The sequence below is a fragment of the Sphaerodactylus townsendi genome, linkage group LG14, assembly GCF_021028975.2.
Source record: "Sphaerodactylus townsendi isolate TG3544 linkage group LG14, MPM_Stown_v2.3, whole genome shotgun sequence".
Taxonomy (NCBI): domain Eukaryota; kingdom Metazoa; phylum Chordata; class Lepidosauria; order Squamata; family Sphaerodactylidae; genus Sphaerodactylus; species Sphaerodactylus townsendi.
In genome coordinates this window covers 32,484,948-32,592,404 of record NC_059438.1, presented here as the reverse complement: position 1 = coordinate 32,592,404, position 107,457 = coordinate 32,484,948, and the positions used below count along the sequence as shown (strand labels likewise).

Genomic DNA, 107,457 nt, shown 5'->3' with positions numbered 1-107,457 from the left:
ATGCTAAAAAGGGTTACTGTACAGAGTCTAAACCGCTGACTTGGTCGATTGCCCTTCTAGAAGCTGGATCATTCTAGCCAACCCTCTTTAAAGGGCCCTTCGCTACATAATCCCATTAGTTAAAGACCTGACATCCTATTCCTTTAAGTGTCTTTGTGGTTTAACGCCTTTCATGTATTAAGCAAAATCCATCTGCTTGTTAAAGCAATAACCGGAAAGGGGGCAGTTCAACTGAATGATGGAAGACACTTTGGAGTGCTGATTTGGTGTAAGGCAAAAAGATCACCGTCATAAGGGCTTGTGGTACGCCAGGTAAACAAGCAAATGGATCTTTGGCGCATGCTGGTCTTGTTTACCTGAAGTGAACCCTACTTAGATGAAACGTCCAGGAATAAAACCACCAAAGAAACATGGAAAATGTGGTGTTTTTCCTTCTTAAAATACTTTAGATCTCTTTGTATTCCTACATTGTAGGGGGTTGGATTTGATGGCCCTTGGGGTCTCTTCCAACTCTATGATTCTAATTTTCTTTTGCGTTCCTACACAGCCTTTTATATAATGATCCCAAGAGCACTTCTATCTTTAAGTGGGCAACCAAGAGCTGACACCTGTTCAGCACTATTTCACCTCTGTTCACAAAAAAACCCTATTTTTTTGCAAAAAGAGAGCAGAGCCTTTTTTCCAATGGTTTCTGCAATGGCTTCAATGCTATAGTGTAGACTCCCTTGGAAGACACACTTGAATATATGTATTTTCCATTTCAGATGGGATCCTATGACTTTATTTTGCCAGTGGTTTGTGGATACAGGGAGGAGACGACATGAGGACTGCTTTTTATTGACTCTAATAATATTACTTTTAATTAATCAATAATTAACGTTTCAGATTCCTTGTCAAAGGACACTTTGAAGTTGTTAACAAATACAAAGCAGCCCTACAGAATACAAACAGCGATCATTTATCAACTTATCAACAGACATCAGACTGCAGCTGTTCCTAAAGGTTTGAGAAGCGGGTGGGGGGGGGGGGATGAACACAAGGTTACTATCACATACACCCATATGAAAGGGGGTGCCCTCAAGCGCCTGCCTACTGCCCAGTGCCTTGAGGGGATTTTTACTCCAGACCACCACCACCCGCACTCTAAAGGACTGTACAGCTCTGACTGAGCAGCTTTCCTTTTTTCCTGTGTCAGAACAGACTTTTAGTAACATGGAGAGGGTGTTTTACTCTTTAGGTTTTCCCACTTTCACCATTAAATACCACAGAAAAGGAAAAAAGTCTTTAGCTGCTCATCTAGGGCAGCTTTCAGTTAGGCAGAGAAGCAGCTTTGAACGGACACCAAAATAACCCATTTGCTTTCTGTCAGGAAATAATAAGCTGGCACCAGGGGCTTGTAACATTAAACTGTGAAATTAAAAGATTTTATTTACAGGAACCAAGTGAAAGAGCTTTACTGGCAAAGGAATAAATAGATCAATATATATGTAAGAAGCTGTTTTTTTTAAAGGTTACCATTTACAAGTTGTTTCAGTAACTTTTTTTCCAATTGATAAAAGTTTCATACAGGTCGCTATCTTAGTGGCTTCCCAATGTTACAGTCACTTCAATTCTAGACAAAAAATTTGGATACTCCCATATAAGCGTTGTAGTGTTCTGTTTGGCTTTCTTGCTCTTTGTTTAAAAATCTTAATTTCTACCCTCAGGTAAGTATGGTGGTTTCTGGACAGCACACTAATAATGTATGTAACACATTATTAATGAGCCCAGTTTCCCTTGTTTGCCTTTGCACTGGAGATTTCACCCTTCCATGAAGCAAAATTGCAAACAGTCCAGGTTGCTGCTGTAGCTCCTTTGGTTTCTCCAAAAAGATAGGTAGTTTAGCCATTTTTGTAAAACCTGGACTGAGGGAAATATAACAGGTTGGACCCATTTTGGGGAAGAGCCCTGTGCAGAGTTCTTCCCCAAAACGGGATAAATAGTTTCCTCAGCCTGTTATATTTGGGTTTGCAGAAACAAACTATAACTCACACAGTTCCTTGAAAACTATCTCTAAAACAGTCTCTCCACTACAGTTTCTCTGACAAGGTGCTCTTCATACAAGGATGACTATTGACCCTCAGGAAGCTCCAATCCTCTCTCTATAAAACTCCCCCCCCCCCAGGAGCTTCCCTGCTCTATATCTGAGTGGGGGTCCCCTCAGAGAAAACTACCAAGACACCAGTGTGATTAATCAGTGTTACTGTGTTATGGTTTACTCCAGGTCTTTGGCACAGATTCCCTAACTGAAATCTGTTCTCCTTGGCACTTCGAGAAGCACAGCTCATTTTGAACAGGCCCTCAGTTACCAGAGAATGGAGCTACAGTGGGACAACTGTTCACTCTGACTCTCAATTCAGCTGTCCCCTCAGAACTCCCTGTCCTCTAGCTATAGAACACTGTGAAATTCTCTGAGCCAATCACATGAAGTTCCAGATTAACCCTTTTGGCTCTAAATGTCCTACTGCCTGAATGTGCCTAAGACTGTTACCGCACAACCAGATTTGCAGGGCTGCATCACCATGATTCATGCCAATGCACGCCCTGGGGCCATATGCACAAACGACCCATCCTACTCAGGCTCTGCCCCCCCTCCCATCTTCAGGTATTTTCCAACCTGAGGCTAGCAGCCCCAGCTGAACAGGTAGAAAATCAATGCCTTTTGTGGGACATTCTTCCCTGGTAATTAACATGGGCCATTTCTGCATGGTCAGAGGCAGCGGCTTCCCACCAGCTTAAATGAAGTTAGTGGAGTGTCAAGACCATTCGGTCCCATGTGGGCAGTCCCAACAATGCTGCTGCCCACAGGGGCGACTCCACATGGAGCCGCCTAGGGTGTGTGTGAGGGACTTACCTTCCTGGGCAGCCCTGGGCAGCTGGAAAGACATGCCCATGCTGCCCTCCAACCCCCGGGGGTAGCGCGGGCGTGTCTTTCCAGCCGCCTGGAGCTGTACAGGCAGGCAAGGTAAGTCCCTCACACACACCGGAGGGGCCAACAGTGGCGCCCTCACACCGGTGCAGTTTGCACCGCGCCAGTGCGAAGACGCTGCTTTCGAAAAACCTCACTCAGGGAGCGGGGTTTGGAAGTGGCGTCTTTGCGCCACTTGGGTGGGCCCAGCACGGCAGTGCTGCGATGAATCAGCACCTGCTGTGCGAACAGCGCCCCAGGGACGGTGTTTTTACCGTCCCTAGGGCGCTGTTTACCGCCCATGCTGAAACAGCCATGGTTTTTACTGTAGCTCTGTATCATGTGATGGTGACAGCGTTGGGGACTCCTTGGACCTAAAAGCAAGTTATACATGAAAGAAGGGGCAAATCAAATGGCAAATTCTTTCAAAGTTCGACTGGGGCCCTGGACATCTTTGGATCATCATCTCTTAACTGTAGCAGAAGGCATTCTGGCAGAGCTCAGCTCATGCCCAGTCATTGAGTATGAGAAGAAGAGGATTTCATGAGCAAGTTTTTCCTTTCCCTTTCAGGATTTGCTTCGCTACACGTTGAGTCAATAGTTTCACACAGCTCAACCATTTAATAAAACTTAATTTAACCCATATATTGTTGTTACGTGTCTTCAACTGGTTTGGTTTATTAGATTTATATACCACCCTTCCCTGGAGGGCTGAGGGCGGTGAACAACAGCTGCAGAATGACAATATCAATAATCATAACATTGAATAACAACCATCAAAAAACATAACCTCAATAACATAGCCTCAATAAACAAAGCATTGCAACATATTATTCTAATCAACAATGAACAACATTTTAAACATAGCATTATAACAACAGAAGCATCAATAGTCATAACATAACATTAGTAATCATAATCATAACATAGGTCATCAGTCATCATAATATAACATCATAAATTATATAAAGTAACAATACTCATAACAACAAACATCACCAGCAGCATAAATAAATAATAGTAAGATAGATGGCGACTTTCCCTTTCAGTAACATACTACAAAAAACACAATGACCCAAGAACTAACCCCCAATATAAACTACAGCTACGTTGGAACAAAAGCCTAGCTTTATAGCAAATCTAAATGCAAAACACATCCCTAAACTAACCTACACCTAAGCTAAACTAAACTGAACTAACTATACCTAACACTAGCTGAATAACTTTGCAATGATACAATAAACCCTACCATCTGGGGTTGGTGAAGGTAATGTTGGTAAAATTTGGCACCACTCGACTGTTCCTTAGGCTGAAAGGAGAATTTCAGGAGCCGCCAAATGTCTTGCAGCTGTCTTCAACTAAAAAAGGAAAATGCTTCTTCTGGGTTTTTCCTCTGAAGAAGAATTCAGTACTCAAGTCTTCTATAGCCCAGCCAGCTCTGACAGCAAGAAAGGGTTGATTCCCCACTTCAAAAAAGAAAGTAGATACCCACCGATTTGGTTTGCTTCGGGACCTTTTGAGTGTGGTTTCATGGTCCCCACTGCAGCTTCTGCCCCCTTGCAAAAAGGTGTACCTCCGCCGAGGTTCTGAAATACCACACGCTGAGGGGTGGGAGGAGCGGCAGAATCGGGGTGACTGCGTTGTCGCTGCTGGTGTAGTGGGGAGTGCTGCAGGACCCCGGGATATTTGTCATGAGGAGCGTGCATTTAATGGTGAGTGGGAAATCGACCAAGGTTCTGAGTAAGAGCGGGCTTAATGAATAGTTGCTTGTCTGCAGCAAGTAAGAGCTCGAATCCCAGTGAGAAAGACGGGCAAGAAATGAAATATATAAATAAATAAGAACTGCATTCGGGGAAGCTTTCGAAAGTGGCTCCCATCTTTCTTTTTCTGCCTTCCACGCAGGCTACTAATATTGAACGTGTGGTCTCGTAACAATCCCAGCCCCACGAATCAAGACAGCCTGATTTGTGTATTATGAACAATTGTTTCCTATGCAAGCCAAAAATTAGCCCCATGGTGCAGAGTGGTAAGCTGCAGGACTGCAACCAAAGCTCTGCTCAAGATCTGAGTTCGATCCCAACAGAAGTCAGTTTCAGGTAGCCAGTTCACGGTTCACCCAGCCTCCCATTCTTCGGAGGCTGATAAAATGAGTATCCAGCTTCCTGGGAATAAAGGGGAAAGCAATGGCAAATCACTCAGTAAACATGGCAAACCACTCAGTAAACATGTCTATTAAATGTCATGATGTGATGTCACCTCACTGGTCAGTAATGACCCGGTGTCTTTACCTTTACCTTCACCTTATGTAAGGCAAAAGCTTTATTTCATAAACTAGCAGCTATTACAGTAGTGGCGTAGGTGGTTAGGAGCTCCTGTATCTAATGTGGAGGAACCGGGTTTGATTCCCAGCTCTGCTGCCTGAGCTGTGGAGGCTTATCTGGAGAATTCAGATTATCCTGTACACTCCCACACATGCCAGCTGGGTGACCTTGGGCTAGTCACAGCTTCTCGGAGCTCTCTCAGCCCCACCTACCTCACAGGGTGTTTGTTGTGAGGGGGGAAGGGCAAGGAGATTGTACGCCCCTTTGAGTCTCCTGCAGGAGAGAAAGGGGGGATATAAATCCAAACTCTTCTTTTTCTTCTACGTTAATCTATATTCCATCTTGCTTCCATCATGGAACTCTATGTTGCTTCCACAGAATTCCTAGGCAGTATTCTGATCAGCTTCAGACCTGCTCAGCTTCAGCAATTTGAGTATATAGTTCAACTTTCAACCATGCTCTGGGTATAATTGGTTTGTGTCTGCTCTTGGCAATTACCACGAAAAATTGGTGGAGGGATCTCTTCTTACCTCACCCTTTGCTCCTGTTTAGAATTATTCCTACCAGTTTCGCATAGAAGTTAAACATCATGGAATGCAAAAGGACCCTTGGGGTCTCCAAATTCAATGAACTCAGAGGAGGCCAGTGGCGTAGCATCAAGGGGACAAGGGGGTGCACGACGCACCAGGTATGCACCGTGGTGGGGGAATTCCAAGGCAGGGCGTGGGAGGGCATACGCGTGCCCTGGGCACAGTTCCCCATCGCTCCAGCCCTGGAGGAGGCCATCTGCTCCAGGTGATGGATCCATAATAGTTCATTGCAAGATCACCCTCCTCTCCTCCAGAGCATGTCGGATGCTGTAACTGAGAACCAAAGGGAATATAGCTGGGGAAGTTACCTATATCTTTGCTCAACTCACCAGGTCTCAGCAGAACTTGCCAGGTTGGCATATTCCTGGATGGCTGATGGATTGGTATGAAATCCGCATGGAATGGCAGGGCAAGAACAATTTTCAAGGTTAAGGTCATAACCTAGCACTCTGGCACATGTGATCCTAGGCTCCAGTGATATCGTAGCCCTTTGTTCACATGCAAATGAGGAATTTTTAACATGCCAAGCAATCTCCACAGTAGACACTGCACAGTATCGGCACAAGCCTTGTCTAAACATCTCCATGTGTCTTCTCTCCTTTCCACCCTCAAAATCAACCAATCGTATGTGGTTGCCTGTTTGTTGGGTTTTTATTTGTAAAAGAGCATTTGAACAGCCTAAAGGTTAAATCTGCGCCCATGTATAGCCTGTTGGGTTTTTCAAGTGTTGGTTATTTATTGCTGCCTTATTTGTGACTAAACACCATTTTGCACATTGTTGTTCAATCAAGTGTTGAGCAAACAGGCTAATGAAGAACATCCCTTGGAGCTCCGGCACATAAGGACGGCTCACCAAGAGTGTGCATCAATTAACAAAACTGCAGAGTGTTGGGAATAACTCCCTTTGCCTGTGTCTGGACCTCTCTGGGTGAACCATTTGGAAGCTGCAGAAAGCAGAAACATGACCTGCAGCAAACGAGGGCCGAAGGCCATCCGAGTCAAAGTGAGAGGAAAGAAGAAATTAATACTGTATTTTAGAACAGGAATACCATACCTTGTTGGGGCAAGCAAATAAATCATGCTCACCCCTTTCTTTTGGAATAGTACCAGAACAGGGGCACATAGCCAAATATCTTGAACTATTAACTGAACCCCAACAGAGATGGATTATTACAAGGGCCAGATGCAATACTGTCCCATCGGCCATTACAAAGGGTCGCTACCTATCTATCCCTCTCCAGGATCGGGTCTGTCCACACTGTAAAAACCAAGTGGAGACTCTTGCTCACATTATACTTGACTGTCCGAGATATGTGGGTATTAGGAATTTATCTCCTGGGCTGGTCTTAGACAAACCTGAAGGAAACTCTGACAACTCTGTTGTGGAGCTTTTGTTAAATAACACAGAGGCCGTGCTCTTGAAAAAAGTAGCAAAATTTCTTTTACAAGTGACAGAACTTTCTAAGTAATGTCCAATGCTAGATACAGTTTATCTGTCTGTGTTTTAAATGAACTTTTGATTTGTACTTCAGAAATGTCTGTAACACTCTGGAGCCTATTTTAATATGCCTTATAAAGGTTGTTGTATTGTATTGTATTGTACTGTATTTTTTAAAGGTTGTCAACAACTCTGTGGAGTTCTTGGCCAAAAAAAGTAGAACATGAAGCTGATAAATAAGCAATAGCAAGCCTCATCACTCCTGAAGTTTCACAGGGGCTGATTCTGCACAGGCAACACTAACAGGTTAAATGAACCCATGTTGCCTGAGCCGCCATTTGCACAGCGGGAGCAAGCAACAGCCAGGATCCCAGCAGCAGGAGGCAGCATGGTTCGCATGGGAAACACTATGTTTCCCTGAGAACCGTGCACCTGAAAATCCTCCCTGTCCACTTACTGGTGCAGTATGGTGGCTGCCCAGAGAGTCCACTCTAATGGTGGCCACCTGGGGAATCCACCATAATGGTGGATGGAAGGGAGGGTGGAAACAGAATGCTTCCTGCTTTGCACAGGCAATCAAGAAGCAAATGAAACCCGGGGTGAAGGGGAAAGGTCACTAATTTAGCAACTTTCATGTAACCCAGGTTCAGCCAAATAGAACGGGATAGAAGCATTTTGGGGGATGAGTTCTGTGGGAACTTCTCCCCCAAACACTTTTTAAAAGGGCCTGGATCAGTGGTGGGATCCAAAAATTTTAGTAACAGGTTCCCATGGTGGTGGGATTCAAACTATGGCGTAGCGCCAATGGGGCTGGGCGGGGCATGACAGGGGCGTGGCCGGGCATTCCGGGGGCGGGGCTGTGGCAAGGATGCAGCCGCTGTGCCGGTCCTTGGGCGGGAAACAAATGCACGCAGGCGCAGGCTGCCACGCATGCCGGTGCACCTCCTGCTAGACTGCTTCAAGTTCTGCGCGCTACTGCTGAGAGGAGGGGCGTCACTAAGGCAAAAATCACATGGCAAAATCACCCATTAGTAACCCCCTCTCGGCACACACAAATAATTAGTAACCTATTCTCGGGAACCTGTGAGAACCTGCTGGATCCCACCTCTGGCCTGAATCCATTATATTTGGCCCATGCGGAATCACCCTGTGTCTTCTTATCACAGAGATCAGCCAAAGTGGGTCTCTGACCAATATTCCCAGTTGAAGCCCAGAGTCCCTGGCAACTTGTCCCCACAGGGCTGGTTCAGATTCAACCAAGGGATATCATGGCACAATAAATGTGATAGTCTTTGGGATACTCTAAAAAGAGATTCCCTCCCTCATCTTTGCACCAAACACTTGTAAAGGCTTTGTCTGTGCAGAACTGTTTGGTAGCAGAGTTCTCCAGGATTTATTTCTTAAAGGGAAATTAAAAACCTTTAATTCTGAAAACACAAACGAATAAGGGGTTTGAGTTCAGTCCTTTGAACTATTAATCAGCAAACCAGCCAGAATACCTGTAGAAACTTTTGTCTGTTACTGAGAGAACAAAATATCCTTTTTATTGAGCAAGATGGGAGGGGGGGGAGGAAAAAGTTAATTCTACAATAGCTGTGAAGATAAATGTTGAAATTATCAAAGTTTCTAATATTGGAACTACAAAACACATCATTAACACAAGAATTAAGGAACATGAAAGACACTGCAGACTTTGCCAGCCTGAGAAATCTGCAGTGGCAGAACATACACTAACTCAAACCAGCCACAAAATTGTATTTGAAGAAACAGAAATGCTTGACAGGTCCAACAGTTACTTTGTCAGGTTCTACAGGGAGGCCACTGGAATACATAAGCATCAGAACCTTTTTAATAAAAAAGGAAGAAAGTTTGAAAATAAACAAAACCTGGCTACCTGTACTAAAAGACATCAAACCCAAACTTCAAAAGATTCCTCAAAATCACCTGCCCTCCTCTTCCTGAATAGTTGACAGTTAACATCAGGAGCATTGTACACTAACCACTGTGGTCCCTTCCACACATGGTAAACACATGCTGATCTCCTTCACTTTCCCTGTGAAGGGAGAGGGAACGTTGCATTTTCAGAGCTTTTGTAAGCCCTAGGGATTCTCTGATCTGAAGGCAGGATGACTACCAGAGAGGGGAAAAATGTGTGCGTAACCAAGGCCCCTTCCTAATACATGCAGAATAATGCACTTCCAATGCACTTTCAATGCACTTTGCAGCTGGATTTTACTGTGTTGAAACACTTGACCATTCTCTGTTTGTATGCCCTAAATATGATAAGATACGCATGAAATACATGAATTCCGTTTCCTTGCAAGAGTGTTGCAAGATACCCAACCTCCTAAACAGCTCTGATGTGCTCTTTTGTGAGACAGTTGCAAATTCTATACTGGAAACTGGTAATTTTAATTGTTTTTAATCTTGTTTTACTTTGAAATTTTGCCCTGTTTTGTATGCTGTAGTCATCCCCGCAGGGTCGTCGCTAAGGAATAGGCGAGACGCGGAGGAGGTTTCATCTGGTGGAGAGCGTCAGCAACAGGAAGCGCAGGATTTCGTGATCCTGACAACTCTGCCCTGTGCTGGTCTCTGGCACCTTTTATTAGGGTTTCATTGTGCGAGTGCAAAGGAGGTGGGTCGGGAGACGAGCGGGAGCCCGGGAGACCTGGATATCATCATGTGATGCATGAACTCACCTGGCTACGCATGGAGAGGGAGCGTAAGCGTCTGAGCCTAATCCTCACCTGGGGGGCAAGACCATTGTCCCTACACCGATGACTGAGCCAGACAGTTCATGACCCGCGGACTCATAGGGGATGAGGGAGGCGCGGTGCGACCAGCAAGGCCAGAACTGGCTAAGGCGTCCCAACGTTTCTACCACGGGTGTGCTGCTGGGTCAGCAGTGCATTACTACATCTCCTCCTTTTTTTTACATTTTAGAAAAAAGGGGACCAAATGCTAAGGGCGATTTAAAGGGGCCTTGTCTCCTCCATGCGTCTGGTCAAGCTGACCAAGCTGCTTGTGTAACATTAGAACTTGGCTGCGGGGTAAGGGAAATTCGAGGGGCTTCTTACACGTTACAGGCAATATTAGACGCATTGAACTAAACAAGATCCGATGCTTGAGGCACACAATTAAACCAATGCAGAGCTGTACAATAGCACTCAACCATCCTCCCGCAGCCAGCTCCAGAGGGCTGACCACCAATGGGGCAAAACATCATACTTCAGATTAGATACAACTTCTTGCAGCTCACGTACTTTCATATGAATCAATTGGGAATTATCAGAAAGATTAAAACAACACATATTATGTACATTCTCACAACCTTGGTGATGTAATAACAATAGGTAATCAATAGCTGCACGATTGTCTAGGGTCGCAGCGAAGTTCCTGCTCGGAGGCCAGGCGTCCAGAGCAATGGAGGTAGAATTGATGGAAGCCATGAAGGGCACAGGCCAGCCGGCCAATAGTCTTGGTGTTACAGGATACAAGTCCGGGGGCTCCCACAAAGGGAAGTTCGCGAGGGAGACAGGCTCCTGCCTGGAGAGGGCGACAGCGTCGCTTCGACAGGAGGATCCCGAAGGCAGAAGCGAGCGGCGGCGGCGGGCGTCGGGCTCCTGGGGTGGAGCCTGGGGTAGCAGAAAGTCCCCGGCAGACAGACAGGGCGGAAATGCAGCAATAACAAATAACATAACTTCAAAATTAGAGCATGCAATAAATTCAAACAATAAAACATGGCTAAACGATACATAGGCTGGATGATGTATGCGAAGGAAGGCAACCCGTGGTTGCATAATTGTCCAATGCATGGCTCTTGCTGTTTGACTACCAAAGTTACAGAGCCGCATGGCGTTAGAGTCCATGGATTTCTCAAGAGCGTAGGGAGAGCTACTGATAGTCTTTAGCATTGCAGGTTCAGTGATTCTCACCCAGCAAGGTGGTGAGAGAAGGGGTGTTCCAACAAGCTTCAAGCGGCTGAGAACAGCGGAGGGTTCCAAGCGTTAATCTAGTAGGAATGTCCCTGGCGGCAACTCCAAGCTGCAGCCAGGGGGCGGCAGAGGGGGAGAGAGAATAGCCACTTTGTAGATGGTGAGCAGCAACCGCAGCATCAACCTCTGAGCCACAGCTGGCCCAGGCTGCCGTTCCCAGAATGGGTGGCAGCGGGGCTGTGATCCTTGTGGAAGAATGGGTGTGCTGGCTCCAGAGAGATCCCTCCCATCTCGCCCAGGCTGGGGCAATCGGCCCTCTCGACAGAGGCGGGCGGGGTCGGATCCTCCAGGGAGGCCCCGCTCCATCTCCGGGATGGGGCTGGTCTGGCATGGCGAGCTGGACTCCTGTATGGAAGAGAAAAGACAAGCAACGCTCTAGGGGTTTTGGCGCGTGCTGGCTGAGTTGAGTCGCCTTATAGATGACAGTGGAAGGCTCGAGCCCTGGAGTGGGGGGGGCGGGCAATTTTGATAGAGAATAGAGAAGAGTACTTTGGATATGGTCTGCTGGATGAGACCTTGATTGGGTCCAATAGGGGAACTACTCCCCTTTCTTCGCTTGTTTTGGCCAAGCTTTAGTTAGGCAGTTGGGTCCATTCCGATAACGATCACTTGGTAAATTCAAAGGCGTTAAAAGAGATACAAGGCAGGGAATTGCCCGGCTTAGGAGAAGGGGAGAGGTCATATCCAGGTCGGATGTTTGTTTGTAAAACAATCCCAATCACCGTCTAAGGTGTGGTTTTGCAAAAGCAACGAACAATTCACAATTATAGTCATATCGTAATATAGCGTCTATAGGAAAGATATAGAGAAGATGCAAAGAAAACAGTTCCTGGGCTTGAGGTTTGATCACAGGAGCAAATTGAGAGGGGTTTTGCAAAACCCTTTATCAGATCCTAGGATCTAGAGGTGGGGTGCCAGCCCATTAGGAAAGAGGGAGGTGTGCAGAAAGGAAGGCAGGGGGAAGGGTTTGGAAGTCAGCTCTACCTTCCTCCGCAGGACTTTGGCCGGTTTGAGCTCGCTTCCTACCTTCACAGCGGAGGCTGTGTAATATATAGAGTGTGGCTGAGAGACCCCTTGGCACTGTGGACTAGCCAGGGAGCCAGCAGAGAATGTGGGAGCATGAAAATGATTTTGGCTTCATATGTAAACTGCATACGCCAATGTGGCAGTGTAGGCTCAGATGGACGAAAAGGTTCTCAAGGGAGGGTTTGAAGAAAAGTTTTGAAGGTTTAAACTAAGATGGAGGCGCTTGAAGCAGGTCCCATCGGTATCCTGGGAGCACGCACGAAGCTGGTGTCCCGCGGCGGATGCTGTAATGGGCTAAGCCTTTCAAGGCATTAGCACACATAATCAGAAGGAGAAACTTAATTGAAGCACAAGAGCATAGCTTAGAAGCTAATGGAAAATCCCCCTATGAGGGGAAAACTTTAGGGTCTCTTGAAAGGGGCAAGACATACAGAACATACATAGGCATACAGAGCACATATATAAAGTAACGAGGAGGATTGCAGCTCTGATTTGAGATTTTGCTCTCTCTGAGGTGCTGACGATTTTGCTGCCACTGGGAGCTTTGAGCTTAGGGCTTTGCACAGGCTCAGAGGCTATGAGATCTGGTCTTGAACCTTTGCCAGCTGGAAAGAGGGCCAAGGGGCTTCTTCTTCACTAAGGGACTTTTGGCTTAAGGCCATTGTGCGTAACATCTTCCCTTTCCATGCCTCATTGTCCTGTAGATTGGCTATGGGGCATTCTGAGGAGGGCTCAAAACGGCAGTCCTCTTCCGTCAGCATTCCTTTCTGCTGCAATTCAGTGACTGTGGACTCTGCAGAGATTTTGAAATGCTGTGCCATTCTGGGGCACTACGGAGGCATGGTGACTTTGGACGTAGAAGGGGTTATCAGAGCAGGGAAGTATAGACGGGGGAGCAAGCTGGCAAGACCAGCCCAATGGTCTCCGTGGGGATGGGATCACTATACTGAGCTGGGGCAGCGAAGATCTCATGGGGGAGCTCCGGGAAGGGGTTTGAGGTGCGATCTTGGTTCCGGCTGGGGAGATGCCCGGCTGGCCCCCAGCCGGCAATTGGGAGCCTCGGTCTTAGACTCTCCTGGGGGGGTCTTCCTGGGGAGAGACCCTCCTCCATCAGGGGTTGTAGGCCTTCACCGGGCAGCCTACAATTCCTCCTGAAATGTCCGGCTTGTCAGCAATTGAGACACTCGGCCTCGGGCTGTCTCATGGCAGCGAGAGGGCGCTGCTAGAAGGCTGGCTTGATGGCCAAAGACCATATCCTGGCAAGCTTTGAGCATGTCGGCCAGCTCGGGTTCCTTCCTAGGGCCTGTGATGCAGCTTTGCGGCACTCCAGCGGAGGCTGCCTCCTTGGGCGCTTAAGGAGTTCGCCCTGGGCCTCCTCGTTGTCAACCTGCCTCTTGAGGGCCTCCTGGAGCCTGGTCACAAACTCAGCATAGGGCTCTTGAGGCTTCTGCCGGGTGCTAGAAAAACTTTGGGTTGGCTGTCCGGCATTGGGGACTTTCAAAACGCCTTCAGTAGGCCGTAGGGGTGGCCACCGCAGGACGATCTGATTGTTGGGGTTACTGAAGGCATCAAAGCCGTGAAGCTGAGCTGGTTGTAGGCGCCGCCGGAGGCGGCTGCCCTGCTAAAGCATTGCTGGCGGACCCCGCTCTCCGAGATCACAAATTGTGCAGGGCTCAGGAGCATGCGGAGGTGGTCTTCCAGTCGTCCGGAACCATTAAGTGATTCCTCGCGACCGCCTCTAGCATGCCTCTCACATAGGGGCTGGTGACTTCCCACGTCTCCGCACCGCTTCACGGAGCTCAGTGAGGATGTTGTAGCTTAAGGGCTATACTGACAACCCGGCCGAATGGTCACCCTCCCTCGGTATCTGTGAAATGGACGGGGCACAATGCAAGAATGTCGGCATCGCCTTCCGGCCAGGGTTTCTTTCTTCTGCAGATCGCGGGCTAATGCTCTGGCGAGAGTTTTGAAACCAGCGCCTATTACGGGCGCTTGACGGAGGTGCAGTGGCTTCGAAATGAAGGCGGAGCAGGGAGGGGCGGCTGAGCCGCTGGAGAAGTTTGGAATGGGCTAAGGAGCAAAGGGGCAGAAGGAGGACAGGCGTCCACCCAGCGGATAGAAAATTCCGGGTTGAAATTGAAGGTGAAAGATCGAAAGGAGTGGCCAGCCTACAGCAAGGAACCATAGTCTGCAGGCTGATGGCGACAAACATTGTCTCCACGCCAGTAGTAGTGAAGATCGGGCGCTACAGGCTCTGTGCGAAAGAGTGCTACCGATGTTTTCCCAGTCCTTAAGATTCAATGTCCCTCTGGGCACCATGGACACTGAGCTTCAATCTCCTCAACCAATTTGGCGAGCTCCCTCTCTCTTTACCGGGACCTCTGTCGCGATTTCGGCTAACGCCAGCGTGCTTTGTCATAAGCCCTGCTTTTGCAAGCTCCCATACTCACCGGGTGTTCCGGCCGGACGAGAGTGTCCTAGATCGCTGCGTGTCTCTCTACTGGATCCAGGAGGACAGGCGACACCAAACGGGTGGTCCCTGGATGCGCCATCCAGCGGACTTCGGTATCGCTGCCCTTCCCAAGGCGACGGTGAGCAGGGTGGAGGTTCGAGATTCCGGGTTTCGGCACCAGCTTGTGTCATCCCGCAGGGCTGCCGCCGCTAAGGAATAGGCTGGTGAGGCGGAGGAGGTTTCATCTGGGTGGAGAGCGCCAGCAACAGGAAGCTGGATTGGATCCTGACAACTCTGGGCCCTGTGCTGGTCTCTGGCACCTTTTATTAGGGCTCTTGGCTGTGGGCGTGTAAAGGAGGTGGGTAGGGAGATGAGCGGGAGACCGGGAGACCTGGAGATCATCATGTGATGCATGATCTCACCTGGCTACGTGCGGAGAGGAGCGTAAGCGTCTGAGCCTAATCCTCACCTGGGGGCAAGACCATTGTCCCTGCGCCCGGTGACTGAGCCAGACAGTTCATGACCCGTGACTCATAGGGGGATGAGGAGTGGGGGTGCGGTGCGACCAGCAAGGCCATAGGTCCGTTGGCGTCCCAACGTTCTACCACGGTGCTGCTGGGTCAGCAGTGCATTACTACAGTATGCCAATAAAGGCTTGTTGTCGTTGTTGGATTTTACTGTGCGGAATAGCAAAATCCACTTGCAAACAGTTGTGAAAGTGGATTGAAAGTGCATCATTCTGCACGTGCGGAAGAGGCCTGTGAGACCAAACTTGTAGAGGAAACTTCTGAAGATGTTAGCCGCAGGTGCTGGCGAAATGTCAGGAATAAAGATACCGTCTGACCATGGCTACATCACCTGAAAACCTCACAACAAATATTTCTAGTATTGCCTAATCATATTATAGTAATAGGTTTTAAAAAGCAAATCAGGTTTCAGCTTGTTGTCTTGTTGCTTTTAGGGATTATCAGGAAACCCAATCTGAGACTCCCATCCAGAGAAATCTGATTTGCTTATCACAGGAGTGCATATTTATGGAAAAATATCAGTCCTGTCTTTCTCTAAATCTGATCTATTATCATCCAATCTAGAGAACAGATTGGTTCATAACCAAATCTGAGATAATCAATATAGCTGTAAATAAGCCAGTCAGCCTGGGCACGTCAGTTACATCTGATATGGCAAGATAAGAAGACCGACCTCAACTCTGAACCTCTACTAAAGAGCAATTAATCGAACGTTTCGGTAACTGTTTCAATTAACTGCCCAAGATGAAAGCAGATGTAAGCAACCAAAACCTAACTCTCTCAGCCCCACCTACCTCACAGGGTATCTGCTGTGCAGAGAGGAAGGGAAAGGAGTTTGTAAGCCATCTTGAGTCTCCTTACAGGAGAGAAAGGTGGGGTACAAATCCAAACACTTCTCTTCGCTCTTCTTAAAACAAAAGTGTTATTTGAAGAATATTGTTATAAGATGACAAGCTATAGACAGATGCTAAGTGGATCCGGGTTTTTTTCCTTGTAATGCACTGCTTCATATTGGCCGTTTCCGCACGGCCTATTAATGGCGCCCTGGGAACGGTAAAAACGCCGTTCCTAGGGAGCCATTCGCACAGGCGGCGCTGCTGCTAAGCAGCAGCGCCGACCTGGCGTCGCTCCCCCTCCTCCCTTTAAAGGGTTGTTTTGCCCTCAACAGCGTGTTCCCAGCGGCACGGTGCGAACAGCACCGCCGGGAACACGCTGTTTCCCTTCCCCGTTCGACTCACCTTGTCCCCGTCGTCGGCCTGCTGGCCATCGAAGCCCCGCCTACACTGTCCTCCGACCTCCAGGGGTCGGAGGACAGCGTGGGCGGGGCTTCGACGGCCAGCAGGCCGACGACGGGGACACAGTGAGTCAAACGGGGAAGGGGGAAGAGGCGGCCCCGTGCGGAGCCGCCTGCCGTCTGACGGCATCTCTGGAGGCCGCCCGCATGCTTCCATGCGAACGGCCTCCGTCTCCACGCCAGCAGAATTCTTGCCGGCGTGGAGGCGCCTCGATGGCTGTGCGGAAACGGCCATTGTGATTTTGCAACCTCTACTGGGTAGAAAACAGCACATCAGAGTGGTTCTAAAATTGTTCCACTGTGTCACGTCAAATGTATTTGCAGCGCTAATTTGACAGTGAGTCATTATTTAAGAGAATACATTTAGGCAGATATTGAAGCGTTCCATAAGTCTCCCTTGCCCCCCCCCCTCCCCAAATAATCATAGTACAGAACAGAAACAAAACCAAGGGAGTGGGAACACAAGTGTGAAGTACAGAACTGGAATAACTAGCCTAAAATTAACACATCATCACGGAGTTACAATAAAAGGTTTAACAGCCATTCAAAGCATAAAAGAAGAGAAGAGCTTGGATTTATGCCCCATTTTTCTGAACCGTACGGAGAGTCAAAGCAGCTTATAAACTTCTTCCCTTCCTCTCCCCACAACAAATACCTTGTGAGGCAGGTTGGGCTAAGAGAGTCCTGAGAGAACTTCGACTAGCCCAGTGATGGCGAACCTATGGCACAGGTGCCAGAGGTGGAACTCAGAGCCCTCTCTGTGGGCATGCACACACAGAGTTCATCATGCGGGGTGTGGAAAATGCACACACACACACATCTAGGCTGGCCTGGGCCACTGAGTACAATGTGCACGCACCGCAGTGAGTAGGGAGGACTCGGCTGGCGGGCCTGGTGCCTGTGCTCTGGGTGGCTGCTGCCCAGGGAGGGAGGTGCAGAGGAGGCAGAGATGCTAGAGAGGCACAGAGCAGTGCGTGCGGGACTTGCTGGAGGGTACAGCAGGCTCGCCGCTTCTCGAGCAGGTGGGGTGGAGGAAGAGGGAGCCAACCAGTTTTTCCTAAACTAAAACCTCAGCATTCAGGTTAAATTGCTTGGTTGGCACTTTGCAATAAATAAGTGGGGTTTGGGTTGCAATTTGGGCACTCGGTCTCAAAAAGGTTCGCCATCACTGGACCAGCCCAAGGTCACCCATCAGGAATGTAGGAGAGGGGAATCAAACCTGGTTCTCCAGATGAGAGTCTACCTGCTCTGAACCGCAACACCACACAGCACCCCCACCCAGTGTTAGGAGTTTCAAATAATTTAACAACTGGTTGTTTACAAGCACCACTTTAACAACCGGTTCTGCCGAAGTGGTGCAAACCGGCTGAATCCCACCATTCCCCCCACCCCCAATATGGCTTGCTTTGCAGTTTTGGAACTGAAAACTGCAAATCCACAGTTCCATTTACAAGGCATATAAGCTGATGGAGAACCTGCAAACCCATAGCCGCATTCTGAACTTTTGTTGGTTTAAATACCGCTGCTTCCTCCAAAGACTCCACAGAATTGTAGCCTGCTCTTTGAATTTTCTCAAGCTATCCCATGCCTTCCTCACACAGCTATATTTTGCCATTTCTCTGCCAAGGAGGGATCATGATTAAACTAGTTTAAGGCGCAGTCCCGCACTGTCTGCATGTAAAAAGTATCAGGTGGATCCAAGATCACCCCAAGCACAACTGCAAACAAAGGCCAATTACCCACCAGCGCTGGGGAGCACAGAGGGACCAGAAGTGTCCAGTCTCCAGAGTATTTCCTCGTCCATTTGATGGTAACAATGGTATTGATACTACCGTTGAAGCATTTGAACCACCTGTAGCATGCAGGAGAGCCCTTCTTGCCACAACTGAAGCTCCGCCGTTGAAATGTCCCATAAAAACCCTCTTCTGGGTAGAAAACCGCACATCAGAGTATTCATAAAATCAAATCAAAGTATTTATAAAGTGAAATCAAGTATACATTTTCAAGTATAACACCTGAGAGACAGCGTGGTTAAGAGTAGATGGATTCTGATCTGGAGAACCGGGTTTGATTCCCCACTCCTCCTCCTGAGTGGCAGAGGCTTATCTGGTGAACCAGATGTGTTTCCACACCCCTACATTCCTGCTGGATGACCTTGGGCTATTCACAGTCCTCTATGAGAGCTAATAGGAGATGGGGGCTACACCTTTGAGGGTCCATAACTTTGGACCCCATGAACCAAACTTGACCAAAACTGGGTGGTATCATCAGTAGGGTCTCACAAAGATACTCTGAAATTTTGGTGCTGCTATCTAAATAATTACACCCCTGACAACAGGCACCCCCTAAATTTCCCCAGATTCTCCTTTTAAATCCACCCCCTTCCTGCCAATGCTTGTTTTCTTTCTTTCTTTTATTCTCTCAATGCCTAATAAAAGTTGTTGTTGTTGTTGTTGTTGTTGTTGTTGTTGTTGTTGTTGTTGTTGTTGTTGTTGTTGTTGTTGTTGTTGTTGTTGTTGTTAAATCCACCCCCTTCGGCATGGACTTAAAGGGAGAATCTGAGGTCCCCAGTTTTAACATTGAAAGTGATGCTGTTTCAGGGTGGGAGAGAATCCACCCCAAAATAGCATCATTTTCAATGTTGTTTAAACTGGGGACCCCAGATTCTCCCTTTAAGGTGGATTTAAAAGGAGAATCTGGGCTCCCTAGTTTAAACACCATTGAAAATGATGCTGTTTGGGGGTGGATTCCAGCATCACTTGTTTAAACTATGGAGCCCAGATTCTCCTTTTAAATCCACCTTAAAGGGAGAATCTGGGGTCCCCAGTTTAAATAACATTGAAAGTGATGCTGTTTCCCCCAATTGGGGGGACTGGATACAACACCATAAAATGTTTTCATCGCAGTAATAAAACATTTTGAAAGCATTTTGAAAATGTTTTCTAAAAATTATTTCTGCTGTGTGGCATGGCCCATTGCTGTGTTCAGATTTGTGAGTTGGGGGATGTTCTATAATGTGATGGTGACTTTGAAACGACTTGGTGGAAAAAATCATTGTTTGGTCACGGTGGGGGAGGGTGGCCGCCCATTGGGGGGCATCAAACTCAGGTTTTGCCCAGGGCTCCAGTTTGCCTAGGTACGCCTCTGGTCACTTCTGTCCTGCCATCCCAAACAATCATTTCCACAGGAAGAGTGTGTTGCAGAAAGAACTTTTCAAATGACGGGCAAACGCTGTCCAAGGCTCTGCTCATGGAAAAGTTCCAGCAGGTTTATCATCATAAATTGTAAGTAACTGGGAGAATTCAGACCTGCTTTGTTTTCCAAGACATTATGCTGTAAAACACTGAAAAGGGACCAACGTCCTTCAGGACATGTTCTGTTTCCTCAGCTATTCATTCTACCCAGATCTCCAAATTGACACAATTGCCTTCAAAACAGACAAGCCAAACTTCCTAGGCCATTCCCTCCACAATCATTGCTCTCGAATTTTCATCTAATGGTCACCAGCATACCAAGTTCACCATATGATGCTGTGGAATATAGGACACTAGCAGGACACCCATGCTTCACTATGCATATTTCATCACAGGCTCTCTATGAATTTCGGAGTGACATTCAACATACTTCTTTACAGCCTGTTTGTGAACTTTGGGGTGACATGCAACATATTTCCTCACAGCCTGTCTGTGGACTGATGGGTTTGTTTTCACATATTTTGCAGCAGCTTCCTGTAGTTGTCTTTTTCTAATGCAATGTGTTATTGCTCTCTTTCACCTGGTGGGCTCCAAAAGACGTCATGTGGAAGCAGCCGTTGTATTTTTGGGATGCAGAAAGGAAGTGTTCTGCCATTGGATGCTGATGAGTGAGAAGGCTGTGAAGAGGTTCAGGGTAGGGTTGAAGGGCAGGGAGCTGAACTGTACCATCACTGCAGCACATTCCTAGGGACTCATCCTGCCACTTCAGAGCACGACACCAAGCACAGGGTGATCGGAGGCTGAGAACAGTAAACTTGTCTGCACAGTAATCAATCTGATGTCCATATATAAAACCTGACAAATGTTTAGTAGTCCAAGGTGATAGTGTAGTTTGTAATTTGTTTTTTATTGTATTTGGCTGTAGCGGTGTTGTTAACGTGAGGGTGGGTGGAGGAGTACTTTTTCACAGCCTGTCAACTTCGGGGTGACATTCAGCATGCTTTTTTGCAGCCTGTTTGTTGAAGCTGGTGGTGTTTAACTGTCACCCTTAGAATGTTCATGCAGCATGTCTGTGGACCGAGCACTTGGTTTGCCCTTAGAATGTTCGCGCAGATGGCCAGAGATGAGCAGTGAAAACAGTAAATAGGTAATAAATCGAGTGAAAGTGAATATTTTGGGAAATCCTTTCTTAGTGAGTACCTAAACCACATAATGAACTGGTGTGCCAAATTTCAACATTGTAGGTTCGGTGGTTTTTGAGTTCTGTGCATGAGTCAGTCAGTGAGTGGTATTTCGCGTTTATAGATATAGATAGAAGATACAACCGCATGAACATCTAGCCATGTTCTCAGGAAGGCCGAAATAAGTTGCAAACACATAGTAGAAGGGTATATTGTCTTAAGAACATAAGAAAAAACCTGCTGGATCAGACCAGAGCCCATCTAGTCCAGCACTCTGCTACTCACAGTGGCCCACCAGATGCAGGATGTGAAAGCAATGGTCTTCTGCTGCTGCTGCTGCTCCTGAGCACCTGGTCTGCTAAGATATTTGCAATCTCAGATCAAGGAGGATCAAGATTGGTAGCCATAGATCGGCTTCCTCCCCCTAAATCTGTCCAAGCCATTTTTAACACTATCCAGGTTAGTGGCCATCACCACCTCCTGTGGCAGCATATTCCAGTCTTACTGTGTGGATTATCACTACAAATGACCCGTTCCTTATATATGCTTTCCATAGACTTTACTAATGGCTGCACAAGAAACAGTCATTTTTCCTCCACATTTCATAGTTCCTCTGCTGGTGATTATTTGTATTCCAGTGTAACAGAAGCAGAAGTAATGTTTCCTCAAAATTGGGGCAAACAACGGTACTTCCCCTTCCAAACATACACACTGGGGGCTGGCTGGTACAGGACCCAGAAGAAACGGGGCGTCAGGGAGGAGCAGGCTTTTTTTTGCCCGCTGTGTGACTGCCAAACCTCAAGACTTTTTTCCTGCCTCTCAACCATCTCTCCCTGCTTTTATAGCCTAACGATTCCTAACAATCTATCTCTGCTTTTATAGCCGGAGCTGTTATGAAGATTTCCACTTAGGGTTTTTGGTAATCTCCTTCATAACAATAAAGGTGTTTCCTGTATTTATTTATTTCATTAAAACTTTTATGTTCACTGTTGGCACAATGGGTGTGTGATCTCACAAGGTCAGAATCAGAAACCGAGGAACACTCACTCACACACACGCATGCATGCACGCACGCACGCGCACACACGCACACACACACACCCACCCTTTGGCTCTAACTGTGCAATTTCCCAGGTCTATTCGGAATGCTACTTGGGAGATCACTAACTGTATCCATAATCAATACTAAAAAGGTTGCAATGTATGGTTTCCCAGCATGGAAAAGGCTAAATGTCACTTAATATCCAAGTAATTATGTACACACAGAATGTTTCAGGTAACAATATACTCTCTCTCTTTTTTTTTTTTCATTTAATGATATGCTGAAATCTGGTTTGTATCTGACACGGGCAAGGGCATTTTAAACAGCTGTATTTTGCTAAGCACACTTAAGGCTAGTGGTTTCTTCCCTTCTGCCTCCAGGGTATTCCTTGCCTCCTGTAGGGTGCTGTAGGCATCCACCCCTGCCTCTACTAGGGAAGGAATGGGGGGCAGAGCTTATGAGAGATTAAAACTGAGGGAGACTGTCCAAACGTCACCTAACTTATGCCAGCAGGTTTTGTATCAGAGGCTGAGGTCCCTTTCGCACATGTAGAATAATGCACTTTCAATCCACTTTCAATGCACTTTGAAGCTGGATTTTGTGGAATAGCAAAATCCACTTTCAAACAATTGTGAAATTGGATTGAATGTGCATTATTTTGCATGTGCGGAAGGGGTCTGAGAGCAGGGGTGGGTTTTGCTAATTGGACAGTGGTAGCAACCGTGAGAGGGAGTGTTGTGTATATGCATGAATGTGAAAGAGTGGATTCAATTTGAGACCAGCAGAATCTTAGAAACTGACAAGATTTTTGGGATAGAAGCTCCAAGCTCCCTTCATCAGATACAAGTTAGAATGGAGAGCCCCAAGTCCTTGTATCCCAGTCAGAAGGTGGGAGGGGTGTAGGAAGTGGTGGGATTCAAATGATTTAACAACTGGTTGTTTATAAGCACCATTTTAACAACTGGTTCTGCTGAAGTGGTGCGAACCTGCTGAATCCCACCCCTGGGTGTAGGAAAGAAAGGTACAATACAGAAGGCTATCAGCTCAGGGACTTCCATTCCTACCAGTATCTGATGAAGGGAGATTTGTCTCGTGAAAACTTATACCTCAAAAAACTTGTTGGTCTTGAAAGTGCTATTGGGCCAAATCTAGCCATTCTACTGCAGACCCACATGGCTACTCCTGAAACTGGGAGAGAAAGAGAGAGGCCTTTTCTGCACAACCAAAATAAAATGTTTTGAGACAGGAAATAAAATGTTTCCTCTGAGGAGTTCCACAATGTTTTTAGCCCCAAAGGTGTTATTTCTAGCCTGATTTTAAATGCATCCTCTTTTCTAGCTAATCTTTTGTTGAAACATTTTCAGAATGTTTTGGTTTGCTGTGCGTATTTCTTTAAAACATTTCTCACGTCTCTCTGCAGCCCTTGGACTTTCTCCTTAGCACTTGGACTTTCTCCTTGGTGTAATATTTGTGACAGCACCTGTTGTACACCTGCCTTGATTACTATAGTGTTTTTAGGCAGGCAGGCAATGATAAACTACCTTTGTTGGTCTTTTGCCTTGAAAACCCATGGGGTTGTCATAAGTCGGCTGTTCAAGACTGAGTGAAGTGTATCTGTTCAGGGCCATAATGTAGAGGTAAATCAAAGGGTGGGTATCCCCCTCTCTTTTGTTGCTCCAGCTTTTTGCAATGAATTCAGGATTCGCTTTTGACAGTTTCAGTTAAAAGTATTTGCGGTGGTTGGGAAATGCTTTGAGTCCTGGACTGTATTGTTCAGCTGCAGACTGCTCAACTTGGCGTTAGCGGTTAACCAACCGTCTGAGCCTCTCCAATGGCTGCCAAAAAGAAAGGGAGGATGACTAAGAAGCTACCCTTCCCGAAGCACGCTCACATCTGTCTGTTGCCTGGAATTTTCAATATAAATCCGTCTGTTGCGGGTGGCCACTTCCAGCAACGCACAAAAATAAGCTCAGACTCACAAAAGCACCGGGTGGAATTAATTCACTAGGTTAATCCTTTAAGGTGCCCCTGGACTCTGTTTAACTTGGTTCCAGGAAAACGCGTCACCCCACAGTGCAGTTTGAGACGGAGGGAAACTTGAGTGGAGGGGTGTCTCCTCTGTACTCGCGAGAAAGTGCGTCAGGAAAAAAGGAGGGTAAGGAATGGAAGCCACATTTCCTTTTTTTAAAAAAAAATGCTTTATTGAAAGGTTACAAAAAGATACAAAATCATTTACATTAGTATTATACAAAGAAGTGAAAACCATAAGAAAGGAGACTTCTCCTTTGTTACAAATACTTCTGGTCATGCAATTTAAACTGAAGCGGGTGCTAATCCTCATCCACAAAAAAGAGAAACGTGATTAAATTGTTAGACTGTTAGAAAAATGGGGGGGGGGGAAATATTGTTTTTGCCTTAATCTAATGTAATATAAACATAAGGAAAAAGTCTACCTAAGAGAGAAGGGGGAGGAAGAAGAAAACCAACATCACAGAATTTGTACAGTATTTTTCAATTCTCACAATATTGTTGTTGTTGTCATTATTATCATTATTATTATTTATTGAACTTAATAGACCGCTTAACCCCCAGAGGACTCTAAGCAGTGTACAAGGCCACATAGGCAATAAACAGCAAAAACATACGGTAAATAGTATCAAATCTTTAAAATTCCCATAGCAGCGTTGTTAGTATCTTCCTGTTGGATGGATCAGGTACTTTATCACAGACTCCCAAACTATTGTATAAGAGTCCAGATTGTCTTTGTTGAAAAGAGTTGTTAATCTGTCCACTGATCTATATTCTTGGACTTTCTGGGACCATTCTTCAGTAGACGGCAGTTCTTGATTCTTCCAACACTTGGCAACAAACAATTCTCACCGCCGTTAACAAATAATATAGTATTTTAAAAATCTTTCTGCATTTCTAAGTGGCCCCTTCCACTCATGCAGAATAATGCCCTTTCAATCCACCTTCACAATTGTTTGAAAGTGCGTTTTGCTCCTCCACACAGTAAAATCCAGCTTCAAAGTGCATTGAAAGTGGATTGAAAGTGCATTGTTCTGCATGTGCGGAAGGGGCCAGTAATCTCCTCACACAAACTCCATTGGGCTGAAAAACAGTGTCTGGCCTAAAGTTCCCCGATGGCCTTCTAACTGGGGGTCTCCCTGAGCAGCACTGAACTTGATTGCCTCTCTTTTGGGTCCCAATGAACAAAGGAACAAGAAACAGCCAATGCATTTTCACTAGACAAATAAAACCGGGACCAGTACCTTGATACCAGAGGTGGGATCCAGCAGGTTCTCACAGGTTCCCGAGAGTAGGTTACTAATTATTTGTGTGTGCCGAGAAGGGGTTACTCATTGGTGATTTTGCCATGTGATTTTTGCCTTAGTTATGCCCTTCCTCTCAGCAGTAGCGCGCAGAACTTGAAGCAGTCTGGCAGGAGGTGCACCGGCATGCGTGGCAGCCTGTGCCTGTGTGCATTCGTTTCCCACCCAAGGACCGGCGCAGCAGCTGCGTCCTTGCCACAGCCCCGCCCAGGAATGCCCCACCCCGGAATGCCCAGCCACGCCCCCGTCGTGCCCTGCCCAGTCCCATTGGCGCTATGCCACAGTTTGAATCCCACCACCATGGGAACCTGTTACTCAAATTTTTGGATCCCACCACTGCTTGATACATGCAGGTTTAAGTCACACATGCAGATGTACATGCATTAAATGTGACCTGAGAGCTACTCCACAAACGTATAAAGAAAAATGAGGGGCACAACGTACACTGTTTTTTTGCTATCACACACTTCTCAGCTGAGTTACATTCTTCTAAAGCTGTTGAAGGCACTAGACTTAGAGGGATGTCACGCTGCTTAGGAGAGCATTGTTTGGAACTGTCACTCCGGCAGCTGGATCCACAGATGGTACCAGTTTCAGGCCTTGGCATCTGCAGTGGTAAACAGCCAAGCAGAGAGCAGCTTCATGGGCCACTAATCACTTAAATTTGGGTATGGTGTGTGCAGTCACCAAGTAGAGTCGAGATTCAGGGAAACTTTTGCTTTGGTGGATCAAAGCCAAGGAAAGTGCATACGTATTTTTCTGACTGAATGAAACAGCTGGATTCCATGTTTACTCGTTGCTCCTCAAAACTCTAATTTTAACAAGTCTTTATTTCTCTGCCAGACAATATTTCTGTGTAGCGTCGAAAGGCTTTCACTGCCGGAATTAACTGGATGTTGCAGGTTTTCTGGTCTAGTAGTTTTTGCTCCTAACGTTTCGCCTGCATCTGTGGCTGGCATCTTCAGAGGCATGCGATGGTGAGATATCAACGTTACAAGCGAAACAACATTACGAGCAAAAACTACCAGACCATGGCCCCACAGCTGGGAAAATCCACAACAGCCAGAGTTTCCTTCTACAAGAATTGCTTCCCCTCCCAAGTAACCCGGATTGAGTCTCTGAAGTTTGGCTCTTCAGATTTTGAATTAACACTCAGTTAACATCAACGCTTTTAGTCTCTTTACCATACAAAATGTTTAAGTTCAGAAAAAAGGAACATACTCAGTGGTGGGATTCAGCAAGTTTGCACCACTTCGGCAGAACCAGTTGTTAAAACAGTGCTTGTAAACAAGCAGTTGTTAAATGATTTGAATCCCACCAGTGAGTTACGTCAGAGGTGGGATCCAACCAGTTCTCACCACTTCTCTAGAAGTGGTTACTAATTTTTTCTGAGTGCCGAGAAGGGGTTACTAAAGCAACCTCCTTGCCCAATAGGGACTGGAGGTGCATGTTTGCGGCGGCGCCACTGTTTGAATCCCACCCCCATTGGAACCTGTTATTAACATTTTTGGATCCCATCACTGAGTTACGTACTCATGACTGATATCTCATCTGTGTCACTGTACTGGAAAAAGACAGAATGTGCTTCAAACAATAAAAAAAGAGGATAATAAGCCCCATTCTAGTTCATTATGCGCTTCAGGCTATCGGAGGCTGTAGCTGAAATGAACAGGTGGTCATAAAAGCACATTTTAGAAAGCAGCCATTTATAAGAGCAAAAAGGGGGATCCTTGACATCAGTGTGGCCATCTAGTGGCCAATACTGGAAACAACACAAATATCTGTCTAATCAGTGCTAATAGGAAATCAAGAAAAGAATAAGCTTCTTAGCAGGATTGCTTCACATATCAGGATTTTCCCATATGGAGACTGTTGCCATCTAAGGAAATGTGTGTCACCATCCTTTGTTTGCTGGTCAAAAGTACAGAGTCAGAAGATGCAGCAAATACTATGCGAGTGGCTCCTTTTGGAGCAAAAAAGGGGGGGGTTTTCCAAATCTAGTAGTAGTTCCCCTTATAAGATCTCTCGCAATTGATCTCCAGCCCTGCAGCCCTGCCAGCCCCACACGGGCAGTCTGGGGGAATGTCCAGGGGAGGACCCGGTGTTAGTCGGCTCCCCCCCCCCCACCCCCCAGCCATTGGCCTCATTGCACCAGTGATTGGGACTGCAGACTTGGTGCAATAAGGTGGTGTCTACATTTGGTCTACATTTTGTTTCCCGTTGCCATGATTGTTTATTACCAGTTTTCCAATAGATGTCCAAAGCACCACATAAGGCACTAACATTGAGAAACGTGGTAATATTAAAGAATTTAAAAATGGGGATGGGAGAGAAGTGAAAGTATAACTTCTGAGGTTTTGAAAATTAATCGTCGAAGGCTTTCACGGTCGGATTCAACGGGTTGTTGTGGGTTTTCTGGGCTGTGTGGCTGTGGTCTGGTACATCTTGTTCCCAACATTTTGCCTGCATCCGTGTCAGACGTCTCTCTGTGATACACTCAGTGATGGGATTCAGCCTATTCGTACCTATTTGATAGAACCGGTAGCTAATTTTTTGTCTAGTTCAGAGAATGGTTGTAATCCCACCACTGAGTCCTTTCGGAACTGGTTTGTTAAATTATTTGAATCCTACCACTGGATACACCTCTGAAGATGCCAGCCACAGATGCAGGCAAAACGTTAGGAACAAGATCTACCAGACCACAGCCACACAGCCCAGAAAACCCACCACCACCAGTTTTTAAAATGCCTTGAACTGGTCCTTTGTTATGTACTTACATCCGTTAAACTTCCAAAGTTCAAGGTCCCCCACACAGAGAATTTCACTTGGTTTATTTACCAGGCCTCTCACTGCTCAGTTCCTTCCTCTTTTCCATTTCCTTATCATTCTCTGTATAATGGAGGCAAAGGAGTTTCTTTCTTCCCATTGTATCTGCAGAAGTCGACTCTGCCTCATGAAAGGTCCTATTCAGTGATGTAGGTATAGATTTTTAATGGGATGGGTTCGGGGGTGGGGCCATGCCCCCACCTGCCCCTGGGGGTGTGGCCACGCCTCCCCAAGCCCCGCCCCTGGCCTCAGTGCTTATAAAAGCAGCTCTCTGAGGCCAGGGACAGCAGACTCCCCTGCCCACCCCACCCCACCGGTTGGGCTCCCAGCCGGCAGCCGGCAGTCCCTTCTGCCCTCCCCTCTGGGAAAATGATGAGGTACACAAACTGGCCCGGGGGGTGTTAAAGGCGGTAAGGTGTTCCTGCCCCTCAGCAATGCGGACCCTGATGTTCGCTTCCCACAGATCTAGCTTTGTGAACACCTTGCCATTCAAGAGGTGCCCCCACAAATCTTTGATCAGAGGCAGGGGGTATGTATTGGCTAGGGATACCACATTCAGGCCCCTGTAGTCTGTACACAGGCGGAAGGAGCCTTCCTTCTTTTTGCGGAAAATGACGGGGGCACCCACGTGAGACTTGGTGGCCCTGATGAAGCCCCTGGCTAAGTTCTCATCGATAAACTCCCGCAGTGTCACCAGCTCACGGGGGCTCATCTGATAAAGTTTCCCTTTGGGGAGTTGGGCCTTTTCCTGTTTGGCCATCAGGTACGCCATTTGCTGCTGAAGGGCCCGAGAGGTCGGATTTCAGTTGGTCCCTTTCATGAGTGACCTCTTCCGTTTGGAGCTGCAGCATTTCATACGCGCACCTCCGCCTGTCCGCCTCACGGGCCGGTCCTCTCCCAAGCACTTGGGATTCAGTCAGGAACGACACCAGGCGAGATCGCTCCCTTTCCGCATCCTCGCGGAGGGTGCCTACTCCCATCCAGGACGAACGGCGGGGGGGGGGGGGATTCCCACCCGCTTGTTCAGGTGTTGACCACCTCACCGGGGTCCTCCGCTCTGCCAGGGAGAGTCCGGGATAGCGAGTATGTTCTCCTGACCCAGCCATGCTTATTATTAGCTCTGGGCACGTGGTGGAGAGATAGAATGCAGTTCCGGCACAATGTATGCCACTGTGCAGCTACTTCACTGGCCCATGCGGAACAGGCCTCTGTGTCATTGCAATTTACTGAATTCCCTAAATTCTGCTCTTCCTGGGCTCCACTCCACCCTCAATTCAGAGGCGGCAATCCCAATTTGGGGGTGGCAGGAGAGAAGACTTTCAGCACCATTTTTGCTAGAAGATATTAATTTCCTTAATCTAGCTGCAAAGATAAACCAAAGATTCCTCCACACATGAAGAATCGGGACTTTAAAGAGAGCGCTTTGTGTAGAAATGAATTAGCCCATATACTTGACCGCATGCTACAGACGTCGCCATGCAAATAACTCTTGGGAGATTATTTCAGCCCGCCAGTGCTCAGAGTCGAAATCACACAAGTCTACAAACATCTTACACACTTCACTGAAAATAGCTAATATTGTAACATATTTTTTTTCCAAGAGCTGTCAATTTCATTCATTTTGTTGAACATGAATATTAATGCACAGCATCATAGAATTATGCTAGGCAACAGAAACAAATCAGATCACCGTCATGGAATGCATAAGTCATATTTATGTGAAGTTCAATCACTCAAAAGGGCTGCGTACCTGGCATCCTCCCCATTATTTAGTGAAATGATTTAGTAGTTTCACTTTGATAAAATGAATAAAATGGCAAAATGTCTTGAGAAACCAGAAGGCCTGCATCAGAAGAGGGCCTTGGTGAGCAACAGAGATTTTGACATGAACTAAGAGAAGCCGATAAAACGAGTTCATTATTTTTTTTTCTCCACCAGGCAAAATGCAAAAGAGACTGGAATCCAAAGGGATGTACGCAGGAATTTATTTTGTTATTTTTCTTTGCTCTTCTCCCTAAAGTGAAGTCATTGTGAAGTGGCTTACAACATTGTTTCTCCCTCTTCCATTTCACTCTCACAACAACCCTGCAATGAAGCTTAGGAGAAGTAAGTGCTTGATTTCAGATCACTCAGAAATATTCCATGGCAGGGTGCAGATGTGAACTCAGTGACGGAATGAGAGGAAACTGCGCCTGGGGCATGCCCTGCCTGCACCCCCCCCCCATCTCATCCTGTCCCCAGCCCGACCATGCCTATGCCCCACCCACACCCTGACCCTGGGAGGGGTCCAGGGGCAATTATCCCGCCCCCACGTGATGACAATGGTGCAGGCCTGGGGTGCAGCCCCCCGGCCCCGTTGCAGCTTTGCCACTGTGTGAACTCTTTGATTCTAGTCTGTCACTCTAACCACTACAATGGAACCTCAGTTTTCATTGCCTTCGGTTTTCATCGGTTACTGTTTTCATTGATTTTTTTCAGTGAAAAATTTGTCTCGGTTTTCATTGATTTGCAGTAAGGTGCAGGGGGTTGTGGAGAAAAATCACCCGGACAAAGCTGTTGCAGGTCAACTTGTTTAATGACAATGTCTTGCCCCGTTTCAGACAAATCTTAAAAAGGCGTCAGAAACAGACCTCTTTGGATAGCTTTCTGGTGCGACATTGGTCCACTGGCTCTGAAGCTGGTACCTAGTGTTATTGTTTGTTACTGTTTTCAGCATTAAACACTATGTTTCATTCACCAAAAAAATGTGTTTTTGGTATGTTTTTTGGAGTGCCTAGAACGGATTCATTGGATTTACATTGATTCCTATGGAAAAGTTTGCCTCGGTTTTCATCGGTTTTGGTTTTCATCGATTCTTTTCAGACGGATAACAAACGAAAACCGAGGTTCCACTGTATATCACACTAGCTCACTGGATGTTGGGATGCCAGCCTCTAGTCAATGGTGGAGAACCTTTGGCACTTCAGATGTTATGGACATGGCCATTGGCAGGGGCTGATGGGAATTGTAGTCCATAACATCTGGAGTGCCAAAGGTTCGCCACCACGGCTCTAGGTGGGACCTGGGGATCCCCTGGTATTACAACTGATCTCCAAATTACAGAAATCACTTCCCCTGGGGGAAATGGATGCTTTGGAGCGTGGACTCAATGGAACTGTGCCCCACTGAAGACCCTGTCTACGCAGGGTATCCCAGTCCTAAATCTCCAAGAATTTTCCAACCTGGATCTGGCACTCCTACTCTTTTTGATCCCAGCTAGTGGCCAGGGAGAACCTGGAAACCTCACTGAATGTATATTTTCAGGCCCCTTCCGCTCATGCAGAACAACGTACTTTCAATCCACTTTCACAATTGTTTGCAAGTGGATTTTACTCAGGCTGACCAGACGTCCCGCTTTTGGCGGGACAGTCCCACCTTCAAACAACTTGTCCCGTGTCCCGCGGGTTATTTAAATTGTCCCGATTTTTGGGAGGCTGCCGCACTGCCTTCTGGGGCACAAGGCAGTGCGGCAGCCTCACGCGCGCGCAGCTGCAGGAGCATGGCCTTCTGGGAAACGGCAGGGCGGGAAACGGCAGTGCCCCAGAAGGCAGTGCGCTTCTGCGGCTGCGCGCAAGCGGCCGCCTACCCCCCATCCCGGTTCACAAAGGTGACCATCTGGTCTCCTTAATTTTACTATTCTGCACAGTAAAATCCAGCTGCAAAGTACACTGAAAGTGGGTTGAAAGTGCATTATTCTGCATGTGCGGAAGTGTCCTCAGTAAAACCTGAGGTCAGCTTGGTGTCCTTCTAGGAAACTCTTCCTAGTGCTGCTAAAAGACTTCTCAACATAAACCAATCTTGGCAGATCCGTTGTTGCGTTTTTCCAAGGTGGTGCATATCATTTCCACGGCCTATCTGCTTTGGCCGCAATCGTGGCAGTGATTTGCGGCCTGCTGAATTAGAAGCTGCGGCAGGGTCATAAATGCTGCTCTTGGGGGGAAATGTCTTTTGACGCAATGATCTTATTCATCAAGATATGGGAACTCTTGCTTAGCATTTCTGGCATTTGCTCGTAGTCACATGTGCCCAGAGAAAGAAGTGAATCACTTGATATGATATCGTATGCAGATTAGTATTTTTCCACACAGGCAATATTAATTAAGAAGTCAGATGAGGCAGTTGGGAGGAAAGATGAGGCAGTTGGGAGGAAAGTAGGAAAGTCACTGCTTAGAGCAGGGGTAGGGAACCTGCGGCTCTCCAGATGTTCAGGAACTACAATTCCCATCAGCCCCTACCAGCATGGCCAATTGGCCATGCTGACAGAGGCTGATGGGAATTGTAGTTCCTGAACATCTGGAGAGCCGCAGGTTCCCTACCCCTGGCTTAGAGGAACCCTCCAGGGTCGATGGAGGCGTAGCAAGAAAGGAGAAGTAGCAAGAAAGAGGCCAGGAAGACATTTCCCATCAAAGTCTGTTATTTTAGCTTCAAGAACAGCAGAAACTTCACTGTCGCTTCACTCCGTTCCCCTCTGAAGTGAGTATTATTATCTCAAGCATTTCTAGATATGAAATGAGGTCAGCATGATCTGGGATTTTCAAAAGTGAACCAGGGAATAAAGTTGTAGCGTTTTCTGACTTGAACCGTAAGGACTTTTTTTTTTAAGCAACACAATTGCTTTGAATTCAGTTGAATGCCTGTTTCTGACCAAAAGATAATTGTGGATTTGAGTAACTGAGAAATGAAAGGCGCAGCTTCTCAAAGATTTATCGCGTCGACCTTTCTTTCGTTCCATCTTCATTGAAAAAGAACCTGTCGCTTTCCTCAAGAGCCTGCATGCTGCCATTTTGCTTTGGAGAACCTTATTTTATGAGAATTAGTGTATTCTGAGCATTTCTGGGCCTCCGCAGATCTGACAATTTTGGCAAGACTTGCTGAGGAGGACTTGTATTGGTTATGTGGGCAGATGTTAGGTCTCTGACCTTTAGCCAATAAACAGACTCTGGATTCTTGATCAGTAGTGTTTATTGAAAGGCAGTGAGGTCCCTAGCTTGAGAAAGTCAGTTCTGTTAGACCTGGCTTTCTGGGAACCCTTTATTTCTTATTGATTGTTCCCCTTCCTTGTTTCCCAAAGAAAGTGTGAAGAGAGATAGATCCAGCCACCTGGCCAGCCACCCTCCCCCCCCCCCCACTCGAACAAAGATTACATCCTGTTTCTCTTGAAGGGTGGCTCACCAGGGTCATTTAGTTATCTACAATTCGTGTTAAAGCCATAAAGATCAGAAGAGAAAGGAAGAGGAAGAGAAAGCCCCTTTTACATATCAGCCAAGTTGCATATCAGTCAGGTTACATGAGAATTACAATCGTTACATACACCAGGCTTCGTTCCTGACAGCAGACATACAGGACGTACAGCAAGAATTGCAGAAACATAGTACAGCATAGGATTCTGAACTTCAATCTGGTTTCTACAAGGTGAATTGAATTTGTGTGGATCCCACCTAAAGGGAAAGTTGTTTCCTTGGCCCATTCCGCATGGGCCAATAAACACGGGTGTGGGACACTAAAAAACCTGTTTTGGGGGGGAACTTTACATAAATCCCACCCCCAAAACAAGTCTGCCCTGTGTAATTTTCCCCAAACCAGGTGTTTTGAAAATCGATAAACTTGTGAGTCTTTTCAAAAATCCCAGGTTGTAGCCACTCACAAATGAATGGCCAAGCAAGAGGCACTATATTTGATGAGAAGTGGAAACCTTTTTCTTTTATTTTTTCGTGGTTTACATCTGTATCGCTATGCAGATGCAGATGGTCATTTCGTGAGACATTAGTATGGCTGTGGGGTTCATTTGTGCATGCCTGCATAGCTACGCACTGGTGGGAAGAAATTGTTTTTAAAAGACTCATCTCTGTACGAAGGCGCAACAGCTCCAACTGCTGCCTGCATGGATGCATATGAATGCGAAAACAGGAAAACGGCTTCCTTCTGCAACCCGTTATGCATTTGCTGTGCAGAAAGGGCCTTTGTTTACTTGAAACATTTATATGCCACATTTATACAATCCTCATTCAATGAGGGCTTTCACACAGGTTTACAAAGCATCATAGAATCAAAGCACATTACTATGACTGCTACTACTGCTTAGAGCCATAGTTACCTAATCTTGCCAGAGTGTAAAATTGCACCCCCTAGATCAGGGGTAGGGGAATTCTGTCAAATTCAGAAGGAAGCCCTGCTGGGATCTGCACGAATACTACGCTGATACATTACAACTTCCTAGGCCTCTGGGTGAGGCTCGAATTGTAATGAAGGCCAACAACCAGCTAAAGATCTGGCAGCTGTGAAATCTACCATCATCATTATCATCGCCACCATGTTATCCCGTGTGGTGATCATGTAAAAAAGTTAAAATGTTTTTGAAGGAAATACATACAGAAATGCAAAGGATACGTAAAATAAAATTCCAAATGGATGCAACAACTATATTACTAGGCATCTTTCTAAAGAACTTATCAGGAAAATTACAAGAGCCTATTTTTGTACTTGTGAACTGTAGCTAGAGTAATATTTGCAACCAGATGGAAAGCGAAGAATTGCCCTGAACAAGAAAGCTGGGAAGAAAAAATGAGAGAGTGTTACAATGGCCAAGTTAACTAATCTTCCAAATAGAAGGCTGAATCAAAAGTTTGATAAGAAATGGAAACTAGTAAGTAATCTTTATTTACAGCCAATGACCAAATACAATACAATTATCCAATACAGCAAAAAAAAAAAAATAGCAAATGCAAATCTCTCCCCAGCACTTTCCAGATAGACAGACATATACATTATAATTATATAATGTAAGCATACCAACAGAACAAAAACAACTAACTGGATGCCATAATCAGTTCATTTTTTTTCATAATGAATAAGCAGAACTTTGCTACCTGTTTAGTAATATTCTCCTTATCTTGTAATAATTTATCACAACAAACTTTATCAGAACAATATGTCATATTATGTAGCAGATATGACAGGCATTTTCCCCTTGCCTCTTCATAGAGGGGGCATTTTAAAAGCATAAAATGGAAACTATACTTTCTGTATTGTGCTGAAATGGTTAAAAATTATATTTAGCTTTGATACATTTTGCAGATTTGGTAGATTAGAAAATTAATGGCTGGATCCCCCCCCCCCCCTGCAAGTGAATATGTAGTGTAGTTGTAGTTAATATATTTGACTATCAGTGTAACACTGGTAATTAAGGAAAAGTAAGACTTCCCTGAATTAAAAGATTTTTAAAATAGAGGATCTTATATTCATTGTATAATTTTCCTTGGGTTTTTTGTGTTTCTATTTTCTGAAACTTATTTTTGATAATTTTTGTATTCTTAATATTTTATATAAATTAGAAAATAAGGAAGCATTTAAAAATCAGAAAAAAAGAAAAAGAAACCACAGATATAGTATATTAATTAATGTGTATAATTCATAAAATAAAAAGTATAATAAATGAAATGATCTGCATTCAAGTTCTGTGTAGGAGGGGCCATTTACTGGCCCTTTTCTGTCTGTTGCAGAGCTCAGAGAGAATTGATTTTTCAAGCAAAGTACCGAGTCACTGTTCATTTATTTATTTTTTTAATACATAAGTCTTGATCTAATGGGGCTCCCTCTCTGTTCCACAAACCCTGTCAGAAGACATGGTACCATTTGCAAGCAACATCCATGCGCATCATTTCTAGATATTCATTTCACAGTCGTTGTTATGGCTTCCACTAAGGCAGACCTCCTGCAAAGTAGTCTGCAGCCCCTAGACTCTTGCATAGAGTCCGGTGATTCCAGCTGTGTAGAGGGGTCAACTACACTGACAGTCTTTGTTTTTTTTAAAAAAAATTATTGATATATTTGGATCATTCTTACAAACATATTTCATCATTGTATTACATCCATAATATACTTTCCCCTCCCTTTTTTCCCCTCCCACCCCCCAAAATTCTTTCTTTTTTCTTTAAGTGCGCAGCAGAAGGTTCATCCATTCCACTCTCTTCTCCCATCTTTCTTCTTTGATTCCGGCTTCTCTCGTCCACTCTATGAATTCAGTCCAAATCTTCATCATTTCCATTTATTTTTCTTGCCATACTTGGTTCCTTGACATTATTTCGAAAATTTCTAATTGTACTTGTTCCCATATATTTTCTAACCATTTCTGTATCGTCCATATCCTTTTATTTTTCCATCCCAACGCAATTATTGCATGGGCTGCTCTTATCATCATCTATATATATAAAAAGCTAACAGTGTTTTTGTTGATGATAGTATAACTCAGTAACTGCTGGGCCAATTCCTCTGAAAATTCCCAGCCACTATAGTCAGCCAAGCGAGAGTGTTTTTAGATGTTCACATACCCGAAATTTCACACCTGGCCCAGGTAAAACACCTTTTTCCTGGCGCTCCCTGTTGAAGGACATGCAACTGCCTGTGTGTAACTGTCACCCTTAGAATGTTCATGCTGCTTAGAATGTTCACTCAGACGGCCAGATATGAGCAGTGGAAACACCACGCGGGCTCTCAGATAGTCACATAGAACTTTTTTTTTTACAACTGAATGCAATGATGCTAATAAGATTAGTACCGTGAGCAGAGGTAAGATCCAGTAGGTTCTCACAGGTTCCCGAGAGTAGGTTACTAATTATTTGTATGTGCCAAGAGGGCGTTACTAATTGGTGATTTTGCCACGTGATTTTTGCCTTAGTTTCGCCCCTCCTCTCAGCAGTAGCGCGCAGAACTTGAAGCAGTCTAGGAGGTGCACCGGTCGGCGCGTGGCAGCTCATGCTTCAAGCGTGCATTCATTTCCCACCCAAGGACCGGTGCAGTGGCTGCGTCCTTGCCACAGTCCCGCCCAGGAATGGCCTGCCCCGGAGTGCCCGGCCACGCCCCTGTCATGCCTTGCCCAGCCCCATTGGTGCTACGCCAGTTTGACCATGGGAACCTGTTACTAAATTTTTTGGATCCCACCACTGACCATGAGGCAAAATAATCAATAGGGTGACTGGAAGTAAAGATTACTCACACAGGCTAGTAAAGCCTGCAAGATCAGGGACAAGATGCTCAGTCATTGAGCATCTGAGCTATTGTGAAAAATGCCATCATTGAGAAGCCAAGAGGGGATGAATACAAAGAGAAACTGGAGGAGAGGGTGTCTTCGCGCCTCATAAGTGGGGCTATTGAAAAGTTAATGCTCCAAGTACATGCAGGATATGAAAAATTCAGCGCATTCAACAGTACACCAGGGATGGGCATTGTTCTCACCCATGTTTCCTGGGTTTTTTTCTGACAGAGCAGCGTGTGCATATTTGTTGTAGACAAGGCCTCGGGGAAAGAGGGGATGCAAATGAGATGCGCCATAGCTCAGCTGTCTGAGTCAGCCTGATTATCCTTTAATATATTCAAGCAGATTTACGAATGCATTGGCATGACGTGCTTTCATTTTGAAAACGTCCTTGTCAACAGGACAGTCAGCAAATCCCAAAGTGCAGGCCTCTCAAGGACATGGATTCTTTGTGTAGAGCCAGGGCATAGTCTTGATAACGGAATTTCTCTGGTTCCCTTCAACTAAAAAACAGAGAGCAAATAGATAGGGTCAGTGAGCACATAATAGTCTGGCTCTAGAAACAAAACAGAGCTTTGAAATCACATTCAGCTTCATGCCCCAGTATACAAGTAAGACTTCCTGGAGTCTTAAAAGTCCACCCCGCTCATTTAACTACAGATCCCCCCCCCCCCCCACTATTTTCTCCTATGGAAAATTATTGCTCTCCACTGACCCCTTCTGGTCTATACTGGAATGCTGCTAGTATATTTATTAATGGCTCACCTCCAACCTATAATTTTGGACGGGTTCAATAGCTGGTGATTCTTCTCAAAACACTTTATGCCCAAGGTCCTGCAGAATTTTGAAAATTCTTGCTTTTCCTCAAAGGTCAACTGAGCATATTTTTCTGTTTTAAGCATGACCTTGCAAACTAGACCTTTATGTGAACACGAGTGAAAATATAACGTTGGAAAGATAACTCATTTTCCCAGATTAGACACAAGACACATTGGGGCAGGCGTTTCCATTCAGTCTTGTTTCCAAATTAAGACTGTGATTCTACACACGCTGACCCGGTAATAAGTTCTACTAAGCTTAGAGGAACTTACTTGCAAGTAAAATGCATAGGATTGAACTCCCCAAATGCCTTTGTAATTCCAGGGTAAGACTTGGAAACATAATCTGTACAAGAGCACATCAGTCTTTCAGAAACTCCAGATGTCATCAGACTCCACTGTTCACATATTCCTCACTTTCCACTTGATGATGGTATCTTACCAAGGAAAAAGGAGGGTGTTTCCCCTACCAAACAACTCCCCAATCTTGGTGTCACAAGTTTTCTCTTTGCAGAAACCATGAAGATTAAAATTAGTTTAAAATAAGTTTTTACCAATTTTCTGTCAGGCTAAAAAGGAAAAGGAGTTCCTGTGCCAAATACCAGGTGATTACTGACCATGGGTGGCACTAGCACCGCATCACAATGTTTACTAGGACTGACCCACAGGGTGGCATCACATCACAATGTTTACTAGGTAAATAGTTTGCCATTGTCTACTTTACCCCCAGCAAGCTGGGTACTTATTTTAGCAACCTTGGATGGATGGAAGGCTGAGTCATAGGGTGGAATCCAGATTTTCCGAGGATACCAGAATCATACTCCATCGCTCTACCAGCATGGCCAATTGGCCATGCTGACAGAGGCTGATGGGAATTGTAGTTCCTGAACATCTGGAGAGCCGCAGGTTCCCTACCCCTGGTCTTGAGCCTGAAACTGACTTCCATTAGGATTGAACTCAGGTTGTGAGCAGACCTTTGACTGCAGTACTGCAGCTCACCACCCTGCGCCATGGGTCTATGGCAGGGGTAGGGAACCTCCGGCTCTCCAGATGTTCAGGAACTACAATTCCCATCAGCCTCTGTCAGCATGGCCAATTGGCCATGCTGGTAGGGGCTGATGGGAATTGTAGTTCCTGAACATCTGGAGAGCCGCAGGTTCCCTACCCCTGGTCTATGGCAAGCCAACTGTCCCACAAATTCCCAGATCACCTCTGGATCTCTTAAAAAAACTGGTGTTACACCCGCAACCTTCTTATCTGGAAGGGAGACTGCATGTTTTTGTTATCTACAATAATTTTGCAGTTGAGTGCTTTAATGCCTCCCCACTCCCACAGAAATGCACTGCAGACCTGAAGAATTGTTAATTTATAATTTGTCTCTCAGCCCTAGTACTTCATCTCTTGTCACTTCTATTTGACTCCGTTGTTTCAACACCCACTGCAAAGTGGTGGCTCCGGAATGGGTGATCAGCTCACGTTTTCCCGAGGGACAACTGACACGAGAATTCATTTTCTCTGCTAGCTCCCTCCTCCCAGACTACAACAGAATGTCCAAGTATGCAGAAGTTGCCCGACTGAACCCCCGGGTTGCAGCAGAAAAAGCTTTGGCGTCACATGCAGCCCTCGAAAGCAGGGCAAGCACAGCAGAAATCTGGATCAGAGTGAAGCGAATACAGCCAAGTTTAACAATACACAAGTGTGACTAATTAGGCACTTTTTGGGGTACTTCCACAGAAATCAACTGTGTGACCACAGAATGTGACATCTTTCTGTTCCTCTCAAAAGGTAACAAAAACATTTCCTCATCAAGTGTTCAGCCTCAAAGTTTGATAGGCCAGGAGGTTCTTTTACATTTTTATCTGCAATTGGTCATATACGGCAGATGTTTCTTCCACGTTATTGGCTCAAGTGATCTACTTTGAGGTAGGCGATAGTACAGTTTGTGATCGCTGTCATACAAGCAATGGCATAAGAGTAAGATCATACATTTATTAATTGTCTGTAGACTTGCAAATCTGCATGAGACAGCATAATGTCTCATATATAATGTTATTTCAACCTATAATAAGATTCAGAGGCAAGACATTTCACCAAAGGTCCTAAAATCTCTTTTGTAAACAGTGCCCACTGTTCTGAGGTATATGGCAGTGCACAGTCAAGGCAAACACATCTTTCCAACTGCCTTCATTTCTCAAAGTGCTGCTTAGAGTGAGACTCTTATTTTAGAGCAAGGAAAACTTGTACCTGAAATAACTCGGCCTGAATCACAGCGACTACCTATTGAAGCGTGAGTTTTTTTGGCTGCCCTGATGAACAATGCAGGTAGTGACCTTTTCAGTGGAAATAGAAGCGCCTCCCAGTGCTAGCAGTGGATCAGCTTTTCCATCTTCCTTTGTCCCTTTGACTCCCCGCAGAGGCAAAGCTATAATCTTTACATTCAGCACTCAGACTGAAGGTGGAGTTGGATGCTGCTCCAGCTCTAGATGATGCAAAAGCAGCACTTTGAGGAAGGAAGGCAGCTGGGAAGATGTGCTTGCCTTGACTGTGCACCGCCATATACCTCAGAACAGTGGGCACTGTTTACAAAGGACCACTGTTTATTTTAGGACCTTTGGTTAAATGTCTTGCCTCTGAATCTTATTATAAGTCGAAATAACATTGTATATGAGACTGCATAATAGCTCAATGCAAATGTGCAAGTCTACAGATGACTAATTAATGTATTATCTTCCTCTTATGCCATTGCTCGTATGTCAGTGATCACTAACTGTACTACCACCTAACTCAAAATAGATCACTTGAGCCAATAACGTGGAAGAAACATCTATGTGATCAACTGCAGATGAAAATGTAAAAGAACCTCCTCGCCTATCAGACTTTGTACCATGCGGAACAAATATGTTAAATGTAGAAAGCAGCTCTAAAAGTTTTAGATCAGGCTTATTAACTTTGACATAATGAGACTGACAGTCCAATAGAAAAGTTTGTTCAGCTACCTGTGAATAAGTGTCGGCCTGAGTTTGCTGAGGCATGCTTTGGTTGTGGTTGGACAAATGTGCTGTTTTCAGTTGCCGTTTAAGACAACCCAGTAACTGCAGTTGGTTCAGAATGTGGTAGCCCATTTATTGTAAAGACCTAGCTGACGGGAACATATCTTGACAATCTTAAAACAGCTAAGTTGTCTGTGCATACCTTATCCTTCTGCTCGTACAAATAGCTACCTGGCTCATTTCTGCAACAGTAAATAATATTTTGTGGCATGCAAAGGGATGACCAGAACTCTAGGTTTACTTTTACAGTTAAGTAATGCAAGTCTTTGAAGGTCTCATAATTATTTAGGATGGCACTAAACCCTATAAAACAGAAATCCAGAGGCACCATAAGGACTATTCCAGTATTAGCTCCTGTGAATCATTTCACCTCTTCAGATGCGTATTGGGAAAATACATACATATGGGGGGGGGGGGGGGAGCTGGGCTAGAGACAAACTTGGCACGGATCCTATCCTAAAACTTTCATGTGAATTCTCTGTCTAAGTGACTGGAACGATTAGGTTGTTACACATACAGGATGATAAATTCCAACCTCTCTGGAGGGGTACAGATAATCAAAGTAAGTGAAAACAATACAGAAATCAAAGAGGAGGCAGAATGAAACATAATAAAATTAAACCATGAGTCAAAGGTTACGGTATGATGGTGGCAAGTACTATCAAGTCATAGCCAACTTATAGCAACCCTGAAAGATTCTCAAGGCAAGCCAGGAACAGGGGTGGCTTTGCCATTGAATGCCTTTGTGTAGCAAATTCTCATTTAAGTACTAACCAGAACCAACCCTACTTAGCTTCCAAGATCAGGTTAGCTAGGGCCATTTGGATCAGGGCTATAGTATAATACCGCAAGTACAGAAAAACCAATTGAAGAAGAGCAGCAGTGGCATAGTGGTTAAGAGCAGGTAAACTCTAATCTGGAGAACTGGGTTTGATTCCCCGCTCTGCCACTTGAGCTAGTCACAATTCTTTGGAGATCTCTCAGCCCCACCTACCTCACAGGCTGTTTGGGGGGGGGTGGGGATTGTCAGGCCCTTTGAGTCTCCTTACAGGAGAGAAAGGGGGGGTATAAATCCAAACTCTTCTTCAAACTCTTCTAAAGTTTTATAAAGGTGCCATAATAGAACTGGATTGGGAAAATACTTCAACAAAGGGAGAAAGGAAATTTCTGGAGATATGAGGGCAGAGCCTGAGGAAGCTCAGCAGAGCCCGCCTTCCAAAACAGCCATTTCAACCAGGGATCTTTGTAGACCAGCGATCAGTTATAACTCCATCTCCAGGCAGCACTAGAAGGTTTACCCCATGTCTTGTCTCTCTTTCCACAATAGTTGCTTGCAAGCAGCATATTAGGGAATCAACACAGGCCTTGCTCAGAGGCCTCCTTCTAACCAGACGTCATTTGGGTTCCCTTCTGCACAGCTTCAGTTTCTGTCTTTCCGTTGCTCTGATCCTCCTCTAGCCCTGGTCCATACAGTCACTTTCACCTTGCCAGCATTACAAATTTCTCAGTTGTTGAGCACAACTATGCAGTGGGGCCAGGTAGGGTTTCCTGCACTGTAATGGTGGATACCTGCGGATTGATGGAGGAGCAGAACCTGGGAAAGGCAGGATTTGGAAAGGAGCCACAGTAGCCTTTAATACAGGTTTGCCAACCTCCGGGTGGCACCCAAAGATATCCCACTATTACAATTGATTTCCAGATGACCAACATCAGTTCTTTTGGAGAAAATGGAGGGTGGACTCTGGCTTTCCACCCCACTGAGGTCTCCCCTGGCTCCAGCCCCAAATCTCCAGATGCCAGCCCCCTTGCCCACTCTGGTGATCAGGGGGATCTGGCAACCCTCCCCTAGAGGGCTTTGTATTTAGAAATATATTAATTACACAACTTGGCTTAGACATTTATATTCAGAATTTCCATTGAGAAAAGGAGCATAGACATGATTGGGAAATTTCAGGAAGCATTTATGAATGAGCAAGTGACGTAATATCCTGCGGGGGTCCCCCCCTCCCCAAACCCTTCCCCGTCCCACACTCCATCCCCAAAATCTCCACATTTGTCTTAACCCAGGGCTGGAAACCAGAGCCCACCCTCGAAAGCAGCCATTTTCTCCAGGGGAACCGGAAATCAACTGTAACGCCAGGAGATTCCCAGCCCTCACTTGGACGTTGCCAGTCCCGGATCCAGGCCGTTATTGCTTGGGGCGCTTCAAGCCCCCTTCCAGGGCCAGCCGCCCCTACAGGGCCTGAGCGAGGGCCGGGGGTTCTTTTCCCCACCACAGAAGCGGGAAACTAACGGTCAGCCGCCTCGTAGCAGCTAAACGGCCGCCAAGATTTTGAAAAAGGCGTTCTGTCCAATGTGCGTGGCCGCTCCCTCTACGTCACCTATTTTGCCCCGCCCACTAGTGCGCAACAGAGGGCCGCGATAAGAGCCGTCGCCTCTCTCTCTCTCTTTCTCTCTCCACTGCCATGCTCAAAGTATCGCGAGACTATCAATCACCTCCCCCTCCCCGCAAGCTTTTCTCCATTTCTTGGCGCAGGACTTCTAGCTCCGCCCCTTGATGGGGTGGAGATGCCGGGGAGAGCCCGCCGCCCCGAGCCGGAAGCGGAAGTGGCGGGGCGCGGGCGTCTGTGAGGCAGCGAAGTGGTAAGCGGCGGCTCCTGCGTTTGCCGGCCTTGCGAGAGGCCGGGACGGCGCCTGCTCGCGGGAGGGGCGGGGGCTGCCGGGAAGCGGTGGGAAGCCAGGCCGGCTGCTCCCTGCCGAGGCTGGCTGTGGCGGCCGGTGGGGGAGTTGTTGCCTCACCGCTCTGCCGCGTTTGCGACAAGAAAGGGAAGCCCTTCCCGGGGTTAAATCACCCTTGGCTCTCTGCTGGAGGAGCTCATGGGGGTCACCACTGAGGAGGCCCTACTGGGACTCGGCGCCGGCTCCATCTCGGCCTTCAAAGATAGGTCCTGACGAGGAACCGGGTGTGTGTGGGAGGAGAAGCATTGGGTAGATTTCTTTGGGAAGAACTCTTCGTATACATTTCTGTGACCCGCCCTGAGCCCGACTCCGGTTGGGAATAGGCGGGATATAAATCGAATAAAATGAAATAAACAAACTCGGGATGTAATTTCAACAAAATAAAGAAACTCTTTGGTCTTTGAAGGGCCATATTGCCCCCCAAGCAAGAAGGAAGTGGCTGATAAGGTGTGAAGGGGATTGTGGCTTTTGCTGCCTGAAGCCCATAGTAATATCCGAATCCTGAAGTCCACGAGGCTAGAGTGGTGCTTTGGTTTCTTATTTGAATGGCTGTGGCAGCATCTTCCTTTTGCGTGACACAGCTGGATGACTCATCCAAATCTGACGTAAGGGACTACAGGTCGGAAACTGCTGTGAGAGTCTCCGGAAGCTGTGGCAGATCTAAAAGAACCTGTAAGCTGCAAACCAGTCGTTTTGCCTGTAGCTGGGTGGCTGTTGTTGCTTCCCTGACCTTGAAGTAGCAGCACCCAGAAGGAAAACAAGCGATGTTTATCTTGGCAGGGAGATGAGTGGCAGGAAAACTTTCTGAGTGGTGAACTTCAGTGTTGAACTTTTATTAAAGACTGAAACGGAGCTTGCAATGATGCTGCACCCTCCATCATTTCTCACTGCTCCCCTGATCATATTTTAATTTTAATACTTGCCTTGTAACCTACAGCACATTTCCCTGTGAAGTTATGTGTGTGAGCTGCTGAAGACATACTCAGTTTGCCCCATAAATGTGTGATGCCTGAGGTCAAAGGTACGTATGGTTGATCATAGCTGTGCAATGAATGTTAAAGCCTCATTGGCTAAGAGGGCTTAGAACAGGCTAGGGATGGGGAATGTCCATATTTCTGACAAGCCTAAGGAATATCAGGGTGCCACATTTTTTCCTGGACCTATCATTAACTTTTTTTTATTTCTTGATTTATGTATGTTAGGATCAGGGACAAGTATAAAAGAAAAAAGCTTGTGCAGTTCATAGTGGGTGCTCAAGCAAGTACTTTCAGACTCCTCATAGTCCTGAGTCTGTGATGGATCCATTTATTCAGCAATAAAGGAAATCAACTTTAAATGTGCTTCAATTCTTTATTAGTGCTACTTGAACATGGGGAAGTAGCTCTGAAGCAAAGCTCCTAGCTCAATATTAAAATCACAGGCAAAACTTTGTAGCTTGCAGAGTAGAGAGTAGATTCCGCACAGCAGATTTATAATGAGTTGCAATTGTTATAAATGAATTTGTGGGGTGCTGTGTGGTTTCTGGGCTGTATGGCCGTGTTCTAGAAGCATTCTCTCCTGACGTTTCACCTGCATCTGTGGCTGGCATCTTCAGAGGTGTATCATAGTGTGTAACAGACTTTCCTCTGATACTCCTCTGATGATGCCAGCCACAGATGCAGGCGAAACGTCAGGAGAGAATGCTGCTAGAACATGGCCATGAAAGCCTTTGAATTTGTTTTCCATTAATAAAAAGGGAGATGGGTTCGTTTATAATGATTGCAACTTGTTATAGATATGCTGTGTGGAATGAACTCTACATTCATATGGTCCTTAACCCACTGGGATGATAGAGTTTCTGCTAAAATAATGCGCGTGCCTTGTTTACAGTTTATTTTCAACTTTTATTTTTTCTGACTCAATAAAATCTAAGATCCAGGTACTGTCAGGTTACAGTGTTCTCTCTCAAGTATTGGATGGATTTGATAATTTTGCTTTTAGAAGTTTTAAATTTCATGGATACGTCAAATAATACAAATTATGCATTTTGTAATGTTTAAGCACTAAAACAAGTTTAGTTTTTGTAGGAATGATTATTTGAGATATGCAGGTGACACAGCAGTTCAGGCAGGAAATAGTGAAGGCTTCAAATGGCTGTTGAAGCTAAAGTGCCAAAGCAGGATTACTGCTAAACATCAAGATGACAAAAGTAATGAATACCAAGGAATTAGACAATTTTAAGACTAATAGTGAAGAAATTGTCAGAATAGAAGATTTTATGTTCCTTGGCTCAATCCTCAACCAAAAGATATACTGCAACCACAAAAAAAGATTTAGACTTCAGATGGCATCCATGAAGGAGGTAGAAAAGATCCTTAACTACGTCACTGAACAAAAAAATCAATTGTAGGGGTGTCCTTCATAAAGCTACATTCTCATGTTTAGCCTCTGAGTGAAATCCGATTGTTCGTCACAGCAAATTGTAGTACTAAACGTTTGGTAAGCAGTTCGTACCTATAAAGCTGTTAGAAACGTTCAGTTATCAGTTGAGACGCTGATAAACATCTGACATCCAATAGATCTGACTGGCTTAATAATAGACACTAATTTTGAAGTGCAGCTGATTACTGTTTGTGAATTTCTACCCAGCAGTGGTGTAAAATGGCTAAGAGAGTGGCAGAGAAAGAGTTGACGGACAGGAACTGGGATCAAGAAGAAGAAACAGAGGAGGTAAAAGATGTTAGTTACATTTTTTTTCTTTTATTAGCAACAATCTTACTGTAATTATGAACAGTCAATGGGGAGCTCTTGGAAATCTCAATTATACTATCTTATCAGTACACTGAACGTAGACAGCTGACTGAACAGAAGCTTAATAACTCTTTGCACTGGGCCAGAAATTTTCCCAGTCTAATTTGCACAGTACATTGGGCAGAGCTGATTGGCGTGTGATGATAATCTCATTCCTACAGCTGGTATTTTTCTCTTATTTTGATAGTTGTATCAAAATTTTGGCTATCCTAAGGCCCCTTTAGTTTTAAAGTAGTTTTATGTACGGTACTGCTGACCCAATTCTGTGTGAAGTGACATTGGGATGGAGGCTTTAGGCATCATTTTTTAATCCGACTGGGCTGTATCAGAACAGCTCTGCCTCTTTCAAACTGTGCCACTGCCCTTCCTCGGTCACCTTTTTTGTAGAGAGTTGTTCTGGCTTTTTGTGGGGGAAGAGGAACAGTCTTAATTTTTGCACTGGAGCACTAAACCAACGTAGCAATTCAGTGTTGTATTCAGCAGTATCTGAATGGCGGCAGCATGGCATTTATTTATTACTTAGATTTCTATACCACCCCTTCCCGAAGGGCTTTGAGCTATTCTACTGGTCTAGCACTATACCAAAAAAGTAAAAATGTTAAAAACCGTAATAGAACACCCTGCATAAACGGCGGGGTGGGGGAAAATAATGTTCACAACTGGCACAGGCATTTCAAACTCCACACTTAACAGTGGTCCAGAAGCACAAAGAACAGATGAAAACAGAAATAATGAGTTTTTTAAAAAAAACAGCTTAGCCCCACTTTGCAAATGTCTGAATATTTTTTTTAGCAGTCAGGAGGCAAAATAGTTGTGAAATGAAACAAAAATCTGTTCGCGATTTGCAGCAAAAATGGATCGCAAAGGCTGTTTGAAAGCACTCGTAAGTGTTTCGCTGAAAGTTGCAGTTTTTAGGTGGATTTCGTCTATCCAAAAGTGCTTTGCTTCGTGGATTAAACATTTTGCAATCGAAAGCTGTGCAGTTTAATGCGCTTTTTGAAATTATTGAGCATATAAAATTGTATGTCAGAATACAAATCATTAGAAGTGATTGTAGTTTATTTTCTCGTTGCTAATTAAGCTTCCCTATTCTTTCATGAACCTGTTTTGTATTTGGGGAAATTGCTGTTTTATCCAACTGCTGACGAGGTGTAGACCATTCCTGAAAACTGTTTCTGTAAAATCAAGACAAGTTTATTCATTTTCTGTTGACTGTTAATGATTATGCTCTGTGATTATGAATCTTCCCAAGGAGTATCTTTAAGAAGTCATTGCTTCACAGTTAACCTGTTGATATCTTGGGATTTGTCTGCCTCCCCCAGTAAAACATGACTACAGGAGGGGAACTTGCAGTTGGGGAGGGAGGACACACACCATCCTTCCTTCCATTTTTTGAACTTTCTGAATTTTTCTGCCAACGTGGGGTTTTTGGCCCAAGTTTGTAGAAAGATCTTAATTCTCTCTGCATCTTTCAAATACATGGATTTAAAGATCTGTAGTTGGGGCTACACTGAGAGTGAGATACAACAAGCAGGGAACCTTCAAAGACTTGCAGAGAACTCTTGTTTCTCCCTGTATCCCCCTTCCTATGTTGTTTCCTCCTTCCCTTTTCCTGGCGGCCCTCAAATCCTCTCCCCTTTCCTTCATTCCTTCCCTGGTCTCCTAATCTTCAGCTTTATTGTTTAATTCACTTCTACTCTGCCTTCCTCCCCAGTGGAAACTCAAGTTGGCTTTTACTCAACACTTCTTCTCTATTTTGTCTTTGCAACAACCTTGCGAGGCCAAGGAGAATGGGGAATCAAGCCTGAGTCGACAAGATTTTAGCCTGACACTCTCACCATTATACAACCTTAGCAAAGTTCTTCTTTTCTCTCAAGTCACATCTGAATTATTGTAGCCTGTAGTGGGGCTTTCAAGGCAAGAGATGTTCAGAGGTGGGGTTTGCCATTGCCTGCCTTCACGTTGTGTTTTCTTGGTGGTCTCCCATCCAAATATTGACCAAAGCTAATCCTGATTAGCTTCTGAGATCTGACTAGTTCAGTCAGTCCTGTGCTATCCAGTTTGCTGTTAAATAGTGTTCCCAGGTGGTTGCTACCCCAATAAGTCCTTCCTCTGGGGCAGGTGGAAGGGAAGGAGGGTTGGTTAGGCCGAAAGAGCCTTTCAATCTCCTCCCCCTGTCTGTCATATAGAAATCAAGGCTTGAAGGGTGTTAATGCCATTGTGGTTCTTAGCAACCTCTATAGTAATCTCTAAGATCTCGGAGGACATCAGTTTCTTAAAGCTACAGTTTCTCTTTCTGTCATGGAGGGAGTTCTAAAACCCACAACAGAAACAGCAGGCCTGGGGGTCAGAGAAAGCATTTGTGACAAGTGGTTACTAGCCTTGCTTTCTCAGTGTAGTGTTTTGCTCTGTTTTTAATTCAATGTCAGAGGCTTCCTTTGGTCTTGAGAAATAGTCGGGGGGGGAGTGGCAAAGCCCTATTCTTGGATTCTGCCAAATATACTTTTCCAGGATACTTTTGTTTTGCTTTTTTTAAGGATGTTAACATTTCCTTGCAGATGGGAACTTTCTCAGTGGCCAGTGAAGAGGTTTTGAAGAATCGAGCAATTAAGAAGGCAAAACGTAGAAATGTGGGATTAGAGGTAAAGAACTGTTTTTTAAACAAGTTCTTTTTGAACAACTGTTTTTTAAACAAACAGGTTCTTGTTTGGGCTATTTACATGGCCGGCAGATAAAGTGGTAACCCACTACTGCCCAGAAAACTCCATAGAAAAAAGTTACTTACACCATGTGTTTTTGTAGCATAAGTCAGAGGGCTGCATCAAAGGCATTCCCAGGCAGAAAGGCCTTTGGAAGCCAACCACAGTCAGCTCTTCCCCTGGATACCTTACTCACAGGTGTGCCAGCATAGTTCCAGGGTGGCAACTTCTTCCGGGCCAAGCGCAGCAGAACTCTGCAGCACGTGCCCGCCAGCATGTTCATCCTCTCTGCCAGCATATTTTCCCTTTATGCCATCAGGGTGAGCAACCACGCTGGCATGGGCCTGTGCCACTTCCACAACTCCTTTTGCACCCCTCCCGGATCAGGCTGTAAGATATCAAATCCTTTCATGCAAATAGAGGAGGTAAAGCCATTTTGAAGGCTTTGCATGAATAGAAATAGTGATGGGTAGTTTGCATTTACAAGAGGAGGGAATGGATAAATACAGGAAAGTAATAAGGTGAAGGCGAATTGATTAGACGATGTAACCTGTCTTTGGCTGATGTTACTGTCTAGTAGTAATAACCTTCCATTCATGCCATAAGTAACTTGACAGGAAGCTCTAAGTACACTTGCGTAGGACTGGATGTGAAGTTGCCAAGCTGTGCAGAGTGATGGCTAACCACCCATTTATGTTCTCTTTCAGTCTGACAGCGGAGGAGCTTTTAAAGGTTTTAAAGGTTTTGTTCTGCCTTCCGGAGGTGCTGGGTTTTCTGGCTTCGGCAACGGCACTGGAACAAAGCCCTTAGTGCTATCCAACGGTAGCAGCAGCGTTACGAACACTTCTTCATACATCGGTTTAAAGCCAGCTACTGAAACACAAACTACGTTAACCAGTAAGTTAACCGGTCAGTTGTCCTTGGTCGAAACAGTGTTTAAAACCCTTTTGGCATTCTGCGGTTAAAAGGCAAGCTGAAAAGTTTTGCACAAAGGTGGATTTTGTGAGGAGAAACTGTATGTAGTTCAGTTGCAGAGTGCCGGGATTCTGTCTCCAGCATCGCTGTTTAAACATTCTTGGGCGCAGGACTGGAAAATGGCTGCGATTTCTCTACCTATAAACTGGCCACGTGGTTGGTAAAGACTTTGCAGACGCATCTTGTAAATACAAATCGATTCTGCCTCGGGAGGGAAGGGGGACTTCCGCATATCTGTGTTCTCCACAGCCAAGCTAACAACATTCTGGAATGTTGTGGGATTTCTGGGCTGTATGGAGACGCCAGCCACATATGCAGGCGAAATGACAGGAGAAAATGCTCCTGGAACACGGTCATGCAACCCAGAAATCCCACAACACTCCAGTGATTCCAGCCATGAAAACCTTCAGCAAGACATAACAGCATTCTGTTTTTTTTTCTAATAGGCCCTGTGGTATCCAGTGGCTCAATAAATACATCAGTGGTTGAGAAGAAACCTGCCAGCCTAGAAACGAATGGCGAGAGTCAGCAGCCGCCGTCCTCGGGATCCACTCAGAGGCCGGTGGGCAGCTCTGACGTTTACCACAAACAGCTGGCCGCTCTCAACTGTTCTGTGCGTGACTGGATAGTGAAGCATGTTAATGCCAATCCACTCTGCGACTTGACACCAATCTTCAGAGACTATGAGAAATACCTCGCTGAGATAGAGCAGCGTGGGATCAGTAGTGACAGTGGCTCGGAGAGCGACGGCACCAAGGCAGCTGGAAGTCAGCCTAGTGCTGCGTTTGGCAGTTCGAACCTTCAACAAGGCTCACCGTTTTTCTTTAGCAGCAAAAAGTCTGAGGATTTGCCTGGGAAAAGTACGGAACTGGAAAAGAAACCAGAACCAAAACTAGGGTCAAAGTCCGCGGTCACGTTTACTTTCGGCAAGAGCGTCGACAGCTCTGCTCTGAATTCTAGTGCATTGCCTAAATTCTCATTCTCTTCTGGAAGTGCGAGTTTATTTGGGAAAGATGCTAGTCAGGGCAGCGTTCCTTCATTTTCTAAGAAGGCGTCAGATACACGGATGGAAAGTGCCAGCAATGAAGATAAAGGTAAAAATTTACTTTAAAAGATAGAAACTGGGTACATGTCACCTCTGGTTGAACTTTTAGAAGCTCCCGTCGATCTAGTCCCATTGGTTGATTCAGTGTTTATTGAAGAATACAGAAGTCCAAGCACATGGTGGCTGGTGTCAACCATTAATTTTTCCCCTCTAGAGGTCTGCTGCAGAGGAAAGTCACGCTTGCAAGTTCTCTATCTATAGCAGGGAATTTGGTAGGGAAAGGCAGTCTCACTTCCTGCAGGGCAAGACAAATTGACAGCACCCTGAATTCTCTGCCATGTCGGAGTCTTACCACACAACATGTTAGCAGTGCTTAGAAGGAGGAAAAATCTGAGTAGGGTGTTGTGGGTTTTCCAAGTTATGTGGCCGTGTTCCAGTAGCATTTTCTTCTGACATTTTGCCTGCATCTGTGGCTGGCAAAACGTCAGGAGAAAATGCTACTGGAACATCCATACAACCTGGAAAACCCACAATACCCCTAATGAGTCGACAATACAAAAATCGTGAGTGTTTCACATTTTAAAAAATTCTTTATTAGGCACATTTGTACAGAGTAACATGACAAGAGGAAAGGGTAACATGTGACATTAAATTTCTCTTAACGACATGGCCTGCAGCAAGTAGTGGGCTGTTTTCCCTAAGATCAGAGGATCGTTACTATTGAGTAGTTTTACTATGCAAACTTTAGGAGGGGCTTTACCCATTATCGATAATAATAGGGCTTCCCTCAGTGGGTTATATTTCAGGCAGTGACATAGAATATGCTTCAATGTTTCCACCAAGGTAGGACAATACTCTGTCCAATAGCGGAAGCCTCTCAATCTGGCCTTGTGAAAAGGCAGGGGAGAAGACGTTGCACTGAGTGTTTCAAAACATGCCGTACAACAATCTTGAGTGTTTCAAAACATGCAGTGAAGTGAAAAACCCACTAAATCTGCCACAAGTGCCGGTGGAGTCAAGTGAGGTGGGGGTCAGATCAAACTTCTTGGGTACCTGATTAATCCACAGCAAGGGTGGTAGACCTGCCCCTCGAGGAAGTGGGACCCTGGCAGGCGCCACTCACTTCAGGCCATTTAGTGGGACTCCTTAGAAGGTGGGTTTCGTGAACAGGCAGGCCCAGGCCAGCACAGGCTTCTTGGGAACTTCATTCATTCTCATGTGAAATAGTTTAAAAGCCTTGATGAGGAAGATCTTGCATTTAAAACGTCGTTGGGGTTGCATGTTGCGCTCAGCAAGTGCATGGGGGGGATCCCACTGCCTGAATGCCTGTTCCTTGCGTGAGAACCGGGACTAGTGTGTGTTTGGTAATCAGACCTGGTGTCTTGATTTGCCTAAAATTTGCACTCTCCTGGCTTCACGTTGGTAGAAACAAATTCAGAATTAAGCTAGTTTTTTTGCAATTGGTTTCAGGATAGTTCCAAGTGTGCTGGGCCTCTTAAAGGGTTGTTAAACACCTTTAAGCAACAACCTTGCTGTGTTCCATCATTGTGAGGTGGGATAGAGTGAAAAATGCCAAGTTTTCACATGGTTAACCAATGTAAAAAAACCCTCTGAAATGCAGTTTTTGTTCAAGAATAGAATTAGCAGTTAAAGTTATTTTACCCAATACTGGATGTTTGCCTGCTTTATTTTTGAATATAACATTCCTGTGCTCCACTTCCAAGTGAATGGTTGTGTAGTATATTTCTGTTGGTACACGTGTTAAGGGAGGTTTCCGGAGAAGTTCTGAAACAATTCTTCCTACAGGAGGTGAAGAGGAGGAGGAGGAGCCACCGAAAGTTGTTATTAATGAAGTAAAGGAGGATGACGCCTTCTACTCAAAAAAGTGAGTTTTGCAGGCTTTCACAAGTGTGCATGTGCTAATTCTGAGTGAACAGTTAGATGTTGCTCTTTGGACTTGAGAAATCTTACTCTGCACACCACTGCAGAATAAGAACAATTCTTATCAGATACTACACCTATATTTTTGTATTCAGTATGAATTGAAGTGGCAATTCCACAATTGTTTCTTTTGGGGTGCAAACACCTGGTGGTGTATTGGAATCGTTGACTAGTTGTGGCAGGTGTCGGTCATATTAAAAGTATCTACTTGGGTCCAGATAGTTGCTTACCCAGTGCACACCAAAGTGTAACTTTCAGGCTTTTCTCTGTGAGTTGCTGGCTCAATCCCACCCATTTCATGCTGTGTCAGAAATTGTTCTTTGAAACTCTGCCTGGGCAGTTGTCAGGCAGCATACATGGCTGAAGGGCTCCTTTAGCCTGTAACAGCCAGTTAGGTGCTTGGTTGGATCCAGACTGGTGTTTTCAGTACATTGTGACTTGTCTTAACAAATGTGTCGACCCATATGAACAACTAGTTGGAGGGCAGGGGCGGAGCAAGGGGGGGACTGTGCCCCCGCCTGGTGCATCGCTCCCCCTGTCCCCTTGACTCTACACCACTGTTGGAGGGTGTTATGTGTATACAGTGCCGTCAAGTCACAGCTGACTTATGGCATCCTTGTAGGGCTTTCAAGGCAAGAGACTAGTAGGTGGTTTGCCATTCCTTTCCTTTGAATAATGAGTGGCCCTGGTATTCCTTGGAGGGCTCTCATCCAAGGCCGACCCTGCTTAGCTCCCAAGATCTGATGAGAACTGCCTAGCCTGGGTCATCCAGCTCAGAATTGAAGGGTTTTACTGTCTGGTAAAACATCAGATTTTCGTTCTCTGCTTTTCCCTGTTGACTGATACATTCTTGTTTCCTTAGATGCAAACTCTTCTACAAGAAAGACAACGAATTTAAAGAGAAAGGTGTGGGAACATTACACTTAAAGGCTGCGGCAAATCAGAAGACTCTAGCCAAGCTGAAGGGTGTACTGAAAGGCAGACAAATTCCAATTTTGAGGTACATATTCTTCTCTTTGTAGGTAATTCTCCTTTTTGAACTTACTTTGAACCTGAATGAATTTGAGGGCACCCTCTTAACAGACCAGAAGTTCATGCTGGCATTTTAAGGTGTTGATTTGAAACAGAAATACTTTTCCATTGGGGACATCACCCCTTCTTTGGAGGAATCAGGCAGGGAGGGGCAACTTGGAAACCCCAAGCGTCCATGAGCTCTTGGGCAGGGGCTGATGGGAAGTGTAGTCCATGAACATCTGGAGCACCATAGGTTGGCCACCCCATCTTAGGGGTTTAAACAGTCTGATATCTTTTCTCCCGCTCCATCCCAGGCCCTTTTCTTATTTAACTCTCTAGTGTCCACGTTTAATGCCTCCTGAAGCATTTTCAGACTTGGTCCACTGTTTTGGGGACTGTCAAAGCACTGAAATGGAATCTCAGCCTGACCTACCTCATAGGATTGTTGTGAGGATAGAATGAAGGAAAGCAGAACAAAGTAAGCCACTTGGGGTCCCCCTTGGGAAGAAAGGTAGCGTATAAATAAAGTAAACATTTTGATGAACAAAGTTGGGTTTTCCACACATCTTGGAAGTCTTCTGGATATCACAGTGTTTAACAGACTTCCTTCTGTGATACACCTCTGAAGATGCCAGCCACAGATGCAGGCGAAACGTTAGGAACAAGATCTACCAGACCACGGCCACACAGCCCGGGAAACCCACCAGAAACAGCTGTTGTTGTTTTTTTCTCAAGATCGTTTGCAGCTCGTAGGATTTTCGGTGGCAACTCTGGGACCTGGCCCGAGATTTTGGACACTGTCTCGAGGCAGCTGTCCAAACTTTGTGTCTGTTCTTTCGACATCTGATGAGCGGTCTTAAAAGTTTGCAAAAGAGCCAGCGTGGCGTAGTGGTTAAGAGCAGGTGCACTCTACTCTGGAGAACTGGATTTGATTCCCTTATCTGCCACCTGAGCTGTGGAGGCTTATCTAGTGAACTAGATTAGCTTGTGCACTCCAACACATGCCAGCTGGGTGACCTTGGGCTAGTCACAGTTCTTTGGAGTTCTCTCAGCTTCACCTACCTCACAGGGTGTTTGTTGTGGGGGGCGGGAAAGGAAAGGAGTTTGTAAGTCCCTTTGAGTCTCCTTAGAGGAGAGATAGGGGGGATATCAATACAACTCTTCTTTTTCTTTCCATAAAATCTCTGTAGCATCTAAGCATTTTACGATGCTGATTTTTCCCCCCCACCCTTGTAGGCAACGTCCTGCTCAACATTTTGGTGCCCCCGAACATGCCGTGCTCAAGAACAGGGAAGAACAATGTCCTTATTGTCTGCATTCCAAACCCGCCCATCGATGAGAAGAACGCCACCGTTCCGGTCCCGATACTGATCCGGGTCAAAACGAGCGAGGATGCCGACGAACTGCACAAAATCCTGACGGAAGAAAAGGAGGCCTGAAGGTGCGGGATGCTGGGAGAAGAACTTGCCAAACGGCTGCTGCTCACTTTTTACCCCCCTTGACTTTTTTAACTAGGCGTTTTACTCACTACTCTTACATTCTGAGAGCTGGCATAGGAAGCCTGGCGACAGCAGGAGGAATCATGGAGGCCAATAAAAGCTTTAACTCGACACGTGTCCGTTGGTCCTCCCTTCTAGTTCGAAGCTCCCCGGTGCATGAGCCTTACTTGAATAAAGCATATCAAAGAATAAAACAGTCACGAATATATGAAACAGGAAAAAAAAACTCCTGCCTACACAGAAGTGCTCTAAAAGCTAGATGTCAGAAATGCAGTTGAGGACGATTGGAGGGGCCGAGGGGGTAGCTGTGCACCCACTGTAGAAACTTGCTTCCAAATTTGGACTGTGACACCTCTCTGGAGTACAGTTGCGATTTGATTTTGTTGAGATAACTTGATCCAACACAGAGCGGTGTAATTGGACATCCCAGGAATATCCTTTGATTTTTAAGGTTGCATTTGGGGATTGAGGTTGCTTTTCAGTGGACTTTGGTTGCATGTTGACTTTGGTGTCCTTCACTAGAAATTGCCCTTCCACGGTGCTGCTTGTCGCTGTGGTGGCCCAGCCATCACCTGTAGGCGTATCACAGGGATTCTCGGGGGAGAGGAGGCTAGGGGTGGAGATCCCCTTTTTCCTCATTCCCTGGAGTGTTAAGGGAGAACATACTCTGAATACGGTCATTCCAATGCAAACAGAGCCAGCATGGTGTGCTGGTTAAAAGCGGCAGACTGTAATCTGGAGAACCAGGTTCGATTCCCCACTCCTCCACATGATGCATGCTGGGTAATATTGGGCCAGTCACAGTTCTCTCAGCCCACAGGGGGGCGAGCAACAGCATACCACCTCCAAACATCACCTCCGGCCCCTACTGGGTCACTTATAAGTTAGCTGTGACTTGATAGCACACACACGCGATGCAGGCTGTTTTGCCTGGTGCCTGAACTTGGAGCATTTTGCAAAGTGCTGCTTAAATGAGCCCTGATCCAATGTACTGTTAGCGTCCCGTGACAAGGTTTGGGCTCGCACAATCTCCTGTAACGGCAGAAGCTGTGTGTGTGTAACAGGGTCAGTAGTTGATCAGCTGTTCAAGTTGGCACCGTGTTAATATTGTAACAACTGCAAACGAACAGACCTTTCAGTGGGGGCTTGCGTCGCTGAACTTCTCGCTGGATTGTGCCCTTAATGCAAGATGGGTGTGGAACCAGAATTGCTGATTTGCATGTGTAAGTGGGTATGCGTATATATATATATAAAACGGTGTTGCTGGAAGAAAGGTTGAGTGGCCAAGGGCTTCCATACGTGGGTCACTCTTGTTGATTAGAAATGGGGTCTGGAAAACCTCCGTGAGTCTGTTTACTGCAAGTGGCTGGATATTTGGGGGAGGGGGTTGGACAAATGTACTTAAGTGGGTAACCAGTTGAATTCTGATCACTTTTAGCATCATTTATACAACCGGACTTAATAGTGCAGGAATGTATTAGCTCGCATCTGTGTGTTTTCTAAGGAGCAGAAGTGTATGTATGTAAAACAGTTCTTCAGTGAAAGACAGTTCGTTTTCTTAAGTATCCTTCGTATGGCTGTGTGTTCTGTGACGCTGTTTCTGAAAGAAATCCAGCCTGTGTCTGTTCTTTCTAATTTGATGAGCGGTCTTAAAAGTTTTTGCAAGAATTGTTAACTGTTAACGCATACTTGAGGATGTCCAGGTGAGGGGTGTTAATGCTGTTTTTCTGGAAAATTTAATCTCTGCAATGCACATTGCAGCTACCCAAACCATTTCATTAATTATATTTAGGGAAATTGGTCACTGTCAAACCATGCAAATGCCAGATTTCAGTGGGTATACCAAAGTCAGTAAAACTACACTAGAAAGAAAAGGGGTTGGTGAGAAAAGATGTTACTCCTCTTGTTCTGCCTGCACTCGGCCCCCCCAGTGCCATTCCTGGGGCTCTGGAGTTTCATCGGGGTGACATTGAAGGCAGCTCAAAGAATTATTTTCTGCTTCCACAAGGGGCTGGGCAGGTCCAACTTCTCTTGCTACAGTCCAAGCCCATGAGAAGCTGCCTTTAGAATGCTGGAATTTTTGATTGATTGAATGCTGGAATTCTGAAAGCAGTTGCTGATGGAACATGAATGGCAGCTGCTTAAAACGTTACACAATTGATGTGTCAGTAGAGATGTGAAATTGTTTACCGTGTGCTGGGAGGAGAGTTACTCATCCTTGGCCCTTCTGTGACTTCACTCTGGCCACTGTCTTCGGGAGGTGTTTCTGCTGCCATGTGTTACTTCCTTGTCACGTCTGGCTGGAACAGGGGTGGCCAACCTATGGTGCTCCAGATGTTCATGGTCTACAATTCCTATCAGCCCCTGCCAGCATGGCCAGTTGGCTGATGGGAATTGTAGTCCATGAACATCTGGAGCACCATAGCTTGGCCGCTCTTAGGCTAGAGTCCAGGGGTCTACAACCTGCTGCTCTCCAGATGTTCATGGACTACAATTCCCAACAGCCCCTGCCAGCATGGCCAAGTGGCAGGGCTTATGGGAATTGTAGTCCATGAATATCTGGAGAGCCACAGATTGCAGACCCCTGCCAACCTGATGTAAGCCCAAGCATCCCCCCCCCCCATACAGTGTGGACTAGGATAGTGTTGGCTGCTTCTCTTTGGAAATGCAGAAAGGATTCCCTTGAGGAGAAAGGCATTCTGTTAAAATGACCATACTGTGAGTGAGTTAAGCTGCTGACTTATTGGAACGCTTTTTTGGTTTTTAAATATCTCCCCCCCACCCCCTCCCTGGCAGGGTGTGCTGTGTGTAGCTGGGCGGATTGTGGCGGAAGACGCCAACCAGTCAAAAGCTTAACAAGCTACATCCCAACAACAACAAAAATCCTCCCCCCTTATTTGTATTTTAAACTAGACTTAATGTATCTTAAAGTAGAATTTGAATCTTCCCAATGCTACATGAAAATGCCAAGTGGTTTGCCAGCCGCTTTGCAATTCAAAGTCAGATGCCATTAATAACTTCAGGGAGCTAAGTGGGTCAGAATTCTTGGCAAGAAAGCCACGCGTAGAGTCCTCAGGCTTCGTGGTACAGCATGCTTCGTTTGTTGACACTGAAAGGTAAGATTTGATTTCTGCAATGACGGCGTGCAGGAGTTTGGAAGCGGCTGTGTCAGCCTGTACAAAACTGGACAATCATGTTTGCACAAAAATGTAGTTTGAAGCAACGTAACAAACTTCTGGAATATGAGTCTATTCTGAAGCGTGACCCCCCCCCAGGTCTTGCACTGCATCCTGAGGGGACGTAGTCTTAATTTCCAATCTGATAACTTATTGTCTTGTAGCGTCTGTAGTCTAAGTTATTGCTATAGGTGTAACTACTGTACTGTTTGTTTGCAATTTCTTGCTGAACGTACAAAATCATTTTTTTTCATTGTTAACAGTAGACCAACTTCTTTTGACTCTTTGGTGTATTTTATTTCGCATGTAGAATAAGCCTATTTCTCACTGGGGTGATAACCCTGGATTTGGAGCATACTGTTTCAAGCTGCAGAGAATTGACTGTTCACACTATTACAAGGAGGTTCAAGCCTTGCTCACTCCATCTAACTTCCCTGTGTGGAGAGAATCTTTATTGCTCTTCCGAGTACATTGTGGGGAGCAAGCTGAAGTGGTACAGCCCAGACACAGGTTCACCTAGGCCAAAACTCAGTTTATTTGGGAGATGACCATTTTTTTAAGCCTTTGAAACGTTTTTTATCATAACAGACTGCGTCGTAATATCCAGAGCAAAAGATTGGTAGTGAAAAGACAAATGGCTTCATGCACCTTCAAAGCATTCTCTTAACTTGGGGAATAGATTAGGTTCTGTAACTCTGCGCCTCTTCAGAGGGGTCGAGATGGACTACAATTCCCAACATCCCCTGCCAGCATGGCCAATTGGTCATGTTGGCAGGGGCTGATGGAAATTGTAGTCCATGAACATCTGGAGAACTGCAGGTTGCAGACCCCTGGGGTAGATTGACAAACGGAAAACGTGTAGCTATGTACAAAGAGTAATTTAGGCTTAGTTCTTGCTCTTTGCAGCATCCAACAAAATTTTTGAAGACTGTTCTGTTCCGATGCCTTACGTTACTTTAGCAGAAGTTGCTGCAAGTCATATATCTTAAATGTTACATTTTAATTTTTACGATGCACAGAAATTTTTTTTGTAAAGGCTTGATGATCCATTCACTGTCAAAATATGCTTTGTTTTTCTTCCAGCCTTGTAGAATGTTAACAGATAAACCATCTGAAAATGGCCTTGCCTTGTAACTTTTTCTCATGTCTGCTAACTGTAGTGCTTTCTGAGGACATGTACAAAATCCATGGAAATGTGAATAAATAAATTGGGAGATGTTAGCGCTGATTTGTTTGCGTCTGCGTTACTGGTCTTGGGATCTAAAGATGGTGATACTAATATAGCTCATCAGAGGCTAATTGAGATCACCAGTTATTGAAATTCCTCTTGAATTTAGAATGTATCCGAAGAGTTTGGATTTATATCCCCTTCTTTCTTTCTTGTAGGAGACTCAAAGGAGCTTACAATCTTTCCCTTCCCCCCTCACAACAAACACCCTGCGAGGTGGATGGAGCTGAAAGAGCTCAGAAGAACTGTGACTAGCCCAAGGTCTCCCAGCTGACATGTGTTGGGAGTGCACAAGCTAATCTGATTCACCAGATAAGCCTCCACAGCTCAAGTGCCAGAGTGGGAATCAAACCTGGTTCCTCAGACTAGAGTGCACCTGCTCTTAACCACAATGCCATGCTGACGTCCTTGGGATTACTCTTGAAAAGACCCCTGGGAAATGCAGCTGGCAGAGTGCACCTCAGTGGACTTAGGTGGGTTAGCAACTTTTTTGGCTCAAGTGCTGAAATAACAGAATTCTCCGTAACATTGCTGGCATGCCAGCAAATAAAGCGGGGGAATGCACTTGCCAGATGCACCTGGTATAACCGGCTGCCCCCTCTGCCCAGATGCCAAACCTGTGGCTTTCTCCTGCACCACTGAGCCCTGCTCTGGTAGCTTGTGTACAAATATATCCCCAAGTCCTATTATAGTCAGACTTATGAAATTAAGCACAGGGTGATAGGCGGTAGATTCAGGACAGACAAAAGGAAATACTTTACACAATGAGTGATGAAAATGTGGAACTTGCAGAGTGACAGTCACAGGCATAGACAGCTTTGAAGGGGACGAGACAGCTTCGTTGCGGATCGATCTCTCAGTAGCTACTGGCTATGGTGATTTAAGAGAACTTCCACATCCATAGGCAGTTAACCTGAATACCAGTGCCAGTAGACATCAGGGAAAGACTGCAGCCTCTCTGCCCTGTTGTTGGTTGACCAGAGTAGTTGGTTGTCCATTGTGTGAGGCAGGTTGTTGGATGAGATGGGTCACTGGTCTGATTCCACTAGAACAGCAGTGGCATAGTGGTTAAGAGCAGGTGCATTCTAATCTGGAGGAACCGGGATTCCCCACTTTGCCGCTTGAACTGTGGAGGCTTATCTGGGGAATTCAGGAATTAGCCTGCACAATCCCACACACGCCAGCTGGGTGACCTTGGGCTAATCACAGTTCTACAGAGTTCTCTCAGCCCCACCAACCTCACAGGGCGTTTGTTGTGAGGGGGGAAGGGCAAGGAGATTGACAGCCCCTTTGAGTCTCCTATAGGAGGGAAAGGGGGGATATAAATCCAAATTCTTTTTCTTCTTCCTATGTTCATGTGTGCTCCCCTCCACCCGAGTGACACAATGTTTTGACAGTTGCGCATATTAGCTGATGCTGGAAAAATGTCTCACTTGAGATGGCAGCTGAATGTCTATCCTCAGAAGCCCAGCTGGGCAGCAACAGGGCCCCTTGGCCGGCACGTGTGAGAATCAGTTCGATGACAACAGGACAGTTTTATTTAAATTTATTGAACATTTTGTTTTTACACTGATCATAGAAACTGAACTAACACAAGGAAGAACAAACAACTGTGCTGCCCTTGCTTGTGGAAAGGAAGAGGGAAAGGGGAGCTAAGCAAAGATGAGAAAAGGGGGAAGGGATTAAGGCGGTCGTGGTTGAAATCGCAAACTTGGCCACAAACGGAAGCGCAGAGTTGCCTGCAGCGCTACTACGGAAATGAATGAAGCCAAAACAAGACTTGGGAGTTTGTGTTGAATCAGTGCCAAGTGGGTTTCCTATCCCTCCCCCTAAACCAGGGGTGTCCAAGTCTGGTCCAACTCAAGGCCAATTGGCCATACTGGCAGGGGCTGATGGGAATTGTAGTCCATGACCATTTGGGGCACCAGAGTTAGACACCCCTGCCCTAAACCCTCACCACTTAAAAGGGGAGAATCTAATTCCTAAGTCAGAGGCAACTCAGCCAGCTACTTTTCTGGCTACAGGTGATTTGCAATCTGACATCGATCAGACTCAAAATAAACTGCTTCTCTCAGACTTATTGTCTGGCAAGAATTCCTTCTGGCTGTTGCTTGTGCACTTCCTACATCACATGGCTAAGCTAAAATCTGCTCAGATGCCCTCATCTGTAGAAGCCTTGGAGTCATCCCGACTACTGACCGCGTGAAGCCATGTTTCCACCGCTGGCAGAATGTGACCCGGGAACCAGCAGCGCTTTTCGCTAGACACAAAATGGAAGCTGCAGTTCCCAAGAAGGAGCCACAGAAAACACCCAACTGCTGGACAAGAGAGCTGAGACAAGCCTCCCTGCGTGGACCTGATAAAACTATTCCTTCTGGTTCCATCCCGCTCAAGGACAGCCTCAAACAACCAGCACCCTCCCAGAGGCGGAGCAAGGGGGAACTGCGTCCGGGGCGTGCGCGCGCACCCTGCACCCCTGCTGCAGCACTATCTGCCCCGCAATGTCCCCTCCACAACCCCGCCACGTCCCCTCTGCTGGTCCGCCAAGGGCTCATGCCCTACCCAGCCCCACTGGCACTATGCCACTGCATCCTCCTGAAGCTCACAGCCGGCCTTGCCAACTGCCCGCTTCTGATGGGGACCCCTTTCAAAAGCCGGACTGCAGAGAGGCGGGGGACAGTGCTTGGTGGCATGCGGCTGGGGCGCATGTTGCTTGGTCACGCCCAGTGCCTCCCATGTGACCGAAAGGCGTGTGACTCGGGACATGCATGTCCCCATGTCTCTGGGACAGTACATCCTGGCTGGGGTACCTAAGAAGATGCCAGCTTTGGCTCTCCCCTGGACTCCTGGCTATACTGGAAGCCGCCCTCTGTTCATACATATAGCCAGCATCCTAATAGGTAATTGGGAAAAGCATGGCCAGAGAAAGGTGAAAAATCATTGTATTATGGGCAGGGGATGCTTAAGGCACAGTAGTATGGGCTAAAACAGCGCAACGAGAAGCAAGGGGCGGGAGCCAGGCTAGATTTTCCACCAGCAGGAGTAATTTTCTTCTGTTCCCCCTTCCTGAAAAGCTCCAGTTCACCCCCCATGCCAATTCTGGGTCTCCTATCCCCCTCCCCACCCCCGGGAACAGTATTTAGGGAAGAAGGCAGGAAAGTTTTTCTGGAAAAGCCTTGCATTAGTGAAGAAGTTAGCCTGGCTCCATCCCAAGGCTCACTTTGGTATTTGTAACTTTCAAAGTCCACCTTGGCCTGCAGCACTCCACTCACTGCAAGAACAGGGTCCACAAGACGTGAAGCAAGCAATTCAGGGGAACTGGCTCCCAGAGCTGCCCATACTGTTCACTGAGGTTAGCCTCTCTAAGAGTAGATCCTAGAATCCTCACCCCTCCAGATACAGTTTACAGGGGATGGCTGGTAAGTTCTTCCACCGTCTCACATTTACGGCCGTCTACCTTTATTATTGGCTTTTTCAGGATACTTCCTGAGATACTTCCACGGAAGGGCAGGATGCCCCAGCACAGTCTGAAAATCCCCAGGAATTGCAAGCTGAGCAATTGCAGATACCCTTTCCCATTTCTGAGCAGCATTAGCAGCAGGTGTGTTCGAGTCACGACCACTACAAACACACCGATCGTGCGGAGGGCTGAGATGACCCTCTCCAGGGCGCTAGAGTAATTTACCCAACCTTAATTTCCAGAGCCAGCAGGCAAAGAACAGAGCTGGCAGAACACCACACAAGCGCCGCTGGAATACGTGAGGACATTCATCATTTTTATTCTTTGTGGCTGTTCTGAGGGGGCCACGCCTCAGAACGGGACAGTTAACATGCAACTGCCTATACCTGTTGGGGGTTCTGTGTGCTCAGGAGAATGAAAAAAAACCCCACCCTATTACTTTGCAAACTAAAAGACATCTCTGAACACACACATGCACACCCCTGAGGATCTCAGAGGTTCAGACTCCAGGAAGGTTTGAGACAATATGATTTCCCCTAACCAGCAGAGAGAGACGGAAAAAATAAAACTCCCTGTACTTTACCACTCCTGTTTGGGGAGAGCGGGTTGCTCTGGTCCTGATGCTCCGTGAACAGCACTGAAGGACAACTGCACAATAGTGAGGCTATTGAGGTGACCAGGAAACTAATTTTCTCTTCCTAGAGCTCAGCAGGCTTGAACAAATGATGAATTTTCAAGCACTACTTCCTTGCCTCACAATAGTGAAATGGGTGCCATCATAAAAGCAGTAAACCAAAACTTCCTGCAATCAAGGTTGAAGTTTTACATATTTGTACCCCCACCCCCATACAACCCCCTCCCCTCCTTGGTAAATTAATCAAAAGACAAAGCAAACAAAACTTTTACTTGGTTCTCAAGTGTATTTATGAGGCACAGAATATGCAAGTTAGTTGAAAGGGCAGTGGGGCAGGACTGTGCAACAAAAACATTCCTATGCTCAAAACCTTGACTTCTGGAGAACGGTATGCAAAAGTGCTCACATGTACGCATGTGCTGGGCCACCTGGACAGAACTCTGACTGCTTTGGAGACAGACTGAAAAGGGGGATCAATTCAGTGTGAAGGAACTGCAAAAGACTGGTGAGCGGTGGAGACCAGAGACTCGGGTAACTTAAAAGCATCCTAGAATAGATCGTGAAAACGTGAGTCAAAAAGTGCCCCATATAGGATATGGATGAGAAGACAAAAACTGCATCACCCAAAGGTTTGTGCAATTGACTCTCCCCTAGTAAACTGGCATCCCTCCCTTGGCTTGTCCTCCCTCTTTGCCACCGTCTGTTACTGCAGCATAGCCAGGAAAAAAAAAATCCCCTTCTCCAGCAATTCCACCAGGGCCTCCAGTTCGTTAATTATTTTCATTCTGCAAATTTAAGTGGTTGCCTCCGGCGCTGCTACAATCTCTTGCCTAATTGTTTAATATTATAATGCACAAGGAGAAACTGAAAGTGTCTGCAACAAAGAACCACAGACGTCCAAGTTGCTGGACCATTAAGCCAAAGAGACATACATTAAGTCCTTCTCTCCTCTGCTTAATAGGAAACGAAGTACAAACAAATGTTTCATTTTTAACTGGTTGGAAGAGTACTGCAAACACTGGCTCCTTTCTGACGTGGCTGCCTGTACCAGGGCTAGACTTGCTGGTTCCAATCAACATAAACGGTGCTGAGACAACTGTGGATCCACTGGGCCAGTTCCCTATGAAATACAGTATCACTTTGGAAAGGCTGTAATTGGGGGAAGAGAGGGAGATCTGCCATCAAAAATGGCCTTCATGCTCTCCTCTCTTCCCAGCATGTGTAAATTCACTGTCCCACATCATCATGTGGTGGACTGCCTTGCCCCAAGGGGCAGCCACTGCTCCAGGGCAGACAAACGCATCAGGCCACACAGTTGCATCATGCGGAAGTGAAGCGCCGTGTTACTGCAAGGGCGCAGAGTGAGTCGCAGGGAGAGATTTCCCATCAGCAACCTCTTGTCTGTCACAAAACAGAACAGGGAGCTCAGTTAGGGCATACTTTGCTCTGCCACAATGCAGGTCCACGACTTGAACCTCTAAAGCCAACTCATTAGCAAGCAAGCTGAGAAAGTGGGGTTTTTTGCAAGTTATTAAAAAAACACCCCTCCTCTGAGCTAAGCTAGGCCATTCGGCAGATGAACACGATGGGATGTACCACATCAGACGGCACCCTTCTTTTTAAAAAAGCTCCACATCCAAACTAGCCTGACAGAAAGGCGGTCCCCAACCCTCAAGAAGATTTTATTAGTGCGTGATCACCTGCAGAAGTGCAACCCAGCAACAGATCCCACACTAGACGCTGGCGCTCAGAGCCAACACGGGAATGGGAATGTAAAGCGACTGCATTTTGGAAAATAAGCTCTCCAGCCTGTCTGCCGCCTTCAATAATCAATCTGAACCGAAACCGCGGATGAAGAAATCAGTTTGTATCCGATGGACTGAATTTTGGATTTTCAGAAACCACGGTGGGGAACAAAATGCTCCCTGATTTTAAAGCCGTGCCCTGCTGGCGAGCGCCGTTCATTCGGCAATCAAATTGCGCAAGTTCAGATCAGCTTCCTCATCCCAAGAGGAAAAATGCTAGGCGCTTCAGTCTGGCTGATTTTGCTCAGAATCTGTTTTCTTTTTTAAAGAATAAATAACCCCATCCACCCCTGACCCTACCTTCTCTTCCCCCTTAGACCTGCCAACCGAGCCAGTTCAACCAAGTTTTCCAAGCAAGCTTCTGACGTCCTACTAAAAAAGACCATGCTAAAGGGTAGACAAGTGCTAAAGGGTATAAAATTTAAGTGCAATTTCCAGAGCCGGTCTTTGAACAAGCTGCATTTGAGGGTGAGGACGTTCCAGGAACTTTGCCCATGCTCTAGCAGCCTCTCTTCTCCTTCCCCTCCTCCCTCAGGTTTTACTTTTAAAGAAAAGAAGCACATACGCATTTGTGTGGATCTTTGCCTCACAACAGCAAAAGAAGCCAATCCCATCCTTCAATACTGATCTGAATCAGAGGGGGGAAATAAGAGTTTATGATACCAGAGGCACTAACTGGACACACCACAAGGAAATGTTCTTATCTGTAAACTTGAAACTGCACAGCCTTTTTTAAAAAAAGCCTGCCTTAGTAAAACAGCGCCATGTGTTTATGTAGAGCAGAAAAATCTGAGCACGCTCAAAATGGCACTTTTTATGCACCGTCCGTGGTCAGTTCAGCAGGCTTGAACTATACTTGTGAAATAGCAAACCTTCCCCTTAAATTAGGCTTCTGCGCCTCAGAACAAATCACAGCCCCACCAAACCAAGAACCGGGGAAGTCTAACGTGATGGCAAATTATACAGCGGTGATGAAAATTTGATTTAGAAACTATTTCAGAAGTCACCTTCTGGGAATTTTTAATTTCCACTGATTCAGGCCATGACAATCAGCTGCAGCCTTTGGGGTTTTGGTCCTATAGTCCTTCAGATTTTCCGACTTTCATCCTCCCCCAGGCAGATTTACATCTAGAAGTGCTACCAGTTCTACAGCCAAATCACAACTAGTTCGGTGCGATTCTTCAGTGTTCATCTTGCTCTGGACTCTCCGGGCTGGATTCTGCACTATTCTTTGGTAGAGAATCAATTTGCACCATGAACCTTGAAAACATACCACTGAAGGAAATGGGGAAATAATTCGTTAAGTTCCAACCTGACATGGAGCCCAACAGCATTCCGGCAGAGTCCGCTTTCCTTTGCGGTTAAGTGATTCTGCTACCATTTCAACCGTAAGTGCACACACAAAGCTGTTTCGTTACGCAATAAGGAAGGAAGGTTCTCAACAGTCTATGAAATACAGTTCATTGGTACAACAGTAAAAAAAAATCCTATGGAAAGTTCTCCCAAAGTACATCAGGATTAATACATTCTGTTCGTGTTGCTTTATTCCCAGTTACAATAATACTGCAACAAATTCTTCATAAAGCAGGTGTTGTTGTTTTTTTCCTTGAAACACTGCCCCAGCTGTTGTAGTGGTGGGAAAGGTTGCTGCCCGTTGCAACTATAAAGTCTTTTTTTTTAAATAAGCACAAAAGATGTACAGCAGAGGAAGGAAAGAAGGAAGAGGCACTTCTTGATTGGCTGGCTGGTAATTCCAAGACATCCCTTTTTTCCAGTGTAATGTTGCAACTCCTGACACTAGATGGTGCTGTTGACAGTTGGTTTTAGGCACTTGGCAGCAAGGGTCTCAGGGCAGCGCCAAGCTCTCCGCTATGTCATCAGAATCGGTTTCTGCCGCACCTCCAGAATATCTACATTTTAAATAAACAGAAAAGGATGACAGCAGTAATGAGGGTTTCTCTGGCACACATGTCCATTGACTAGACCAAGGGCAGCCAACCTATGGGGCTCCAGATGTTCATGGACTACCATTCCCATCAGCCCCTGCCAGCATGGCCAATTGGCTGGTGGGAATTGTAGTCCATGAACATCTGGAGCCCCATAGGTTGGCCACCCCTGGTGTATAGGGTTACCAACCTTCAGGTGAGGCCTGAGATTTGGAATTACAGCACATCTGTAGACTACAGAGATCAGTTCACCTGCTCTCCTTTAGATGAATGTCTAATCAGGGGTGGCCAACCTTTGGTGCGCCAGATGTTCATGGCCATGCTGGCAAAGGCTGATGGGATTTGTAGTCCATGAACATCTGGACAGCCGCAGGCTGCAGACCCCTAGTCTAAACAGTCTTACCTGGCTTGCAAGTAGGGATTTCATTTCATTTCAATTTATACCCCGCCCTATCCCCGAAGGGCTCGGGGCAGTTAACAACATGATAAAACAACAGACATTATAATAGAACAAACAATAATGGCGAATAAACACTAATGGGATGCCTACTCTGGGTTTGAAAATAGCTGGAGATTTTTTGGGGGTGGAGCCTGCGGAGGAAGGGGTTTGCAGAGGGGAGGGACCTCACTGTGGTATAATCGAGTCCACCCTCCAACGTAGCCACATTCTCCAGAGGAACTGATGTCCGTCTACTGGAGATAAAATTCTAATTCTGGGGGATGTTCAAGCTCTACCTTACCTGAAAGGCATAGAATCATAGAGTTGGAAGAGACCCCAAGGGCCATCAAATCCAACCCCCTGCAATGCAGGAACACACAATCAAAGCACTCCTGACAGATGGCCATCCAGCCTCTCTTTAAAAACCTCCAAAGAAGGAGACTCCACCACACTCCGAGGTAGCGCATTCCACTGCCGAACAGCCCTTACTGTCAGGAAGTTTTTTCCCGATATTTAGCTGGAATCTCTTTTCCTTCACCTTGAACCCATTACTCCTGGTGCTAGTCTCTGGAGCCGCAGAAAACCTGGGTATGGGGAAAATTCAACACACCCCTTTTGGTGACTGAGCACAGAATTACTCTGTTTTCAAGAGGTTACTTAGATCAGATGTTGGAATTGCGATCTAGAACTAAAAACAAACACAATGCAAGTGTCTGACTAGATGGGAGTTTTAAAGCAATTCCAGAGTCTTTGAACAACTGAGGTTTGGTAGTGGAAATAAAGCAATGACGGCGTTTCTGCAGGCATGCCTGCCATGACTAAAAAGCAATGGAAAGGGTTCTCTTGATTCAACATGTTCCTCTGCCACATCCAAGGCAACAGGAAATTGGGTCATGCGCATCTTACAAGACTAAGTGATTGCTAAGTCATCATGACATTGCCACAGTCCTCAAAGGGAATGTCTGAAGTCCTCAGAACAGGAATACCCCCAGACTTCAGCGACTTCACATATATCAGGACATCCTTATACTATTTTGTGGTTACTCCTTGTGTCTATCATTTTAAAACTTTCCAAGATGGCTATCTACATCTGCATTTGCAGTTCTACAGCACTAGGATTCCCATTCCCTGACAGGACCAGCCCAAGGGAGATTGGAACACTCCTATGTGTTCACTCTACATGGACCCAACAGGGAGCCTGAATTAACTGCGGGTGGAAGTCAACAGAGGGAAGGAAAATGAGACCCCCACTGAAAATCTTGCTCTGTTCCACCCTCTCTGACGAACTCTGGTTCCCCTCTTCTACATGAGTCATAAGCCCCTCTGGAAGGAGATTTTTTTTTTTGGTCTGAAAAGCAGAATAAAAAAATATTAATATCAACACCCCTCCACATTTAAGCAGGGGTCAAGGTGCAAACCGCCTCTGAATGTCTCATGCCTTGAAAACCCTATGGGGTTGCCACGTCAAGCTGTCGCTTGTTGGCACATACACACAAGGTACAAGAACTTCCATTACCCTGTCGGCAGGCTTCTTTCTGAACCGTGAGGGGAGTGTGAGAAGGCCCGAGCCTCACGGGGGGAAGCCACAAGATACTTTTTTGCCATGACTTTGGAAACAAGCAGAGCCAAAGACTGGTTCCTCTCACGTTCCCAAACTGCTGACATCACTCTGGAAGGAGCGGAAGGAAGAACAGCGCAGCCGCCCCCACACTCAAAAGGAACTGCAGAAAACCCTTCCTGCCGCTTGGAAGAACACCTCAACAGTTACCTTAAATACTCATGTATCAGTCTACTTTTTCAGTACATTTTTTGTGCTGGAAAAAAGCCCTCCTTGACTTATACGCGAGTGAATTGCTGAGCTTGCAGACTTGCAAAAAATACTTGCTTTGGGGCAGCAGCTGACTCGAGTCAATAAGTTTTCCCAGTTTTTTGAGGTAAAATTAGGTCCCTCAACTTATATTTGAGTCAACTTATAGGCGAGCATATACGGTAAGTGTTTTGGGGTGTCCTCAGGCTTTCAGTGTAATGGCGTTTCTCTTTGGTGGAGCCTCTGAGTGCTCCCAGACTACTTGCTCAAGAACAACAACATTTGATCAGCCATGCAACAACATCATGCTCCCCACTACACTTTGGTATCAACCCTGATGTGAGCAAGATAGCCAATTATCTATTACAAATTCCAGATCCTAAACAGCGCTGGGTTCTGACCAGAGCCAGATGCAACATCTTCTCCCCTGCCCTTTTACAAGGCCGGGTTGAGAAGGTGCTGCTATTGGATAGAGTATGCCCATATTGTCCTACCTCGGTGGAAACACTGGAGCATATTCTATGTCACTGCCCGAAACATAATCCACTGAGGGAAGCCCTATTATTATCAATAATGGGTAAAGCCCCTCCTAAAGTTTGCACGGTAAAACTACTCAATAGTAACAGTCCTCTGACCTTAGGGAAAACAGCCCACTACTTGTTGCAGGCCATGTCGTTAAGAGAAATTTAATGTCACATATTACCCTTTCCTCTTGTTGTAATGTTATTTTGTACAAATATGCCTAATAAAGATTTTTGAATTTGAAACCTGTTGCTGCTGATAGGGGTGATTTTGTTATACAGCGAGTTTTTCTTCGCTCTCACTCCCCAGATATTGGGGACCTTAAATCTGACAGGTGAACGAGAAGGGTTTGGATTCTAGACCCAGTACTTCTGAAGAAATCCAAGATCAGCAGTGCGAGTGAGCCCGATATATCCTTGAAACAACCCCCCGTCTTTTTTTATTTTTCTCCTCTCTTTTTTCCTTATTTTTTTCCTGTTCTTGATCTCTTTTTTCCCCAAAATAACAAGGGGTGCCTTCACAGTACCTTGCAACTGAAAACGTAGCCAGCTCCGTTTCCCCTTCCTGAATATTCAAAGGGAAACTTTAAACTAACTGGATTAATCAGTGGAACACAAGGGGCCAGATTCCTGGTTTCTGTGGAGAACGGGAGGCGTTTCACATAACCAGCCAGTGAGATGCGTACAGGAGAAAGTTCCGGTGAATCACGAGTCAGGGCTCTCCAAATCCGGAATGCAGAAGAGGCCTCACCTGTTAAAATTCGATGCAACGGTAACGTGACGTAGGTTAGGTGTGCATAGAGTAGGAAGTTTTCATCCGTCCTGTTCAGCTTCAGCCACGAACCCACAAGAGACCTTCCTGTTCCAGACAAGGACCGTGACCGGAGGTTTGTGGCGTTGTGTAGATCTGCCAAAGCGGAACAAGGGAGCAAGAGTAAAATCCCCGAAGTGTAATGATCCATCTTGCGAATATCATGTTGGAATTTCCAGCTGTGCTTTGCATGCAGCAGCAGCAAGAGCAGAATGGAATTCTGGGAAGCTGCACGAACATTCTAAAGGTGACAGTTAAAATCCGTTGGTAGTGTTCTGTTCCCTCACCACACACACTCTGGGAGACTGCCTGACTGAGCCCTTCGGGGGAGGGCGGTATAAAAATGAAATAATAATAATAAAAAAAGAAAGATGCTCTGTAAACCAAATGATATATAGAAAGTGCTCTGACTTGACCCGTGGTGGCGAACCTATGGCACTCCAGATGTTCATGGACTACAATTCCCATCAGCCCCTGCCAGCATGGCCAATTGGCTGATGGGAATTGTAGTCCATGAACATCTGGAGTGCCATAGGTTTGCGACCACTACACTAGACTATAAGAAATTGTAACACAACCAAACAGTAACAAACCATGAGCTGTGTATGCAACTAATATTTGTGATACTGTGTATACACCGTTTCCCCGAAAATAAGACAGTGTCTTATATTAATTTTTGCTCCCAAAGATGCACTATGTCTTATTTTCAGGGGATGTCTTATTTTTCCGTTCCACAGCTGCATGCTCTGGTCGACGGGCATGCTTCCAAACAAAAACCTTGCTACGTCTTACTTTCGCCGGGATGTCATATTTATGTCTTCAGTAAAACGTTTTGTTTTCAGTTTAACAGGGTACCAAGTTTTCTCTCCGGCCCGCCAAAGTTCTTTGCTATAAGTCGCCATGAACCCTGAGCAAAGTTGCTGCCCGGCTATTAAGAGATAAACAGTTCTACCTTGACGAACCTAACATAAATCCGCTGTTCCGCACCAGTCGGCGAGCCAGAGAGTATATATACTAAATATACCTGTTGCCCTTCATATCGTTCAATTGCCTGGCTAGAGGAATCAACCGGGCCAACTAGTTCCAAGAGGAACATCTATGTCTCTCTCAAGCATCTGGCAATCACCATGGGGCCGCCTCAAGACCAGAAAGTTTCATTCAGGTAAGACAGCTTACAGCTTTTCGCTGGCTTTTATTTATATATGAAACTGTCCTGCAACAAGTCAAACCATCTCGCTTTCTACTGTCTGGTCTGACTGTCGGCATTAAGCCAAAGAAGTAGGAAAATTCTTGACCACCTGTCATTCCTGAGATCCAATAACTGCAAACTGGGGAGAGAACGGAAGGTTTTTAATGTAGGGAAGCCTTCCAACATGATTTTATCACACGTTCCCCTAACACCGTGGTGGCCAACCTATGGCATTCCAGATGTTATGGACTACAATTCCCATCAGCCCCTGCCAGCATGGCCAATTGTTAGTAACAAGTCACAGTTCTCCTAAGATGTGATTGTCGATTCAGGCTCAAGATAAATCTCGCTGAAATGAAACTAGCCAATACAAGCACTTGCTTGTTTAGAACTATAACAAGAATAGCCATCAAAACTTCATATTATAAACAAGAAATTATTTGTGCAGCCCTTCAGGTGCCGCAATGTGCCTGAGTACTCATAGGAGACACAAACCCACAAGCCAAGAAGTGGCTTCGTAATTTTTGTGTGTTTGGATTTATACCCCACCTTTTTTCTTGTAAGGAGACTCAAGATGGCTTATAAGCTCCTTTCCCTTCCTCTCCCCACAACAGACACCTTGTGAGGTAGGTGGGGCTGAGAGAGTTCTGAAGAACTGTGACTAGCCCAAGGTCACCCAGCAGGAATGTAGGAGTGTGGAAACACATCTGGTTCACCAGATAAGTCTCTACCGCACAGGTGGAGGAGTGGGGAATCAAACCCGGTTCTCCAGATTAATGAGCAAAATCTAATACTGATTCTGCAAAAGAGAAAGAGAAACAGTGTGGTACAGTGGATAGAGCATCAGACTAGGATCTGGAAGATCCAACGTTCAAATTCCCACTCTGCCACAAAGGTTTGCTGGGTGGCCTTGGGCCAATCACATGCTCTTAACTAAATTATCTAACAAGGTGACTGAGGATAACACAAAGGAGAGGGGAAAGTTCTCAATCGCTCTTGGTCCCCTGTTGGAAAGATAAAAGGGGCATAAGTGAAGAAAACAAACAGATAAGTAAATGGAGAGAATCCCACCATGGACGTGATCTCCCAGAGTGAGTGTAACCTTCCCCCCATTCACAGACTGATTCCAGAGCCTCAATGTGGCCACGCCAAAGCCAAGGATTTATCTGGACTCCCTCACCTCCCTCATCATCGTCTCTGAAGAACTCCTCGCTATCATTGGCCGAGTGAGATTTCTTCATCTCAGCAATTCGGTTCCGGGGCACTTTCCGCTTGAGGGATGGGGAGAAAAAAGAGGGCCGGTTGTTGCGTTCAGGAGTCGGGGGAGTGCTGAAGGAAGTGACCTGAAGAGGAAAAATAAAGGAGTAACATGTTATCAGAGAAGAAGTAGGACGTGTTTTAATGGCAGCCATCTTATTTTGAACACCACTCAAGGGTCACCAGACATAAACTCCCATCTCAAGGATTTTTTAACATTCTCTTTGTTAAAATCATCTCAGTTCACCTCATCCCAACTTGTGGCATGGCTTGGATGAAAGATTGCCGAGGGTCTGCCTCTAAATGCCCCTCTAAATGCCCCTGAATTTGAGATCCAAATAGATTTTCAAAAATGGGACAACCTGGAAATCTCCTTGACAGGTAGAATAGCTTTAATTAAAATGACAGTTCTTCCCAAATTATGACATCTGTTTCAAAATATTCCCATTGTGAGCTCTAAAAAGATATTCGACACTTGGAAACAAATATTATCAAAGTTTATTTGGAAGAACAAAAAAGCTCGAATTAAATATGCCTCCTTAATTGAAAGATCGGAGAAAGGAGGATGGGCTCTCCCAAACATAAGACTATATCATGATGCCTGCGCATTGCTTTGGCTGTACGAATGGATCTTGTTAGAAGATATAGACCTGCTGAACCTAGAAGGCTTTGACAACTTTTGGGCCTGGCATAGATATTTGTGGCCAACCAACAAAAACCCATTCTCACATTTTAGAGACCATGTGATAAGTAGGGCCTTGATAGGGACATGGGATAAATATAGGCCCAAGTTGTATCCAAAAATACCTTCTTGGGTATCAAGATGGGAAGCGATACAAAATAATCAATGTCCAGCGGAAAAGGTATGGCCCAAATATGAAGACCTTTTAATATGGAGTAATGGTAAACCCAGCCTAAAACAAAGAGATGATATTAAAGTGGGAGAATCAGAATGTTACTGGTTCTCATACTTTCAAATTAGAGAGGAATTTGAGAAAGGTAACAGGCTACTGGGAATAGAGCAATCTAGAAATGATCTTGATAAAATCCTATGGAATCCCCAGAAGAAGAAAAAGATAAGTCAAATATATAAATACTATTAAACATCGAGCTAGAACAGGAAATAGTTAATGATGCTATGACAAAGGGGGCTCAGGATTTAGGGAAAATATTTTGCTTTGTAAATGGGAGGAAACATGGAAACCAGAAATTTTCAGCCAGTGTGGACCTGAAAGAAAACTTTTTGAAAATATACCGTAGGTGGTACATGACACCCACAAGATTAGCACAAATAAATAAAAATACAAAGGTAGACTGCTGGAAATGCAAAAAGACACGGGGTACATACTTCCACATGTGGTGGACTTGTCCAAAGATTAAAGCATTTTGGAAGAAGACACATAAAATGACACAGAAATTATTGGGTTGTGAGTTGAAGACGCTTCCCGACAGTTATTTATTAGGTATCTTCCAGGACAATATCCCCCCAAAAAACATTAATCTCTTCTTGTATATTTCCACTGCAGCCAGGTTACGGGTGGCCAAAAGATGGAAAAGTAATAAACTTCCAAAATGCAGGATTGGATAAACTCCCTTTGGGAATATAAAGAAATAGACAGAATTTCCTGTCACCTGAAGGATATCTCGCTGAAAAAATATGAAGAAACTTGGAAACCCCTGGATACACTTTTGAAAACTGATTAAACTATTTTTGTTAATGAATTGAAGTTAACAATATCACAGGCAATGATTATAAAGTATTATTTGGGGAAGTCTTCGTAAATATGTTTATATTAATGAGTATTTTAGTTCTGCCCCTTGATATGTCAATAAGACTTAATGATAGATGTGTAGCGTTGTAAATGTACTAATTAAAGTACTACTTGAAGTTAAGGGGCAGAGGACATACCTCTGAGTTTGTCGGTTATGAGGTGACAACAATACACCCCTTTATAATATGATGTTAAGATTAATACTTAGAGATAACTTAAGTTTATGAAACATATTGTAACTGACTAAGATATGGAATCAAATGTGGAAACTTGAAAGAATTCTACCTCGTGTAATGTTAGGAAGTCAAAGGTAGCTGTTTTTTTTAGTTGAACCATGCTATTTTATGGAAGAATTACACATTCTAAAATGTTTTATTTTTTCCAAACAATTCTCTTCCTTTTTTTACTTTTATTTTTTAACGTATGATGACTTTAATGGATTCTATGTTATATGTATAAATTTAAAGCTAATAAAAATTATTGGGGGAAAAAACAGTTAACTTACTCTCTCGTGCAGAGGTGAGCCAGGGTTTGAACCTTCCTCTGTCCCACAGGGGGACGTATCACCCGTTGAAACACGACTCACGGCCATTTCTGCATGACCCTTTCCTTGCGGCCCCTTCATTCGCACAAACTCCATGTTGTTGTACTTATAAAAGCCAAAGGACATCCTCTGGGCCATTTTTGCTGCAACGCTTACCTGCAACAGACAGGAAAGGTACCCCCTGATTATAACACAACTCTGAAGGGCAGTTTTTGTCAAGGAAGACATGGATGGGATTTCAAGCTGACATCCGATTTGGGAACAAGGAAATAATGAACAGCCTTGAAAGGAATAAAGACAAAGGGATTTGCCTGCAGGGGTCAACCAACTGTAATATATTTCTTTCAGTGGGTGCAGTTTACAACTCATGAAAACAGCAGACCAGTCAGATTTGCAAAGGAGGGAAATCCCACCCCTTACCTGCTTCCAACAACTTGCAAACTGGCTATTGTGGGTTTTCCGGGCTGTGATCTGGTAGTTTTGCCCGCATCTATAGCTGGCACTTCAGAGGCACGTCACAGTAAGACGTGTTCCTCTCCATGGCACGTTAGGAGCGAAAACTACAAGACAACAGCCTCACAGCCCAGAAAACCCACAACAACCAGGTGATTCCGGCTGTGAAAGCCTTTGGCCACCTTGCAAGCCCTCACTTCTCCTCTTTCCCTCAGACCACTGCCCATCCATCACTTTTCCCTCCCTTCCAACCCCCTGCAGGCCTGAATTTCTCATCCTTCTCTATCATCCACACACTGTTGCGTTTCCACACTTCCCAACTCTTCTGGCCAAAATCCCAGTGAGCTGGGCATCAGAGGGGAGGGAGGGCTGAAGCAAAAAGTGTTTCCTCCATGTTTTGTGCTTTCACTCTTTGGGAGTCATTGGCTGCCTGCTGGTGGAAGAGGGCAGCAGCCGCCATTAGCAGGTAGGCAGCAACCAGAGACTCCGAGTGAAAACTGCAGAGGAAGAAGAAGAGTTTGGATTCCTACCTCGTCTTTCTCTCCTGTAAGGAGACTCAAGGTGGCTTATTAGCTCCTTTTTCTTCCTCTCCCCACAACAGACACCTTTCTTGTGAGGTAGGTGGGGCTGAGAGAGTGCAGGGAGAACTGTGACTAGCCCAAGGTCACCCAGCAGGAATGCAGGAGTGCAGAAACACATAGATAAGAGCCCACTGGAGGAGTGGGGAAATCAAACCCGATTCTCCAGATGAGATTCTACCTGCTCTTCACCACAACCCCACTTTTGGACACATTTCTACACTCCCTTCTCCAACATCCAAACAAATGGGGGTACATATAGCTCCAAGTATTGCCAGTGCTGTTGATTCAGGAGCAGCAGTGGTGTAGTGGTTAAGAACAGGTATACTCTGATCTGGAGGAACAGGGTTTGATTCCCCGCTCTGCCGCCTGAGCTGTGGAGGCTTATCTGGGGAATTCAGATTAGCTGGTGCACTCCCACACACGCCAGCTGGGTGACCTTTGGCTAATCACAGTTCTTCGGAGCTCTCTCAGCCCCACCTACCTCACAGGGTGTTTGTTGTGGGGAGAGGAAGGGAAAGAAGTTTGTAAGCCCCTTTGAGTCTCCTTACAGGAGAGAAAGGGGGGATATAAATCCAACTCTTCTTCTTCTTCTCCTTCTTAACTTTCTGGCTGTTACTATCTCTCTCTCCCTCCAACCACTGCTTGCTTCCAATGTCTAAGCCTGGGAGAAAACAGCCTGAAGCTATTGAGTGCAGCAGGGCAAAATGCAAACTTTGTGTTGCACAAATCAGACCCCAACCTACATGTCTTTAAATGCAAATGAACTAGATAGGAGGACAACAAACACGGCTACCCCTTTTCTGTCTCCCCAGATGTCAAGGCTGGGCCGACGCCCGCTCTCACACAAAGCACTGGCTTACCCTGTTGTCATAAACCTTCTTGAGAGCTTCATAGCGGATGGATCCTTGGAAGATGACGCCTTGGAAAGTGTTGCTTTTGTCACTGGCCACCAGCTCCACACAGACCATCTCACCTTCCCCCACCGTCATGTCGTTGAATACCTGCCGTCGTATCCAGGGAAATCAAATACTTAGAAGGCAAATTGCTGTGCGTGACTTAGCATCATAGAGTTGGAAGAGACCACAAGGGCCATCAAGTCTTGCAATGCAGGAACACACAATCAAAGCACTCCTGACAGATGGTCATCCAGCCTCTGTTTAAAAACTTCCAAAGAAGGAGACTCCACCACACTCCGAGGTAGTGCATTCCACTGTCGAACAGCCCTTACTGTCAGGAAGTTTTTCCTGATGTTTAGGTGGCATCTCTTTTCCTTCACCTTGAGCCCATTACTCCTGGTCCTAGTCCAGTGGTGGCGAACCTTTGGCACTCCAGATGTTATGGACTACAATTCCCATCAGCTCCTGCCAGCATGGCCAATTGGCCATGCTGGCAGGGGATGATGGGAATTGTAGTCCATAACATCTGGAGTGCCAAAGGTTCGCCACCACGGTCCTAGTCTCTGGAGCTGCAGAAAACAAGCTTGCTCCCTCACCAACGTGACATCCCTTCAGATATCTAAACCTGGCTATCATGTCACCTCTTAACCTTCTCTTCACCAAACTAAACATACCCAGCTCCCTGAGTCCCTCCTCATAGGGCATGGATTCCATTTTGACCATTCCTTTGACCATTTTGGTTGCCCTCCTCTGGACCCGTTCCAGCTCGTCAATATCCTTCTTGAACTGCGGTGCCCAGAACTGTACACTCGAAGTTCATGGAAATCACAGATTGCCAAACTAACTTGATCAGGGCAACTGAGATGCCAGATTTTGTGGCAGAAAAGCAAATGTCTAATTACTGCCTCAGGGGCATTGACGCCTATAGCAATTGTGAGGGGGAAAGAGAGAGAAGACAATACTCATAATAACCGAGCCAACTGCCCTCACCAAACATCACATAAGCCAAGATCACTATTTAAAAAAGGGAAATAAAAATAAAAAAGAGCTTCTTACAGAACGTCCAAATGAACACAGGTTGCATTGGGAATGGAGAGGGCAAACCCCCTCATGTTGAACCGGGAATGGAAAGGGCATACCCAAACATCTCATGATGCTTGATAACGCACATCCACATTTTCACGTGCTGCTCAGGTCCCGCCATTTCCCTGCGCAATTCTTGTTCCTTTAGCTCCGGGCTCACTTCCCAGTGTTCTGCCCATTTCAGTCTAGCAGCGCTCCGTATCCACAGCAAAAGGTGCTGCAGATCTAGAGGCGTGGTGATGGGGAAGCCAAGGAGGCGTTGGGATGCCCAGGGCCCAAACAACAGATCACCAGGAGCTCCACAGAAGCCCCCCTGAGCTTCTGAAGGGTCAGCAAGGCTATATAATAATAATAAATAAATAAATATACTCGCGTATAAGCCGAGTTTTTCAGCCCTGTTTAAAGGCTGAGAAAAGCCTCCTTGGCTTATACGCAAGTCACCATTTTCTATTACTCACAAGGAGGCTGGGGGCGGGGCAGGACAACCTCCCTGCCCCCTGGAAGCCTTGTTGCTGCCCTTATCGAGGGTGAAGGGGGAACCCCGAGGCACCCTAGCTGGCTGGGCTCTGTCAAACCCAGCGGGCAGGCAGAGGGAGCTCCTTATTTGGGCAGTGACATCAGGGGGAGTCACTGCCCAAATAAGGAGCTCCCTCTGCCTTCCGGCTTCCCACCCTCGGCTTATACCCATGTCAATAAGTTTTCCCAGGTTTGGGCAGTAAAATTAGGTGCCTCGGCTTATACACAGGTCAGCTTATACACGAGTATATACGGTAAAAATTATCTGAAGACCGCTCGGTGTAAGACAGCTGGTGGATCTCAACAAGAAGGCCCAATGGGGTGCTGTGAGTTTTCCAGGCTGCGTGGCCACAGTCTGGTAGTTTTTGCCCGCATCTGCGGCTGGCACCTTCAGAGGCCAACGTCACGAAAGGAAGGTTTGAAGACAAGCCCAAGAAACAGCTGTACTGGTTTTAGGCCCCACCTCTTCAAAGTTGTCTATCATGAAGAATATGTTTGGGTAGCTGATCTTGGACTCCTCCCCTTTGCTGTCCATCGGGTGCTTGCTTGGAGACGCAAAGACTTGCTGGAAGAGAATGTTTGGAAAGGGTTGTGCTTCGTTTAATTTGTGGTTAAGGAGTTTTAACCAGCAAGCAAAACAAATAACATTCTGGATGAGAGTGGTATGTAACGCTACAATGATAGCTCCGTGCACAACTATGAATACCAGCAGGGATGGATAGAAACAGACAGAGCCTTGGGTCAGAAATCTCAGAAAACCCTTTCTAGGCATGCAGATACACACAGTTTACAACAGGAGGGCACAGGAAGGAAAGAAGGCTCCCAGCCCCCAACAAAGATCCCCTTTGCTGCAGCTTATGCTGTGGCTTCTCTCACCTCCCTCCCCCCCACCCCCAAAGCTATGTGTTGTCTCAAATGGTCCAATGGCTGGAGGGCCACAGCAGCCCCCTGGCTCCAAAGCTTCCCTTCTCACAGCAGCTGGCCAAGCAGTGGCACTATGGAGCAGGGGTCCCTAATGTGGTGACTGTGGCCACCTAATGTGGCACCTGCCGACACATTTTCTGATGCCTGGTAAGTGGGTGGGGCCAGGAACGGCTTTTGCTGAGCAAGGCTAGGACTACTGGAGATTCGATTGGCTGTGCAGGTACTTTTAAAACAGGGGTGCCACAAATTCAATTTGGAGCAGATGCACTTTACACAAAACCTAGCAAATGTTAATTTCGTGTCACCATGGAAACCGAGCCTTTGACACATTATGTTTAATTCCCCTGCTCCCAATTAAGATGAAGAGGTTGTCTCATGCTACGTGCTGCTCTGAGCATTCCCATTTGGGTTCTCATGAAGCTCTCTGGAGTGAGAGGGAGGCGCAGTGCAAGAAGCAGAAGGCAGATTGAGATTGCGCTTTTCACCTGGGATTTCTTTTTGTGGATGTGGATGTCCCCTCCATCCGAACGGGTACATACGGCACACGTCACTATGTAATCCAGCTGAAACCAAACCAAGGGATGGGGGGTGGGGGAACGTTAGTACAGAAAACCAATCCGAATCGCAGCCCCATATAAGTAACCTTCTCCTGCCCCACAAAGGGGAAAGCATGTCATTCTTTTCTGAAGGGACTGTTTGATAGCCAAGACATCCAGTTCCTCCCAGCACAACTTAATCTTAACTGCTCTGCAAGTACCTTTGCTGCAGACATTATCTAGCCATAGAAGCATTTTCTTCCAAGGAAAAATCTGGAATCAATATCCAGTCTCTGACTTTTGCAGCTCCGGAACCCGTGCATGACTCCACTTGATCTTTCTCCACGTCGGAGCCAGCATGGTAATCTGGAGGGCAGGGTTTGACTCCCCAGTCCTCCATCTGATTGGCAGAGGCTTATCTGGTGAACCAGATGTGTTTCCACACTCCGACATTCCTGCTGGGTGACTGTGAGCTAGTCACAGTTCTTCGGAGCTCTCTCAGCTCCACCTACCTCACAAGGTGTCAGTTGTGGGGAGAGGAAGGGAAAGGAGCTTGTAAGCCACCTTGAGTCTTCTTACAGGAGATAAAGGTGGGGTATAAATCCAAACTCTTCTTCTTCTTCTTGTGCTGGAGTTGTGAGTTAGGTTGGGCTGAGACAGTTCCGGAGAACTGTGGCTAGCCCAAGGTCACCCAGAAGGAATGTAGGAGTGCGGAAACACATCTGATTCACCAGATAAGCCTCTGCCACTTAGGTGGAGGAGGAGGGGGGAATCAAATCCGGTTCTCCAGAATAGAATCCACCTGCCCTTAACCACTGCACCACAACGGTCTTCTCCATCTCACCCCCCATGAGCAAATCAACTGTGCTTTCCTGAATTCTGCCCAGAGTACAGAGTACAAGGCCTCGCTGCCCCGAAACAAGCAAGCACCAAAAGAAGAGATTTGTGTCACCTTTTGAAGGATGAGGTTCAAGTAGACGCTCTCTTCCCAGTCAATATCTGGATCTCCCAGGCCAGGCAGCTTCTTGGAATCCCTACGGTAAACCTCAACTTCAACCTGCTGAGAGAAAACCAAGAGGTCCCAGGTGTATACGACATAGTGATGGGAGGCATTGAGGCCAATCCACCCAAGGAGGCTGGAATGAGGATGAGCAAGGAGCAGAAATGCCTCTTCCCCTCGTTCTGCACGCACAGCTCTACTGAAGGACGGGGCAATTTCATATTATCACTCTGAGCAGATCCTATGAGCCAGGAGGAACATTTCCAGGAACTGGACAGCACTGCAACAGCGAATGTGGGAAAAGTATTGTCGCCATCATTTATTGGTCTGACCGTTATTTGTAACCTGTTATTTATTTATTGGTCTGACTGTTATTTGTATTGTCTGACCGTTATTTGTATTGCATTTGTATTGTAATCTCACCGTTATTTGTACTGGTATTTATTAAATGTTATTAAATGTTATTAAATGTATCATTTTATTAAATTTTATTAAATTAAAATTTATTAAATTATTAAATTTTAAATATTTTTTAAAGTTTTAATTGGACCATTTTAACTAACTGAAATAATTAGTATATTACAAATTTTAGATCGTCACTTGGTTTTCAATTTTAAGGTCTTCTTATGCCCAGACACTTTTATTGTATCGTTTGTCGATTTGTAAATTGCCCTCAGCCAGCTCTGGGAGGAGCGATTAAGAAATGCAGGGGAGGTGGGAGATTAATTAAAAAATAAAATAAAACTCTGTGTCTTCCACAGAGGGACAGCAGGGCACTGCCCAGAGAGGGTCTGAGCAGGTGATAAATCAAAAGAATAAATAGATAACTCAACAGATAAATAAAAAATCAAATAGATAAATCAAAAGATAAATAAAAAAAATCTGTCTTGGTGGGTGAGAAATCAAAAGAATGCCCTATCTGTCTTGGGACCCAATTCTAGGTTATGTTGGTTCTTGCTCTTCTTCTGCTGCCTTCCAAAAAGAGAGTTACCATAGTGAGGGGTCTGGATGTAATGGAGGAACGTATGACTGTGAAGAGGTCAGTTTTCTCTAGAAATAGGCATGACTGCCGAGCAAGCCTCAGTCGGTAGAAATAATTCTAGATAACATCAAAGGCTCATTTGCCCAGAGATAATAAGATCTCCTCAGAACACTAGCTTTCTGTTATATACTGGAATGTGTATTGTATTGGCTTATTCTACGTTTTATGGATGGTCTGTGACCGAAATAAACTTCCTCTTCAAAGAAATAAACATAAAGGATCCCCAAACTGCATACTTGATCTTTCCAGGGGAGTGCTTCCTTGTCCACAGTGACCACTTCCCTGAATAAGCATTTGTTCCTACTAACAATATTTCATGGAATCATAGCGCTGGAAGAGACCCCAAGGGACATCCAGTCCAACCCCCAAGATCTCCGTTTTAACTTTCAATTTATTTACAATCATTCATAGAATCCTCCTTGGATAGTTTTAATTTGAGGGGGGGGGGTCAGGGGGGATGCCGGTCAACTGGCAGCTGTTAGGAAAGGATAAATCAGCTTTTAGAGTAAAGCAAGCTAATCTGATGGAAATCAGATCTAATTGCATTCCAAGACGGGAGAGACAAGAATATCATGACTGACTGAGCTGGGGAAAGAAACTAAATCCCAAATTAATTTCACCATCTGTCTAAGATGCCAAGTGTCCTTCGTGGATTATTGCTGCCTTTCCTTTCATGGGCTAAACTCTTTAATCCCAACATTGGCAGCAACTGGCCACAAATTGGCTTGGATGAAAATTAAAAACAGCGGCCTGGACCAAGCAATAAAGTCCCTGACTAAAAAGCAATCCAGGTTTGCACAGAGAAGGAGTTATGTTTCAAGACACTGAAGGAAGAGAAAGACAAGAGTTGACAGCCTGTGTCTCTGTCCTGAACCCATTCCTAGGAGGAGAAAGGGTAGAGGCAGTAAGTAGTGTTTAGCTAGAAAAATACTTTATTTCTTTGTCATTTTCTGCCTAAACCGTCCATGTCTCTAAATGGTCCCCAAGAATCTGTGTTTTCTAGGGTTTATGAATAGCTAAAGTCCTTTTACGTGAATGATCTGAAGGTCGATTACTGAAGACCACTTGAAAGAAGGCCATTCTTGTTTTGTCAAATGCTGCTCTGATACACTAACTAGGCTGGGCCTGCGTTGATGGTCAGCTCTAGCAGAGAAGTACACAGAGACATTGTGTGGGGAGAAAGGAGGGTGAAAGCTCGAAAGTTTCTCTCTCGCTTTTACACAAACATATAAACACAGAGAGCTCTGGTTTGCAAGAGAGCCAGAATCTGAGATAATAAAACTCATTCTCTTGCTGGTAACAGCCAATACAAAAGAAGAAGACTCCCAGAGGCAGAAGAGAAGGAGTTCCTTGTTCTACGAAGGGGTTGGATAGGAGTTTTTTGTTTGTTTGTTTGTTTGAAACATCAGATTCTTTGTTTTCCAGCTGGCAGGTCTGAAAAGCTTTCATAAATACAGCAGGGGTAACGGGATTTTCGAACACCACAAAATGGCTCCGCATCAGATCGTTAGGAAAGCATTTACTGAGGAAATACAGGAAAAGAGGATAACGATAGATAAATGAGATATTTATTTAAAAAAATCTTTGGGCCAATTTGTGCTCAGCTGAAAGTACTCTAGAAAGAATCAAGATTTGCACTATCTTCTATTTTCTTTTATAAAACTGTGAAGGGTACACATTTTTTAAAAAACCTATCCGTATAACAATTATATTCAACTATCTGTTCTGCATGGGTATGTTTCACACCGGTGGATTGCTGCCTCTTTTTACATTTATTTTTCAGCAGGTAGACAATACCAAGAGTTTTGCATTAGCTCAGGAGAAAGCAAAGATGCCTCAGGGTTGAATGTGCCACTTCTTTGGGTTGAATGTGCCACTTCTTTGCTTACCTTTTTTCCATCCGTGTTATCTCCAGTCACATAGGACAGCTTTCGACGGACGTAGAAAAGCATGTCATCTTGCCGAGGAGCCCATTTCTCCATAAAGTACGTGGAAAACATCCACGTCCAGAACACAATGCGGTCATCTTTGAAGCATCCTGAAAAGGAAATTAAAAGAGAGCTTTAAAAACTACTTAAGCCATACTGCTTTAAAAAAAAAATGCCATAGCTAAGTCTCTGCCTTCATGTGGTAGTGAGTCAAGCACCAAAACAGCAGCACAAAAATTACTGTACTCCAGGGTACTCCACATTTTATCACAACTTTGTGGCTTATGTCCACTGTTCTGCTACTCTCCCTTCTTACCTGAATGAGAAAACATTCATGTGGCCTGTTTGCCACAAAAAGAAATTCTAAAAGATCATGACAAAAAGATGTGGGGTGGAAAAATATTCACTTTTTTTCACTTCAAAAGATTCATTGCCTCATAAAATTAACACCGATAAATGGATGCAGTTGTCAATATAAAATTAGATAAGATGACAGTTTGAACATTGTAATTAACGGTGATTATTCCTTGGAACTATACGAGAAAGTGCATGAAGGTTGTATTGATTTGCAAACCAGGGCGGGGTGGGGGATAAAACTATAAATACATACACCTTGGGGGAAACTAAAATATATATAATACCTCACTTTCATGTCAACCTAAGCTTCTTTTACTGATTGAACAACATAAAATGTGTCATTTAAAAGTTAGGTAGCATATAAAATTGTATTATTTTCGCATATGTATGTGTTTTTTTACAATGCACTGCATCCTAAATACACCACAGTGTCCCCCTTTATAAAAATCATTAGCCTTTTTTTTGTAAGAAAAGAGAAGGGAAGAGACACCGAGAAACAGAGGAGCAAAAAGGAACAGGGCTCCAAAGGCTAATAGCCATGGTGGACTGGGAACAAGAGCCAGTTAATATTTTGACAGTTGGGTGTTAGGCAATTTGGTAGCTGGACATTAGCAGGAGGAGAGGGAGGTTTGGGGAGAGTTTACACAGAAGTGGGCTAGGGAAAGAGATCCTGAATTGCCTTATGGTGCTGTACATTTAGGTTAATGTTTTAACAGAAGGTCTGCTCACATGGATACAGACTGGGGTAGGAGGAGAGGAGCCCATACATCTTCATTCCTCTTTCAGATTGCACATGCGCACACAGATTTTTCAGGTTTGCGTAAGAGGCCACGTTTAAGAGAATTCCATTTGCTGATGGCAGCTCATATCGATAAAAGATTCCAAACTGTGTGCACAGTTAAGTCCACTAGTCTGGGCAAAGAGAGGCATGCTGGAGGGACATAGGAAACAGCCACCAAGAACAATGGAAGGAAGTGAACCCAAAGACACATTCACTTTGGATGTTGAAAGTCACAATAAGAACTTGGAAGTCTGCCCAGAAACCAACCAGCAACCAACACAGAGGGAACAAGGTCTATCTGGACGGAAAACAGAAGGGCTAGCCAGCCGGTAGATTTCGCCTACCAGCAATCTGGCAACTACATTCTAGACCAGAAGAATTTTCTGAATAATCTGCAATGGCGACTCTACACCGAGAGTAACACAACAGACCAGGCAAGGCAGAATCTGGTGCACGCAGAGTTATCATCTCCAACGTCTCTGGGTTCTTTACTCCCCAACAACATTTTCCACCCATGTTCCCCATCGGCAGTACTTTTAGAACTTCAAAAACACATTCGACCAACAATTAATCATTTTTTGAATATCAAAAGGATTATCAAACTATTATGAAACCCTCCAAAAGTTCTCAAAACGCCACAGCTGGTAGGTTTGTGTTGGCTGCGGAAGACCCTATAAAACCAAGTCTCAGAGAGTAGCTAATTCTACAGGGTTGCCACTCAAAGGGCCTTGACCAACGTCCACCTCTATCATCACAAGGGAATGAAGACGGCAAGAAGCTTCCTCGTTGGTTGATAACTTCTAACCCAGGGGTCTACAACCTGTGGCTCTCCAGATGTTCATGGACTACAATTCCCATCAGCTCCTGCCAACATGGCCAACTGGCCATGCTGGCAGGAACTGATGGGAATTGTAGTCTATGAACATCTGGAGAGCCACAGATTGCAGACCCCTGTTCTAACCAAAGGCTGGCTGAATCTGATGGGAAGAGGCACAGAAACAATTTTCAGAGCTATGCATAAAAACAAAAAAGGCCATCATCATACAACACCTGGACTATCAGTATTCCACTGAAAACCACCAGATATAAGTTGAAAGCTGCTCAAAATTCTCATGTATTTGCAAGAAGATAATAACCAACAGGCTGACAGCGTGTATGTTGTTCCAAATAGGTCTGTGTTTGTCCATTCAACCGGAAGATGCTCCCATCACATATATACCAGCACTGCCTATTTGACAACATGCCAACGCATCATTCGGATGCCCTTTAACAGACAGACCCTACTCTATTTCTTCACTGCTTAGCATGCCAATCTTCACCCATCTGTAACGCATGAATCACTCGCAAATATACTCCCACATCTCACAGCTCTTGCTACTCCTGCAGTGAGAAGTTATCAGGCAGCAAGTGGAGTGATGAAGTGAAAGATTATGAGTCTAAATACCTCAGAGGATGACTACAAACTTCAGCCTTTCAACAACTACAATAACTCAAAGAATCTTGCACGAAACAGCGCAAAACTGGAAACCACACAAATATCTGGTTTATTCTCAAAACTGGGGTATCCAGTGGATCTCCTCCTCTCCTCATGGGCAGGTAGAGCAAGTGAAATGTCCATCTTAATTAAGTGCAGAACATGGCCAGATGTGTTCCTCAGCAACAGCCCGCAACTATAGCTAAGACAGGCATATGTGTAGAAGGGCACACTCTTTTAGCAATGTTCAAGAAGGTTATTGAGAAGAACACTGGGACATCTAGGCCCACTGGGAAAATCAGTGTTCTAACTTGAGGAGAAGAGACCAATACTTTGGGTATTTCCCAACCTGATCTCAGTTTAATTTCAGTTTGTCATGATATCTGAATGCAGCCTCAGAAAGCCTCCTTCCATATGATCCCTCCCTCACTCCAAGGCTGTGCTGTCTGGAGAAGTTAAGACAGCCATTTCGACCAGCAGAACTATCTTTTCAATGGTGGATCCATAAATATGGACCACGTTCTCCTACGAAATCTGTACACATATATGGGATCCAGTATGGTGTAGTCCACAGGTTACCAACATGGCACCTATAGATGACATAGTGTTCCCACACACCTTTCCTGGTACCAACTCTTTTTAGAACGTGGGTGAGAACAGGTAGGACTCCGCCAAGCAGACCTTCTGACCGGATGTGCAATTATTATTATTATTATTTTGCTTCAGCATAAGCTGCCACCAGAGCACAAGGCTCTTCATTGCATTATTGGTAAGCTGCATATGCACAAAAATACGATGCAACCACATGTTCATTTAGAAAGTCATCCTGTTAAACTGAGATTCTACTGAAATGTTGACCAGCCGCAGTTACGAATAACCTTACTTGTTATTTCAGTTCAGTCCTAAGGAGAATCACTGGGTTTAGACAGGAGTAACTCTGCTTAGGAATGCACTGCAAAGGAGCAGCAGTGGCATAGTGGTTAAGAGCAGGTGTACTCTAATCTGGAGGAACCGGGTTTGATTCCCCGCTCTGCCGCCTGAGCTGTGGAGTCTTATCTGGGGAATTCAGCACTCCAATACACACCAGCTGGGTGACCTTGGGCTAGTCACAGTTCTTCCGAGCTCTCTCAGCCCCACCTACCACACAGGGTGCTTGTTGTGAGGGGGGAAGGGAAAGGAGATTGTTAGCCTCTTTGAGCAGAGGCGTAGCTTCAGGGGGGCGCGACGCACTGGGGGCACACCCCTGAGGTGGTGCGGCGAGTGCGCTCTGGGTGTGGCAGGGGCGTGTCAGGGCAGGGGTGTGGTAGGCACTTTTCCCCCTTGCTCCGTCCCTGCCTTTGAGTCTCCTATAGGAGAGAAAGGGGGGATACAAATCTAACTTGTCATCGTCTTCTTCTTCAAATTTCACCTACGTGCGTTTATAGTGATGCATCTCACACTCTACAAAGGGATTTAAACAGAAGACTTGCAGCATTTTACAAACTAAAAAATAATCTTATTCCAGCATAAGTTTTTGTGCACTAAAGCCCACTTCTTCAGATGCACTGTTGTAAATCTCCTCCACAAGCAGGCTTTTTTATGTAAGAGATAACAGGGGAAAACAAGAAGTAGGTCAAGGGGGCAGGAAATGCAGAAGAAGAATTATGCAAAATTTAACTCCTCGAAGTTGTAAGGAAAACAAGTGGGGCCTGCAATGACTCACAGCAGATGGAAAACCCCGTTCTACCAGCTGATGGGCAGCACTGGGAGGGAGAAGTACATAGAGGCTGATTAAGCAGGAAGCCCCTGCGGTGTGCTGGCAATTGAACCCCAGTATGGCAAACTTCCTTGTATCAACACACAAGGAAGTTGCCGCATGCAGGGAGCAGAAGTGGCGTGCAGCAAACTTCCTTGTACCGGCATACAAGAAAGTTGCTGTGTGTCTACCATTCTTGCTCTCGGCTTTCCCAGCAAAAAGCAAGAGCAGCAGTGGTTAAGAGCAGGTGCACTCTAATCTGGAGGAACCGGGTTTGATTCCCCACTCTGCCGCTTGAGCTGTGAAGGCTTAGCTGGGGAATTCAGATTAGTCTGTGCACTCCAACACACACCAGCTGGGTGACCTTGGGCTATTCACAGTTCTTCGGAGCTCTCTCAGCCCCACCTACCTGACAGGGTGTTTGCTGGGGGGGGGGGGGAGAGCAAGGAGATTGCAAGCCCCTTTGAGTCTCCTACAGGAGAGAAAGGGGGGATATAAATCCAAACTCTTCTTCTTCATATTTAAATCTTTGCCTTTACTGATGGAGTGGATATTTGTTTCACGTCAGTACCTTTGAAAGTACATTCTGATTTGCATCAGAGTCTGGGATGATTTCCTTGCCTTCACAGTGTAATTGCACATTACAATACCTTCCACCCTCCACATATCATGACAACTATTCAGAGACTGTGAACTTCATGCTCAAGCTTCAGTTCTCAGGCAAACGTGTCCACTTTCCGGAGGCGGAGGAGGAGGCGGAGGAGGAGGAGGGGTTGGATTTATATCCCCCCTTTCTGGAGACTCAAGGGGGCTTACAATGTCCTTGCCCTTCCCCCCTCACAACAAACACCCTGTGAAATGGGTGGGGTTGAGAGAGCGCCGAAAAGCTGTGACTAGCCCAGGAGTCTGCAACCTGTGGCTCTCCAGATGTTCGTGGACTACAATTCCCATCAGCCCCTGCCAGCAATGCCAATTGGCCATGCTGGCAGGGGCTGATGGGATTTGTAGTCCATGAACATCTGGAGAGCCACAGGTTGCAGACCGCTGGACTAGCCCAAGGTCACCCAGCTGGCGTGTGTGGGAGTGCGCAGGCTAATCTGAATTCCCCAGATAAGCCTCCACAGCTCAGGCAGCAGAGCTGGGAATCAAACCCGGTTCCTCCAGTTTAAGGAAGCCTTCAATGAACCCTGCAACCAGGTCAGGATTAAAGGAACAGATCCGAAGAAACCACAAAGCACTTGCAAACCGGAAAATAAATATGGGAACTAGAAATAAAAATGCACAAGATCAGCAGACAGACTGACACCAGAATGTTCAAGCGAAGTGCTGCTGAAATTGCGCACTGTTCCAATTGCGCAACTACACAAACATGTGTGTTGTTTTGCAACCTATTAGTACATGTCCCAGATGTTGTGCAAACCAAACAGGAAGCTGTATCTTATTGTGAGCCTGAAAACAGTTCCACTAAGCAAGCCGTCCCAGGGATATCTCTGGTATTGCAAGCCATTATTGAAAGAACAACCCCAAAGCCAGTACCAAAGGGGCAACAGCCCAAAAAGGAACTTTAGGGGAAAACAGTTATTTACTTCGAACATAAAACCAGTTATTTACTTCAAAAAATTGTACTCTATTGTACTCCAAGGCTGGATTAAATAGCTGTAGGAAATACTCCTGCCTAACTGGTCTGGGCTATTTTGCACTCCTCAGTTAATGAGCATTTGTGGTAAAGGCCTTTAATACTTCTGCTCCACACTGAAGCTTCTAGCTCCTGAAGGAACCAAGTAGATTTAGACCCAGGCTGATTCCAGTCCAAATCTTATCACAGTTATGAATTCACAAAACAGCTTCAAAGCAGCCCCTATTCTCACTGGCCACATGAGACAAAGGGCCTTTCCCCACTTACCCTCTGCTGTGCGCTACTCGGGCCAAGTAGCGTGGGGTCCCGCGGCACTCCCCACTACAGGGGTGGCGGCAACGCAGCCGCCCCGACACTGCCGCTCTCACGCCCCCTCAGCGCGTGTCATTCCTGACGCTCCTCAAAATGGCGCCTTTTGATGACCCCGCACGTGGGAAAGCCCAGAAACGCGCAGTGAGTAGCGCGCAGCGAAGGTAGTAGAAGGAATAGTGGGGAAACGGCCAAAAACAATATTAGCTCTCTTGAGTGGTGAAGGCTGGTCTGAAAGTCAGCACAGTGATATGTTTTGCTTGGTTACTCCATCACTCTAAATGGTGCACAACAGTTGTAACAAAGATTGCGGAATTGGGCTATGATAGTGACTCTCTGAACATGCTAACCAGTACTGAGACATTTGCCCTCATCAAAGAGCGGCTACTAGCAATGGATTATCAACAACTGCAGAGCTTGGCCAACAAATCCTGCTCGCCAATGAACGTGGCAATTCCATTTGTGCAGGGAAACCCAGCCTACTATATCGCAGCGCTTACCAACCCTATATATAGGAGAGCCTACATGCTGGCTAGGTTTAATATTATGCCATCCCCGCTCCATAGAGGAAGACTCAAGGGCCTACCAAACGACAAGAGGCTTTGCCCCTGCAGTCCAGGGCAGCTGGATTCCATTGCGCACATTCTCCTCCACTGCCCACTTTACCAGAAACCAAGATCCAGCTTATTAGTACAAATCATTGACTCTATGAAAACCCTGACAGAGCTTGATAAAGTAAATATGCTCTTAAACTGCAATGACCTTGACTGTTGTCTCGCAGTGGCAAAGTTTCTGGCTGAAGTTTGTGAGCTGAACTTATGATCCAGTGTGAAGTTTTATCTAGTAATTTTTAACTGTATTTATATTGTATGTTCTATATGCCAATAAAGGCTTATTGAAATTGGATGTTTTGCTTGGTGGTAATAAAAAAGAATTGTATGACCCTGAACCCACACCAGGGCCTCTTCTGCACATGCAGAATAATGCACTTTCACAATTGTTCGCAAGCAGATTTTGCCATTCCGCAAAATGTAAAATCCAGCTGCAAAGTGCACTGAAAGTGGATTGAAAATGCATTATCCTGCATGTGCGGAAGGGGCCCAAGAGACTCTGGATACAATCAGGCCATGTGGAGAGGCTGCTGTTTCCCATTAAAAAAAAACAGAAATAAGGAGGATAGGGGCACTGAGATATATCCAATAATTGATTTCTTGCCACAGCCTAAAGTTGTACAACATAAAGTTTTGTGCTGTTTGGCATGGTTATGAACTCTAAAAGCAAAACAGCTCTATCCTTAATGAAATACACACACTCTTCTAAACACGATGACTTCAATGGACTTTAAAAAAGGTAAAGTTTCCCCTTCAGTCGTGTCCGACCCTGCAAGCAGTGATTTTATAGGCAAACCGCTTTTGTGGAGTAGTTTGTCATTGCTCTCCCCGGCTATTCTTTACCCACTAGCTATATGCTAGGTACTCATTCACCGACTAAGGAATGGATGGATGGCTGAGTTGACCATGAGCCAGCTGCCAGGATATCTGACCCACAGAGGGCTCGAACTCCTGACCGTGGGAGTGGAAGTGCAAGCACTTAACCACTATGGTGTAATTCTATGTTAATACCTTGAGGTTTCTGAAATCTGTAAATACACCTATAATACTGAAGGCAGAGAGTGCGAGCTCTGAACAGGCAACCTTCTAACACATCCCTTAATTCTGCCACCAGAAATGTAGGAAAAAGTAAAAACAGAAAACATAAATTTTGAAGTAAACAAAAAATGTAGCAGAAACAGCCTCAGCTCTATAGGATCAGAAGAATATGTAAATATCCAGTTAAATATTACAGCACTGAAGTTGCTGAAACATTCAGCAATCTATCATCAACCTACACATTTTAGCATATGAACAGTGGACAACGTCCCACTTAAACAGTGCAACACATTTCCAAGGATGTATCTACAGCATACCCAGGACCCATTTTCTAATGCTGCGATTGTCTTATTCGCTCAAAATGTACAATATGAAGAATTTTACCCCCAAAAAGTGGTCTTGTAAAGTATTTCATTCCTTCCAAAACAGGAAATAATTTTTCTGTTGGAAAAAGTTCAAAATACCACTAGAGAGGAAACGAGGGGTGTTTTTTTTTTACTTTTCCACTTTGCCGGGGGGTGGGATGACATCTCCACACCCACCAAACCCATAATGGATTCTAAAGTCTCAAAATCAATTGGCCCTTGTTCATCCATCCCACCAGAAAAACCCCAACCCCCATTTCTGCATCATCACCCATTCCTAACCTATCTGCTGACCATGTGCCCAACCCATCAAATTTAGCCTTTCTCTGACTCTCTTTAAGTTGACTCTCTCCCTTCCCTCTCCCTCGTGTGTATGTGTTTCAGTTCCACTCGAGTTACTGCCTATGTACTGCTTTCACTGCTCATATCTAGGAATCTGAGCGAACATTCAAAGCTGCACGAACATTCTAAGGGTGACAGTTACACACAGGCAGCTGCATGTCCTTCACCAGGGAGCGCCAGGAAAAAGGTGTTTTACCTGGGCCAGGTGTGAAATTTCAGGAATGTGAACATCTAAAAACACTCTCGCCTGGCTGACTATAGTGGCTGGGAATTGTCAGAGAAATTGGCCCAGCAGTTACTGAGTTATACTGTCATCAACAAAAACACTGTTAGCTTTTTATATATAGAGACGTGCAAGGTTTGGGGTATAGCGTTGGTTTCTCTAACATGGCAATTTTAAGTCTGTTTTGTTTTATGATCTGGTTCTGAACCGTAAAAATCAAAACAACACCAGAAAAGGAAGGAGAATATAAATTAAATGCAAAAGTGTGAAATGGCTTGAGATGAGTTGAAGGGGATCTTTTTCAAAACCATGCAGTGGAGATCAATCTGCCTTCACAAGCCATGTCAGCCCATGAGCTGCTATTCCAGAGGTTCCCCGGGACAGATGCTCAACAACAGTGTAAATATCACCATGTGTCGCCACTGATTCAGACACAGAGAAAAAAGTGGAAGGAAATAACGGATCCTGGAAAACCTCTAGCCTTAGAAGGCACCCGAACAGGCAACGCCCCACCATGCAACCGAGGCTGACAATGACATCATTGTGTCTAGCGATCAGGAAGATGATTAAAAGTCACGCTGTCTTGTCTGGCCGCCAGAATGAGACACGGGATGCCAAGAAGCACACCACACTTCCGACGCCAGGGGCTTCGACAAAGACACCTATTGCCACGAGAAGACTAAGGAACTTTTATTAGCTTCCAATTCTTGTTCCTTTCAACAATAACAAAAGCCGACTGAGAGATAATCGGGAGGCAGCGCAGGCCTTTTGATCAGGCTGCCTTTCGTGCAAGCTTTTGATTTCCCTCCCTCCCCATTTTTCATTAGGTGGGAGGTAAGGGAATGCTAACAATTATATGTAATTTCTTTTTCGTTGCTTGCTGCAGTAATAAACCAGAACCTAAAAAGCCTAAAAACTGAACACTGACGACATTTGCTCCAATAAAGCCTGGTACAAGAAGCTCTAGGGCAGTGGTTCTCAACCTTCCTAATGCCACGACCCTTTAATACAGTTCCTCATGTTGTGGTGACCCCCAACCCTAACATTTATCCATTTTACAGATGGAGAACACTGATGCAGAGAGTCTTAGGTGATCCCTATGAAAGGGTCTTTCGACCCCGCAAAGGGATCGCGACCCACAGGTTGAGAACCGCTGCTCTAGGGCTTTCAACCAGCGTGGACAAAAATCAATTTTTTAAAAGCGGATTAGTACAAATTTAAATTGGATTTTAAAAAGTAAAAGGTCTTTCAGGAAAAATTATACCTAAAGATAGTTTAATCATTTTTATATTTCAGATACATTATGGTCCAAAGGTTATTCATCGTGAAATAAGAATTTGTAATTATGTAGAACGGGACTGTATAATCATGCAATATTTATGGTTTTTTGTGGTAAATGAATTCCAGTAATCCATTCACAATGCCATGCTTTTCCAGAGGTTTCTGTAAGATTATTTTTGGCAGTTTTTCCATCTACAAGTTATTATCACACATGCTTGGGTTTGTAGCTTTCAAAATGTGAATTTCTGTCTGCAGAAATAACATGCTTCTTCACAGTAAAAATGTTATAAAATAAACATGCAGAGTTGCTAAAGAACCCTTAATCCCATCGTCCTTTTGCAAATCTATATATACAGAATCAACCCATTACCTCTGAAATACTATTTCAAGGAGTTCAATTAATAGAAGATTGTTTGGAGTGCAATAGATCTGCACAAGAAGCTAAGTGTGAGAAGGGAGGGGCAAGCAATAAACAGTACAGTGAAAAATTTTTGAGCAGAATATCCCACAAGTCTTGGGATCTTTGCGTGTGTAGCCTGAAATTTATCATATTATTTTCTTCCTAGTGAAGAAAATCTCAAATAAAAGACACCAAGTTTGGGAATACTGTATTAACGTTCCTCTACCAAGGTAAGGCAGGCATTATTCTAAAAATTAAACCTTCATGTAAGGTTATATCAGCAAGAATGAGTCTTTATGTAGCAAACCAAGATTTAAATCAAGTCTTAAACCCCTTCTGAACATGCAGAATAATGCACTTTAAATCCACTTTCAATGCACTTTGAAGCTGGATTTTACTGTGCGGAATAGCAAAATTCACTTGCAAACAATTCTGAAAATGGATTGAAAAGGCATTATTCTGCATGTGCCATACACAACTCTGACAAGGGGAGATTTGATTCTTAATAAGATGTTACTGGACTAACACTATTTTAGGTATTGTGTCTCTCTGAGCCAATGAGTCAAAATATTTAAACAAATGCACATCTTACCATAATCTTAATACGTCTTTCTCAGATCTGAAGTGCAAGTTGTCAGAAGGATAACGTTCACTACAAATGCTGATTTGAACAATTCAGAAAAGGTGGCACGCCACCAGCAGTGAAACAGAAATATAAGAATCAGGTTTAAACTGGAAGGCAGGGATTCTACAGAAAAGTGGCAGGATTGCAGCTTAAATTTTTGGAGGAGTTAGGAGAAAGAACGCAAGCATTCTGAATACAGAAATGAAAGAAGAAAAGTTGTTTTTTATGACCTGCTTTATCTACCTTTTTAAGGAGGATCAAAGAAGCTTACAAACACATTCCCTTCCTTTCCCCACAACAAATACCTTGAGAAGTAGTTGGGGCTGAAAGTTCTGAGAGAACTGTGACTGGCCTGAGGTCACCCAGCAGGCTTCACATGGAGGAGTGGGGAATCAAACCTAGTTCTCCAGATTAGAGTCCACCACTCTTAACCACAACACCATGCCTGCTCTCATCCCAGTGTTTCTCACGTTTCAAATTCAATACTGCAGGACTTGTATTGATTTAGAAACCACATCCTAATTGGAAAATCCTCCCTCAACTCAAGAGTGACAACTCCATAGTAGTTTAGAGAGACCCTCATCAGAGCGCTGAACCCATGCTTGTATTGTAAAGCACAGATAGACAGAACTGGGACAGTAACACAGTGTTCTTGCATGACCCAGTTGCAAAGCCTGGCACAGAATAATTAAAAACAGCCTGTTTTACATAACATAGGCAAGAAACACAACACAAGGGAATTCTGAGATCCGTGCTCCCCAACATTTATTGATCACACATGCTCTCCACCAGCAAGAAAAGGGATTAACAGCTCTTTATGTGGCATCGAAAACTCCCTGTTTACCAGAAAATTGTTTGGTTTCAAGCATCTGTTCCTTGCAAAATACTGGTGTTAGTGATTTTTTTGGAAGAGATAGTAGGGATGGGTTTCTATGAGTATAGCTGTGTGGGTCACAAACAATTCCTCCAGACTTCAATCCTCTGTCTCATGGCTCTAGAAAGCACATTTTTTTGGAGGGGAAAATGCATCTAGCACAGCGGTTCCCAGCCTGGGGTATATGCCAGAGTGTTTGGGGGTACGTGAAAAAATTACATAATGTAATTTGCTAATGTGGGGGTACAATTTTAAGGAAATGGGTTGCCAAGGGGTGTGCAAGTGAAAAAAGCTGGAGAACACTGATCTAGCAGATGGATGCACAGGGAACTCCAAATGTCGCTGCACCCCTTCCTTTCTACAACCATTCCCCAAGAACCTCCACTCCAGTAACCCAGATTGCCTGTCCTCCCCATAGAAACTTACTTCTATTCTGGAAGAGACTACTATGACAGCTTTTCCTTCCCTTCCCTAGAAATATCTATGCAGAGAATTAGGTGACAGGGAAGAATTTACCTTTCCCACAAGCATCCAGTGAAACTGACCGGCCCCAGATGAATGAATGAATGAATGAATGAATGAAGAGAGGGAGGGAGGGAGGGAGGGAGGGAGGGAGGGAGGGAGGGAGGAAGGAAGGAAGGAAGGAAGGAAGGAAGGAAGGAAGGAAGGAAGGAAGGAAGGAAGGAAGGACTCTGAACAACACTTGTTAATCACGAAATATAACCTTCAGGATGCTGCAACAGCCACAAGCTTAGATTCAGGGATAGACTAATTCATGGAGGACAGGTCACCAAGAGCTAAGATAGCTAACAGGGTATCCTTGTTCAGAGGTAGCATGTCAGTACACCCATTCCTAATCCAGCTAACAGAAGCAGCTTTCCAGAGCACCCAATTGGTCACCATGCTTCACCTGCTGAATTCTGGACCCCTGGGTTGGTGAACATGGGTTCTTTAAGGCAGAATGTTCTGTCTCCTGACCCTACACGCTTTTTGCAACAAAAGTCAAATTTCACGCATATCATATCTTGAAACCTTTGGCAGGTGCTGTTTTTGAGGCTCTTATTACACTCTTCATTTCAACATCCTCAAAAGAAAGAAAAAGAGCCATTCCAGAGCCCCTCTCTCCTTTTCAACTGAGAGCGGAGGAGCTCCATTTTAGCTGCCTTAATTTGCTTTAGAACAGGGGTGTCCAACTCTGATGTCCCAGGTGTTCATGGACCACGATTCCCATCAGCCCCTGCCAACATGGCCAATTGGGAATCGTGATCCATGAACATCTGGGGAGCCAGCGTTGGACAACCCTGCTTTAGAAGATGAGTGGGAGGTAACTGCAAATAATTACCCCCTTCTTGCCATCAGGTCACAGTAGACTTATGGTGATCTCACAGTTGACTTATGGTGACAGGTCACAATTGACTTATGGTGATCTCACAGGGTTTTTAGGGCATGAGTTGCTCAGCAGTAGTTTGCTATTGCCTGCCTCTGTATAAAGGCCCTGGACTTTGTTGGTGGTCTCCAATCCCAATACTGACCAGAGTTCACCCTGCTTAGTTTCTGAGACCTAACAAGATCAGGCAAACCTAAGCTATTTGGGTCAGGGCAAGTAATTCCCTAGATTAAACTGTATGGAAAGAACTAGTTCAGGATAAAATGTGTCACTAGCCTAGCAGATGGCTGTACTTCCCGAATTTATATGTATGCTTTTTTATAGAGGAAGACCACAGACAGCAAAGGGAACTGAGTCATCTTCAGACATGAACACAAAATTCCCTACGCCTTCAAGGTGGTCCAGAAAATTCTGCCACTTTGCCTCACTGTGCACATTCAGCAATGAGCAGAAGCACTGGTCCGCCATTTTCTTCAGACTCCACGAGAAGTACCACCACAACACGAAGAAGATCCACGTCCCTCAGGCTCCCCAGGTCTTGACCAAAATGATCACCCCAAACATGCAACCATTCTTGTACTACTCTAACAGACTCTATGCCAATAAAGGCTTGCTGCTGAGCTACTAACAGATTCTTATGAACTACAGAGTTTTCCTTCTAACAGATATAACAAAACTTTGGGAGAACAAATGACAGAAACAGCTCTCCGATATTAACTACATGAATAGATGTTTTACACATCAGATCTCTTAGAAACTGTATTCTCAGATTTCATATAATAAAGGATAACATGCACTTTGGACAAAACAAAAAAAATCACAATTTTGCAACAATGAAAGCCCTTTTTATTTTATAAAAAATTCAATTTCATTCAAACCTGTACAACTTTTGGACTATTTTGCATATTTTATTTAGTTTTTACAATTACAAAGAAAGACAATTAAATAGCCCTATCTTAGAAATATGCGAGAGTGTAACTAAATTTCTGCAGGAAGCCATTAAGCTCCCTCTTCCAAAAATGGGTGCTGATTTTTACTGTGGTCCTTTTTACAACTGTATTAACTCTTTTCTTTTAAACTCCATGCAACATTGCATTGTGTGATATCTTTTATTTATTTTAAATCTCTGTATATTTTCAATTTGTGCATATTATGTATTACTTTGTAGTCTAGATGCCAATAAAGGTCTTGGATTAATTGACTGACAAAGACCCATTTAACTGCCTCTGAGCACTGAAAGTTTCCTTCAGTAACCTCTAACTTCTGAGGCTACCAGATATGTATTGCCTACATACCTGGTAAATTCAACTTTGCAACCATAAGGGTGGGAAACTTAGCCACATAATATAATGAAAACAGACATTCTGGGGGAACTGAATTTTGTGGGAGCCAGCGTGGTGTAGTGGTTAAGAGCAGGTGGATTCTAATCTGGAGAACCGGGTTTGATTCCCCACTCCTCCACCTGAGTGGCAGAGGCTTATCTGGTGAACCAGATGTGTTTCCGCACTCCTGCATTCCTGCTGGGTGACCTTGGGCTAGTCACAGTTCATTCAGAACTCTCTCAGCCCCACCTACCTCACAAGGTGTCTATTGTGGGGAGAGGAAGGGAAAGGGTAAGCCCCTTTGAGTCTCCTTACATGATGGAAAGGTGGGATATAAATTCAAACTCTTCTTCTTTTTAGTGTTCCCTTATAAAATACTCATCCAGGATAACTGCATGACATAAACCTCAGGCCTAGCCATTTTCTTTTAATTCAAATATGCATTTCAGACCTGGAGGCATTACATCCAGTTCTGTGTTTTTCATACATGCCTTTCCAAAACACTTCTAGGTGAGTCAGAGGAACGTCAAGGACATAAACATCACGACTCTCCATCCAGACACTAGAAGAGCCCTTATCACAGCAATCTCGCTTCTAGATTTATGGTGAGAGACTGCACGTCATTTCTAATTACCAGAGGAGACACTTCCTTTCTGATCACATGCTTAGTAAGTTTCTGGGATGCCAGAACACAGGAACAACTCGGGGGCCTGAATTTCATTCTTTCCAACCAACAGTCACTCCAACGGCTCAAAGTAGATGAGACAGTGGAAGAGCCATCTCTACCTCTAACGGGAAAGGGGAGAGAGATTTTTAAAATGGGGGAGTCAGCGTGGTGTAGCGGTTAAGAGCAGGTAGATTCTAATCTGGAGAACCGGGTTTGATTCCCCACTCTTCCACCTGAGTGGCAGAGGCTTATCTGGTGAACCAGATGTGTTTCTGCATTCCTACATTCCTGCTGGGTGACCTTGAGCCAGTCACAGTTCTCTCTGAACTCTCTCAGCCCCACAAGGTGTCTGTTGGGGGGAGAGGAAGGGAAAGGAGCTTATAAGTCACCTTGAGCCTCCTTACAGGAGAGAAAGGCGGGTATAAATCCAAACGCTTCTTCTTCTATATTCTCCTTCCCCCTGAAGTGTGGCTGATCTCTCTGCCGTTATTTACTTTAGGCACTTTTCTATCAACTGAGCAGAGAGATCAGAAACTAAGAAAGTTCAGGGAGCAAGAAAGCTACTGACTGGGAAAACAGATCGAAGCCCTCCACCCAATATGCACTGTTTGTCTTAAAATTCAGGACTCACGCCCCACTACTTTGCAACTGACGGGCAGCACACCCACATTCAAGGTGGGAGTAAAAACATCTTACACTGCAGATTCAGTTTCTCATTTGTGCTCTTCAAATGAAGAATTCAGTACTGGCCAGAAACTTCAGTGTCCTAGGAATCTTCTGCTCCTCCACCCCTCATTAAAACAAATTTTAGCCCTTTACGCTATAAATGCAGGTTTGAAACCATCTACAGTAGGAGTCCCCAACATGGTTCCTGGAGGCACCATAGTGCCCATGGACACTTTTTCTGGTGCTCACCAGATGTATTGAGAACGTGGGTTTGACCACGTAGGACTTTTGCCCAGCAAGACTTCTGACTGGCTACTGAGATTGACTGTCCGTGCAGTTTTTTTAAAATGTTGCTTCGGCAACAGTTGCCACCACACCACAAGGATTTACACCATGTTACTGAAATTAAGCTGTGGCAATCGTTTTGTGGCTGGCTTCGACTCCTGCGACAGCCATTTTGCGGCAGCCATTTTGTTTCTGTGTCCACCGTGCCGTGTCAGAATGTGCCTGCCGGCTCAAAAGTAGGGGACCCTCATTTAGACCATACGTGGGGACAACCGAAAACCTAGATTCCCAGCTCAAAGCTATGAACAAGAACTATGAGCAAAAACTGACTGGCTGGCCGGCTGATATCCTTTAAAATCAGGAAGCCACCCGCTTCCCTTCCAAAACGGTTTGTCAACTTTTAACACACTGATTGCCCCTTGAAGTTCAGTAAAACACGTATGTTGTGCATTTTTAAAAGCCCGCCTGCAGCAGGGAAAGAGAGCAAGCCAATTCACCATAAGAACATAAGAAATCAGCAAGAACTTTGAATAAATACACGGGTCAGGACGTTGGACTCACTCAGGAAAATAGGATTTCTGGAGGTCCCCAAGCTTACTTGCATTTCTTCGCCCTTCCTGGGGATTAGCACAAGCTCCATAAATTATATAACCTAAGCAACCCCATTAGTATGTTTTTTATTTTCACATTATCATCACACATCAGACGGCATCTTCATTTGAGACACAATTTTGATTCCCACCCCCGCCCTCAGAAGTTAAGAGTTCCTACAGCTCTGCATGCATGAAGTCTTCTGAGTGTGCAATTTCTCATTTTGGCATTCTTTTTAAAGATGACTGTGGATAGAATGGAAGGGCTGGGACTGATATTATCACATGGCCATTAATAACTGACTGAGCAATAAAGGACAACAAACCATTCATGTTACTTGCAGCAATATTGAAACCACGATTTAATCTCCTTTCTTAGCTTCAAAGCACGGAAAGGAATCACCCAGGCAAAACAGCGGAACTAGCCTGGAAGCATCCTCACCATGTTCAATACAAGTGTACCTTTTCATCTTAAGATTGAATTCTATATTAAAAGCCAATTCTATATTAAAAGCAAGTTTGCCACAAAGGACAAGACATCAAGAGCCATGAGATCACAAGACACAAAGGACAAGAGATCAGACAGCTCTGGCAGCATCTTTAGCATAAGAACATAAGAAAGAGCCTGCTGGGTCAGACCAAAATCCATCTAGTCCAGCACTCTGCTACTCGCAGTGGCCCACCAGGTGCCTTTGGGAGCTCACATGCAGGATGTGAAAGCAATGGCCTTCTGCTGCTGTTGCTACTGAGCACCTGGTCTGCTAAGGCATTTGCAATCTCAGATCAAGGAGGATCAAGATTGGGAGCCATAGATCGACTTCTCCATAAATCTGTCCAAGACCCTTTTAAAGCTAACCAGGTTAGTGGCCATCACCACCTTTTCTTCTAATTTAAACATGTTCCAGTTCCATTTATTTCCCACAAACTAGAACAGGAAAAACCTGGCATGTTTACTCAAAACTACATCTCCTTCATAAGCACATTTAGGATTCCAGCCTATACTCATAAGCCCATTAAAACTACCTAGGATATCAGAAACCCGCAAAATGTTGAAGCATATTCCAAACACCAATGACGCGTTGTGTGAAGAAATGTTTACTTTTATTAGTCCTAATTCTTCCCCCCAGCATTTTCCCCCCCCCCCATTCATTCTTCCCTGGGGAAGATAATGCTAAAGGTGACCGTATAAACACACATATAGAAACAGAGTGCTTTTAAGAGAAATGGGCAGCCCAACTGAAACACAGCATGCGGTTTTGCTCCACCGCCCTTTGACTTTATGAAACTGTGGCGCAAGGAAAAAGGGCAGAGCACCCTGCAGCCCAAGGAGAAAGCGGCAAACAAACAACACATTCCGGAAGATATTCAAGACAACTACAAAGCATCAAGAAATTATAGCTACAGTTATTTATTTGCAGTCATTGACCAGCAAGATACAAAAGGGTTAAAATCATGAAAATACAGATTAAAACAAATAATCAAATGCAGATAAAAAGCATAAGAAAATGCAGGATATGAGCACAAAATAATAGAGACAGTATCCATCTAACAGTAATAAGAAATTAGCTGCCATCAAGAAATTATATTTATGTTACATCTGCGTGCACTTCACAACAAAGATGGCACAGATCCATACGTTTTTGGAACAGAAAAACTGACATGCTTTTAAAGCAAAACAAAGCTAGTGCAGAATTTCAGCCACCTGCGCTCAAAATCCCGCGCACGCTTCCAAAGGAACAGGCCAGGCCATAGGCGACTTATTCCACTGTCTCTTTTTCAGTATTTTCTAGAACAGCTTTTCCTATGAGCAACGCAGCTAGCAACAAGCACAGATGATCTGTGGTGGGCACAGACACACACAAAGGCAGTTTTACGGTACTCTTAGTAGATGCAACAAGATACTGTGAAAGGGTGGGAGAATCGGAATGAGATGAGTGGAAAGGAAGCAAAGCGGGGGGAAAAATCAGATGATCACAACACACAACTGAAAGCATAATGAAATCATCATTCCACCCCTGTAGCAAGAGGAGATTGTGATTCCACAAGGACCTGGACCACAAAATAACTATAGAATCTCATGCGAGTGTTGATGTAACAGAACAGCAATTCACCCCAGAGGCTAGTTTGACATGACTGCCCTTGTTCTCACCTAAGGGGCACACAGGACAGCAAGAGAATGGAGAACAAGAGCAGAATTTGCCCAGTTACCCTGATCATTTGACCTGCTGGATGAGCCGATGGACAGCCCGGGAAGGGAAAGCCATCCCGGGGCAGAGGAGAAACCTGCTTGTGTGTGCAACGTATCGGGATGTGGTGCATGTTGAACCCTTGTATCACATGGACTGTTCGGCCAGTTGCCTTGTGTGAACTTGGAAGGCACTCTAACATCCACCCCACCTGGCCTTGTCATCATATAATGCTGGTGCAAATTGGCACATGAATGCCAGGAAAGCGTATCCACCATTATTCCCATTGGAAAACTCCAATTAACCTCCCCTAAGGGTGAGACTTGGAAAACAGGATGCAAACCATTGTTCTATAAAGGTAAAGTTTCCCCTTAAGTCGTGTCCGACCCTGGTGTACCACTGCAAGAAGTGAGTTCATAGGCAAGCCTCTTTTGTGGGGTAGTTTGCCATTGCTTTCCCTGGCTATTCTTTACTCCCTAGCTATGTAGGTACTCATTTACCGACCAAGGAATGGATGAATGGCTATGTTGACCATGAGCCAGCTGCCAGGATATCTGACCCACAGGGGGCTTGAACTGCTGACCGTGTGAATGGCAGTGTAAGCACTTAACCCACTACGCCACGCAACTCCTATTGTTCTATAACAGGGGTAGGGAACCTGCGGCTCAAGAGCCGCATGCGGCTCTTCTGCCCTTGCACTGTGGCTCCACAAGCCGAGCCGCCGGCCCCATCCTGGCCCGCCCTGCAGGCAGCAGGACGGGTGCACCAACTGCCCACGGTCGGCTGGGCCGCACCACGGGCTTCCCCTCTCGCCCGCCCCGTTGGAGCGGGGCGGGCGCTTTCCCGGCGGCTGGCGAGGCTGAGCCACTGGCTTCATCCTTGCCCCCCCCCCCTGCAGGCAGCAGGGCCGGCACATCCATGTGCTTCTCAAAATGAGCGGAGTTCTGAGACATATTTTAAATGTCAAAAATTATTTGCGGCTCCAAGTGTTTTCTTTTCCCGTGGAAAACGGGTCCAAATGGCTCTTGGAGTGTTAAAGGTTCCCTACCCCTGTTCTATAATCATATCTTTATGGGGACTGAGAAGAAGAAAGAGTTTGGATTATAGCCCATCTTGCTCGACTGTAATGCGTCTCAAATCAGCTTATAAACACCTTCTCTTCTTCTCCCCACAACACCTTGAAAGGTAGGGGAGGCTGAGAGAGTTCTGAAAAGACTTGGTTTTTATACTCCACATTTTCACTATCAGAAGAAATCTCAAAGTGGTTCACAATCGCCTTCCCTTCCTCTTCCCATAACCTTGTGAGGTAGGTGGGGCTGAGAGAGTTCTGAGAGAACGCCGACGGGCCCAAAGTCATCTAGCAGGCTTCATGTGTAAGAGCAGGGAAGCAAATCCAGATCACCAGAGAAGAGTCCACCGCCTGCTCAAGTGGAGGAGTGGGGAATCAAACCCGGTTTTCCAGATCACAGTCTACCACGCTTAACCAGGAAGGACATGTGAGTGTGCGTGTAAGCCAGGTTTAACCCATTTCTTGAAAGGCCTGTGGGAGGGAAAGGAACCAGCTGGCCTTTAAAGCTCTTGACCTAATTACCCAGAGGTTGGGCCAGATCTGAATGTCCAACAAGTGCAGGAGCAAGGGAGGACTCCAGAAAGAAGGGAAGGAGATAGGCAGGCAGGGAAGGAGGGAGGGAGCCCTGTTCAGAGGGGAGGAAGGAGGGAGGGACCCCTGCTCAGTGCCGGCTTTGTTCTCCTTGCCTAAGGTCTCTGGGGCTTCCCCCCCTCCCTCCAGGATGTCGCCCCAGCTGGGTGCCAGACGGCGCAGGCGGGTCAGCTCTGCCTCTCTGACCACAGGGGACCCCCGCCCTATTCACTGATGCAGAGCTGAGCCCAAGGGGGGGGGGGGTCACCCCGAGGGGCTCGCCTGGTGTGAAGGGAGAAGTGAGTCGAATCCGAAGCGTGTTTGGGGGGAGGTCTCCCTTAGACGGAGCCCCCTCCCTCCCACCCACCCACCCACCCGGCAAGGGCAATGACAGCTGCCCTTCCGCCGCCCCCGGGGTCCCTGGACAGCTCCGCTCAGCCGGCTGCGCCCCTCGCCCACTCACCGAGCCCCCCGATGTCGTGCCCCAGGGCGAGGCGGTGCCGCTCCTCCACTATGGCCCGCAGCATGTGCTGGAGGGAGCGGTCCAGCCCCTCGTCGGCCGCTCGCTGCCCAGCCTGGCCCGACGTCTTGAGGGCAGCCATGGCGGGTTCATCTCCGCCGGCCGCCCAGGCTGCGGCCCTGGTCCTCGGCGCTTCCTCGGCCTCGCTCGCTGGCCGCCCGCAGCAGCAGCAGCAGGCCGGCGCTTCCGCCTCCCCTCCGCCCAGGAAGGGGGCCGGGCCGGCGCCTGCTCCGTCGGAACGCGGGACACGTGAACGACACGCGGGGCCCCTCGGCGTGGGCGGCCGCCCCCGAGGCCACGCCCCGTTCCCCAGCTGGCCAGTCAGGACGAGCCTTGCGTTCCTCGCTGCTGCCGGATAGGCTGCCGCTGCGGGCTGGGAAAGTAGTCGCGATGCAAAGGAAGTGGGAAAGATCTTGGGCAGAAAAGCCGGACGCCGCGCGTGCGCAGTGGTAGGCTTGGACTTCCAGCAGAATTGTGGCCATTGGAGATCTGGAGGGGCGAGCCTGGATCTTGCGCGAAAGTGGCCCCTGCCTGCCGTGACCCGTGGGCCCTAAAGGGTCCCTGGGGTGGTTGCCTCTCCTGGAGGTGTGGGGAGGGGGTCTGCTGTGGCAGTTGTTTTTTTAGCGGGGCTTTTAATCCCACCGTGTAAACTGCCCTGAGACTTGTGTATAGGGCGGGGTATAAATGCAATAAATAAATATGTCTGGGACAAAACGGGCAACATTTGGCTGCTAGGGGCGAGGAGTCTGCCAATGGCCCACCTGACGTCGTTGCCACCCTCCAGGTGATGC

The 107,457-nt window shown here is 45.6% G+C and overlaps 2 protein-coding genes across 12 annotated transcripts; one reads left to right on the top strand and one right to left on the bottom strand.

The window, feature by feature from the left end:
* Positions 1-43,599: 43,599 nt before the first annotated feature.
* On the top strand, positions 43,600-57,652 carry NUP50 (nucleoporin 50). Of its 10 annotated transcripts, none has more exons than XM_048515899.1 (9): positions 43,600-43,746; positions 44,780-44,863; positions 46,474-46,551; positions 49,191-49,274; positions 50,039-50,228; positions 50,753-51,400; positions 53,158-53,236; positions 54,155-54,258; positions 55,528-57,652. In XM_048515899.1, exons 3-9 carry the CDS (start codon positions 46,483-46,485, stop codon positions 55,743-55,745), a joined length of 1,392 nt encoding a protein of 463 aa, XP_048371856.1. In that variant the 5' UTR covers positions 43,600-43,746; positions 44,780-44,863; positions 46,474-46,482; the 3' UTR covers positions 55,746-57,652. The 10 variants fall into 10 exon arrangements, with proteins under 10 accessions (XP_048371856.1, XP_048371846.1, XP_048371848.1 ...); XM_048515889.1 differs by having other exon boundaries at positions 46,474-46,560; positions 54,155-54,287; positions 55,540-57,652; XM_048515891.1 differs by having other exon boundaries at positions 46,471-46,560; positions 54,155-54,287; positions 55,540-57,652.
* Positions 57,653-61,740: 4,088 nt separating this feature from the next.
* On the bottom strand, positions 61,741-106,964 carry KIAA0930 (KIAA0930 ortholog). Of its 2 annotated transcripts, none has more exons than XM_048515465.1 (10): positions 106,610-106,964; positions 85,315-85,463; positions 82,336-82,440; positions 81,333-81,410; positions 80,387-80,488; positions 78,289-78,429; positions 76,356-76,550; positions 74,002-74,164; positions 71,573-71,728; positions 61,741-68,018 (listed from the first exon to the last, which is right to left on the bottom strand). In XM_048515465.1, exons 1-10 carry the CDS (start codon positions 106,746-106,748, stop codon positions 67,978-67,980), a joined length of 1,269 nt encoding a protein of 422 aa, XP_048371422.1. In that variant the 5' UTR covers positions 106,749-106,964; the 3' UTR covers positions 61,741-67,977. The 2 variants fall into 2 exon arrangements, with proteins under 2 accessions (XP_048371422.1, XP_048371421.1); XM_048515464.1 differs by having other exon boundaries at positions 82,336-82,443; positions 106,610-106,962.
* Positions 106,965-107,457: the final 493 nt, after the last annotated feature.

Excerpts from the sequence above, each read along its gene's own strand:
- NUP50 (XM_048515899.1), top strand. The coding sequence starts at position 46,483 with ATGGCTAAGAGAGTGGCAGAGAAAGAGTTGACGGACAGGAACTGGGAT. Across the intron at positions 51,401-53,157 it reads TGCCAGCAATGAAGATAAAG|GAGGTGAAGAGGAGGAGGAG; the intron begins GTAAAAATTTAC and ends TTCTTCCTACAG. Across the intron at positions 54,259-55,527 it reads GACTCTAGCCAAGCTGAAGG|CCCCCACCCTTGTAGGCAAC; the intron begins GTGTACTGAAAG and ends GCTGATTTTTCC.
- KIAA0930 (XM_048515464.1), bottom strand. The coding sequence starts at position 106,748 with ATGGCTGCCCTCAAGACGTCGGGCCAGGCTGGGCAGCGAGCGGCCGAC. Across the intron at positions 80,489-81,332 it reads TCCACAAAAAGAAATCCCAG|CAAGTCTTTGCGTCTCCAAG; the intron begins GTGAAAAGCGCA and ends ATTCTCTTCCAG. Across the intron at positions 76,551-78,288 it reads AGAAGGTTTATGACAACAGG|GTAAGCGTTGCAGCAAAAAT; the intron begins GTAAGCCAGTGC and ends TGTCTGTTGCAG.